The sequence below is a fragment of the Vicia villosa genome, unplaced genomic scaffold (assembly GCF_029867415.1).
Source record: "Vicia villosa cultivar HV-30 ecotype Madison, WI unplaced genomic scaffold, Vvil1.0 ctg.000941F_1_1, whole genome shotgun sequence".
NCBI classification, from domain to species: domain Eukaryota; kingdom Viridiplantae; phylum Streptophyta; class Magnoliopsida; order Fabales; family Fabaceae; genus Vicia; species Vicia villosa.
Genome location: NW_026705423.1, coordinates 139,650 through 283,828, shown reverse-complemented (window position 1 = coordinate 283,828; position 144,179 = coordinate 139,650). Strand labels below are relative to the sequence as shown.

Sequence of the window (144,179 nt, the reverse complement as noted above, 5' to 3'; positions counted from 1 at the left end):
AACATCAAAGCATATTCTAAGTGCTAAGACTAATCCCCTTAATTGTGTAATATATTATAATTATCCAAACACACATGGTTGAAGGAATACAAAAAAAATATATATATAGAGTGACATCAATTTTGTAATAATGAATCAGGTCAAACTTTAATAATCTTAATTTTTTTCATTAAATTAAAGATAAATAATAAATAAAAATAATTTAGTCATTGATACGTGTAAAATGAATCCATATGTTTATTGTTTTTACATAAAGAGCTAAAAAAATTGATGTATTATTAGCTCTTTCATTGTTAACTATTATGTTTTTGGGATTAACATTGACTAAAATTTGTTTGCATTTTGGTTAGATATATATAGTTGATTTATATAAAAGAACTTTACAAGTGATATTTGGATACATGTAATGTGAAACCTCAACCAGACCCGTGCGATAGCACGGGTTTCCTACTAGTAAAATATAATAAAAATAATAGCAATAAATAAAACCTCATCAATATTTTGAACCTAGGCTTCATAATTTAAGAATTTTCGTTAAAGTGAAAAAAAGTTACTGTAAATTATAATGTTGGGATATTTGAATTTTTTTGAGTATTTAACTTTAAAATGTGGGATAAACATACTCCTTCGTCAATTATAATAAATAAATATATTATATAATAAATAATAAAATAAATAAATGTTAAAAAATTCATGAAAATAGAAATAAAGGATATGTTAGTAGACACTTTCTTAAATCGTGGGAATAAGATATAGGTTAGTAAAAAATGTCGGTTTATATTAGGGGTGGTAAAACGGATCCGATCCGTTTGACATGTCTGTTTTGCCCTCACTTTAGTGCAGAACGTGTCAAGGATTTTGACCCTAACCCTCTAATATGTCTGTCCCGTCTCGTTTTTTCGCAGGCCTTTGCGGACATGGTCATTTACATAAATTTTTATGTTTTTAAACTTAAAAGGTGTTAAGAAATGTGGTTGGGCCTAACTCAATCCTACAAAACCGGCTTATAGGGTGAGGATTGCCCCCCACTTATAAAGACATGTTCAGGCCATATATTGTCCGATGTGGAACTCTTAACACACCCCCTCACGCCCAAGACTAGACAACTAGAGCGTGGAAATAAATGGTGGGTGGTCCGATAGCGAAAATCATAGAAGGTGGCCCATCGGATCTTAGACGAGGCTCTTGATACCATGTTAAGAAATGTGGTTGGGCCGAACTCAACCCTACAAAACCGACTTATAGGGTGAGGATTGCCCCCCCCCCCCACTTATAAAGACATGTTCAGGCCATATATTGTCCGATGTGGGACTCTTAACAAAAGGTGTAGTGTCCGCGGGCTTTCCTTGCCCCACCTTCACTTTTTTTTTTGCAGGAAGAGTCGAGGTTTTAGGCACGTATCGTCAATTATGTCTGCCCTATTCTATTTTTTTCGAGCTTTTATTGGACGAGTCTAAACGGGACGGACCACCCTAGTTACATAAGTAGTGGCATAAAAGGTAGAAATTAGAAGAAAGTTTCTTATTTCTTAAATAATTAAAAATGTGATATATTAAAACAAATAAATAATGAAAAGTTATTGGAGTGCATAATAATAAATAAATAAATAAATAAGTAAAATAATATATATATATATAACTACAATATTGTCCTTAATTTGCCAAAACAATTATTTAAATAATCGTTTTTTTAATAACCCACTCACTTTTTTTACTTTTTTCACACCCACATCTTTAAATGATTTTCAAGTCCGTTCATATCCTTTTAATAACACTTTGTGCATGCATCAATCATCATCCGTTTCAAATTAAAATTCACTATGATCCTAAAAAATATGCGTCAATTACTACTCGGTTAGTTTCAAAATGTAACAAACAAATCATATTCAAAATTTGAATAAAACATAATAACAAAATTAATAACCAAAAAAACATTATAAACTTTTTAGTACCCCAAGGAGTCAATTAAAACATTGGAAATTGCATTTTTTTGGCATCAAAATTCCATTCATCTGCTCTATCTTTCTAACCCTATTAGGAAAGGTCATTTTCATCAAATGTTGTTTCAGAACAACTGAATCATCTTTATCACAGAAAGTGTCATTGTCATCATCGAAAATTTTCTGCCATCACTGCTCAAATATCTTTGAACTTTGACACAAGAGCAACAAAGAGGTTATTTTTTTATTTGTTTTTATGATTGAATAGAAATAGTGAAATTCTAAGCATGGGAAACTAGGAATTGATTGTGTTTTTTTGTAGGGTAATTGTGATTATCATTGTAGTTTTTGGTGTTTCTATTGTTTTGAATTTAAGAAGATCTTAGGCTTTTCCTTATGATTATTACTACTTTTTCAATATCACTTTTGTTTTAATTTGTAACTTTTGTCTCATATGCTCATTGTCTGTCTCAGAATTTTGGTCCGTTAATATTTAATTTATTCTATACTAATAGTATCGATCTAGTACTAAGAAAATCACGTACACAACTATGAGTACTATAAATCGAAACTGGTTAGTGATTACATCGAAACTGGTTAGTGATTACATCAAACCTAGCAATATTGATTTCTGCCTATTGAATTAGAATTTGACGTCACAGTAGCATTATTTTAAAATTTGATGATTCGGATTATTTTTTATTATTATACTAGTGTTTATATTTGTGGTATAGGTTCTGCTAAACTACTAGTATTTGGAGATATTGTGGCACTAAATTCCACTTTGTTCATACTTTTATATATTAAAAAAATGTGTCAATTTTCTATATATTATATTGCATTATGTACCACCACTTGTATTCATTAGGCTGTTACACTTGTTTATGATTCTCTATTTTGACAGAAACTCACACTTGTTTTTTTTCATAAGAGTGTACTAACTTTTAAATTGTTTCTTACTTCAGATTTTGACACATAAAGTGTAATTATGGGAAAAGCTACAAGATGGTTGAAGGGTTTGTTTGGAATGAAGAAGGAGAAAGAACACAGTAACAAATCAGGTCCATTGTTTCTAGACAAGGAGAAAAAACACATTAACAAATCAGGTCAATTGTTTCTAGATAGGAAGGAGAAGAAACAATCATGTAAGGATCATCAAAATCACATTAGTCAAACAAGTGTTCAAGGTTTTGATAGTGCTAGGTACAGTGTTGCTGAAAAACAGAATGAGTACAATAAAAAAGCAATTTTTTCAAGGTCATTAAGCCATGGCAGTAGTAGAGGATCATTGTTTTTTGGTAGCAGGGAGTGGAGGGCTGCTGTCAAGATTCAATCATTTTTCAGAGGCTTTTTGGTATGTGAATGTGACCAACTTTTGTATTCTAGAAAAGTTCATGTTAAATTTGTTTTAACTATTAAGGATGTTTTTTTAATCATGTGTTGTCTGTTTTTTCTGTTTCCAAAATTAATGTGGTTTGTCTGTTGGTATTTCAATTCAAATTTTGTGTCATTTGTTGCTTTCAGGCGCGAAAAGCTCTTCGAGCACTAAGAGGATTGGTTAAGATACAAGCTCTTGTTAGAGGCTTCCTTGTTAGGAAAAGAGTTGTTGCAACACTTCACAGTATTCAAGCTCTGATGAGAGCTCAAGCAGTTGTTCGTTCACGACGAGCGCGTAGATCCTTTGATAAGGAGAATGCGCGTCCGAAACATATCCATAGACGAAAACATTTGGTAATTTATTAGTTCTTGATTCCTTCATTCTAAATCTGATATATTTTCTTCAAAACTTTAGTCTTTATTCACTCTTGTTATTTTTCTCATGTAGCAAATGTTTGATGAAACTCGAAATGTACAACATGATCATAAATGGCTGCACAATTCTGGCTCAAGTAGATTTGATCCAAACCGGGTAATCCTCGCGATTGATCCTCACAGGTCTAGTTCAAGATCTTCAATGTCCGAATATAGAGACGATATGCATCAACACTACTACGAAACAACATCATCCTCCCTTCCAAGTCACCTTTCGCGTAGGATTTCACTTCACGAATGCCAACATTCTCAAGATTTTGATTCGTGCTTCAATAATGTTAATGACGAGCATAAATTCTTTACGGCTCATAGCACTCCTCGGTTATCAAACTCTTCCCAAGCTAATACTCCTTTGGCGAAGAGCGTTTCTGAAGAGACCAGCATGTTCTTGCCTTACTCTAACTGTCCTAACTACATGGCTAATACTCATTCATCTAAGGCGAGAGTGGTAAGGTCTCGCAGCGCCCCGAAGCAAAGATCTGATGTCAAGAAAAGGGTTCCACTTGAGGAAATAATGGCCACAAGAAATAGCTTAAGTTCTGTAAGAATGCATTGGTAATTTCATCAATATACAGTTGTTTAAACATGGTAATTTGGATCTATTGGGGAATCAAAAGGAAAATTTTGAGAGCATAATGATGTAGAGATGTTTTTGTTAAATAGTATTTTACTTTGTGATTTCTGTTCAATAGATATTTGAATATCTATTGGCATAACTACTATAGAATATTTCTTTCTTGTGCTCTATTTTCTTTTTTTCAAATGATTATCTCATATAATGAATTTGCTTTGTTTTGCTCTTTTTTATATATTTTTTAGAAGAAATATTCTCTATTTTGTATGCTTGTTTCTTTTACTTCATATGATCAGAAATTTTCAATTAGGGAAACTCTTTAAATACAATCATCTTTTTTAATGCTTCGAAAATTAAATTAAAGAAAAATAATCTCTCCTCTATGAAGTTACTCTTACTTAATTTAAGAGATTCTTCATTGATTCCTCACATTTTGTTAACTAAAAAAACATAATGGGACAACTTCTCTACTCATCAAAAAAAGTTTGGTAGTGTACCTCCAACCAATTATGATTCCATCTCATTTAATACATTTAATTATTTATTAAAATACTATAAATATTTGTTGTTTTTAAAGCATTTTACAAAGGAGGTAACCTTACCCAACTTTTTGAGTTGGGTAGATAAGAATTCACCGAATATTAAAAAAAATCTTTTCAGAAAAGACAATTTTATAATCTTAACTCAAATATTCAAAAAATCATTATACTTCAAATTTTTATAAACCAATAAGTTATGTTAGCGTAAAAGAAACTTGTTAAATAAGTCTTAAAACATTAAGTTACAAAGAAAACATAATTTGAAATTGTAAAAATCAAAAAGTTCTAAAAAGAAATTAGGAGATCGATAGAAGTTGTCTGAATCTCAGATAGGAGGTTCGGCAGAGGTGGCTGGCGGCGCTGTGAGACAGCGGCTAGAAATCATAAATCTACGGCGGCGGTTTAAGTCGGCCCGTGGACGGTTCGGATTTTCATTCATCCTATTTGGTTTTCTCAATTAATGTATTTTAAACTTATCTGTTTCAGTCTGTTGATCCATTCTTTAATGGTTTGTGATTTGAGTTTGTTATGAATCTATTGAGTTTGCACAGTATAAATATGTCTCACTTGAATTTTTGTTATCATGACCTTTAGAATTTTATGACTAAGGACATAGGACAGAGGTGACAATTCTAGCAAGGAAAAAAATTTAGAGAGACAATGGTTGAGGGAAACCTTTGGAGGTATTTAAAGGGATTGACAAATAAATTGTGATTCATATGTTGAGAGTTTGAGAGATTGAAAAATAATTGGGTAGAAAATAGAATTTGCTCATAGAAAATTGGATAACTATTTCTTTGTAACTTATTTGCAATCTTTTGTAACAACTTTTAAAAATATAGTGAATCAGAGAGAGTTGCTATCTTTTCCATAATAGATCGTTTGATTGAACTAGACAAACAAGTTATTATATTTCTTGTCTTTTATCTTCTTTTACCAAGTTGAATTGATGTCTAATTGTGTAAAGAGGTATTTTTGTTGAAGAGCGTGTACTTTATTTGTCATTGTTATTTGTTCTCACACATTAAAAATTTTAATGTGATTGACTTCTGAATAATTTTTCAAAATATTTTTAACAACTATACCAATTTCACAACTAAACTAATGTCATGTTTTAAAAGGGTAATGCTAACATGTGTCATAAGGGTATATGTTAAGAAATCTACAAATAAAAAGTTTGTATTGAAAAAATAAATAAATTAATTAAATCTAAATATTTAATAAAAGCAATGCACAATTTCCAAAAAAAAATATTTTTACATTTAGTTCTTTACATATATCATAAGGGCAAATGTTAACATTATTCTTTTTAAAATGATTAAAATGTCAAAAAAAAATTTATAATTATCTAAAATATATTATTTCTATTTAATATTATTAGAGAATAGGGAATAGTTTTATATTTTATTCTTCAACTTCAAATAGAAAAGGAATATTCTATGAGATATTTTAGAATAAGATAATTTTAGGATGGTATTAAGGGATTGCTAACCCTACCCTATGTGGTGGAAAAATACCCTATGCAAAAGCAACTGCATCACACATTAGTTTAAATAGTTTAAATGGTTTTGTTCAATCAAGTGCTTCCACAATAGGTGCAGAGAACAGTGCCTTCTTAAAATATTTGAAAGCATGCTCACATTCCTCACTGAAGACATATGAAGTATTATGCTGCAGTAGTTGGCACAAGGGTTTTGTGATCTTGGAAAAATCATTGATAAACCTTCTATAAAATCCAACATGTCCATGAAAATTTTGTATGCCTTTAATGTTGTATGGGGGCGATAGTTTCCAAATTACTTCAATCTTTGCTTGATCCACCTCCAATCCTTCCTTGGAAATCCTATGACTCAAGACAATTTCTTCCTTTACCATGAAATGAAAATTTTTCCCAATTTAACAACAAGTTGTATGGTCTTGAATGATGCATTGTTTGAAGGAACCTAACTTGGAGTATGTTTTGTGCAGGTTTGCAAGTCTTGGCCTGGAGATCTTGAAGAACGAAGATGCTAAAGGAGGATACGGTTGTGGTGTCTGCTCTAGAAACGTGGCGGTTTTTGCGTAGTGGCTGATTTTGTCGAATTTGTCAACCGATGTTATTTTGTTTTGTACAGGTTTTCGACAGTCATTTAGCACGGATGCCTGAACATGTCATCATGTGAGTTATCCAATGAACACTACTATTGTTGGTATTCCTTAATTATCTTACTCTACTGATGCATTGCTTTGTATTGCTGTTGGGAGTTTTGATCACTTGGCATATGATTCGACAGGAGGTACATACCCAAATATTCTTCACCAGTAAATTGCTTTGTATTGCTGTTGGGATGAGATAACATTGTATGATTACTTTCTTAAACCCCAAGAAGGTACAGATTTTGATTGTTAATTTAGTGTTTCTTTTTATATGACTAATAAATGTCTATGTCAAGTGGTTATAAATATTCATTTGATGATTCATTTCAATATGTCAGAAGAAACAGCTTAGTGAAACTGGTAGAAGAAACAACAATATTAGAGAGCTTATAGGCAAAAGTTAAAGAGAGTTTATATACATGTCTTAAGCTCTCTTGAACAATTTTACATGTAATTGTGTCAATCGATAAGTTCCAATTACCTATAAACCAACTAGGCCTTAAAGGAACTATGTATGTTCATCAAGATAACTCATTTAATCATTGTCTTGCAGAAACTATGTTTAACTTACTGCTACATGAGGTTAGTTGTATCACCTTAGTTAGCTGACTAAAATGGATGAAGAAACCAAATTAATGAGCTATATGTTCACTGAAATAGAGGTTTCAAAGTATTTACTAGAATGGAGATAAATCATTACTGATTGTAAAGTCTAAAGGTTCAGCTGGAATATATAAATGCAAGTAACACTAAGGTATAGTGTTAGCTATTTCCTCTTTTCAAAACAAAGCCATGATTGAATGTGAAGGGCAAAAAAAATAAATAAGAGGGAGTGCATGAATTGTCAGCATTGTGCATTGCTATTCAAGTTCCCTATCAACAGTTATTTGACAAAGGAATGTCTAAACCAAACTTCAGCTGTTCATGTGAATGATGTTTCCAATAAAAACATTAAGGGCACTTATGATGTTAGAACTGCTTCTATTCATTTTGCTTGTAGTGACATTGCTGCTTGCAAAAACATAACACTTTCCGAGGTTGAGCTTTTACCATTTAAAGGTGAGTTATTGGATGATACTTTTTGTTGGAATGCTTATGGTGTTCAAGAGACAGTAATATACCTCCAATTGATTGTTTAAGGGAAGGTGACCCTGAGGCTGTGGGTGATCTTTCTACATATCACTATAGTAATTAGTTAATGATATTGTTCTATATTTGGTATCTTAGGTACAAGATATATTAGTGTTACATAGGTATAAAGTGCCTTATAATATTTTCTTTTCACAAGACTGTTTATTTCCTTCTGATCTTTCAGATACACAAGTTTGGAAGCCTATATTTTCAAGTCGCTGGAGAAGTAACATGGTTAACTTGTATTGTGAGAAGTGTATAACACTCTGGGCTGACAACATGCGCAACATCAAGCACCATTACATGATAAATGAATCTTCTCAAGCTTAATATTGACCAAAATAATAAAATATCATGTAGTCTAATTGTTGATGCTGCATATTTTAAAGGCTATGTAATATTGTCAAAACTACTCTAAAAGAGAAATCTTTTTATTTCTATCTATTAGACATTAAATTGTCTCATGTGGACTACAAAATAGCACCATGAGGATGCGAGCTTTTCATTGTGCTGATTAATAATCAATATTAAATTGCTTAATGGTTTTTAAGAAATTTTGCAAAAAAAAGCTTAGGTCAAATCTGTGAAAGATCTTTTCAACAATGTATATTATTCATGAGATGAAAGATACTGTTCATGTTAGGATGAAAGATAACAAATTAAGATTATTTTTAAGCACTGTTGAATTTTTAAAATGATGTTTGAGTTTGTTTATTAAATTTTCAGTGTATACAAATTAAGAAAAGTCACACTATTTATTTTAATATGAATGAAAAAATTTGTTCTAATTTTTTTAATCAATTCTATTTATTTTTTATCAATAAAAATATTAATTTTAATTAATGTATTTTTTATTTTAATACAATTAAAATTTTATATTATTAAATTAGATAATACTCAACAATTGTATAACCAACTAAATTTTTAATTTATGGGTCACTACCAGCACAATACATATTTTAAGGTATACGTGTTCATTCTAAATGTTTAAGGTTTTAAATTTTGTTTCTCTTTTATTATTCACCTTAAGATATAAATTACCCGTGCGGACGCACGGGTCTTCTACTAGTTATCCTTTTTAAAATGATTAAAATGTCAAAAAAAAAAATAGTTTTATAATTATCTAAAATATATTATTTATATTTAATATTATTAGAGAATAGGGAATACTTTTAATTTTATTCTTCAACTTCAAATAGAAAAGGAATATTCTATGAGATATTTTAGAATAAGATAATTTTATGATGGTATTAAGGGATTGCTAACCCTGCCCTATGTGGTGGAAAAATACCCTATGCAAAAGCAACTGCATCACACATTAGTTTAAATGGTTTTGTTCAATCAAGTGCTTCCACAATAGGTGCAGAGAACAATGCCTTCTTAAAATATTTGAAAGCATGCTCACATTCCTCACTGAAGACATATGGAGTATTATGTTGCAGTAGTTGGCACAAGGGTTTTGTGATCTTGGAAAAATCATTGATAAACCTTCTATAAAATCCAACATGTCCATGAAAACTTTGTATGCCTTTAATGTTGTATGGTGGCGATAGTTTCCAAATTACTTCAATCTTTACTTGATCCACCTCCAATCCTTCCTTGGAAATCCTATGACCCAAGACAATTTCTTCCTTTACCATGAAATGACAATTTTTCCCAATTTAACAACAAGTTACTTTTCTCACATCTAGTGAGTACCAGCTCCAAATTGTCCAAGCAACTCTGAAATAATTCTCCAAAAAAGGATGAAACATCCATAAATACCTCCATGGAACATTCAATAAGATCAAAAAATATGGAAACCATACATCTATAGATATTTTTTTGTAGCATTGCATAGTCAAAATGGCATCCTTCTGTGGAAAAGGTTCCATAAGGACAAATGAAAAAAAAATCTTGGTCTTAGGGAGCTATTGCAATCTGATTGTAGCCACATCCAGAAAAGAATAAAACTCTTTTCCAACCTATCTATCTAGTATTCGATCAATTAGTGGAAGAGAGAAATGATATTTCCTTGTGGCCTTGTTTAATTTCCTATAGTCCATGCCAATTCTTCAACCATTGACAACTCTTGCAAGGATCAATTCATTCGTTTCATTTTCAATTATTGTCATACCACCCTTCGTAGGAACACATCGAATGGGGATCACCCACATACTGTTAAAAATAGGGTAGATGATTCTAGCGTCCAACCATTTGATGATTTCTTTCTTCACAACCTCTTTCATGATAGGGTTCAATCTCCTTTAGATTTCCTTTTCATTCTCCTCCAATAGTATTCTATGCCTACACTCAGTAAGACTAATCCACTTGATATCAATTATTTTCCAAGATATTTCTTTCTTGTGTCTTTTCAAAAGCGCTAGAAGTTGATACCTCTGCCCTTGAGGCAGTTCAGTTGCAATGATCACTGGCAACTTATTGCAAGTGTGAAGGTAGTTCACTCAATTCCAATTCAGGTGGATTCTCCATTAATGGAACATTGATTTTCACCATTTCATTAATATTGTCAAAGGTTTCAAAAGGTTCTTTCCTTCTTTCAAAATGGAGTAAAGGTCCACTTACAATACCCTCTTTCATTAATTCTTTCTTTTCTTGCTCACCTAGCTCTACATTTAATTCATATTCTCTTAATTTCGGCTAGAGACCTATGAAAAATCACCTATGTCTTCATCAAAGTACTCTAACACATTTAATATATTAAAAACCACTTGGTAACTCTGCCCTTCAAACAGTTCAGTTGCAATGATCACCAACAACTTATGTCCTGCCTTACAAGTGTGAAGGTAGTTCTTTCAATTCTAATTCAGGTGGATCCTCCATTGATTGGACATTGATTTTTACCAATTCATTAGTATTCTCAAAGGTTTCAAAACATTCTTTCCTTCTTTCAAATTGGAGTAAAGGTCCACTTACAATACCCTATTTCATTAATTATTTCTTTTCTTGCTCACCTAGCTCTACTTTTAATTCATATTCTCTTAATTCCGACTAGAGATCAATGAAAAATTACCTATATCTTCATCAGAGTATTTTAACGCATTTAATACATTAAAAACCACTTGGTACCCATTTAATCTCATGGTAAGTTCTCCCTTTTCTATATTTATTAAAGTTCTTCCAGTTGCGAGCAATGGTCTTCCTTAGAGGATGGGTCTGTCTTAGTCAGCATTGAAGTCCATAATGATGAAATGAGCTAGAAAGACGAACTTGTTAACTTTTTCTAATACATCTTCAATCTTTCCTAGAGGGTATCAAATGCTTCTGTCAGCTAGCTGAAGTGTGATGGTTGTTGGTCTTCGGCATAAATTCCTATCTTCTTGAATATAGATAGTGGCATTAAATTAAGGGTTAAATAAGTTTTTGATCCCTACAAAATTACCAAAATTGACTTTTGGTCCTTATAAAAAAAAAGTCATGTTTTAATCCCTACAAAATTATTTATGCATGTTGTTTTAGTCCTTGTAGAAGGACTAAAATGTCATGCAAAAATAATTTTATAAGGACTAAAACATGAAAAAAAATATAGGGACTAAAAGTCAATTTTGATATATTTATAGGGACCAAAAACATATTTAACCCTTAAATTAATGCTTAATCCAAGGTCACATAATTCTCTACCAAAAAATGAATTTTCTATGTTGCAAGGAATGGTAAAACTTCTGAGGTCTTTCAACTTAGGTGGTGATTTTCCTTGCACTAACTGACTACATTCCTGAGATAGTGCCACAATTGCAAATTCCCCTACTCTTTTCCTTTTTGTCAAGACATCTTTCATGAACTTTGCATAATTGACATTTTCTGAATAACTTTAATCAATGGTATCTTGATATGAAGTTATTTGAATATTTCCATAAACTTCCTAAGCCTTCATGATTCTTTATGGAAAAGGTGGTGATGGCCTCTATTGTGTAAATCTTCTTATTAAACTGGACTCTGGCACTTCAGATGTCATCGCTGCTTCAGCAGGTGCGTGTTAGAGGTCTTCTTAGTGGGTTGCTTTCCATTAAGTCATCTCAAGGTTTGATTAATATGGGGTGTGTACCTCTTCTTCTCTCGAGGCTTCAGAAAGCTTTACGTATTTCCCTTGCATTTCTTGACTTTGTAGACTTGTTCCTTCATATTCCTTGCAACTTCTCAATGAAAAGATTTTACATGTTTCAATACTCTTGGTACCATAAGTTAACGCATGCCTTTTAGTAGAGCTTAGGAGTGATCACATAGTTCTTCCACTCAGTGTGGATGCAATATGTCCAACCTGATTATCTAGGTTTTATTAGTATGAGAGTGCGCCTAAGAGGGGGTGAATTGGGTTTTCTGGATTTTTAGAGTTTTAAAGTGATGATTCTTAAGTTCTTATTTTTCCGAAAATATTTTGACGAACCTATGAAGTAAAGTGCATAATTTAAATGCTGAAAAATAAGGAACACAAAGATGCATACTAGTTCTCCTTATCAACCAATGTTACATCTAGTCCCCTCACTCTCAAGTGAAATATTTTCACTATTGTTATATCTTTGTACAAGCCTCACATCAAGACTTCTCCTACAATATTCTAACAACAACAAAGAAGAAAACCACTTCCTTGATTTCCAACAACACCAACAACTATGGTGGACTTTGAATCGTCCCAATTCAAAGGACTTTTTCCAACAAATTGAAAGACTCCTTCTAATTTGCGAAAACCTCTAGACAGAACAATCACTTTCTTATAGTTAAAAAGCACCACACACTTGGTGAAAAATACAATAAATAGATAAAATTTAGTACAAACAGACTTTGCAGCAGACTTGATAAAATTGAGAGCTTTGCTACTTTTCTCATATATTTAGAATTCTATCTTCTCCTTCAATAAACAAATCAAGATGATATAAACAGTTAAGTGCTCAAGTATTTTCACTAAAAAATTTCACATATGAATAAAAATTATACAGAAAATAGTTTCTCTAATAATATATTACTAACACTTGAAACATATGAAAATTATTCATGAAAAACATGATTTTAAACATAAAAAATTCTACTATTAATACATCACAAGACACCTCTTGAAATAAGTAGCAGTGCTGGAAAAATATTCTTAATTAATTGCAATGATATGTGAAAAGGTTTCATGAACATGTGCAATGAAAAGGTATCATGTTGATTCGGAATTTTCCAAAAATTATAGATAACAATCAATTGCCTATACCCCAATGTTCAAACATATGCAAAATTACATAGTGGCAATCGCTTGCTTCAGGATGATAATCGTTTGTCACAAGTTCAAATTCCAAATTTTGCTTGGCAGTGATTTTGAATAATCAATTGCTTCAATATGACAATTGATTGCTTCAATGAAAAAAAATGCAATTTTTGCTAAGTTAAATATGCAACTTTAAACGTATGCATGCTTAAAGTTTATGATTAATTCTTGAGCATCAAAGGCTTATAACAACTAAATTGCATATTGTACCTTGATCTATGATCCATTTTCATTGAAATCCAAAACATTATGCAAACCTGATACTTTGATCTTTCTTCTAAGATATGCTTTTATCTTCATAAAAAGAAAGATAATGATTGATGATGAATATTTTTTTCACAGATTTTTTATGCTAACACCTTGAGATTGAAATTGAGTCATTGTCTCCTGAATAAATGATTTAAGAACAACTACTAACTGCTTATTTCTTTGTGGAGCCACTGTATGAATTGGTGTAGAAAAGCCAGGTGAAGTTTGTGGTGATTGAGAATTTAATTGATTTTGGTAGTTGCTCCATGAGAAATTTGCGTGGTTACGTTATCCATGGTATATGTGTTGTTGTAGGGGTTGTTATACCTCTGGTTTCCCACATACTTTAATGAAAGTGGATTTGTTAAACTTTCCTGAAATATATGAGCTCCTTTACAATAAACACATGCAACTTCAGTGGAAACAGTCATAACTTTGACTGGCTCAGCTACTGGTATGTCAAAAGTTGTCATCAGATTCTTCATCATTTGGTGAATTTGGGTCAGTTGAGTAGCAAGAGCTATGGTTTTAATGACTTCATGCACACTAGATGGCTTCTTATAATTTGCAACAACATGTGGCTCAAGGAATAGGGTCGCATAAAAGTAATTATACCAAGAAAATCGACTAGTTTATCCATATCAATTTCATACTTGAGCAAATCACACACCCAAATAGTCTAGAATTGCTATAAAAGCTCAATTGTCACTCTTTCAGTGGTGTTGAATTTGTGTGGGTCATATCTCCATGATTAAGGTGGAGTTATTGGTCTAGTAAATATGAAATAAATATGTCTCATCTTCCTTATATATGAATTTCAATGTGTAGGCGGAGGGGGTCTGACCGAGCATAGCATTCACTAAACCCCAACCTCCTTTATACGTCTCCTAGTCTCATGAAAGGAAAAGAAAATGTCAAAGGTATGCGTGATATTGAGGCCCAAATAGATTACCTCAAATGCCCAAGAAAATGCCCAACTATTAAGGTGAAATTAGGAAATGGCAACATTTAAGGTTATGAAATGCTCGGATTAGAAGATGGTGAAGGGAATCCCAAGCTAAAATCTTCAATAACGCCAAGGTAGAAGTCGAAATACTCGTCATGCACTTCAGGCGATCGTCGCGTCGCTCGAATCTTATGGATCTAAAATAATGCAAGCCTCATCATTGGTGTTAAACAAATCTAGTCCATCTCAAAATCTTTTACCCAAGAATCATTGAGACAAACTGTGTCGTAACTTAGAACCTCGACACTAAAAGAGCTAGCGAGAAGCTCCACGATAATATGAACCAAATCTGATGAAGAAGACACTAAGTCTATGTCACTATCAATAAAAACGCTAACAAATAGGATGTCATACCTCTCTTTTTCCACAAAGACCTAATCCACTTTTCTTGTGGTGCATCTAAAAGCTTCTACGCATCTAGACATTTTTAGGAGAAATCTTTCTCCCTCACTCATTGCACTCACAAATCAAGACCAAAATAAACGATGAGATTGAATATAAAAAGATAAAGAGAAAGCAGACATAGACAGAATAAAGGATACCTTGAAACAAAGGATTTTGTAACTTGTGAAACACAACACAAGTTTTCAGATTCATTTACTCTACTTCATATTTACTATTTACTTTTCACATTCATTTATGGGGTTATGGGTTTTCATTCTCTACTTCGTATTTACTTTTCACATTCATTTATAACATTCATTTTATAAATGATAATAAATTTAAATGTTCAACTTAATAATTAATTAAATGTTCAACTTAATAATTTAAATGTTCAACTTAATAATTAATTAAGAATAAAAGTTATAAAAAATTTAATAAAGTATTAATTTTTATTTCCTTTAATTTAATATTTTAACAACAAAATTCTGAAGGCTTATCTGGGTTATCTAGGTTCATTAACAAAGATATTCTTGAGACTTATCTGGATTGATTAACAGAGACTTATCTGGATTCATTAACAAAAATTTGATTAACTAATTATTGTGTTTACATTTTTTTTTATGAATGACATGAGGAATAGTGACTATTGAATATTATGAAAGAATCGTTGGTTTATTAAATTTTTATTTATTAATCAATATTAAATTAAAACTTATTATTCAATATTAAAATAAAATTTTAATTTAGAATTAAATAAAATTTGAAATAATATACAGTATATTATTAATTAGCCAATATTTAATTAAAATTTATAATACAATAATAAAATAAAATTTTAATATGGTATTAAATAAACATTGAAATAACATACATTGTATTATTAATTAATACATATTTAATTAAAATTTATAATTCAATATTAAAATAAAATTTTAATTTGGCATTAAATAAACATTGACATAATGTAGTGTATTAAAAAAAATAAGGTCATAATGTATTAAAATTAATTATTTATTTTAAACAATTAAAATAAAAAAAAATTAAATAAGATTTTTTAAATTATTCTAAAATACACATTTATCTAAAATTAGTATTATGAACTCAAAAAAATTTATTTAATGAAAAATTTAACATAATTAAAATTTGATAAATATACACAGAGTTAAAATTTTACAAAACACACTCAGATATATTCATGAAAAAACAATATACTTGAGCTTACTAGACCAGCTTCAGAGAAAATTCTCAGCAAATCTGAAGAGCTAAAGAATTTAATTTATGAGCAGTTAAACACCTCACATGCTATTATATATAAGCAAGTAGGCTGCCTGAATCACCACTCAATAATAATTAAAGTTTAAACAAATAAATTAATTAAAAAACAAAATAGTATAAAAATATATCAACTATACCAATTATATTCGCCAGATTTAAAATATAAACTTCATAGCGAAAATTGATAAAATTGATTAATTTTGATATTGGGATCTGCATTCATCTCAAAGGCACATGATTTATAAGCCAAAGAGCCAAACTCCAGTCCCTTAAAATTATTTATTGAATTATAAAAATAATGAAAAAAGTCATTAGATTTCAAATAAATTAAGAAAATTGAATGGAGTAAATAAAGTAGAAAGATGTAGAGAAAATGATTGTTGTGATTTTCAACATGAAATCAAAGACAACTGCCCATTCTCTCAAATTGATATCGCATGGGAATACTTTCGGAAGAATGCAGTAATAATAGCACAACACCGATACACACTATCCCTGCTTAATAACAAAATTGAATTTGAAAAAAGAAATTATAATTATAATTTATAAACACAAAATAACTAAGATCTAATATAAAAGAAATAACTATAACGAGAAGAAGAAAAAATGAATTCACTGGTAATGGTATTGAGGGATTGATAAAAGAGAAGAGATGCAGTACTGTGTATATATAGGGATGGAGATGGTAGCGGCTAAACCTAAAAATGTGTGAGAATTGGTAATGAATTGGGCTCGGGTAAATAAAAGTATATAATGGACTTAACTCTAGAAAAAAGGATTAGTTACTACAATCACACCTGTACTTTATGATTACACCCTCTATGAGTGAATATTCATTTTTTTTTTTATATTTTTATTTAATAAAACTTTTGGACTATATTTGAATTTATGAATCAAAATAAAATGGAATAAGTGGAATGAAACAAATTATCATGTGGACATTTTAATTCTGAAATCCTATTTAAATTTGGTGAGATAGAATGTAGTAAATTTTATTATATTTCATTTCAATTTATTTTTATTTACAAATTCAAATAGCATAATCTAATTATTTATCACTTCATTTAATTCTATTAATTATTCAAAACATAATTTTAGAGTGAGAAAATATGTTTATATCTAACATAGAGAAGATTTTAAAACAAACTTTTAACCTCTTAATATAAAATATGCATTTTTATCACTAAATCAAATCTTTAAAGTCGAAGATATAGATTTTTGTATATAGTAGTGTTGTTTTTTGAGGTTATTGTATGGGTCGACGAGTATTTCTAATGGCTTTATGATAACATTGACTCATGATGAATAAGGTTCAAAACAACCTCTGAAAGTCAAGAGATGTTGGATAAAGACTACATATCAACATACATTACCACCTGAAGACATGTCTTGGAATGGAAGGTTCTAAGGAATTGAAACTCTACAATTTGATAATTAGGTCTAAACGCAAGCTCGATGATTGAGGTACACAATTTTCTAAACCTAAAATACGTCTCACTAATGATAGTCGCTAACTTAGACGTCGAAGTGTTTATATGTACACCCACTATGCCATAAAAGACCTACGACAGCGCTTTTTTTGGGCTTTAAAAGCACTACTGTAGGTGGCGCTGCTACAGGTTTTAGCAACGCTTTTGGTTTAGGCAAAAGCGCTGGCGTAGGTAGGCCTAAGGCAGCACTTTTTCTTAAAAAGCGCTTTCATATATTGGCATAAGGCAGCGGTTTTTCTTAAAAAGCGCTTTCATATATAGGCCTAAGGCAGCGCTTTTTTTGAAAAAGCGATTTCGTTGGTGTTTTTAATAAACGTTTTATAAATTCTAATATTTTGACATATCTCAAATTCTCACTAATATTTTGAGAAATGCATTTATTATATTAAACAAATAAAAATTTAAAAAAATACATTTAATATGAAACAGTTTATAAATCTATAAGTATTGCATATATTTATTATCAAAATACAAATAAAACATCACTAATTTTATAAGTGCTCTAGAAGCTAAGTTTACAATCAAATTCTCAAAACACAAAATTATTAGACTAAATGTATATATGTCCACATTCATTGTAATAATTAGCTTGATACTGTCCATAATTAGTGTGATACTATGCCAAGTCTTAGGCTAGAATAGGTGATTTGGTTTCACCTAAATAAGGTAACAAGTGATGTTGTACAAATATATATAATCACCCTCAAGGGGATGAAACAGACAGGGAATTACTACCTCCGTTCCTTTTTATAAGAGACAAATGAGTTTTTAGATTCATTGAATAACCAATGTATTTAGTCTGTTTATAGACTAGATACATTAATTACTCAATGAATCTAAAAAGTGAATTGTCTCTTATAAAAAGGAACGGAGGTAGTATTTTCCAATATGGTATCAGCCCTATAACGATCCCCCACTATCATACTCTGTTTCTTTTCTCTTCTCCACCGAGCCCATTCCTTCCCTTTTTAAATGGCTGGCAACGACTCCACATCTAAATCTACTTTCCATCCCGCTTTTTCTGTCTCTAACATTAAAAACCACATTCAAATCACCCTAGAAATGGAGAATGTTCATTACGATTCATGGGCAGAATTGTTCCTCAATGCGGTCAATGCCTTTGATGTTGCCGATCACATTATTCCACCCAAGGATGCGACTGTTCAGAAAGATGCACAATGGTCCCGACTCGATGCCATCGTGAAACAATGGATTTATATCACGATATCCATTGATCTCCTACATACGATTCTAAAACCCGGTGCCACCGCTCAAGAAGCATGGAATCGCTTGAAGGACATCTTTCACGACAATAAAAACTCTAGAGCCGTATACCTAGAACAACAATTCTCTCAAATCCACATGGATAATTATCCAAATGCATCGTCTTATTGCCAAGCATTGAAAATGATAGTCGAACAACTCGGCAATGTTGGGGCTCCGGTCAGCGAGGATCGCATGGTCCTCCGCCTTGTAACAGGCCTCTCAAGTGGGTACGATAGTCTCGCCACCATCATTCAACAATTAGATCCGCTGCCATCTTTTTACAAAGCGAGATCTATGCTCACACTTGAGAAAACCCGCCGCAATAAGAACACTGGTGCCGAGTCTGCCCTCCTCCACACACAATCTGATGTTTCTTCTGCAGCTCCAAATCGGTCTTCTGATGCTGCACCTTCTCGCTACAACAACCGCAACACCGGAGGTCGTGGAAAGCAATATCGTGGCAAGGGCAATAATAATCACAGAGGTAACTCTTACAAGAACCCCTCTGACAATAACAAAAATAACTCTGGCACAAATAAAAGACAAGGAAATCAACCTGCTTCTTGGACATGGGTTCCTTTTACGCCTCCCTCTTGGCCACAACAGCCATCTTGGAACCCACCTCCATGTCCATACCCTACCACAGGCTGGGTTCCTTCTGCTACTGGTCGTGGTGCTGGTGTTTTGGGACCAAGACCACACGCTTTTCTTGCCCAAAATCAGACTATTGGTGCACCGCAAGGGGCACTTGTACCCACTGACATCGCGGCCACTATGCAGACCATGTCTCTTCAGCAGCCCGACGACAATTGGTATATGGATACAGGGGCATCCTCTCATATGACGTCGAATGCAGGTACCCTCTCTTCTTATTTTAATTTGAGCACCAACAATAAAATTATCGTTGGAAATGGTACTGAAATTCCAATTCTTGGCTGTGGAGTGAAACAACTTCAACCTCCATTGCCGCCCTTACTGTTAAAAAATGTTATCCATGCCCCACATATTATTAAAAACCTTGTTTCAGTAAGAAAATTCACTTCTGATAATAACGTATCTGTCGAATTTGACCGTTTTGGTTTTACTGTGAAGGATATGCAGACGGGGAAGCCACTTATGAGGCGCAATAGTTTGGGCGAGCTCTACCCTTTCCTACCCACGCACCAACCCGAGAGTTCAGCACCTCAAGCTCTCACGACCATTTCCGCTTCTACTTGGCACAACCGCTTGGGCCACCCGGGTCCAGCCATTTTTAGTGTTCTTCGTAATAATAACTTTATTTCATGTCGTTCGGTTTCTAAACATTTTTGTCATTCATGTCAGTTGGGTAAACATACAAAACTACCATTTTCTTTATCTACTTCTTCTACATGTTATCCATTTGATATCGTCCACAGTGATTTATGGACCTCACCTGTTGTTAGCGCTATGGGTCATCGTTTTTATGTGTTATTTCTTGACGATTTTACTAACTTTCTTTGGACTTTTCCCATCAAACACAAGTCAGAAGTTTTTAATATTTTCACTAAATTTCACAAGTTTATTAAAACTCAATTTAATTGCGCTATTAAAAATCTTCAATGCGACAACGGTCGTGAGTACGATAATTCACCATTTCACGAATTTTTCAACAAACACGGCATGACGTTTAGATTTTCCTGTCCTCACACCTCCCCACAAAATGGAAAAGCTGAACGTAAAATTAGGACACTCAACAACACGATAAGAACCCTCCTTCTTCACGCCAACATCCCCCCTTCAAAATGGCATTACGCCCTCTCTATGGCAACTTATTTACACAATATCCTTCCTAGTAAGTCAAACAAATTTGTGTCTCCCACTTCTTCCCTCTACCTCCGATACCCGGATTACAACTCACTAAAAACATTTGGTTGTCTATGCTATCCCCACCTCCCGTCATCGACAATTCATAAACTTGATGCACGCTCCACTCCATGTGTCTTCCTCGGCTATCCGTCGCATCATCGTGGCTTCCTCTGTCTCGACATATCCTCACGTAAGATTATCACAACCCGTCATGTAACTTTCAATGAATCAATCTTTCCCTTATCACATAACCCCCCTACACCAGCCTCTTCTTACTCCTTTGTAGACAGCGATCCATCCCCGTATATGACACACATTATCAACTCTCCGCTTGTATCTAACGACCAAACAATATCACCTCCTACTTCACCTACTACATCACCGACTACTTCTCCTATGGCTCAACAGGTAACCACACCCGAACCCACACATCAAACTGTTGCCGCATCACCTGTCCCCTCTCCCCCAATGAGAACACGAGCACAACATGGAATTCACAAACCCAAAGCCATTTTTGACCTCTCCATCACCACCTCAATCTCACCAATTCCCAATAACCCAATATCCGCACTCCATGATAAGAATTGGAAACAGGCCATGACCGACGAATTTGATGCTCTTATTAAAAATAAGACTTGGGTCTTGGTTCCCCGTCCTCCTGATGTTAATATTACTCGGTGCATTTGGCTATTTAAACATAAATATAAATCTAACGGTAATTTGGAGCGGTATAAGGCTCGTCTTGTTGTCAATGGCAGGTCTCAACAGGTGGGTATCGACTGTGACGAGACTTTCAGTCCAGTGGTGAAACCAGCTACTATTCATGTGGTACTCAGCATTGTCGTGTCAAAGAATTGGACCATTCATCAACGTGATGTAAAGAATGCTTTTCTCCATGGGCACCTTTCTGAAACTGTCTACATGCATCAGCCTCCTGGATTTCGTGATCGAAATAATCCGGACCATGTCTGTCTTCTAAAGAAATCTCTATATGGCCTTAAACAAGCCCCAAGAGCATGGTACCAACGGTTTGCATCCTTTCTCTCCACCATCGGCTTCGTTAATAGCAAGACCGACCACTCTCTGTTTATCTACACTCATGGCGACGACACAGCATATATTCTTCTCTATGTTGATGATATTATTCTCACTACATCCTCACACTCTCTTCGTGACACCATTATTGCTGCTCTTCAGTCAGAATTCTCCATGACAGACCTGGGTCCTTTGAATTACTTCCTAGGCGTGTCGGCTATACGTCATTCTGGTGGGTTATTCTTGCATCAATCCAAGTATGCCGAAGACATAATCTCTCGTGCTAAAATGGTGAATTGTAAACCGGCACTCACACCAGTGGATACCAAATCCAAGTTAAGTGCAACTTCTGGTGAAAAATTTGATGATCCAACACTCTACCGTTCACTTGCCGGTGCTCTCCAATATCTTACATTTACAAGGCCAGACATCTCCTACGCAGTTCAACAAATTTGTCTTTATATGCATGATCTACGAACATCGCATTTTGCAGCCCTAAAACGCATTATACGATACATTCAAAGGACAAAAGAATTTGGCCTACATCTCTCACTTTCTACTGTCACCAACCTGAGTGCTTATAGTGATGCCGATTGGGGCGGCTGTCCCGATACCCGTCGATCTACTTCGGGCTACTGTGTATACCTGGGTGACAATCTCATCTCCTGGTCCGCCAAACGACAAGCAACATTATCCCGCTCTAGCGCAGAGGCCGACTATCGCGGTGTTGCCAATGTCGTTGCTGAGTCCTGCTGGCTTCGAAACCTGCTACTTGAACTTCACTGCCCCATTTCAAAAGCAACTGTGGTTTATTGTGACAACGTAAGTGCCATATACCTCTCAGGAAACCCCGCCAATCATCAACGTACCAAACATATCGAAATGGATATTCACTTCGTTCAAGAAAAAGTTGCACTTGGTCAAGTTCATGTTCTGCACGTGCCTACACGATACCAATATGCAGACATCTTTACTAAAGGCCTTCCAAAACCGTTGTTCGATGATTTTCGTTCCAGCCTCAGCATCCATCCTCCTCCCGCTTCGACTGCGGGGGTGTATTAGACTAAATGTATATATGTCCACATTCATTGTAATAATTAGCTTGATACTGTCCATAATTAGTGTGATACTATGCCAAGTCTTAGGCTAGAATAGGTGATTTGGTTTCACCTAAATAAGGTAACAAGTGATGCTGTACATATATATATAATCACCCTCAAGGGGATGAAACAGACAGGGAATTATTTTCCAATAAAAATACAATACAAAAAAAAAAAAAATATATATATATATATATATATATATATATATATTGATTTGCTCTCTAAGAAAACTAGTTCTCTCCAGCCGAACGTGACTCCTCGATGGCCATAATTGACTTTCCAACAATGCACAAATCAACTTCTAATTTATCTTCAATTGTCCATCGCATGTATACATATAAGAATAAGAAGAAGAAAAAAATAAAGTTAATAAAGGAGTATAATACATATTGACTAAATGACTTATAGATAAGTCACATAGTAAATTGCCACTACACTAGAAATGTGAAACTAATCTTCCTACTTGTGAAACTAATAAGTTATAAATCAGATAAGTCATGCTTGAACATTCAGACACACAAACAAATGTATCATATAATAAGTTGGAAAATAAATAAATAAAATCATGGATATCAAAAACCAAATCAATAGCACTAGGATGTCCTTTAAAGACTGAAGGAAATGAATGATGGAAATGGAAAATGGTTACCTTGGCAGCATTGAATTGCCCCCAAATTCCAGGAAAGAACAAATTAGGAATTTATTATCTGTTGGATTTTACTTTCTGATTGCATATACTCAAGTATCCCATCAATAGTCCAAGAAGGAACTGCATCAATTTTGGTGTATATATAAATTAAATTCAACTAATACTACTACTAATACTCCATAAACAAATGTAAGATCTAGTTTGTAGACATATGTAACAAGTGCTACAATGATTCTGTTTACCAAATCAGCTAAGATAAGCAGCAAGGATTAAATTTGTTAATGCAAACTATATACATAATGAAAATTATAACAATAATTTAATTAGAACGGAAAACATATTTAATCCAAATTTTTATATGGCATTTTAAAATAACAATAAAATCCATAAATTTGGCACAACTTTCAAATAACTCTAACAATTAACAACATATTACTCAATTTAGTAACATCACTAACTTATTCATGAATATATAACCTAAATCTTCTCTACATAAATAGATAAGAAAAACAACTATCAAAACCGAGAAAGTGGATGTTCCTTGTTTTGAATATCTACATATACACAACAGCATTGAAAACACTCAGTAAAGTGTTATACTTATACTTGTTCGTTTCCCTTGAGGATATTGTACTTACAAAGAGGACAAGTTGCATTCATCTTTAGCCATTTTACTATGCATGAAGAATGGAAATGATGGTTGCAGGGAAGAGTGTGAAGCTCCACTCCATCCTCGTATGGACAGAGGCATATACAGCATTCCTGAAAAGCAAAACATCAAACAATAAAAAATATAATTTACTTAAAATCGTAAGTTTGTTTTTAAGAGATCGAGCCTACATTCTAAACAAAGTACCTCTACTTTCTATTTGTTGAATTCAAATTTCAACTTCTATCAGTTAAATCATAAATGTCTAAAATATCAAGAACTTCATAAGCTGTTTCTAAGTTTGATTCATTAGTTTTTCCTCTTTAAATGACCAGATTCATATGCATGCAAACACATAGAGCTAAAGTAATAATCTTCATGAGCAGTGACTCAAATAGAAAATCAGGGAACCGTTCATTTCCATTTCTCAGAAATGATAAGTTATAAATATCCAAGATTAAAATAAATTGTGTTTCAGGAAGCCATATTGCATCCCCAGGTATAAGTATCCGTTCATTATCCAAGTATCCACTGGAGGTTTCTGTGGGAACCATCGATCCAGCTCCACCGCTATCCTTCTCCTCATTGTTTAATAATCGAAATCTGTATTTTGGAAGTATACTAAGGTCTGCTTCTGATGCACCTTCCTATATTCATTCAAAATGAAACAAATAGAACAATTAGGAGGTTCCCATGTTATTGTTCAGTCAGTTTAAAATATCTTTTTATTCATACTTGTCCTGCAACAGCATAGAGAATAGCAATGATGCAGGGCAGACAACAACAAAGAGCAATGCCGATCAAGCATGCCAAAACAACACAGAAGATGGCAAAAAAGACATCAAATGCCAGAAAGATAACAACTCACCTGTAAGGATTGAAAAACAGATCATTGTTTTCATTATATCAGCAAACTTCACAAATCTATCAAATAGAAAGAAAAAAGAGTAACTGCCGGTCATCTATAAATACCCTTAGTATCACAATTCTCCATTTATTTGAGATATCAAATTGGTTCTTCAAATAGCAATTAATGAAATTGATTTTGTTCTTTTAAGGACTGGTTGGGTTGTCCCTTTAATGACCATACTGATGCAGTTATAACGGACGGCCAAAATTGGCCTTGGATCAAGAAATATTCTTTAATGAAAAAATTATCCCTGGTACTTTTGAAAGCTACGAATTTGAAAAAATTTCTAGGTTCACTAATATTTAATCATATGTTCAACTTTAAATAAAGGAATATAAGAAATCATTTTTATACACGTAATTCAATTAAGTGGATCTAGCCACTAATTGCCAAGAGTAGTAGCTAACAGTGTTGGTATCCTCTTATAATTTATAGCCAAAGGATATTGAACAAGTCTTCTTTTATCCAAAAACAATAATGAAAAGGAGCATGCCTTTCGTACATGATAAATCCACCCCCAAATCAATAAACATATACAAACACATACACATACACAGACACATGCATTTTCAGGCACCTGAAGCACCTTAACAAATAGAAAATATTATGTGTATGCGAGTGAATCTATATATGCAGATTAGATGTCATACTATTAAAATTGATATATAACACTATTCTTAAAATGTAAAAAATTAAAAGCTTACCAGTACAAGCTTGGAGCATTTTCCATAAGGATATCACCACCAGAGACAACCCAGTAAAATCCCACCATCCACCAAATGAATGAAACCCCAGTAGGCGAAAGGGATGGACGTGAGATGGTTGTCGTAGGGGAAAGGGACGGCGATTGAAGAAGAGGAGGAGGACGAATACGGCTAGGGTTCTATGAGAAAACAAGAGCGGCGGAGAAATTTATAGCCTATAGGCTTTAAATACATCTTCAACTTGGGGGTTTTCTGTTTTATTTTTTTAAACTTAAATGGCCTACGAGCGCGCTTTTTGAAAAGCGCTGGTAAAGGCCCCCCTTTAGAAAGCGCTTTTTAAAAAGCATTTTCTAAAGGGGGGCCTTTACCAGCGCTTTTCAACAAGCGTTCTCTAAAGGGGGGCCTTTACCAGCACTTTTTAAAAAGCGCTTTCGTAGGTCAACTTTACACAACGCTTTTCCTGTAGCCAATTTCTGTGTTTTTAAATTCTTACTTATGGAAGCGCTTTTTAGAAAAACGTTGTCTTAGGGGTGCTGCCAAAAGTCATTTTTGGCGTAGTGACCCCCAGACACCAGATTAGAGCTTCAAAAAGTCACATTCAAACCATAGTTTTAGCAAGTCACATTCAAACCTCGTCTACACTCATTAGCCTTGTGACTTGGCTTGCCTCACTTGAAGCATTTCACTTCAGCACTTGTGCATTCAGAAGCACGATGACCCTCGACACCACACCTATAACACATAATCGAAGTAGGAGCTCCTCCCCCATTCGAATTCTTGTCAAAACCAGCTTTCTACTTCCCTTTATCAGCATAAGACTTTCCTATGAATTGGCCTTTCCTTTTCCTATCATTCATAGACTTGTAGTGAACAACACTCTCCCTATAACCCTCATAATAGATCATACTCTTGTTAACCAACTCAGCAAAACAGGAAATTTTTTGATAACCAATAGCCTTCTTAATCTTAGGTCTCAAACCATTCACAAACTTGAGACACTTAGATTTATCATCATTAGTAGTGTTGTAATGAGGATAATACTTAATCAACTCTTGAAATCTTGCAACATACTCTCCCACAGTTCCATTATCCTGCTTCAGCTCAAGAAACTAAACCTCTTTCTTCCCACACACATCTTTTGGAAAATAATTCTCCAGAAATGCATCACTAAAAAGAGCCCAAGTAACCTCAATTCCTTCTTCATCAAACCTTTGAATAATGTTACCCCACCAATCCTCAACTTCCTTCTCAAGCATATGAAAACCAAACTGCACCTTTTGGGCATTCGTATAATTCATAACTCGTAAGTTCTTCTCAATCGCCTTCAGCCATGCTTATGCCTTGTCAGGTTCATGCTCTCCCTTAAAGATAGTTGGATTTAGGGATGTCAACGGGGCAAATATTGTTCGGAGGATGCTTCTCCATTCCCCGCCCCGCCCCCAAATTTAGTCCCCATCCCCATCCCCAATCCCCGCCACGGGGGAATATTTCCCTCCATCCCCATCCCCACAGATCCCCACGGATATCCACGGAGATCGAATCTTAAGAAAATTTCTACACTTTTTGATCAAAACTATGACACTAGTATTTTGTATTTTTTTCGTATTTTTTAAAATGCATATATTTGCATCTTTATTTTCTAAAAAAATCAAAATTCATCTTGCATCAATAATAAATAAAAAAGCAAAAGAACTTGATGTTGCTAATATTTTTTATATAAAAATAAATAAATAGTAACATAACTTATTGCTACCGTGCTTCCACTAATTTACTACCACAATACTGATGTCGTCCAACGCAAGTGGTTGATTATGTGTGACAAATCTATAACTTCTAATGACTCTTCATTTTCTAATACATTATAAAATTATATAATTATATAATATATAAAATATATAAATTAACATATATCTTCGGAGTCGGGGAATCCACGGGGACGGAGGATACTTTCCCAATCCCCGCCCCAAATTGTTATCGGGGGAACTTTTCCCTCCATCCCCATCCCCACGGGGAAAAAAATCCCCAACTTCGGATCTCCGCACAGATATTCCCCACAGGGATCCCCATTAACAGATGCAATTGACATCCCTAGTTGGATTATTCCTCCAGAAATTCCCTAAATCACAAAACTCATCCTCCTCTCTATTTACCAGCATTCACATTTGGAGCCGCCCAATAGCACCGGCCAACATCGTCAACATCTCAGCAATAGCATCATCATTCCTTCCTGCAAATGGTTGTCAAACTCGCAGGTAGACTCGTAAACTCGTACAAGTTAACGAGTCTAGGAAGCAAAAACGAGTAGACCCGCGTATATAATCAATTTTTCATAGACTCGAGTAGACCCGGATAGACTCGCACAAACTCGTATAGACTCGCGAGTCTATGGAGAGTTTACGAATCTATAAGTTTTTTTATGAATTGTTTAAATCCAAAAAAAGAACCAAATTCCTCAAAAGATTTTATTTTACTTTATTAGAAAACCCTTATTTTTTTTACTTGTACAAGAATTAGAAAGTCTCTATACCAATCTCTTGTTTCATTAAAGTATCTTCCTCCTTTCATCGAATGTGTGCATTTGTTCTGCCTCTTGTTTTGTTCGTGTTCGTTATCGTAAATCAATTATTCGTTGTGTAAGTATGTTTCACTTAAATGTTTCTCTTGTATATTCTGTTGTGTATACGTGATGCCCCATTGTTTTATCATGTCAACTGATCCTAATCTCCATCTATCAATTTGACATGAAAAATGGTTTAGAAATTTTATGAGTTATGGAAAAAATGTTTTTGTTTGTTTTGAAATAATATATTGCTACAGTTTTGAAAAAATTGTGATTTACGAGTTATGACGAAATGCATTGCTCATAGTTTTAAAATAATAAAAATTTGCTACAGACATAAAAGTGTTGTAAATTGCGAAACTTGTGTACAATTTTGAATTGGTTGTAAATTTATTTGTAGGTTCATACAAAGAGCATAAATAGGTTGAATAAAAAAGATGAATAACTTAATTCACGCCATGTACAATTTTAAGTTGAAAAGTAGAAAAGGAAAACAAACAATATTGTTCTTTCATTTGAAGATATTAATTTAGATGATGAATGGTTAATTGATGATCCTAATAAAGAAAATATGCAAACCAAAGTTAATGTAGAGCATGATGATGTTATTGTTAACAATATTGGGGAAGCTATTATTGTTGTTACTAATGTTGTGCAAAGTGGTGGTTTGGCAATGTTGAATTAGGTGGAAATGGAACTTTAAGCAATCCAACTTTGGTTAATGATAAAAAGATGTTTCATCTGGGGCAAAACTTAAAGATGATAATCAAGATACCAATAAAGATAATGGTGATGATTCCACTAGAGCTTTGGATGTCTAAATCCATTAGCATATTTGTTTTATGACTTTTTTTGCTTTATGTAGTAACCAATTAAGAAGAAATTAGTACGTTAAGTCTTTACCCACATACTTTTCTAATTTTTTTTTGTTTTATTATCGAGTTTTTTATTAAGAAATTTATTATGGAGTATGAAATTTAAATTTTTATGTTAATTGGTGTTCTATTATATATGTGTGTGTCATATATGAGACATTTACAAGTTCAAAAATATATGTGTGTGTCATGTATGTGTCACTTAAAGGTTTTTGAAAGTCATTTTTAATTTTCCATAGACTCGTGCGAGTTTGTAGGTTGAGTCTGCGAGTCGAGTCTACGGACTCTTTTCGAGTCTGAGTAAACTCGCGAGTTTGACAACCTTTGCAACCATCGTCTAACAACCAACAAGCTACATCAGACACACAATATCGATTGTGTCACAAAAATAAATCGAATACAAAAGGAAAATAAACATATTAATAACTTGGCCAACTGGCCGACCATGCTCTGACACCACTAATGTAACACCCTCTAAACCCCACGGCAAATATATTGCATAATCAGAGTAAATTAGCATACATACCAAAAAGGGAGTCACATGTATTAAAAATAACACAAATACAACACATATAAGCATCTAGTCATGTTCATAACATGCATTTAAATTCATGTTTCATATGCACATCATAGCGGAATAATTAATTATTTAAAAATTATACCAATAATAATGTCTCATAATAGATAGTCATGCATAAAAGCATAGGCTCTAAGGGCCAATCATCACATAATCTCAATACACCATAACATAAAAGATAGTACAACAAATATCTCTCAAACAAACATGAGTTCAAACGTTTCCTCGTGTTACATAACCAGAGCATGACTCACTACTTAAAAATACAATAAACAACGGAATAGCTCCACGACTAAATCCTTGCATTCAAAACACCTCTACTCCTTGGTACCTGAGTGATGTCGTACAAAATATCATTCCAACAGAAGGATGGGAATTAATATCATTATAGAAATATATAATAATATGCAATGCATAACAACATACATTTATAGAATTCATCACACTTCATACATTCAAGTATTCAACACTTTTTCACATAATTTACATGTTTACATATACAACATAGCTCAACAATTCAAGTTAACAAAGTAATCAAATCACAATTATCATTAAAGTACCATTCACATAATTATCACACAAACACATCAAAATAACATTTCACATCGATATATGTGGCTCCAATGCGGCTCAATGTAATATGCATGTGGTACCAATTGTTATCATTAGTGGTATCACCGTGTCCATCCCTAAGACAGATAACCACCAAAATAAGCATGTCCTCTAAGCTCCAAACTCATCTTCAAGGTTTGGGACAAGTCACTAGTTTCCAAGAAACTAACGGACATCGCCTATTTCCCACCAAATGATAAATGTGTAAATACCAACAATTCTGTGCAATTAAGACCATCTCTAAATCTTAATTATACAAGCATATATCACACCTTTCATCACTTCACCATTTGCACAAACATACATATATCATGTGAAATTCTGGACTCAGACACGCGATGTCTTACAGGATGTCACGACATCACTATCTGACAGTTTTTAACCAAATGAACAAAGTGAAAACAGAAAACAACACAAGAAAATTGTTAACCCAGTTCGGTGCAAACACACCTACATCTGGGGGCTACCAAGCCAGGGAGGAAGTCCACTATAAGTAATATCAATTCAAGGTAATACAACTCAATATTACGCCTCTCACTTAATATCTACCCAATGCAACTTCAATCTAAACAACTTAGACCAGAGATCATACTCACTCCCCCTCAATCACAGCAGTGATGAAAAACTAACCAGTTAAAAACATAAGAAGACACTCTTCAAAAACACAACTTGATCTTGCTTAAAAGCTTTGATCAAGTACAATAGTACTCTTGCTTAAAAGCTTCGAGTACTTCTACAACTCAAAACAAAAAACACCTAGACCAAGACAATCATCATGATGATTGTTTGGCTTACAAGAAGGCTAGTACACAAAAAAAAACACACCGAACTTCTGGACGGCAAACCCTAAAACCAAAAACTCTGCAATCCAGCAGCTTCTTCAAATGTTATAAATAACCTTGCAGCAGCTGGGCCTTGGATCCAATATTAGTTTCCATTTCCATAAAGCAAAGATCCTATGAATAACCATCGCATAACGCTGTTCTGAAACAAAACAATATCCAAAGTTTCCAAAAGAGGCGCGCAAAGACTTAACAGCTCAAACAACCATAACGAGATCATAATAAAACACAGCAGCTTAGGATGTCATGACATCGGCCGTGACATCAGGTAAAAACCTGCACAAGAAAAATTTCAAAACAATGCATGTCATGACATCAGGTTTGACATGATAAAGACACTATTTGTTTTACCAAAAAATACAGCCAATCAATAACATCTACAAACTCCCCCTTTGGCGAATTTTTGGCTAAAACAATAATAGATGATACCATCAGAGATTAGAGTATGCACAGCAGCCAATAGAAACAAGGATCCAGAGAAATAAATTCTGTCAGCCAACAGCATCCTGCTTGATTAATCATAGTACATCCAAGGAACCAAAAGTAACAGAATATCCCTTGTCAGAGAAACAATAACAGTAACAACCAGCAACAACCAAGTCATCATCTATCACTTCTCCCCCTTTTTAGCCACAAAAGGAGCCAAACAACAGATGAAGATTTACACTTCAGAACCAGCAGTATCTTCAGTATCCTCCTTACTCATTTCCACATCACTGGAGCTACAAGTCCGGGCATCAGCATCCTTACCCTCCTCAGCCATCACTACCAACAGTATGATTTTCACCACCATCAGCAGAGTATACTTGACATTCAGGTGAGCAATAGTGCTGGTCACACACCCAATTAATTGCTATAATCCTTCACAAAGACAGATGCCCAGTTTGCTTCTTAGATTTTCAAATTGATTTGCATCCAAGGCTTTTGTGAAAATATCAGCTAGTTGAAGGTTTGTAGCAACATGTTCCAAGACAATTGTTTTATCTTCAACAAGATCTCTAATGTAATGATGTCTAATATCAATATGCTTGGTCCTGCTATGCTGAATGGGATTCTTTGAAATGTTAATAGCACTTAAATTGTCACAATATAATGTCATGACATCTTGTGTGACATTGTATTCTGTTAACATCTGTTTCATCCAAACAAGCTGAGAGCAACTACTTCCTGCGGCAATGTATTCTGCCTCTGCAGTGGACAGGGACACACAATTTTGTTTCTTGCTGAACCAGGAAATAAGATTATTACCCAAGAAGAAACATCCTCCTGAAGTACTTTTTCTGTCATCAGCACTTCCTGCCCAGTCTGCATCACAATATCCAGTGAGAATGGGTTCACACCCATGAGAGTAGAGCATTCCATATTCACAAGTACCATTCACATATTTCAGGATCCTCTTGACTTGATTGATATGGCTGGTTTTGGGTTCTGCTTGATACCTAGCACATACCCCAACAGCAAAGGCAATATCAGGTCTACTGGCTGTAAGATATAACAGACTTCCTATCATGCTTCTGTATAGACTTTGATCAACACTGGTTCCCTTTTCATCTTTGGACAGCTTCAAATGGGTAGGTGCTGGTGTCCTTTTGTGAGAAGCATTTTCCATTCCAAACTTTTTGACAATGTTTCTAGCATACTTGCTCTGAGAGAGAAAGATTGAGTCTTCCATCTGTTTGATTTGCAGCCCAAGAAAATAGGTTAGTTCTCCAACTAGACTCATTTCAAATTCAGATTGCATCTGATCAACAAAATGTCTAGTCATCTTGTCTGACATCCCACCAAATACAATATCATCCACATAGATTTGAGCTATCAGAATCTTCCCTCCTTCATCTTTAACAAAGAGAGTTTTATCTATCCCTCCTTTCCTGTATCCATTGCTAGTAAGGAACTCAGTTAGTCTCTCATACCAAACTCTAGGGGCTTGTTTCAGACCGTAAAGAGCTTTTCTTAATTTGTATACATGATCAGGGTAGTTTGGATCTGCAAAACCTTTAGGTTGTTCTACATAGACTTCCTCATTCAAATATCCATTCAAGAAAGCACTCTTCACATCCATCTGATATAGTTTGAACTTCAGAATACATGCAATCCCTAACAATAGCCTAATTGACTCAAGTCTGGCAACAGGAGCAAAGGTTTCATCAAAATCAATTCCTTCAACTTGGGTGTATCCTTGAGCAACTAGCCTTGCTTTGTTTCTGATAACAGTTCCCAGTTCATCTGACTTGTTCTTGTAAACCCATTTAGTTCCAATGACATTAGTACCTTTAGGTCTTGGTACCAGCTCCCATACTTCATTTCTTTCAAACTGACCTAGCTCTTCTTGCATGGCATTAATCCAGAACTCATCTGTTAATGCTTCCTTGACATTTTTAGGTTCAATTTTTGACACAAAACAAGAGTTTGAGACAACTTCTCTTGATCTTGTAATAACTCCACTGTTGAGATCTCCTATAATAAGATCTTTAGGATGATCTTTCTGAATTCTTATAGAAGGACTCTTGTTAGGGGGTTCAGTCTCAGCTTCTATGATAGTGGGACTGCAATCATCTTCTCTTGTAGAACCTTCAGCTGTAAAATCTCAGAATGTTCCGACATCTTCTGTGACATCTGCTTGATTGTGAACATCATCAACCACAACATTTATGGATTCCATTATTATTTTGGTTCTTGAGTTGAATACTCTATAGGCTCTACTGTTTGTAGAGTAGCCCAGAAAGATTCCTTCATCACTCTTGGGATCCATCTTCCTCCTGTGATCTCTATCAGCAAGAATGTAACACTTACTACCAAACACATGGAAGTATTTGACAGTGGGTTTTCTTCCCTTCCAGATCTCATATAGGGTGGTAGAGGTTCCTTTTCTTAAGGTAACTCTATTATGGACATAACAAGCAGTATTCATGGCTTCAGCCCAGAAGTAGATAGGAAGATTCTTAGCATGGATCATGGCTCTTGCTGATTCTTGAATAGTTCAATTCTTTCTTTCAACAACCCCATTTTGCTGTGGAGTAATAGGGGAAGAGAATTCATGATGAATTCCTTCAGAGGAGCAGAATTCAGCAAACTTTTGATTCTCAAATTCCTTTCCATGATCACTTCTAACTCTCACAACACCATTTTCTTTTTCTCTTTGAATTCTTTGACATAGGTCCTTGAAAACATCAAACACATCTGACTTTTCTCTGATGAAGTTTACCCAAGTGTACCTGGAATAGTCATCCACCACCACATAAGCATATTTCTTTCCTCCAAGACTTTCTATTTGCATTGGTCCCATCAAGTCCATATGTAGAAGTTCAAGAACTCTGGAAGTAGTCAGATGTTTAACCTTTGGATGTGACATCCTGGTTTGTTTTCCTACCTGACATTCACCACATATTTTTCCTTCATCAATTTGTAGCTTAGGAATTCCTCTTACAGCTTCCAGAGAAATAATTCTTTTCATACCTCTTAGATGAAGATGACCAAGTTTTTGGTGCCACAACTTTGCTTCTTCTTCTTTAGAACAAACAGTAGAATAGCTGGATTCATGAGAGACCCACAAGTAGCAGTTATCTTTGGATCTGACACCCCTCATTACAACTTCCTTTTCTTCATTAATAACAACACATTCAGCTTTGGTGAAGTTGACTTGGTATCCTTGGTCACAGAGTTGACTGATGCTTATGAGATTGGCAGTCAGGCCTTTGACCAACAAAACACCTTCTAAATTTGGCACTCCTGAACAATCTAATTTTCCAACTCCTTTGATTTCTCCTTTAGCTCCATCACCAAAGGTTACATAACTAGTAGAATGACTCTTGATATCAACAAGCAGATTTTTGATTCCAGTCATGTGTCTGGAACATCCACTATCAAAATACCAGTCTTCTTTGGCTGAAACTCTAAGAGATGTATGGGCTATTAAAGCCATACTTTTAGGTTTCCATTGTTGCTTCTGGATGGGCATGATCTCCTTAGGTTTGTAAGAAGGAGTTTGATCTGGATATCCATATAGTCTGAAGCAAAAAGGCTTAATGTGTCCAAATCTTCCACAGTAATGACATCTCCATCTTTGAAACTTTCTCTTCATTTTACCTTTCTCGTGATGTTGAGTCACATGTTTTGATATCGGCTTCAACATCTCAGCTTCAGGTTTAGTTCTGCTACTATCTTGGACATCTTTCTTTGCACCAACAAATCCTATACCAGACATATCTCTTGAACTCTTTCCAACCTGCAAGATCTCCTCCAACATATCCGTGCCACTGTTCAACATTTTTACTGATTTTGACATCTGATCAAGTTTGGATTGTAACAAGATAATTTCACCATTCAGTTCAGATATAGTTTCATTAAGCTCTTGGTTATTAGCTTCCAACTGGGCTATGTATTTCTTCTGCTTTTCACCTTGTTGACATACTTCAGCACTTCTGATACACAGCTTTCTGTAGGAAATTGCCAGTTCTTCAAAGGTTAGCTCATTTTCATTAGCATCTTCATCAGAATTGCAAACTCCAGTAAGGGCTGTGACATGTTTGGCTGATTCTTCTTCAAAATCACTCTCAGAATCTTCATCAGACCAGGAGACTGACAGTCCTTTCTTTTGTTTCTTGAGATAAGTAGGGCATTCAGCTCTAATATGTCCATACCCTTCACATCCATGACATTGGATCCCTTTGTTGTGGTTGTACTTTTCTTCTGGTTTAACTCCTCTGCCAGAGTCATAAGCACTATTGATGTCAGATGAGATGTTCTTGACATTAGGTCTTGACTTCTGATGCATCCTTCTCATAATTTTGTTGAATTGTTTACCAAGCATAGCTATAGATTCAGATACATTCTCTTCTCTACTTTCCTTAACTTCTTCTTGAGAGTTAGACACAAAGGCTATGCTCTTGTTCTTCTTTTCAGAATTTTCACTGATTCCCATCTCAAAGGTTTGAAGAGATCCAATTAACTCTTCTACCTTCATTTTGCTGATGTCCTGTGCCTCTTCTATAGCTGTAACTTTCATATCAAATCTCTTAGGTAGGGATCTAAGGATTTTCCTCACCAACTTTTCATCAGACATTTTTTCTCCCAAGGCTCCTGAGGTATTAGCAATATCGAGTAAATTCATATGAAAATCCTTAATACTTTCATCATCCCTCATCCTTAGATTTTCAAATTTTGTAGTTAGCAGTTGAAGTCTTGACATCTTCACTTTGGAGGTGCCCTCATGAGTAGTCTTTAGGATATCCCAGACATCTTTGGCTAGTTCACACTGGTGAACCAGTCTGAATATATTTTTGTCAATTCCATTGAATAAAGCATTTAGAGCTTTAGAGTTGCCAAGCGCCAATGCCTCTTCATCTTTGTCCCAATCTTCCTCTGGTTTAAGAGTTTTGTTGCCATCTTTATCAGTAATAACAGGATGTTCCCATCCTTTGTTCACAGCTCTCCATGCTTTGATGTTCACAGATTTCAGAAAAGCCACCATGAGAGGTTTCCAATAATCATAATTAGAGCCATCCAGAATGGGTGGTCTCATTATAAATCCACCACCTTCTTTGTCCATCGAACCAGAAAATACTTTCCCTAGATCTCACCCAGTATAAACAGGCAGGGTGCCTGCTCTGATGCCAATTGAAATTCTGGACTCAGACACGCGATGTCTTACAGGATGTCACGACATCACTATCTGACAGTTTTTAACCAAATGAACAAAGTGAAAACAGAAAACAACACAAGAAAATTGTTAACCCAGTTCGGTGCAAACACACCTACATCTGGGGGCTACCAAGCCAGGGAGGAAGTCCACTATAAGTAATATCAATTCAAGGTAATACAACTCAATATTACGCCTCTCACTTAATATCTACCCAATGCAACTTCAATCTAAACAACTTAGACCAGAGATCATACTCACTCCCCCTCAATCACAGCAGTGATGAAAAACTAACCAGTTAAAAACATAAGAAGACACTCTTCAAAAACACAACTTGATCTTGCTTAAAAGCTTTGATCAAGTACAATAGTACTCTTGCTTAAAAGCTTCGAGTACTTCTACAACTCAAAACAAAAAACACCTAGACCAAGACAATCATCATGATGATTGTTTGGCTTACAAGAAGGCTAGTACACAAAAAAAACACACCGAACTTCTGGACGGCAAACCCTAAAACCAAAAACTCTGCAATCCAGCAGCTTCTTCAAATGTTATAAATAACCTTGCAGCAGCTGGGCCTTGGATCCAATATTAGTTTCCATTTCCATAAAGCAAAGATCCTATGAATAACCATCGCATAACGCTGTTCTGAAACAAAACAATATCCAAAGTTTCCAAAAGAGGCGCGCAAAGACTTAACAGCTCAAACAACCATAACGAGATCATAATAAAACACAGCAGCTTAGGATGTCATGACATCGGCCGTGACATCAGGTAAAAACCTGCACAAGAAAAACTTCAAAACAATGCATGTCATGACATCAGGTTTGACATGATAAAGACACTATTTGTTTTACCAAAAAATACAGCCAATCAATAACATCTACATCATGTTATCAATCACATATGAAAAACACTTTCATAGCACTCACCAAATCAACACATCACAATTAACATGTAGCAAACAAAGCTTAACAATGTTAATTTCAACCAATTGCAATTCACAACATACATATACACAAAATTCAAGTATTATGTTCATATAGAGAATTGCCTCAAAAGCCATCCAAACATATTCATAAAATTCCAGAAATTTCATGACAATTCATGATAAATTAATAGCATACAAGATCCAGTTCAGTTTACAAAAATATAAAATTTCACATAGCAGACCGCGCTAAGCGGCCTCACGAAAAACCAGAAAAGTTATGTTTCAGACAAATTCTATTTCACACGATTTTTCACCATAAAACCCACCCAAACATCCATAGTTCGGGAAATATAAGCATAATAACATGTGTTCATCATATAGGATCAATTACTAACAATAAGACATGATTAAATAATTAATTTTATGAATTCAATTCAAAGCCTAACAAGTCAAAACCTAGAAATTGAAAATCCTCAAATCCTACACATGTTACTACCCATCACATACATTATATAACCCATAGTTATATGAAAAACCCACTCTTATCTTAGATTAAATCTTCCTCTATGGTTGCCTCTTCTATTCTCTTATCTTCTTTTCTCTTCTCCTTTTTCTCTTCTTTTCCTCTTTTCTTCACTTCTCTCTAACTTTCTATTTTCTTGTTTTAGTTAAACTCTTACCAACTTAATTCTTCTAATTGGCTTACTAACTTTTACCCCCACCTTTTACTCATCCAATTATTATTATTATGCTCAGTTACTCATTTTATCATTCTCACATCCAATAACCTAACACACACACACACATATTATTATTATGCTCAGTTACTAAATGGAAGTCCTGCCTAAGAGATTAACAACCCTCCAAAGGGACGTAGAGTTTCCTTGGGTAGGACCAAGGCATACAAATCATGCCTGGATGGGTGCGACCTATATCAAGCCCTTGAGACTTAGTGCAAAGTCTTACTAGAGGGCTCGATGGAAGTCCAACCTAAGAGATTAACAACCCTCCCAAAGGACTTAGAGTTTCCTCGGGTGGAACCGAGGCATACAAGCCAAGCCTAATTGCTAATTGAGCACAACATATATCAAGCCCCATTGACTTAGTGTCAAGTCTTGCTAGAGGTCTCTATGGAAGTCTTGCTTAAAAGATTAACAATCTTCCCGAGGGACTTAGAGTTTCCTCGGGCAGGACCGAGGCATACAAATCATGCTTAAATGGGTGCGACCTATATCAATCCTGGAGACTTAGTGTTAAGTCTTGCTATAGGACTTGATGGAAGTCCCTCCTAAAAGATTAACAATTTGCTAAAGGACTCAGCGTTCCCGATCGAACTACTTGATATAATGTTTGAATGGCGCGTTAGACAAGACACGTAGTTGTCGTGAAAGCCTGAATTCTTGAAGACCGACAAAAGTATCATAAGGGAAAATGTCAGTCCTCGGAATACTCTCGTTAACCAAAGGTAAAAAAAATACTTCGCCCTCTTCCGAAGGACTTGTGTCTAAGGGACTGTATAATGTAATATTTGGAAATAACCTTGCCAAGGACGACAATTTGGGACCGCCCTAGGAAAAGGCGATGATGCGAGGACGCTTAAAGGGAGGTACTGCCTCGCCCTTGCGTTTTCCTCACCCTTAAGGAGAAGAAACGTGAGATAAGATGTGTCTTGGATGATGGAAAAGTCAAGACAGTTACTGACTCATGTATCCCTTGGGAACATGAATTTTATAGTCCACCTTTTGACTAGGTAGGTTGCGACTTTTTCCAAGAAAATCCTATGAATAAGGAATTCCTATAAATACCCCATCCTTCAAAGGAAAGGGGGGCGACTCTGAAGTAACACTTACTTACACACATTCAAACACTTATCGGAGAACACTCCGCTTTGAGTAGCCCTAGAAACATCACTATAACCTCTCACATGCAACCTAGCAGCGTCGGCTAACAACAATGCCTCTCACCTCACCTGAGTTTGGCTCCTTAAACAGCCTCAAAAACCACCGTACATGGCTATTCACCGTCATGAGCTAGCCATCGCCATTAAATGTGTAATATACCTACTAGGACCTCTAAGTTTCTATGCCCTTGCACAGGGAATATGCACACACATGCACTTTTTTAGACAATCATAATCCATATTATCACCTAACATATGGTAGCCCGTATAGCTTGCCAATTGTATTATCCTCATCGCCCAAAATTTTCCTGCAAATTAATATCAATCAAACAAAAGTTAAGATTGGAAAAGAATCTTATGCCGAGGAGCCACTTAAAGAATCCACGCACTCTTGGCAGCCTCGCAGTCTCGAATTGCAGGGAAAATGGTTTCAATGAGGCCTTGGCATTCAGAGTAGTAAGGATCCTTAAAATTCCTTTGATGAAGCCACTTATTTATGATCAGGCTATTATGCTTCATCATCTAAATGAAAGATCTGATCTTTTTAGGAACTTTAAGCTTCCAGACGAGGGGCCACGTTCCAGAATTAACATATATCAGTACTATTTACCATCATAATCCATTAAAATCCATCTTTGGACTGTTTTGATGTGGTAATATCTTATGTCCCTCTCACCCTCTATTGAATTTTAGTTAGTACATAGGAATGATATTTTTGACCATTAGAAAACAATACTTAAGGCAGATGAATTTCATCTTCAACATTAATGTCGCCCCGTAACATACGAGGATCGCTCAAAAATAACAAAACCATCTCTAATGTTTATTAAAATAAGAAAATTAAATTAAAACAAAATTAAAAGTTTTTAAAATCAAATTTTGTGTTTGATAATTAATTATATAGTAAAGGTATTGAGCTTTAAAAAAATAAAATTTTATTTTTATTTTTAAAAATGGATTTTAATAAACCGTTTTTAAAATATTACAAAATTTTTAATATTCGTTTTATTTTTAAAACTGAAAGATCAATTTTGACATCTTATAACATAAACATACATTATTGAAAATTAAAACATTAGATGAGATCGCAAATTTTTCAAAAAATTATATTTCAAAAATAATTTAAAATAACTTCAAAATTAAGTGATTTTTTAAAATTTTGATATCTAAATTTTGTTTCAATAAAATGATAAAATATCTAAAATAACATTTTAAAAATTATTACTCAACCCAAATTTTTATTTGAAATTTTATGAAAAAAAAGTTTATAAATTTTTTTTAAATAAAATTATGTAACACTATAATTTTTTTTTAAAAAAAAGACAAAATAAAGGGGCCCATTATCACTCTACAAAATTATTTAAAATTGTTGTCTCTAATTAACTGTACATATTTTTATTAACTTTAAACTGTTATTTTTCATTATTATTATTATTATTAAATGCTGATTAAATTATGTTTAAAATAAAATAAAAAATTATTAATATATTCAACAAGAATAGAAAGAAGAAAAAATGAAAGCATGTGAGTGGTGGGGCGCAACACTTTCTTTGAGTGTGATGGCTGAACAATGCTTGATGCAAAAATGAAGAAAGAAACAATGACCATGAAAAAGGAAAATTGGTAATACACTTAAAAATAACTAAATGGTTGCTTTCTTTTGCATATAACACATTTGGTTAGGGTGACGGTTTAGGCCAATGAACCTTATGGCACCTATAAAGTATAAACTATTGAAAATTGAGCATACAAAGAAAAAGTGAAAGTGATAACGCAATATTCTCAAAATGGAACAAAGAAACAAAGACATTTTTTCTTGCAATATTTTTTTTATAAAAAAAAGCAATAACAAACATAAAGTTTTCATCTGTGATTAGTTTTTAAAATAAGTTGTCCCTATAAACCATTGATAATTTGTTGGCTTTTCAACTTAATTAAAGGTTAAACCTCCTTATGATGTTAGTAATAAATCAAAGGAATAATTTTATGAACAAATACTTTTGTGAAAAAGTTTAAGAAAAAATCATGCATGATAAATGTTAATCGAGTAAAATGAATGTAAATTGTTGGTTCAGAGTTATCTATGTAGGTAGAAATTATTTATATTAATGTATTAATATAAAAAAAATAGTTGACATTTTTAAATAAATAATAATAATAATTTAATTATCATTCAGATTTCAGTCAACAATTTTAGCTATGGAAATTCAGTTGGTCCCAATGTAAAACCCGCCACATGATTCAGTTAATTAAGTATTGTTTTATTTCATACGGCAATAACTATGCCTCTTTAATATATATATATATATATATATATATATATATATATATATATATATATATATATATATATATATATATATATATATTTACATGTGAGTGTGTTTTTGGTAGGAAAAGTAAAGATAGTTGAAGAACTGGGTGAAAACTACGGAAAAAGAACACCATGCTAGATTCTGCAACTTCCTATGTCTCTGACTCCACACTTGAGGATGTTCCTCACTTGTCTGATTACATCCCTGATCTCCCTGTATGTTGTTCTAACTCTTTTTCTTTTTCATCACTGATTCTAATCATGTTTGGTTTAATTCTCTCATAAATCTTTGTTGTTTGAATGGATATATATGTTCATGATTTTTTCTGCTTCTGGTTGATCATGCAGACATATCCTGACCCATTACAAGATAATCCTTCCTATGCAGTTGTCAAGTATGTGATCAATTTCATTCAAATCATTTGCTTAGCCTTATTTTGTGTGATTACCATTTCAGTGATGATTTTATAGTAACACATGTCCATAAACTGTTTTCAATCAATTTCCTACCTTAATTGGAAAGTTTGATTCAATGATTAACCTGTTTAATTCATGTTTGCAGACAATATTATGTGAATACGGATGATACTGTGGCGCAGCAGGTAAGTCGTTTTGTAACATTCGGTTCTGTTTCTCATCCTCTACACAATTCTACTATTCTTTCAGTGTTTCTGAGTCAATAATTCGAATCTGTTTCCTTTTTTTATAGATAGTAGTTCATAAAAATAGTCCAGGAGGGACCCTTTTTCGACGCGCTGGACCTGCTCAAAAGGTTAATTTGTCTTTTTTCGTTTGATCGAAATTAAAACATCGCCTTGCACATAATATAATATGAAGTGAATGTATTACAGGTGTATTTTGATTCAAGGGAAGTGTATGCTTGTATTGTTACATGTGGTGGTCTTTGTCCTGGTTTAAATACAGTGATAAGAGAATTAGTTTGTGGATTATACCATATGTATGGAGTGCACAAAGTTTTGGGAATAGAGGTATGCATAATTTATATGACAGTGCTCAATTTTCTAGGTTTTGTTTCATGAAAAGTTGATCTAGATTGTAATGGTTTGGTTTAATGTAGGGAGGATATAGAGGTTTTTACTCGAGAAATACAATTCCTTTAACACCAAAGATTGTCAATGATATCCACAAACGCGGTGGAACCATTTTGAAGACATCGTATGGAGGACATGACACTTCAAAGATTGTTGACAGCATTCAGGATCGAGGCATTAATCAGGTTTATATACTTGGAGGATTCGGAACTCAAAATGAAGCAGCTTTGATCTTTGAGGTAGTGATTAATTGATGTAGTTTGATTGATTTTTATAATCTATTATGGGAATGGATTGGTTAGACTCAAGTGGTTAACGAGTTTTATTATGGTCGAATCGATAGAAACATTTGAGTTCGATCTCTAACTGAAACAATTATCTGTCAAACTTTACTTACATCACAAAATTTGGTTATGTACTCAGGAAATTAGAAGACGAGGATTGAAAGTTGCGGTGGTTGGAATTCCGAAAACTATTGATAATGATATCCCTGTAAGGATGCTTTTCCGTCATATGTAAAAGTTCTATATTCCTGTTATGCAATTATACTGAAAAATGTTGTTCTGTATCTGAATCAGGTTATTGACAAGTCAATTGGTTTTGACACTGCTGTTGAAGAGGCACAAAGAGCTATTAATTCTGCTCATGTTGAAGCAGAGAGTGCTGAGAATGGAATCGGTGTTGTGAAGTTAATGGGGCGTTGCAGTGGTAAGCTTCATTCATTCTTATGCAGGATCACAGTTCAATTCCGGTTCAACCAGTTGAGCGGGACTGTTCAGCTTGGTTTTTTGAACACTGTTCAGAACTCATGGTTAGTTGTTATGGTGGCATATTGATGCAGGATTTATAGCCATGTATGCAACTCTTGCGAGCCGAGATGTGGACTGTTGTTTGATTCCAGAATCACCCTTTTACCTTGAAGGACCAGGAGGAGTATTGGAGTTCATTGAGAAAAGATTGAGAGAACAAGGACACATGGTTATAGTAATAGCTGAAGGTGCAGGTCAGGAGCTAATTCTTCCTAGTGACAAATCTAATAAGAACAGGCCAGATGCTGCTTCAGATGACTTGTTTCATGATGTTGGCCTTTGGTTATCTCTGAAAATTAAGGTAAGAAATCTCAAAGTTTTCCCTTACTGTAGAAGTTTCTTCGTTTTTGTTTTACATTAAAATGTTTGTTTCTACTGTAGGATCACTTTGCAAGAAATAAGAAAATGACTATAAATCTGAAGTATATTGGTGAGTTCTTTATTTGGAGCTGTATTTGAATTATTAATTAAAGAACAAAATGCAGTGAATAAAAGTGAAGACAAATTGTGTTGCAGATCCTACTTACATGATTCGTGCTATTCCAAGTAATGCATCTGATAATGTGTTTTGCACCTTACTTGCTCAAAGTGCCGTTCATGGTGCAATGGCGGGATACACAGGTTTCACAGTTGGACCAGTTAATGGCAGAAATTGCTACATTCCATTTCATGTAAGTTACTGTGACTCTTTACTATCACATTAACATGGTTTTAACTATCAGTTACATGCAATCGCACGATTAAGCTTAGGCTACAAATTGTAGCTTTTCACATGCCACCACATCTAGTCAGTTAAGACTAACAGTGAGTTTGATGAAATAGCAGATACTTCCTTTATTTCAATTGAACAACATATTTGACACTTTTTCTCCACCATGCTTCATTTTTGCTTTGAATAGGAGCCATTGCATCGGTGTTATATCATTCGTTTACCATAAGTGAAAATGTTATTTTGTATGTGCAGCTTATAAATGAGGGACAGAAGAGAGTTGTGATAACAGACCGGATGTGGGCAAGGTTGCTGTCCTCCACCCACCAGCCCAGTTTTGTGAATCCTCAACAACACACAGAAGAAGCAAAAGCAGGATGAACAGAACACATATCAGAAGTAGATGGAAGTGTGTTAAGTCCTAGTTAAAAATTATAATAATGCCATTAAAATGGCAAGTTACTTTAGCAAATTTAATGCTTGTAACATCAAATTACATAATTGACACAAGACAACCAAAACTATAGGTATATCTATATTTACAAACTTCGGAAAGTGTCAAATTGTACATCTTACAAAACAAAGAGAGATCTGCACAACATTAGCAGCTTGTTTTAATTTAATTTTCTTTATCTGCTGAATACGACATTGATAAACTCCTTCAGATTCTTGCAACCTACTATTTTAATATTTTCTAGACCTTCAGTTCCTAAAGCTTTTACTGCTTGCTTTGGTACTACACAGGTTTTGTAACCCAACTTTGCCAATGCGTGTACTCTTTTGTCGATTCTAGGAACCTGCATCATTAAATAATCAAATAACCAGACTAAGGCTCAATAAAATAAATATATAAACAAAAGAAAGTGTTACAATTTGGCTTGAAACAAAAAATGGTTCTAAAAGCACGAAAACTCGCCACATCTAAAATTCCTCTGTTTAAACAGATCCAATGTATGCTTCCCAGTAGTTATTTCCTCTTATTAGTTTTTCGTATGCGAAAAAAGATTTGTAAAGTATTTTTTGGAACCAGGTTTAGCCTTTAGCAGTAATTTGTAAAGTATTTTTCGGAACCAGGTTTAGCCTTTAGCAGTAATTTGTAAAATATTTTTCGGAACCAGGTTTAGCCTTTAGCAGTAATTTGTAATGTATTTTTCGGAACCAGGTTTAGCCTTTAGCAGTAATTTGTAATGTATTTTTCGGAACCAGGTTTAGCCTTTAGCAATAATTTGGTCCACAGTTATATCACAACCTCTGATGCACAGTGAAGGTGATGCAGTAAAATACTTGACTTAGCCGTATCACACTCTCACATCATTAAACCCTATAGTATAAATATCAGATATAATATTGAGGACATGGAACTTGTCTTTATAATTAAATATTATAGTAGCGACCGAACATCTAATAACAGCAAGAACAAGCTCACCGTGCGAAGCTCTCCGCTAAGACCAATTTCACCAATGAATGCAATGCCCTTTGGAATAGGGTACTCCAAGAAACTGGAACAAAAAAAAAAAAACACCATAACTAAATGAAACAGTAGATATAGAATATTATATTGGAAAAGAAGGCGTGCATGTAATAGTCCTAGTAAACTTATGTTCCAGATAAGGAGTTTGAAAGATAAACCATAACCCCCTCAATCTACATACTACAGTACCATTTCAAACAAATTAGAATACCGACCTGCTGCAAATTGCAGCTGCTATTGCAAGATCTCCAGCAGTCTCAGTCAATGTCAATCCACTAACAACATTCAAATGCACAGACTGTTGTACAAAGAAAACACAAGGAAATACAATGTAAGAACAAGAATACAAATATAAAAAGAAAATATATTCCCACCAGTTATATTTTAAGCATTAAAGAGACATGAACATGGCAGATAGTTACTTTAGAAGATAAAAAGTTTGAAGAATGCCTTTTTTTGGATTGAATGTTGAATTGAATGTTGCGGGTGCAGAATTTGTATTATTGTATGTTATAGTGCAAATTTATGTTAAGAACCCAGAAACGGAACAGTAGAAAATCAACAACAAATGGAATAATATGAAAGAGGGGAACTGATTGTTTATTAAGATGTCAACGAAAAACTACAGAGGGAATACGACCCTGATTCTGACCGGAGCTCAGCTCCTATAGAGAAGCTACTGCCTATTCATACCTAACTGCTAATTCCTCAATATACTCTCTCAACCTCACCTCCATTCCTTATACTGCGGAACAGTTACAATCAATTGCTCACCCAAGTCCCCCTAACAGAAATAGTAGGACCCAAATAGGTTTCACTTAATCGGAGGTTGCAATGAAGGCTGCAATAAGGCGGCTAGAGGCGGATCACAATGAGGGTGAAATTTCCAACAGAATAAATCAAATTCATTAATTAACTTACACTTACAGGGATATGAAGACCTGCTTGCTTTATAAGAACCTGCAGATTAAGGAACAGAGAAATAATCAATGCAGAACTGAACAAGTTCCAATGCAGCAGCTTATATTTTAAACAAGAAAATCAATATCCCCTCAATTATTCCTTTCGTAAATTTTTTCATTGATAAGTGAAAAAATACTAACCATAGAGTACAGTGTCCAGGCAATAAAAGATTAAAAATAAAAAACAATAACTTACACATTTGATCATGTTAGCTCTATTTGAGTCAACTCCATTAACCACTTTTGAAGTTGACCCTGCCACCGGGGATTGAGAAAGGCAGAGTGCCTGCAAAGTAAATTTGAAAAGAAAAAAAAATTGAAAATTAGTCTTAGTAATTTCTTTAAAGGAGAACCTCAGAGAAGAAATAATATTATATGCAGAGATAGTTACATAATCACAAATTCAGAGTAAGGTTTCTACAAAGGCCTTGCTACCATATACGGAAGCCAAGCTTCTAGTACAGATAAGTTCTGACACAGGCCTGTGATGTATCCACAACTAATGGCAAGGGTGGTAGTGATATGATGATAGTCACGTCTCGTGAGAAAATTGTCCAATAAAGAACAAAATCCCTAGAGAACTTGACATCTACCTTGGTCACGTCTCGTGAGAAAATTGTCCAATAAAGAACAAAATCCCTAGAGAACTTGACCTCTTATTGCTTTTTGTATAACTATACATCAACCCCGTAAATCACTAAGATGCTTGAGATGATAAAAACTTAAACTTTCTTAACAGATGATTTTAAAATATTACAGCATAGAACAAGAAATTCTAAAGATTTTGCCTATAAATTATTTTAAATAAGATAAGGTTTTATTGTAACATAAATAGTAGGCCACTTAATGCTATAAAACTCCCACCACGGAAAGCTTCGTGGAAGAGTCAAACCCATAGCGGGTCTAGTATAAGTAGCCTTGCATTGAGTTTGCAAGAGCCTGAATTTATGACTCGCACCCTTGACATCGTCACATGACAACAACTCAAACCATTATGCCAAAAATCATCACCATTGTTTTTTATACAATGATAATTAAAAAATTACCTGAACTTCAATTATGAAAGTTCTTGAACCATCCATGATTACGGTAAAAGCTAACCCAACTAAAACATCTGAATCAGGGTCTTGTTCAGTGAGAAACATTTCAGTGGCATTGGAAACAGCCTGAAATCCTGATTCTGACATCTCAAAAACTCCAAGCTGTTTACAAAAATCAAAGACAAGACAGATCAAACATCAATTTTCTCATATAATCCTGATTAAAGAAAAGAAAAGAAATCGAAGCATAAATGCTGTTAACAAATTGTCATAATATTACATAAAGAGTAATTGTTTACGCGGTTTCTTTTCCTTTTTTTTTTTTTTGAGAGCAACTTGGAAAAGTTTGACATGTAAAATCCTTTAAAATAAATGTTATTTTAAGTTTCAGTCCCCTACACAAGTTGATATATACACATTCTCAAAATTATTAAGCATCATAAAAAATATTAATACACATATACTATAAGAATAGAGCAACAAATCCATGCTATTACACACGCTGTACAGATATCAAGAGTATTACGAATAGACAGTTTTTCACAAATCTTAATATAAACAGTGTAGTAATTATCAGTAATTGTTCCTTAATTGAATGGAAACTAGTCCTGGCATATACCTCATCAGTGGATCCAAACCGGTTTTTCACAGCGCGGAGCATTCGATATGAAGTGAACCTCTCACCCTATACATTAATTATAAGCAATTAGAAAGGAGAAAATGGTAATGACATCCAAGAATCAAACTATAAGAAACATACACGTAAAATGCAATGCCTTATAAGCAAAGCTGTCAGATTTTAGTTTAAATATCATAAAAACAAATATCAATTATTTTAAAAAAAAAAACCATTGGAGAAGTTCCACTATATATCACCATCTTTCAACTCATTATGATTGTGACTTTTTTGTTATGTCTTCTAATATTATTTCATCACTGTTTGAGGAAGTTGGCATCAAAATTGCAAAGACAGAATTTAAAAAGGGATCTTTATAAAAGATAACAATAGTCTTCTTTGAACATCACCAGGGATATTTCTCCCATATTATAATGCAATTTAGCAAAAATTTGTTGAAACTCATCTAAACTGAAAATAAGTGACCCTTATTAAATTTTCATTATCTGAATCTGAATGTGTCATGATAAAACTATAATAATAGCCTCATAGGCACAAATCATCTGCATTGACTACCCAAAGAAAGATGAATGTAACAAGGTACCAACTTCCAAGTACAAGACAACATCAACAATATGCTCCAGAACACGAGGCCCGGCTATCTCTCCAGATTTTGTTACATGCCCAATCTGAAACATGGAATGAAAAAGTAAAAAAAAAAATCAAAAGATTATCAAGAATGCTACTAACAAATATAAAGGCCATATTGTATTGAGATACATGCCCACGGAAAAATTATAAATGAAGTACAGACAAGCAACTCCAATCACATGACCTGGCTCTTTTAGACTCACAGAAAAACATTTCAACTTTTACCATACTAGCACATTTGAATTGATGTTGATGATTTAGGGGATTAAATCTTTGGTAGGTCAAGATGGAAATGTCCACTATTGTCTTTAAAAAAAGTTGATATGACGCAAAACAAGACACTATGTAAATAAATACAATCATAAGATTGATAGAGGCTATTGCTCACCAAAAGTACTGGGATGTTAGTCGTTTTAGCAAATCGCATCAAAGCTGAAGTACATTCTTTCACCTGCCACACACGCATACAAAGTCATGCACCAATAACCAGCATATTTCACTGAGAAACTAAAAGGTAAATTAAATAAGGTAGATTCAGAACCTGCATAATCCCTCCAGCACTCCCTACTATTCCTTTCAAATAAACAGTTTGTATTGAATCAACAACCAGAGCTCGAATGGGGAGAGACTGAGCTATCCTTAATATGTCCTGACACCATGTAAAATGAGCAATAAAAAAGAAGACAATTATTGAGACTTCTTTACATCATGCTCCATGCCGGTCAATTACAGAACAACATTATATGGGAGCAAACTCCTATATACTGCAAGATAATAACTTTATGATAAAAATATGAGTTAAAATGAGTAAAAAAGCAAGAAAATGCCACATCAAACCAATTAAACAGAATACATGAGAATACCTCAATATCAGTACTTGAATACAAATAAATATCAGATTTAATCCCAAGGCGATTTGCTCTATGACCAATTTGCTGAAGGCTCTGAAAATGATGAAACAGAAATACACACTAAGTCAGAGTGCCATAGTCCTAAAAGAATGTTAGAGATCAAAGTCTAAACTATATTATCCACCTTTAACATCCATGAAGTAAATGACTATTGCTATTCGCAATGCAAAATACATGAGGGTTATTAAAAGCAAACCTCTTCACCAGAGACATATACAACTGGACAGGCCTCGCCATCACTGCCATTGCCTCCTTCTGCTATCAATGATGCCATCTTCCAATTCAATATTGCAAATAAACCAAGCATTAAAGACAGTTTACAAATCCATTGAAAGAAGATTGATCATCAGAGTTTTGAAAAAAGAATGCATACCTGCAACAATAGTGTACTCTTCCCAACACCGGGATCACCACTAACTAAATTCAAAGAGCCTTCAAAACCACGATAGTATATTAATTACCCATGAAAAAAAATTCATTATGTGCCAAAACATCAAATAAACTTGAATTAAGGAAGATATTACAGCTTCTCGAACAGGCAGCTGGAAGCATTTTTATACAACAACAGCCAAGTGTTACGCCACTAAATAGGATCAGCTTCATGGATCAAATGGCGTCATAATATTTTGCTATATATCATATATCTATCAAACTCATTAATCTTTATGTCTTTCTTAATAATTTCTTTTAAGTCTTCCTTAGCCTCTAGCGATTTAATTACCCTCCAAGTGACATACTCTCATTTCTACATAATCTACAAGTCTTCCCTCCACATACCCAAACCACCTAAGTCTGGCTACCACTATCTTTTCTACTATAGTAGCTACCCCAACTTTCTCTCTAATGCAGTCATTATTAATCCTATCTTGTCTAATCTTCCAAACATTCAACGCATCATTATCATCTCTGCTAAGCTTATTAAATCCTCGTGTTGGTTTTTTACCGGCCAACACTTTGTCCCATACAATATAGCTGGTCTTACGGATGGAAGCATTTTTATGAAAAGTCAAATATCATGCTGATTGAGAAGAAGGGAAAAAGGAACAGAAACAGTGTTCCAATAATGATCCATTCATTAAGATCACACCAAATGCAGTAACTCTTTAATATTAGTCCTACCCAAAAAAACAGACAAACATAGTTAAGGAAAAACGGCAAACAAAAAAATTGGACCGAACCTGGTACAAGACCACCGCCGAGCACAATAGAAACTTCATCTCCAAAAGGGCCAGACCTGATTACAGCGAGAACTAATGAGGCATAGTATTATAATCAAGTCCAACTCATGTACTCTACTATTTTCCGAAGATTACATGGTTAATAAATACTCGCATAATCCTCAAGATTAGTCCATCAAAATTCCAATCAACTCTAAATAAAAGCACCAAATAGCAATCAACCACTTAATGATCTAAAACCCACAGAACTCCAAATATTCAACACAACACCATTATACAAATAAAAAAAACAAAACTTACAAAGGAAATCGCCAACCCTTCTCAGTGAATCCACTATTAACTTCACTCAATTTAACCGGTTGCAACTGATCAGCCCTCTGCGGTAGCCAAGTTCTCATTGCATCTTCTGAAACCGATAAACCACTTCTAAGCTTACTACTATCAACACCATCACTAACTTTCGCTTCATGAAACTCCTTCATTGTCCCAACCATGTTACAAGAAGGACAAGTCCCCCACCATTGTCCTGCAGTATACCCACAATCATAACAAACCCACTGAGTTTTCACCTTCCCAGTACTTCTCTTCGCCGCCGTCGTCCTCGTCCTAACTATGGTTCTATTCTTCAAATTCATCATGTTCCCATTTTCACTCTCACTTGGTTTTTCATCCTCGGTTTCTTCATCTTCATCACTGTGATCGCTGATTCTTTGTTTCGCAACTACGTTGCCGTATATACTCCAACTATTGGTGGACTGGTTTCTAGTATTGGAATGTAGGGTTTCAGTGTCTTCTGGTGTTGAAGAAGAGTTTGAGAAAGGAGATGAAAAGGCGCATTTGGGGTTGAGGAAACGGTGGCGCTTGTGGATGTGGTGGATGAAGATTGTTCTGAGGAGTTTCATGGTGATGTTGGTGTTTGATACTTGTGATGGAAGAAACAGAATTTGAAACTGTTATGTTTGTCAGTTTTGCATAAACCCTTTACTCCGAATTTCTAGGGTTTATGGGACTCATGTCAAGGAACATGGATGGAGCCGGTATAGTTCAAATTTTGTAGTTGTTACTTGTAACAATTTTAAAATATTATTATTCTCCACACAAAAAAAGTTTGTTCTATTTTATTTTATTTTTAAAATTAAAAATATCTCAACGATTTGTTTCTCAATAAATATGTTTTGATTTCATATTTTTAATAGATTCGATGCATGTGAAATAATACTTTCGGAGTGTTTGAATTGATGAATGAAATAGAGTTATATATAATTAGATTTTATTGTTTGAATTTATAAATGATGGATTGAGCAAAATGAAATATGATGGAATTCATTTCGTTATATTTTATATAATGCTTCAATTTTTATTCTCCCGATTTGAGGTTTGTAAGAGCGAAATGCTTTACGTGAGAGATCGGGTGACAGACCTGGATACCTCAATTATAAAGGAAATTTTTTTTCTCTTTTATTTGGTTTTAATGTGCCAATGCATTTGCAAAATTCATAGAACAATATCCTCTCGTATTCAATTTCCACGAAAAACAAATCATATTCTTTCAACCATGATTTTATGTCTTAATTCCTTAGTCAAGTCAATGTCCACCAAAACTCTGACATAGTGACCAAATGATCTATCAAACAAAGACTTGCTGGAAGTTGAGTTAATGCAAATTGGGTTGTCAAGGCTGCTTGCAATGACAAAAACGATCTTGGACTTCTAATATTCTTGATATATGTGAAAAAGAGTCTCTCTTGAATTTTGATGAATACAAATACATCAACAAAAGAAGAAAAAGAGAAAGTCAACAATCATGAATAAAGAAGAAAAAGATGAAGACAACAATCAATCATGATAAAGCGGCAAAGATCAACATTGATCGAAGTTAAGATTGTCTTTAATTCTTTATCTTTGATATATCACCAATCATCGTATATATCACATAAAAGCTCAAAAAATATTATTCAAACTTAAGCTAAAATATTTTCATAGTTAACACGTCAAAAAGTTGTTTTCAAGTGTAAAAAGATAATTTTAATGCTGCCATGAAAGCGTTATTCGAATACCACCTTCTTGTTTTGAATACTAGTGCACTTTTTAATAAAACAGAATGTAATGTATGTAAATCATTGTAAAACATCACGAAACCATTTAAAACTTATGCATCCATTTATAGAGATTTTTAAAGTGTATATAAAATATCATACACTAGAAAACGATAAATTTTATTGAATTAGACATCCACCTGTGCAATGTACGAATAAATTTTATCGAATTAATAACGAAATATTAATTTAAAAAAGTATAAATATATTTATAAGTTTTTTATTAAAAAAATTATTTAAAAAATTAATTATTTAAATCTTATGAAAATTAATATATTTTTAACATAATTAAAAAATTAATTAATTAATAATAATTGTCAAATGTAAATGCTAGTGTCTTTATATATTGTATAGCAATATAGACAAAACAAATTCATAAATCAAATTTTTATAAATCAATATATTTATAAGAATAAATTTTAAATTAATAATTACATGATTTAGAATAGCAACTCTTATTCTTTAAATTTAAAATTTAGAAATTTAAAAAATTGAAATCGACATTTGATATGTGATGTTTAAGGCTTAGGGATACATTAGAGCGTTGTTTTTAACAAACCCTCTTAAAGTACCGTCTATTAAAGAGGTCTTTTGGTCTCCCCCTTCCCTTTGAACTGAATCAAGTGCAATGTTGATGGAGCTTCCACCAACACCATGGTAAGTTGTGGTGCCATATTCAACAATAAAAGAGTTGAGTTTTTTTAGTGCTTTAACGGAATCGATAGGCCATGAGTCAGCTTTCTTTGTAGAGATTTTTGGGGTCTTTCGTGTCAGAGTTTGCTCATCACTTGTAGATGCACAATTTATGACCCGAGGCAAATTTAATGCTTGATGTAGTGACCTTTAAGAACAAAACCATCATCCCTTTGAGCTTGAGAAACCGATGGACAAAATGTGCACCTCATGCTATATTTATGCACCTCATTGTTACACACATCTTCCGGGAAGGAAAATTTTGCAATAGATGCCTTAGCAAACTATGGTCTTAGTCTTCATTGCCTTCATTATCGATCTATTACTCCAACTTTTGTCCGATTCCACATTATAAAAAGATAAGTTTGGAATGTCAAGCTATAGGTTCAAAGCTTTCTAGAGGGTTTGGTTCCCTCTCACCCTCTTTTTGTTCTCCTATTTTGTTTCTATATATTTTGAGGGAAAATGCTTACTATTAAAAAAAATGAAAATAAAAAAAGGCAAGAATAATCTTAACCATTTATTATCACCACTATCCCATGATTCCAATTAAATAGAAAATTTAATTTTAAATAAATTAAAAATTCTACTATAAAATAATGACATATTACATTCTTGCATTTCTTCCTTAATTTCTTTCGTAATAAATAACACTACTCTATTTTGAGTGGCTCAATTTGACCCACTTGATTTTAAGTTAACTATATATTTGAGTTTAACACAAATTATGACAAGTTTTTAGTAAACATGATCGCCACTTAAATTGATGCAGTGGAGTTCTAACACCCACGTTTTTAATTTAATTATTAATTTATATATAAAAAAGAATTTTTTTTAATTATAATTAATTAGAAAAGTTTTACTAATTAAAATTATTATGATAAATTTTGATTAAAATTAAAATTAAGTGTAGTTATGAGATTGAAAAGAGTATTTAAGTTTATAGGGGATGAGCGAATCAATAATATCACTAAATTAGTAAACATCTAGAAAATTATCATGTTTTTATCGTGATATTTTTGCTTTGAAAATCTTAAGAATATAAAAATAAAAAATAAAAATAACAAGAATGAAAAACAAAAACCAAAAACAAAATACTAAAATAATAACTATGGTAGTATGAAAAATTAGAAAGAAGATGCTACTTTGTAGAACATATAATATTAATAAATTTAAAAATTAAAAAAAATAAATATAAAAATTTACAAAAATAAAAATTTAGTGTAATAAATAAATATATGAGATTCTTAGCAGGAAGAGCCCAATCTCTTGGGAGAAAGTTTGTAAACCAAGAAGTAAAGGGGGGCTCAACATCACGACCATAGGGGTTTGGAATCAAGTTTACCTCCTCAAGTTACTTTGGAACATCTGTGCTAAAACTAATAGCCTGTGGGTGAGGTAAATCCACACTTACTACTTGCGAAAAAAAGGTGTGATAACTGTCAAAGCCATACCTAATGATTCATGGTTATTCCGCTTGATCTTAAAGCAAAGGGAAACCATTGTGAACTTGCAGGCCCTCTGGGACACTATGCTACAATAGGTGAAGTTCAATGGTAGGAAAGTGTACCTCAGTTTGATACCTGATACCCCCGAAGATGCCTTGGAGCAGCCTGATTATACGCAACACTGTCAGGCCAATGGCTGTTATAGTCATGTGGATGGTCTGTCATGGTAAGCTTGCCACAAAAGTTAGGCTTCAGAGGTTTGGAATGGTGGCTAACACTAAATGTGTCTGCTGCACGAAGGAAGAAACAATAACTCATATGTTCTTTAAGTGCTGGGAACTTAGGCAGATATGGATCAAAATTCTGAATTGGCTTAGGATCCAACATTATCCACAAGACTTGAATGCTGAATTCAAGTGGATTATGCAGCGTACTTCGTGGCAAGGGGTGGGTGGCAGAATTGATGAAATTGGCCATAATTGAGACACTTTATGAGATTTGGAAATGGAGAAACGAGAAGTGCTTTGGGCAAAATGTACATAATAGAAACATAGATGAAATGACTATTGAGATGATAGTTTATAGAGGGTGAACTAGTCACTTGCTTAGACCGCATATAGCTAATTTCATGTTACCTTAAGCTATAGGTTTTGAAGTTAGGTTCTTTTTTTTTGGAGGATTGGATCCAAGCGATCACCTTGTATTAACGATTTTTTTGAATTAATATAATTTCTTGATTAAAAAAATATAAATAAATAAATAAATATATGAAATGATTGTTAGTGGGATAAATGATATTAAATAATTAAATAAATAAATAATTATAAAAATTTTCAAAATTATCTTAAATATGTAAATTTACAAAAGTGAGCAATTAATGGGACAAATAATAATAAATAATTAAATATTAAAAATATTAATTAATGGAATAAATAATATTAAATAAATAATAAATAAATATAAAAAATTATAATATTATCCTTAAATATATTGTCAAAATTGTTAAAAATATATGATGTCCTTTGACCTTTGTTAATAAAATAATTTTTTATATAAAATGTATAAATAAAATAATTAACTTTAAAATTTAAAAAATATAATGTCTATAATTAGTGAGCGAATTCAAGAGATTAAAAAGGAATCCTTGGTAAATTGAGTTTCTCCTGATTTCAAATTATTTAGTCAACACAACAACTACATTTTAAAGATTCGTTTGTACTTGTTTTGGTCTCAGCAAAAAGAAAGAGACAAATACCCTTTTTGTCTTTTCGGTTTTCATGGACACGAACCTCAGGTACTTTTCTTCTTTACTCACTTTTGTTTCTTTCGTAACTAGTTTTTTGAATTCAATTCTTTGTATTGAAAATCATTCGAAAGTCGCTTTTGTTATTTCGATGCTTTCTGATTTTGTATAAGCTGTATGAATTGTTCCTAATCAATGTTGGTTATGAACTTGTTAGGTTTCTAGGTATGACTCAGTTAAGAGTTTAATGATAGTGATGAAAGATTAGATTGAATTTGATGATGATCAAGAAGGAGAAGGGTGTGAAACCTGTTTTAGTGAATATTGGTTTGGCTTTTGGGTTTTCTGTAGCTGGATTTCTATGCTCACGCCTCAGAATCAATCAAGGTTTTGTGTCCTTTCAATTTCATCATGAATCTAACTGTTCAAGTTATTGTTTTGTTAAATGTAATGGTGTTTTTCTCAGGTCATGAAGTTAATTTAGGACGAGACGTTGATGCAACATGCTCCGACGGATTGAGTAGTGAGAATTCTTCTAATGCTCTTACGAATAGCAGTAAACAAAATGGTGATAAAGATGAGTTCCTCCTACCTGAATTTGACGAACTCGTTAAGGAGGTAGAGTTTGAAGTAGAGGCGCGGAAGTTAAAAGTAGAATCTTCTATAACATATGAAGGTATTGATAAGGATGAGTATGAGCAAGAGATACATCGACTCAAGAACATGGTTAGAATGCTTCAAGACAAGGAACAAAATCTTGAGGTTCAATTACTTGAGTACTATGGTCTTAAAGAGCAGGAAACGGTTGTGATGGAGCTCGAAAATAGATTGAAGATAACTAATATGCAGGTTGAGATGTTCAATCTCAAGGCTAAAAGCTTACAGTCTGAGAATCGGAAATTAAGGGAACAGGTTGCTGATCATGCAAATGTGCTGGCTGAGCTTGACGCAGCAAAAGCAAAAATCGAACTGCTCAATAAGGAAATTAGGCGTGAAGCTGACCAGAATAAAGAGCGGATCGTTAGTCTTCAGCAAAGAGTAGCCAAGTTGCAAGACCAAGATTGCAAAGATGCTGCTTGTGATGAGGACATCAAAATTAAGCTGCAAAAGTTAGAGGCGCTTGAGTCTGAAGTAGAAGAGTTGAGGGAATCTAATTCAAGATTGCAGATAGAGAATTCTGACTTAACTAGAAGATTCGATTCCACACAGATCCTTGCTAATGATGCGAATCAAGAAAGTGAGCGTCTTAGAAAAGAAAATGAGGACTTGTTGAAGCAAATTGAGCAAATACAATCTGATCGACGTTCAGATATTGAAGAATTATTGTACGCGCGGTGGGTAAATGCTCGTTTACGACAAGAGCTGCAGAATCATCAGCCTCTACACAATAAAACGGTTGCAAATGACTTAAGTAAAAGCTTAAACCCTACCTCTGAGATTGAAGCCAAGAAACTAACACGTGAATATGCTGATACTAATGGACTAGGGAGTACTGTGGATATTGATTTAAATCACCGGTCCTCCTCACAATCTTCTTCTATTACTGACTCTGGAGAGTATGATCATTTTTCTTCTGGAACTAACGCTAAAAGTCAGAACAAGTTTTTTGGCAAGCTTAGAAGACTGATATTAGGAAAGGATAGACACCATCGTCATAGTCAGGTTTCATCTGGATATCAAGAAAACAGCAATGCTCAACGGCGGAGTACATCAACCGACATTGACGGTAGAATTTCCTTTGATAGGAGATATTCAAGTTTTGACGGAGAAGGTTCCTTCTCCGACTTTTTAGGCTTAGAGAAGTCTGATTTGGAGAAATATGCAGAAGCGCTAGAAGATTCTACTGCGAATGATAAACATAAAAAACGAGGAAGATCAACATCATTTAGTTAGTTTGTTTTAGCTGATGGTCAATATGCATGGATTTAACCTTTTCTGACTTATTTTGTATTACCGAAGAATGTGTTTTCTATCATAAGCTTAGAAAATGATTCTTGTCAATACTTACAAATCTACATTTAGTTTACACATAGCTGTGGATAGTGTGGAAGAGGTTTAAGGTTCAAATTTTAGCACCAATATCAAACTTGCTATTGAATTTTGTTAGTAATTAGTTATGTCATAAGATTACATTAGCATCTTTTTAACAAAAAAAGATCAGATAGTAGCCAATATTTCATCCTGAATTCAGAGTTCAATGTTCCTTGATTTGCACAATGGCTAAAATAATGCTGTGTTTCTACGAGATAAGATAGCACAATGTGGATCTTGATTAATTGCCCTTCCAAAATAACCGATGTACCTGAACATGTTGCATAGAAATTTCTAAAATCTTATTTAATATGATGAAGTTTCTCTACACTAGAGAAATACAAAACTTGTATCACTTGCAATTCCATGAATCCTTAACAGATAAGGCTTATGGCTTGTTAAATCAATGCATCAGCTAGAACTAGATTAGCAGGTGTTAGGATATTGGTTTGGGTCTTAGTCCAAACCAAATAAATAGGAGTTAGCTCACTTAATTAGTTTTTATTCTGCAAATAATTAGGAGTGGTTTAGTCAGTTAGTTTTAATCATCCAAATAAATAGGAGTTAGTTTAGTTAGTATTCCCCATATAAATAGGAGTGTATGGGGCAGTAGCTAGTATGGTTATTATTTTCTGATTTTCCTATTAGAGTTAGGGTTTGGGCAGAGAGAGATTCATCTCTCCTCTGAGGAGCATTTGCTCTGGGATTATAGGGATCAGTCTCTGTAATAGTTTTTAATTCAATCAATATTATATTTTCCGTTTATCATAATTTTCGATCCCTATCAGCAGGCTTGTTAAATCAATGCATCTACTATGTCTGCTCCGTCACACCCTTTTTTGCAGGCTTTTGCGAGGTGGGTCAAATTTAAAGTGTCGTACAATATTCAACATATGTCTTGGTTCATATTTTTCTCCAATCCTTATGATCACATATAAGTCCACAATATCTCTTGATTAAGATTATTATTATGGGAGAAGTTTTTCACTAGGGAGCATTGATACATAGTATAAGATTAGACACCTTTGTGAGAGATATACCACTTGTCCACCTAAAACTTAAAGGTGACGTGAATGAGTTCTCTCACTTATAAATATTCAACTCACCACATTCTTATTCAATATGAAACTATTTTTCCACTTACTCACATTTTTACTACTATTCTAACCATAACAAGTTTTTTTAAATCCATGCCCTAGAACAAAATGTCTTTTCAAACAAATCAGAATAATAACTTAAAGTGAAACAACATAAACTCTTTAAGAAAAGAAGAAGTAAGTTGAAGTTGAAGCATGTATGAAGGAGTTAGGATTTAAATAACGGGTGTGGAGAAGAAACTTAAAAGATGCAAATATTTAGGATTTAGAATACATCGGGATGGTAACGTGTCAATATTTTAGGCTCGTACCTTGTAATATATCTGCTCCGCTCCATCCCATTAGTCGCAAGCTTTTGTAGACCCAAATATTAGCATAAAATTTATAATTTTTAAACTTAAAAAGTGTAAGCCCGCAGACCCGTCCCGCGCCCTATGATAATTTTTTTGTGAGATGGATCAAAATTTTAGTCCTAAACTCTTAACTAAATTTGTTTCATTCCATTATTTTACGAGCTTTTCGAAGCGTGACTAAATGGAATGAACATGCTCGTTTGATATCTACGTTATGATTTTGTTTCCGTAACTACTAATTTATTTCCATAATTTTAATTTTAAATATTGATTTGTTTCACTTTTTGCATTATATTTTATGTTTTTGGTACAAATATAATATAATTTTTTAATTTAATGATGTGAAATTTATTAACTTAACAAAAATATTTAAAAATATAATGAGATATTGATTTTGTAAATGAATAATATTAAGAAAATTAAAACTGTAATTTGACGTTTTATTTATTATAAGAATTTTATTATATAAAACACATCAACTATCAATTATAGATGCGAATTGCTCCTGCTAAATATAAATTACTTATAAAAAAAAGTTGAATCATCTATAATAATCTCATTTCACCAACTGAATATATATATTTTTTATAGTAATTAATTTATATATTGAATTCTTAATTTCCTAAATTCATTTTAATAAAAGAATCAAATACATTTTTGTCTTTTCGGTTATATATTTTCCTTACTCATTTTTATTTGTTTCCTAATTAATTTGAATTCACTTTTTTTGATGAATACATATACCTATACTGTTTTGAACTTGATAGTAGTGATGAACAAAGTAATTTTGATCATCATCATGATGAGGAGGAAGAAGCGTGTGAAGCCTATTTTGGTGAACATTGGTTTGGCTTTTGGTTTTACTTTTGCTGGATTTCTCTGCTCACGCCTTAGAATCAATCAAGGTCTTTTTTCTTTTCAATTTCATCCATCATGAATCTAACTATTCATGTTATTGTTTTGTTTAATGTATTTCTCTTCTCAGGTCCTGAATGCACTACTTCCAGTTCCAGCATTGTTGATGAGGAGGTAGTACTTTATTTCCCTACATTTCATTTTTTATAATAATTGTTTGGTTTGTATTTCGAAATTGAAGAATTATAGTAGAAAAGACGGTGCAAAATAGACTTAGGTAGTTTTTACATGGAGAGGAGACGTGTAGATTCTGTGATAAGGAGAGTATATCAGATGGAGAGGAGTTTAGAATTGGGCTATTGAATTTGTACTTCTAAGATGATTTTTTTCATACAATGAAACTAAAATAGGGTTATTGAATTTTCTATATATCAGGAAGAAACACAAACCAACGAGTCGAGGAGTGGAAATTCTCCTATTGGTTTTCTCACTAACACTAAACAAAATGGTGATAGAGTTGAGTTCCTTCTAGCTGAATTTGATGAGATCATTAAGGAGGTGGAGTTCGAAGAAGAGGCGCTGCCGAGGTTAAAAGTAGGATCTTCTAGAGCATATGCATGTCCTGATAAGAATGAGTATGAACAAGAGATACATCAACTCAAGGACATGGTTAGATTGCTTCAAGACAAGGAACAAAATCTCGAGGTTCAGTTACTTGAGTACTATGGTCTTAAAGAGCGAGAAACGGTTTTGATGGAGCTCGAAAATAGATTGAAGATAAGTAATATGCAGGTAGAGATGTTCAATCAGATGGCTAAAAATTTACAGTCCGAGAATCAGGGATTAAGGGAACATGTTGCTGATTATGCAAACGTGCTGGCCGAGCTTGATGCAGCAAAAGCAAAAACCGAGCTGCTCAATAAGGAAATTTGGCGCGAAGCTGAGCAGAGTAAAGAGCAGATTGTGAGTCTTCGACAAAGAGTAGCCAAGTTAGAGGCGCTTGAGTCTGAAGTAGAAGAGTTGAGGAAAACTAGTTCAAAATTGCAGATAGAGAATTCTGACTTAACTAGAAGATTCGATTCTACGCAGATCCTTGCTAATGATGCGATTCAAGAAAACGAGCGTCTTAGAAAAGAAAATGACGACTTGATGAAGCAAATTGAGCAACTACAATCTGATCGACATTCAAATATTGAAGAATTAGTGTACACGCGGTGGATAAATGCTTGTATGCGACAGGAGCTGCAGAATCAACAGCCTCCACACATTAAAACAATTGCAAAGGACCCGAGTAAAAGCTTGAGCCCTACATCTGAGAAGAAATCCAAGCAACTAAAACCTGAATATGCTGATACTAATGGACTAGGGAGTACTGTCGACTTTGATTTAAAGCAATGGTCCTCCTCGCAATCTTCTTCTGTTACCGACTCTGGAGACTATGATCATTTTTCTTCGGTTGATAATTCACCGGCTTCTAGAACTATCGCCTCAAGGCAGAACAAATTTTTCTGCAAGCTTAGAAGATTGATATTGGGAAAGGATAGACATCATCATCATAGTCAAGTTTCATCTAGATATCAAGAAGATAGCGATTCTCAAAAGCTGATTACATCAAGGAGATATTCAAGTTTTGATGGAGAAGGTTCCTTATCCGATTTTTTAGGCATAAAGAAATCTGATTTGGAGAAATATGCAGAAGCTCTAAAAGATTTTAGTGCGAATGATAAACATCAAAGACGAGTAAGATCAACATCATATAGTTAGTTTGTTTTAGCTTATGGTCAATATGCAAGGATTGAACCTTTTCTGATTTATGTTGGATTACAGAATAATGTGTTTTCTATCCTTCGCCAGCGATCATCAATTATTTATAATAATGGTTATATTTTACTTCAGATAATCTCGACATATTTAACTTAGAAAACGGTTTTCATTAGCGAATTGGAGATATGACAGAAAATTAACTTGGTATGTAAACTGAACTGATGTACCGAACATGTTACATCGAAATTTCTAAAATCTTATTTAATACGAAGACGTTTCTCTACACTAGATAAATAACAAACTGTTTCATCACATGCACCTCCATGAGTTCTTAAGTGATGAGGCTTATGCCTTGTTCAATCAATGCATCAGCCAGAACTTGATTAGCAGCTTGTGAAGGATGAACACTGTCCCAAAACACATACTGAGTTGCATTAGAACAAGTTCCTAACGAATGTTGATTGCACAATAAGGTTGTCGTCTCTACTGTCCCAACACCACAGCAGCCTCTCCTTGCCTCCGCGAAACCTATCAGATGTCACAATATACGTTAAAGAATAAGTAGCACTCTTTTACAGAATGAAATCATATCACATGTTATTCTAGTGAAAGCATTTCTTACCGAATTTCGAAGGGGATTGAACAAGTTCATAGAGAGGTTTGTAAATGTTAAAGACAACAATCTTAAGACCAGGAAGCTGCTTTTGGAGTTTCACTGCGGCCGAGTTCATTCTCTTGTTAAATCCTTGTGCATCACTGTTGATTCTTGTGACACAACCTTTCTCATGGAATCCAAATAAAGTTCTTGTAGCAGGTAAGCAACCCAATGGTGGAAGTGAAGTCACTCCAATTTTTCTAGCTCCCAATTTATACAAATCCTATGTTCAAAAACAAAGCACCTTTAATTGTTATAGCATTCTAACGTTTTAATACATAGTGACAAGAAAAGAACAAGTTATATACCTTAACAAAACTTAAGAATGTCTCCACAAGGAATGCAGAATATTGATCAGGAGTAACAACTTTGTTGACTATAGGATTCACATAATAGTTTTGTACAAAGTCACTACTTCCACCACTCAATAAGTACAATGCACCTTTAATAATTGATGCTGCTTTTTTTCTACCAGCTATCTTTGCAAGCTTGCTTTGGTATTCCTTGTAGTATTTTAACTGTTGCGATAACGGAATCGCATGCTGCAAAAAAAATAAACGAGTTAAAAAAAAACGCGAAACCTTTAGCACACGTGTTTGCGATGTTCATAAAAACTTACATTCAAAATGGCAGCCTTTTCATCGTAACCAGATGCAGCCGAAGCGAAATTTGCTCCAATAAGAAGGTTCTTTCCTTTTGCTTGTGGGCTAAGATACGCGGGCGCATAACTCTTAAAACCTAGCGTTTCAGCTACGAAAAGAAACAACGAACGAAAATTATATATCTATATATATATATATATATATATATATATATATATATATATATATATATATATATATATATATATATATATATATATATATATATATGTAACGTTAGTATTACGAGTTTGGTTTTTCGATGTTTATATTCTCACCAGTAATATCAGTAGCTAATTTTCCATTGCAAAACCTTCCAGTAGGTTTATGGTTAGCAAAGTCTCTTCCATAAGGAAGATAGTTAGCTTTGAAAAGAGTATAAAGATAGTCATTGTTCCCAACATCAACAGCAGAGTCACCAAATGTTATGATTGCTGGAACAAGTGTTTCATCATCTTGTGCATTATTCCCCCATGCAAACAACACAAATGCAAACATAACAAAAACTGTTTCTCTACTATTCATATTCATATTCATATTTCTCTGGCTAAGTTTTGAAGGCATTGATCTAATGTGTATTCAAATTTATAAGTTAAGAAAAAAATAATATGGTAGCTGAATAAATGACCCTATTAAATGAAGTAGCCTAAAGTGGTTAAATTTCACTATGCTAAGAGGTTTCCTTTAATATGAAACCATTGGTTTTTTAGCTTTATCATGTGATTTAAGTTTGTAGTATAACACTCTCGTGTCGACATTATATGTTTCATATGCCATGGTGGAGGAAAGTTGTTGGAATTAAGTTGGAAATGTAGCAAGCATTACTCTTGTTCACGAGAGAGGTGTATGTTTATGAAGGTGTGAGTGTTGCATTCAAAGGTTGAGTGAGAAGTTTAATAGAAGTGTTTCATTGAAAAGGGGCATTCAGAAAAATCCCACATCGATAACGAAGTAATGTGATTGTGTTTATAATCTTCTAAGTACCGCAAACCGTTACCTTGTACCATGAATAGATGGGAGTGGGTCTTTGCTTGAAAACTGGGCTCAGGAAAGTCTCTCGGCCCATTCTGTAGAAATATTGGCCTTTTACGAGTAAATATTTGGGGTGGTGTTCATGATATTGAAATCTTCTGTTATACAACAAATCACCTCATCACAGCAGAGACACTTCATTTTTGCCAAAAATATATCCGCATTTCAAGTCTGTATAATGTATATATCCTATTGAAATCCAAATTTCTATCTCCGGAGCAACCCAATAATAGTATTTACACTTACACTCATTGATTGACAGTACTTGGAAGAAACTTTCATAATATTAAATCATACATTGTAAGTCATTGATTAATAAATAAAATAAAATCATTTATAAATCATTCTCACAATAAATCATATACTTATGGCATAACATTATACTATACATTAAGTCAAACAAAATGTTGGTAAATCATACATTAGTCATTCTCGCAAAAATAAATAAATTGAACCATACAAATTTTGAAAATGTTAATATCAAAATACAAATTAAAATATTACTACTAGGTGTATCTAATGTCCATGTTCCTTATACGCCTTCTATACTGCATTGTATGTCGTGTCTTTGCTAAGATTGCTTGTAGAGTGGTCATCTCAGGAATTACTTCTTGAAACTCGCCTCTAGCTATGGTCTCTCTTCAATAGCATCAGAATGGTGACATATTAGCAGTTCATCCACAACATGGTCCACCTCACCTGTTCATCTTATACTATCTCTTGATGAGTTGGTCTAAGGGGATGCATTTTTACATCTAGTGTCATGCAAGGATGAAAACTAAATAAAAACTTTGGATGTATCTGTATACCGCACTCCTTGAACGAGGAGATGACACACTGTGTACATCCTATGACACCAGATGCTCATGGTAGTCCACAAATATCGCATTGATATTTCCGCAGAGGACTGTGGTAGGAGCAGCAACTGTGCGGTCCCTGGTTATACCCTGTAAATACCTAAACTATTGTAATACTCACTAAGGTAAATGTGGATACATAAGTTGAGATCCATAAGCCAACCATATAGAGTACCAGAATATTACCTCCAAGGGACGCATCTGACGATGCTCACCATACAACGTGTAATAGATATCATTCGGCAGGATGCAGACAAGTGCAGCTCCGAACGACTCAGTTGCAGGATTACCCTTGAGAGGTATAATCGAGCAGACACGTGGAAATTCTTAGAGTAGTCTTCAAAATATTTCGCCAGAGAGACGTAGAAAATGTTAGTGGATCCATGCCTAAAAATGATTCAGATAAAATATCAGAAAGTGTGTATCACAAGTAATATGTAATTACTATCAATAAGGATGCAAACAAATTTACCGTAAATAGGCAATTGTTTGTTGTCATCTGTCTTGTCTTCTACTGACTACATTAAGCTAACTTTCATATGTAATGAAGTATATAATATAGACGACGTCAACATAAGTTGCACTTTTATCCACGAATATACACGTGCCAACAAAAACCATGATGTATGACTTAATACACATCCTATATGTTATGCAACCCGTGCATCATCATCTTTAGCATCCATTATTGCATTTAGGTGGTCAACATAATTTGTCATAAGGAAAAAAATTTGGTGTGACATCCTCTGGTGTCATCTATCTCCTCTTGAGCTTTACCCGAATCAGCTCCTAAATATGTCAGTATCATGTTGAGTGCCTCAAGTCTACTAATTATATAGTGATATAATAATCTTCCTGTGATCACAAGATGTAGGAGACATGATACATCATCAAGTGTGATGGTTATCTCACCGATCGAAAGATGAAATTACAATGTCTTTGTGTTTCATATCTCAACAAACTCATACAATAAACCATGGTTAATATAACCGTGTATATGTAAGACATCATAAAACCATAGTTCATCAGGTTGCGACAACTTTGCTACCTTCCTACCACGGTTTATTCATTTCAACATCTCGCAGTACTCCAAAAATATTTAAATTAACAGAAATATTTAAAAGAGTAATTAAAGATTAGTGATACCTATCCCTACCACATGTATCTAATAGCATGGTGTGCATATAGAGGAAGTAGTGAAAGGTCTGAGGGTCCTCCCGAAAAACTATCAAGCACTCCAACATCAGGTACAACAACATGTACTGGATCAACGGGGGCTTTGTAATGAGCCGAAGATACATGAACCCAATAAGACGATGCTCCACCAGCAAATGAAATTTCTCCAAATTTTGGTTGTGAGGATCTATCTTTCTCCCTGTGCACTGAAGCATGTTGGGCCACTATACCATGTCTCAATCTTTGTTGGTCGTTGGTCATTTTTGCGATAGTAAAACAAGAAAATGCACGTCATAATCAAATAAGCGAAAAAATGTATTAATAAACCAAACTAAAAAAGATAACACAAAGCAGATAAATCCGAATTTTGTTATTCGGACTAAGGGTCCGAATTTCAATATCCGGACTACACAAAACCATAATAGAAATAGAGCATTACAAAGCCTATTTCTCAAATATTCAAAATTCCTACCCTATCTAGTTAGGATAAACAAATATAACAACTCGATTGTATGTAACCTAACATAACATAATTATACCCTATCTAGGAAATGCATGCATTACAAATTAAAAAAAGTAGGAAAATGATAAACTTACCAAATGTGAGAAATGGATGATCTTGGCTTAAATGTAGTGGAGTAGAATTTGAAAGATGTGCTAAACTTTAACGTAATGGACTAGAAGTTGTGAGAAAGAGTGGAAAAAATGTTGGAACATAAGTAGGCACTGATGAGCTATGTTTTCACTTGTGTGCAACTTTGAAGAAATGAAAGGAAAGGAAGAGGAAAATGTGTGAACACGAATACTTAAATGAAAGCGTCCGAATTTAGAAATTCGAACAAACCCTTTAACTTTGATTTTACGTGGTTCTGAGGTTGAGTTTGGTGTGACAAGGAGCGTCCGAATTTCAATATTCGTTAGTTGTTAATTTAGAATTTAAAATTCAGACTCTTTTTCATTTGATTTGGCGTGTTCCAAATTCAAACCAAGTAGGAGAAAAAATATATTACATTTATGTTTGATGGTATATAATGTAGCTTAACTATAATCTATAAAGCAATTGCATGCATAAAAAATTTTATAAAAAAATGAGAAACTTACCAAATATGAGAGATGAAGGTGCTCAGTTTAAATGAAAAGGAGTAGAAGTTGATGAAAGTGCTTAGCTTGAATGAACATCTATAAAAAAAACGAGGGAATGATTGAAAGAATGTTGAATGTGGATTTTTGAGAGGTCTCTTCATGTTTTTGGACTTTATTTCAAATGTAGGGAAGAAAAGACTAGGAGTGTCATTTAAAGGGGTGTGTTCGAATTTTAATATATGTAAAGTAGAGGTTTGTTGTGTTGTGGTGCATCCGAAGTTTCAAACTTTAGACATTATTAAATGAATATTTTTGAATTTTCACTAAGGTGCGAAAGAAATAGTACTAGTGCAATGAGCAATAATATCATTTTTAGATTGACCTAACTATTGGGTTTATTCATCCTTTTTTTTTTTTTTCCTTCGCTTGTGAATTTTTTATTTCAAAAATAAACGAGTTTAGATTTATTGGAAAAAAAATCAACATACATCACTTCCCCTAACTCAACGCACACAATTCTCTGTTTTTCTTCTTGAAAACATTCTTTATTATGTCTCCTTCCTAACACTTGCCTCCATCCAATATATTATATGTTGAAATTAATAGCAATAATAATTACAATAGGTGTGTAAGAAAATGAGTAACCAATGCATGGAAAATAGTTCCACGCAGAAAGTATGTCTCACTTTAAAATCCCTTATAAAGAGTTACATTATTTAACTGAACAAAAAAGTTAGAAGAAGATAAAGTGCCACATGGACATTACAAATGTGGTGGTCCAAAATCTTATGTCATTTGTCTTCTCCATACTCTTCATTGCTGGTGTCGCCACCGACGATACCTGCTTCGGCTACGGGACCAGGTCCGAGGATGTGAGCAGTGGCGGAGTCAGAAATTTTAAGGAGCTTGAGCAAAAAATTTACACCCTGTTTCTACTAATTTTACCCTTGATTTTATCTAAAAAAATTCCCCTTGATTTTGTCCAAAAATTTCACACCATGGTTTTACTAATTTTGCCCTTAATTTTGTCTAAAAATTACTAATTTTGCTCTTGGTGTTGTCTTATAATCGACTATTAGGTGAGGAGTATACAATGAAAGGAGGGGTTGAGCCCAGGCGTGTGCCCGGACTCGTTGGACTGTAGATTCGCCCATGGATGTGAGTATAGAGGCGCTAGTGGCAGCTTGTAGGTGACACTTGAGCACTTAGACACATGGTGGTGGTAGTTACTCCTGATTCAATGGTCGTTGCGAAGTTTGTTTTTTTAATACATAAATAGGCAACACTTCTTGAAATGTTGCAGTAGACGAAAAGTCGCAATCTTACGAAACAACACTACTTAACCTATAAATTCATAATTTCGAATTCAGAAGAAAAAAACATTACAAAAGTACACCCTCTTCAATAAAAATTCTAGATTTCATCTTTCCTATATTCGATTTTTCATCAATCTTATGCAATCTCGAAGTAGACTGAATTATCTTGGGTATTCATGCGCGTTGACTCTAAGACATTTAAAAGTGCTTGAAATACTATTAGAAAAGTAATTCGTTTATGATTCAAGTTTGTATCCATTCAACTTAAAAGCATTATCTATCAGTCTAATAGTATCCCTTTGTAAAAGAACATGTCCATCTTCTTAAAAATTACATGACCACCTTAAAAATTACCAACAGAACATGTCCAAATAACCAACAGAACATGTCCATCCCAAAGTTGCTAACAAGTTTTCACATAGCCAATGCCTTGAAAAGGTCCTTTGTAAAAGAAAACCTAAAATTATGATGGATCAAAACTAGAATATGATTACACATATAACTATGTCTTACTATAATGTGGATATACATTAAGGTGTTCATAGTTTACTACGTATTTTCACAGTATCATAAGCTTCAAAGAACTACAAGTAGCAAAAGTACCCAAAAAAAAGGTAAGCAATATAGCAAAACCAAATTACATAAAACTGAGGCAAGATTCTTAAATTCCCATAGTCTTCTCACCAGCCTTGGTAGATGAAGATTTTGGAGCAATGCTTGTAAGCCTATAGAAGCCTTTTTGCATCTTTTTAAGAAGAGAGGTTGAGGGTGCACTAGACAAAGTGAAGGCAATTGAGTCCAAATACCAATCACCTCGTCCCTTAAAACCCACAACTTGGCCTCCATCTATTGAGAAAGTGAATGGTGACCCTTCTTCTGCTCCATAGGGTCCAAAGGTTCTCCGGTTCGTCTTGAAGGTCATTGACCGAATAACCGGTGTGCCACCTCGAGCAACCGGAAAATAGTAGCCACTCACACTGATCAAATACTCATCAGGGAATTGTAGCTTAATCTGAAAGACATAAACAAACAAACACATGTGTCATTAGTCGAACAACTGATTAGATAATGAAAATAAGAAAGAAACAATGATTGAGCTCACCTCGGCTGTTTTCTTGCCTCCAACTCCTCCATGTTTATCAGCTGTGAAAGGTTTGCCGTTCTTATCATAAACGGCACGAATAGAGTCGATGCAACGATCATAAACTAGTGTGATTTCTCTTACCCCTGTAAAGGTTCCATCATCCCAACTAGTCCCTCCATTGCCTCCCCATGGTCCAACTATTACACTCTTCTTCTTACTTGTTCCTTCCTACAATATTGCAATAAATAGTTGCTTTAATTTAGCTTTACAGGAAACCTATCTAGAAAGTTAAAACCAAGGAAACACAAACTAAAGAAGGAAAACAATAGTTGTGTTAAACTTAACTGCATCTTTCCTTGCACTTCTTGTCTTGGTTGACATGTTTTTACTCTAAAAACTCAAATTTTAACATACTTCATATTACAAAACTGTGATTTTCCATTGGAAAAAATAGTTCTACTGAGAAACGTTGAAAAACTAGACAGCACATATTACAAAAGGAAAACAATAAGGATAGTGCTTATTTACCATAAAAGCTATTGACTAGCAAAGAGGTGTATCCTAGAGATTGGAAGAAGCAAGTATAGTTTGTTATGAAGACAACTATTATTTGAAATTTGTATTGGAGAATGATGTTAAAACCAACCAAATTGGCAGCAGCATCTGATTCAAGCAGTTTTGAAAGAATATCGCTTTTGCTTTAATAAAGCATAATAAGTAATGGCATGACAGATTTCACATTAAAATACCTGATATATCAAATATAGTCATTTAGATGTTACATTTGGTGAACCAAACACTAAACTTCTAGCTCAAAATACAAAGAATATTCCCCCAAAAGAGATGCCACTGATCACTAAAAACTACATTTTCATATATCGGTAAGAAGGGGAAAAAATGGAGATACAAACGGACGGACATATATTAATGCCATCGGAACAAATTCCGAAGCACAACTTCATCCCAACAATTTGCTGTCTATTAATGACTACACAAGTATTTCATGTCTCCACATCAGGTTCATGAGTATTCCAGTTTAATCTAAAATGAGTCAACTGACGCGGCTCGGTTGTAGAATATGACAGCTGCAACCAAAAATATAATGTAGAAGTGATTTCATCTTCCGAAGCTTCCACAATCTCAAGCATGTCTTCCCAGTTCTCATTCTTAACCTCCTTCAAGAAATGCCGCCAGCATTTATTTTTTGAAGAATTATATCCGCAACAGATGGGATCCTCTTCTTTGATCTTCATCATTTCGTATACCGACTGCAATCACGTTTTTGAAAAAGTTAATCGCAAAAACAGACTATATGGGAAGTAAAATGTTCTGCTTAATCGCTGATAACAGGTATTAAAAAAATCAACCTTGGTGTATCATATGTATTGAAAAACCAAAAAAGAGCTGTCATACCTCGGAGAATTTGCTGTCAGAGGAAGAAACTATAGATACAGACACTGGGTGTAATGTCCGCAATAAATCATACAAAATATCCTGAACACATGCTGATGATTTGATAATCTGAAAACTCAGGTCATGCAAAGGAGGGAATTTGACGTTGCTCAAATCTTCATGAATAATAATATTCTGGAAAAAGCCGAGACAAGTAAGAAAAATAAATAATTATTTGGTAAATGGCAATTCATAAAGGCGACTAAAGTATGGCGTAAATGTTAGAAATTAGAAGAATAATACCTTCTTAGAATGCATAATCAATTTAAACCCTTCAGAACTGAACTTCGATATAAAAGGTCTCATCATATGCCACAGTTTGTTACCAATTCCGAGTCCAATGTCTCTAGGTTCCGATTTAGATACCAAAGAAACTTTAGCATCTGTGAGGCGGAAAGGGTGAAAGTCAATGTAAGGCATGTTGTCACCCTTCATCTCAAAAGAAACGAGTTTAGGAGCAGTTATTTGAGCATAAGTCAATTTCGTGCATCCTTTTAAAGCAATTCTCTGAAGACAACGGTTATAAATTGTAATAGATTTCATGTTATCAGAAACAAATAGTTCCAATTTTTCAAGCAAGGGAAATCTAGTAAACTTAGTTTCAAAAAAGTCACGGGTCACTTGTGGATGCTCTAATGTCAACTTCTTCAGAGATTTACAGTGATCCAACCCAACTTTGCAAGAAGTGAATTTCTTGGCAGAAAACCAAAACGTCTCGAGATTAGAAGCAATGACATCAACCCTCTTCAGTTGATTGCAGTTGTGGATTTCAACCCTATTGAGACTATCATGATAAATAATCAAGAATTTCAAACCTGTGCACTGTATGAATCTCAAATCCTCAATTGAAGGGCAGCGGGAGAGTAAACCTAAAACAGTATGCTCAGCTAGTTGAAGTTTCCGTAGATAAAGTTTCTGCAGACGAGGAAGCACTATATCACCGCAACTTTGCAGTATGCAACCACTTAACCTAAGTTCAGTCAAAGTTTCGGACGAAAAGACAATATGTGGCAGAGTATACCGCTTACTACCCTGAAATCCAATATGGAGATCTATTTCTTTGATATCTTGCGAGACAGCGGAAGTTAGCCAGTTGTCGACAAGCGGCGCATCGGTTAAGTCAAAGGAGGTCATATGTATACACAATTTATACATCTGCGAATTATTCGCAAGGTATCTAAGCAGAGAGTCGGATACATATTCTCTAAACATACTTTCCTTATCACTTCCATCATCCGGTCCAAATCTTGCAGCAAACTTTACTTCATCGAAAACCAACATTGCATAAGAATACCACAACTCTCTCCACCGCTTTGAAAAACTACTGGTACGGATCGCATCCTTCGGGTTTCTTAGGAAGGAAAGAATGTGATGGACGACATGATCAGGCAAATGCGAGATACGATCCACCGATTCAACATTCTGTGCCAGTTCTTTTGGCCCGACACCCTCTTCAACGGAGTTAGCATTATCTTCCATTTCGAGTTTCCTTTTCTTTCCGGGAGACGCATGAAGAGCCTCGTCACTAGAGACCATTTGAAAGGTCGGAACTTGACACTGTAATTAGGAAGAAAAAAAACGAAATTTTCTTAATCCCCACAAGATTCAAACTTTATAAACCAAACGAAACAGATAAAAAAAATGGGATTAAGATTCAATTTGTTTCAGATTAATATAAACAGAAAATCACAAGAACCTAATTCTCAATAATCACAAGAACACAAATAAAGTGAAAGCAATAACTAGTTATCAGAATCATGGGTTATGAATTCTGGGAAATGCAAGATAGAACAAGAATTGAAATGGAAAATAAACAGTGCATACGAATTCATGGATTTAGGGTATTGGAAAAACAAAGAAATTGGTGAAATACCGAAGATTTGATGAAATTGAAGGGATTGATCGTTGAAGAATGACATACCGATTAATTAAAAGAGGGAAACGAAGGGAATAATTGAGATTGACGGTGAAAGAAGTCTTGATATTGAAGCTTAGGCTTTCAACGACGTTGACAATGAAAACCAGGAAAGCAAAATTGAAAATTGGGGATGAAGAAATGGAAATGAAAATAATGGGCTCTATATTTATGGATTGGGCCTTTTCATTGATTGCCTCCTACATGGCCAAAGATCCGCGGTGAAAACTCCAAAATACCCTTTTATTTTAAATATACATAATTTAATTTATTTTTTTCAAAAAAAGAGTAATTTCGCGTATGCACATCCGAAGTCATCATTTTAAAAAAAATGTGAATCCGGATATGCATATCTGAAATAGTTTGGGTTACTTCATAAAATGCAAACAGTCACCCCATTGTTTACAAGCGCGGAATTTTCTCTTCAGATCAAAATTTCACTTCAATCTCATTTTTATCAAGTTTCATTCAAGCAAGCCTACTCTACAAGTTCCATTCAAGCACTCCTACATTCTTAAAGCTCATTTCAAGTTCTACTCAAAGCTCTAAATATTTGTGAGTTTCCAATACTTTCTATCTCTACCTCATTGTTGTTTAGAGTTCTTAGAATTTAGATTAATTTGTAGGTTGATGTTGGTGATGTTCAATATTAGTGTTTAGATAAAAAAAATTGGATTTTGGATGAGTTAGGGCAAGAAATTAAAGTTGAACATCAATGGTTGTTCGCATGTTATTTTTGAAATGCATATCCAAAATTCCCCTAAACCAGTTTTGGATATGAACTTCCAAAATATACTCAGAGTTGTTTTTTTTTAATTTTCAAATCAGTTTCATACTCTTACCAATGGCTTTGTTTTTAGGAAAAAGGTTGATAACCAGGCACCGACCAATCGACTTAGGCAGAAAAGGCCAACCCATACAACCACAATTTGGCGCGAGAGAGCCGCACAACAAGTCGTGACTCGAGGACGGGGTCGAGTTCGAGTCCAAGTCCAAATGGATGAGGCGCCTATAGGATCCTCATCTGCACCGAGGAGTCGGCTGTCTCGGGCGTCTTCCTCTCGTGAGGTTAGTTGGGAGGAGGAAGAGGTAACTGAGGTTCACCCGGAGCACGCCGATGATGCCCAGAACGATGCTCAGGACGCACAGGATGGCAGATACCCGAAAGGGCCTTTAGACACGTCCGTCTTGATATACTATCATGACCATGTCGCTCGACATATTTGGAACAACGAGATTGTTTTTTAATTTAAACGGCTTACTTACAAATAGTTGAATTTAAACGATTTATCTAGGATCAACAACAACTAACATTCTTGTTTTCTTTTTTGTTCTGACAGGAACGGTTGCCCATAAAATCTGTGAACCATTTGCAGAAAATATTTGAACTATTTAAACCATAGGCTGAGTGGTTTAATGATGTTGTTACTGGATCCACACTTGGCGGGTTATGTTGTACCGAATATGTTACCATAAGCCAAGGCATGTAGGGGACATTTTTTGAAAGGTGGCACAAGGAGACGTCGTCTTTCCACTTTCCTGTTGGGGAGTTGAGGATCACATTGCACGATGTGACCTATCTACTCCACTAGCCCATCAGAGGGAGGTTATTGGACCATTTCCGGATACAGGGGGTTAAGACCATCAAGTGAATGGTGGATTATCTGGAAATGGATTCGTACATGGTCGATTATGAGTGTAGGACAGCGAATCGGGCACATGTTCAGTTCTCCACCCTGAAGGAGATTAATGAGCACCACTTGGTGGCAACAGTTAGGGCCGAGGATGAGGAGGATGTGGTTTTTGTTGAGTACCACCGTGCCTATGCGTTGTAGTGTTGTTTCATGTTCTTGGTTGGCAGGCACGTCCCTCTTTGTGGACAAAAGTTCAACCTACGCAGACGTGGCATACCTCCAGTACTTTATTGATGTGTCTATGATTCATGAGTGGAACTGAGGGGCGACATTCTGGTATACCTCTACCAGAAATTGTATGAAACATGCAACTAGAGGACTAGACAGGTGATTGACTCTTGCACACTCCTTACACTACACTTCTTTTTAATTATATCACATTTAAACTATTATTTGTTAACGTGTACTAACATATTATCATATTTGTGTTCCAGAGCTGGATCATCTCTTACTTCCACCACATTCATGGCTACCATCCTGGTCCCTTGTACACTGACGCTATGCCCAGGGCTGCACAATACGTCCTCCAAAAGGGGGATTAGAAAGTGACGCCATATCAGGTATGCCTCATCCGCACTGCTCACGATGACATCAATTGGACGCCCTTCATCGATTATGGTGATGTTGTCCCATTCGACCGCGTCGCATTAAATTCTGGATGGTTGGCATGTTGGACTAACACCATGGTCGGATATCCGTCGAAGCGGTGCATGCGACAGTTTGGACGTGTGTAGATGATACCAGGATCGCCATTTGAGGTTGCTTCCGACACCGTTACCCGTCGAGAGCTCACTTCTATATTTGAGGATTGAGCGCATCATTTAGTCCTAGAGGAGTATCGGCGTATGGCCACCCAGAGTTGGCACTGTGTAAATTTGTATGTGACATGGTTTTTCTAGGTGTCACATCCTATCATGACACCCGATGCTCCTGAGCGTCCACCTAGACCATCGCACGAGGAGCTCTTAGAGAATCAGCGGGCCAAGGATGACCATGCCACTGATCTCCTGCAGATATGCCAACTGATACATTTGATAGGGCAGGAGGCATTGGACAGAGGGATCATTAAGGAGGGCGGTCTAGAGGCGGTTGTCATAGTGCAGAGGATGGTTAATGAGGCGTTTCTTCGGATATGCATATCCGAATGACATTTTGGGGTTTTTAGGGGTGTTTTTATCCTATATGGGTGCAAAGAGAACTTCACTTTCAATTAAAGAGAAATTGTCATTGCAATCATATACGTTCTTAGGAACCTCTGGCAAAATTCTTTTTTTGCCCCCAGAATTCGGAGATGCATCTCCGAATGCACCAAATTTATAATTTTTGGTGTTTTCGGATATGCATATCCGAAATAACCTAATTTTTTTGTGTTGGGATATTTAGGATATGCATATCCAAAATAACTCAATATTTATTAAAAAATTAAAATCAAGGTGAATCAATACAATTAATAGTATAATTGATTGTATTAATCAAAATATTTAATTAAATATATATTATTATAATCAAGATATAATAATAATATCAACTTATTAAATATTTAAATCAATACATTATTTTTATATAAAATTAAAGAAAAAAAACTAATATTAATAGGAGAATATTTTTCAGATGATAATTTCATTAATTATAATGTTGTCATGATTTAAACAGTAATTACATTTATAATTTAAAAAAAAAACCGTGACAAAAAATTATTACAAAGTTAAAATTTTATTTAATTTCTTTATTCCTTATTTATTACAATTTATTTTAAATTATTCTTTATTAATAATAATTTACTTTAATTATATTATAACTATATTATAAATAAATATCTTTTTTAAAAAAATGGATATTTGTTAATTTAGAGATGCATATCCAAATTAACCAATATCTCAAATTTCTAAATTTCTTTATAGTTTTTTCGGATATGCATATCCGAAAAAACCTCTAACATTTTAAATCTAACGTTTAAATAAATAAAAAAACGTTTGAAGAAGTTGTTTTCATATATACATATCCAAAATATCTTAAAATGTAAAAATGGTGTATTTAGATATGAATATCCGAATGATATTTTTAGATTTTAAGATAAGTGTTTTTCCACCTTATATGGGTGTAGTGAGAAATTCTCCCAATTAAAATGTCTCTCTCATTATTTATTCTATCTTAATTTGATATTTGGCTTAAAAAATCATTCTCAAAGAAATAGTAAAACACAAAAAATTGATAGTGTATTTAAAAAAAATGGGTATAGTTTTTTTATTGAGACACGTTAAATATTGGTATGAGAATGTTGAGATTCAGACAAACTATTCTAATGCCCAGATCGATCCATCTATCATTCCAAGCATCCACAGCTTCTCCATCACCCACATACCAGAAACAATTATCTTCAATATTAGGCCAGATTTTGAATCAGTTGGTTTCATGCCTATGCTTTGCCTGTCATTATTGCGACCATATTTTCCTGTCACCACTTCACACTACAAATCGCCATTGCCATTCTGAAGTTTCCATCCAAGCTTTGAAAGGCAAGATTTATTCATGATCTCAAACTTCCTCAATCCTAAGCCACCTTCTTCTTTAGGACTAATGATAGTGCTCCATTTGACTGCGTGATATTTCCTGTTATCTTCATTTTCTCCTTTGAAGCTTGTGGAGTTCATCTATGCAAGCCTTAGGAATTATGGTTGTCATCATTGAGTAGACGGGAAGAGCTTCTATAACACTCTTGGCAAGGGTGACTCTTTATGCAAAAGCAAGTTGGCTCCCTTTCCACGTCGCAAGCTTTGCGTTCACTTGTTCAGTGATGTACCGATAGTCCTCTTTCTTAGGCGCCTTTCCAATTAATGGAACTCCTAAATATTTCCCTAGGGAAGATGTTTCTCCAAATCCCAACAGTTGCACAAGCTTATTTCGCTTACAACGACTCACATTCTTAGAAAAATATATTCTAGTTTTCTCTTGACTGACTTGTTGTCCTGACATGCTACAAAACTTAACTTTTTTAGAATGTTCGTCACACAACTCATTTGCCTTGTCACTGTCTCACCGAATAGTAGGAGGTCGTTCGCAAACATGAGGTGAGACACTACAGGCCCTTGTTTACCAGCTTTAATTTTCTTTCAATCGCCCTAAAATATAGGGAGAGATGAGATTTCCTTGCCGAATACCCCCTACAAGGACGAAAATATTCTGAAGAGATAATGTTTTTACTTTTTAGTAATGGACAATAACATATGGCCTGTGTTACCAAAAAGATAAATGTTTTAAATCGTAAAAACTATTCCTATTAAAGTAGGTAGCATTGTGTGCAGGGTGAATTAAGGTAAGCTTGTTGTAAAGGTGGATCAATGAAAACATGTCAAAATGAAGTTGGACTACAAGAATAGGCAGTGTATAAATGGTTCTGTTTTCTTAGACCATGTTTGATTATGTTTATAGCACCAGAAGTTTGAAAATAGAAAATTTAAACTTTAAAGTTATACAAATAGTAGTCAATAAACTTTCTTAATTCTTGAGATTTCATCAATCAAATATTACCTATGTGAAAATAGAGACAGATTATTTTGCAAGTTGTCAAAGGCATAATGACAATAGAATTTGGTTTAAATGACAATTGCAGGATCAATTTTATTAACAGACAAACTAATCAAGATTCTAACACAGAGGGCTATGGAATTTTTATCATGATATAAATGGCAGATTCATTTACAACAAATGTGTCCAACCATTATACGATCTTTTTAATACATTTTTCTATAACTCGTCGTGATATTTCCCCTCTACTACTAGCATCTCATGATGAAGTTTGTCGAGATATTTCGCAGCTAATGAGGCATGAAGCGCAGCGCCATAAGGAAGTGCGTCTTCGTTGACTTTGTAATAGGGTGAGTGTACCCCCGGGAGACGTTCAGCTGAGACATCTTCCATTCCGAGGAGGAAGAAGTATCCAGGCAAAGCCTCTTGATAAAATGCAAAGTCTTCTGATCCCGTCATTTGTTCCATGCCTTTAACTTTATTAATGCCGATCAGACTCCCTGCGACACTTTGAAAATAGTCATGCAAGTCGCCATTGTTTACCGTTGGAGGGATGAGAGGCTTCTTCTCTTCCAAGAAGCTGACTGTTGCATTGCATCTCTGCACAGCAGCTTGTCCGCTGATAACCTGCATAAACAAAATAACCTTAGCACCTAACACGATCGCAGTGTTTCCATTTAAAGCACAAAATGAATCTATTTTTATTCATAATAGACCTGTTCAATGCGGTGTTTCAGTTGTGTGAAGCTTTCCCTCGAAAAAGCTCGGAAAGTACCACCAATTGTGACAGAATCAGGAATAACATTGAATGCACCACCTCCCTGAAACATTCCTACTGTCACAACCTGTGAGGATATTCTTTATGTTAGGAATGCAAAGTCATGGAGGCCTCAGGTTTTCATCATATTCAAAAATCATTGTAAACGAATAATGTTAGACCACATCAAAGTAGAAGTCGCAAAAGAACGAAGTAAGCAAAGTTCTAATTGGAGGTTGGAACTTGGAAGCGAGAGCAATAAATGAAATAAGAAGTTTACCTGGGAGTCGAGGGGATCAACCTCGCGGGAAACAATATGTTGTAAGCTAACAATAACATTAGAAGCTGCCAATATGGGATCTATAGAATGTTGAGGAAGGGCTGCATGGCCTCCCCTGCCGCTTATTATTGCTTCAAATAAGCCACATCCTGCTGACATAGGACCAGACTTAGAAGCTACTTCACCTAGAGGTATGCCTGGAACGATATGCAATCCAAATATGGCAGAGACATTTTGTAAGACTCCAGCATCTACAATTTTCTTAGCCCCAGCACCTCCTTCTTCTGCTGGTTGAAAAACAAGAACAACTGTTCCCTATACAAAATAAGGAATAACATCACGATTTTATAAACGGACGAAAACAGCAGAACAAGATATAATATGCAAGAGTCATCTTGCGATAATCGATAATATACAACGGCCAAGTCTTCTTGATAAGTGTTTGCTACCATTACAACAATAATTGATGTCAGAATACTCAGAAATTTGGCATCAGTTTGCCAATATGGAAATGTCAGAAACAGAACTCATGTGTGAGCGTGTGACTATTGCCATGATTGAATGAAGAACACAAACATCTTAAATAGCAAAAGTGCATAACCTACAGATTGAAGTGTTTTAAAGGATCAAGTTTCGCTACAGTCCGGATGCCCACAAAACATATTTGGCGACGTCAGATCAAGATCGGATGGCCCGAAGTTCAAACTCAGAATTTTGGATTTTCAATGTATTTTTACTTATTTTGTGAACTAATAGATATGAATCCAACAATCACCAATACACTAACTCCAGGGAATCTATTTTTACTTTACTTTCTATTTTCATTTTCTCTTTACTTGTAAACTGCAAAGTAACTGAAAATAGAAAATGAAGTAAAAACAAGATAACATTTTTCTAATTGCAAACGTAAACTGAAAATGCAGACAGAAAATTTTACTGTGAAACCATACATGTAAATCTTTTTCATGGTCCTTGAGAATCTTTGCAGCACCAAGAAGCATGGCAACATGAGCATCATGACCACATGCATGCATCTTTCCAGCTACTTTACTCTTGTACTCCCATTCAACCAATTCCTAATGTTAACAACAAAAACAAAAAATCATCAATAAAATATATATGGAACAGTTTCAGCAAACCCAGATAAAACCCATGCTAAAAAATTGTAGACCTGCATAAGAAGAGCATCCATGTCAGCTCTGAGAGCAACAAAAGGAGGGAGACCAGTTCCTATGTAACCAACAACACCTGTTACTGCTACTGGATGTTTATATGAAATACCCAATTCATCCAACTTTGCTCTTATAAGCTTACTGGTTTCAAATTCCTCATAACCCAGTTCAGGATTCTCATGAAGCTTTCTCCTGATGTCCACCATCCAATCAAAAACTTGAGGTTCCTTAGCTAAATCCAGAAAGTTTGGGATTGCATTTGAAGTGGAGGAGATGGGTTTTACATATAAAAGGCAACTGAATATTGTGATGAACAAGTTGATCCATTTGATGGAACCCATGAATAAATGGTGAAGTTAATGGAAAGGAAAGAAAAGAAGTTAATGGTGAAGTAACCTATAAATAAAAAATTTGTGTTAACAAATTCTAATTTTTTTTAAAAATTCAATACACAATTTTACAATAAATTTTTTATATTTAGCTTCTATTTTTCAATAAAAATATAGATTAAATGCATTCTTATGTTTTTTTAATTTTTATTTTGAATATTTATAACATTTTGCTCCTTGTTTTTGTTTTCTCCTTTTTAATTTAGTCTTCTACGTTACTAATCTTGCTACAAAAATACTATCGTGTAACATTTCAATTATAGGTGGTTGTTTGCATAGTGTCTAACAAATTTTTTCTTGACAATGAGACAAATGACTTGAACATATCACAAAAAATCTCTCATTTTTTTATTTGATTCACATTTCAACTTTGTTTGATGATGTTTATGATTTTAATTTAGTAGGCAAGCAAAGTAAAAAAGACAAGGAAACACAAGCTACAAACAACCATTAATAGGCACGATCATCATCATCGCCATAAAACTTAGAAGGAACAGAAACTCCCATATCATCTAAGTGATTTATGATGAAGTTAACTATGACAGTCAACCAAAGAAGCATCTTGTTGTTGTTTTAATTACTTTCCAAAACTGGTTTGAACGAGATAGCCAGTTTGAGGTGTTGAAGGATCTCAAAATCAAACTCTTCTAAATTTTTCTGCTCTAGTTTGTCGGAGAAGTTTGATCAGAAGGAACATTTAGAATATAGACCCATTTGTCCCATCTTTTTAATACCATCATTTGATTCTGAAATGTTGAACCAATCTTTGAGGAGGTTGTGACACATTCCTCTCCTTCTAAACTAACTTCAACATACATCAAGATCTTTGTGATAAGTTCTTTATAGGGCAACCAAGAACCATTCCTTCTTCAATCTATCATGTGTTTAATTACCCCAATAGCGCATTTTTTTTAGATGTGGTTATAAATGAGAAAAGTAACAAACACATTTGGTTTTAGTAGCTAACTATGGTTAAATTTCCTTAGAATCGGTAATCACGTATAAAATGAGATGTCGGGTCATGGACTTCTCTTCAATTATGGTATCTTTTTTAGAATCATAGTTATTATTGATGTCAGATGAGATGTTCTTGACATTTGATATTCCCCTCCTATTCATTCTCTTTAGAACTCTATTGAATTGCTTCTCAAGTAACACAATGGTATTTGACAATCCTTCCTCAGTATCCAGATCAGCCTAACCCTCTTCATATTTAAAATTGGAAACAAAAGATATGCTCTTGTTCTTATTTTCAGATTTGTCACTAATAGTCAATTCAAATGTTTGAAGTGACCCAACAAGTTCATCAACTCTCATCTTGCCGATGTCTTGAGCTTCTTCAATAGTTGTTACCTTCATGTCAAATTTTCTAGGTAGAAACCTAAGAATCTTCCTAACAAGCTTTTCTTCTGACATATTCTCCCCCAAGGCACTAGATGCATTTTCTATTCAAGAACATTCATGTGAAAGTCTTGAATGCTCTCATCATCTTTCATCTTTAAATTCTCAAATCTGGTAGTGAGAAGCTGAAGTCTTGACATCTTCACTTTAGATGTGCCTTCACAACTTGTTCTGAGGATTTCCCAACCATTTTTAGTAACAATACATGTATTAATTAACCTGGAAATATTCTTGTCTACTCCATTGAATAGAGCATTCAAGGCTGTGGAATTTCCAAGAGCTAATTCATCTTCCTCTTTGGACCAGTCTTCTTCTGGCTTCAACGACTTATTCCCATCTTTGTCCTTCACAACAGAATGATTTCATCCCTTCAAAACAATCTTCCAAGATTTTTTGTCCATGGATTTTAGAAAAGTTATCATACGAACCTTCTAATAGTCATAGTTTGTACCGTCTAACAAAGGTGGTATATTATTGTATCCTCCTTCCTTGTCCATAGTACTAGGAAGTATATTCCCTGGAGCTCACCTAAAAACAGAACAGGGTGTCCGCTCTAATGCCAATTGAAATTCTGGCCCTTAAAATAGATGTCAAGACTGATGTCCTAACACCACACCATAATATCAACACAGATGTTAAGACATTATCTGCTGATAGAATACTTTTACCAAAATAATAAATTATGCAGAATTGAATAACAAAAGGTAAAAGACACAATTAATTGTTAACCTAGTTCGGTGCAACTCACCTACTCTAGGGGCTACCAAGTCAAGAAGGAAATTTATTATGATAGTATTACTTCAAAGCTAAACAACCCTAATTTACAACTTATCACCTACTCACTTCCTTATGCAACTTCTACCTAGGACACCCTTTAGATAAGAGAACCCCCTCTCACTTTCCTCAATCACACGCCTGTGATTGTCAATAACAATTGATAGAATATATACTTCCAATTACACACAATACACTCTTTGCTTAAAAGCTCATGAGTGATTGACAATGAACAATGGATAATCAATTCTATATTTCAACATGATACATGAGTGATATACACAAAAACAATACTCTAAAAAGACTCCCAAAACCCTAAGACTCTTGCAACAATAATTTTCCTTATTTTTTGTTGTTGTTTTCTTAGGTTAAATCTCCTCATTTTATAAGTCAGTACAACCATTGGGCTTGGATACTCAATCTGGCTATAACCTTATGCAAATCAAATCAGATTATATTAAATTTAATCAAATCTTCAAATGTAAGGCAAAAGGTTTTGACATCCAATCAAGCAAATCAAATATCCTGTTATCTCTCCAGCTTTGAAACAAATCTTCAGAGAATCCAATCTTCAATGTGCTGCTTGATTCACAAATAACAAAACAAATCTTCTGGAACATTAGTAATTGATCTTCCAGAAATAGAAACAATCATAGGTTGCAATGTTGTAGTAACATGTTACGACATCTTGCCCAACATCTTGCTGAACTTATTATTTTACCAAAATGCAGTCAACAAACCAAACTCTAACAATTGGTATATTCTCTAGGGATGGAAATATTATACTCTGACAAGGGTATCATTTTGCATTAGCTGAAGTATAAACTTGAGCTTCTGAAGAGATTCGAGCTGACAAATTGCAAGCCTGTAGTCACGCCTGCTAAGACGAATCACATGCTGGATTATGATTATATGGGTGATGATGTAGATGCTACAACTTTCAAATAGTTGGTAGGATCGCAGATATATCTGTAATACCAGACCTGGCATTTGCTATGCAGTTGGAATGATGAGTATGTTTATGAACAAACCAAAGTGGTCACATTACTAAGCTGCTATTAGGATTCTGATGAATATTAAGGGGGCTCTGAAGTTGGAGTTTTGTTCCCTTCTAGAGCTGAATGTGAGTCAGAACTTATGTGCTACTCATACTCTGACTGGTGTGGTGATAGAGTTGACAGGAGAACTACTTCTGGATATTTTTTTTCAAATATCCAGGAAGTCTCATTTCTCGGTGCTCCAAGAAGCAACCTGTGGTTGAGTTGTCAACTTGTGAATATGATTACATTGCAAGTTCTTTGTCTGTTTGTCAAGTTGTTTGGCTGATGAATTTATTGTAGGATCTGAAGATCAAGGTGAGCAAGCATATGAAGTTGACGATTAACAACAAATATGCCATAAGCCTTGCCAAGAACCCAGTGTTGTAAGGGAGAAACAGGCACAATCACACAAAGTTCCATTTTCTGAGGAATCAAGTCCAAGATGGAGTGCTAGAAGTTGAGCACTGTAGCACCCAGAAGCAACTTGCAGATGTTCCGACGAAAGCTGTCAAAACTGAACATTTCATCAATTTGAGGAATGTAATTGGTGTTGTTGATTTTAGCTCTGAATGTGAATTAAGGGACGGTGTTGAAGTGTAATTGCACATTCAGAGTGTGTTAACTAATTAGTTTGTTTTGGGCTTGAGTTGAACTTTAATTAGTTTGTCCCAATATGGGTTTAGTATATATTGCAGTTTTGCTTTGTAATTGGTAACAGTGTAGAATCATTCTTGTAGCCGTTTTTCAATTGAGTAAAATAGTTACGATTTTCTTTCTTTTCTTCCATCTTCATATTGTTCCGCTGTGCTCCAACACATCTATCAGTTTTATTTGCAGAAAAGTCAAAAATTTGGTTTAAATGTGAAGTAAATCCAGGTATTACAATTTTAAGTGAAGATTGAAAATTTTAAATCTTAGGTCTGTTACTTTTTAGTTATAATTTGAGTTGTAATTTTTTTTATTTATAATTTGAGTTGTAATTTTTTTTACTCGATTTTGGTTTATCTAGTAATGATTTTGGTTTATCTCATTGATGAATACACTATTCCAATCTAGAATTTTGACTTGAACAAAGTTTCTTTGAAATGTTTGTAAGATCTTGCGTTTATTGATTAAAATTATTATATTAGTTAAAATTGAAATTTCTAAATCTCATATCTATAATTTTTTAATTATAGTTTTGAAATTATAATCTTTGAGTTGTAATTTTTGTATTTTTTAATTATTTGAAGAAATAAAGTTTTAAATATGAGATGAAGATCTTCAATTGAAGGAATGGAGATGAAGATAATGAGTGTTTAAATTTCAGTTTATTTTTGTTTTGTTTTTGAAGTAATGTTAAAATATAGAGAATAGAAAAGTTTATTTACGAAAGATAGGAAAAAGTTCTATAAGAATCTACATGTAATCTAGGTTGTTAATCTCAGATAGCGGCGCGTAGCGCCGAATCTTTCAAATGCTATAGCGGCATAGCGGATAGCAGGATGACCGCTATTGTGAGCTTTTAAAAATCAAGGTAAATACTTAATATGAAAACATAAATACTAAAATAGGTTCCAACAATATACATAATGACTTAAAAACAAAAATTGCAACATACATAAACCAAAAGATGCAACATAGATAAACCAAACATAATGACTCAAATTAGGAATGTACTCAAAATGACTAAATCACATCAATCTCATCTTCAATTCAGAAGGAGAACTTGCTGTGAAGAGCAAAAGTGGAAGCGTGATATAAAAACATGGGAGAAGGAGAACGGCTGCTGATTTGAGTGAAGAGAGAGAATGTAAATGACCTAATGTCTCACTTTTAGCTTTTATATTAGTGAAATAAAAGGGAAAAATACAAATTTTCCTTTAAAATAAATTCAAAATTACAGTATTGACATCATCTTCACAATAACGGTTTGTAAAGCGCTACAGAACCGCTATTCCACCGCTACGCCTCCACAAATCGCGGCCGCTATTTCTGCTATTTCATATAGCGGTTAGCAGCCCCAAAGCGTCGCGGCGAGGTCCTCTACCGCTACGCTACACCGCTATAGCATGCTATTGACAACCTAGCATGTAATGATATAAAATTCTCCAAATTCAGTAAGCTTTCTCTAACATAAAGTTTTGCAACTTGTTAAAATCAAATTGATTGTCGATTTAAAAACATAAAAGATTTAAGGAATTTGAGTTTAAAATTTGGGTTTTAAAATATTAGAGTTTGACCTAACTCATTCTTACAAAATCATAAACTCTTTTCATGTTCTATCTCCAACTAATGTGGGACTTTTAGGATCTTCCTAATACACCCCCTCACGCCCGTTTGATCTAACTCATCCTTACAGAATCGGTTGGTAAGATGAGGAGGGTCCCTTTATATATACTCTTTCAATGCTCTATCTCCAACCAATGTGGAACCTTAGGATCTTCCTAATACACCCCCTCACGCTCAGCATTCTTTTGGCCTTGGTGCGTGGATATTAACGATGGGCGGCCCATGGTCCGATCGATTGGCTCTGATCGATTGGTTTTGTAAGGATGAGTTAGGGCAAACTCTAATATGGTATCAGAGCCAATCGATCGTACTATGGGCCGCCCACCGTTAATATCCATGCACCAAGTCCAAAAGAGTATTGGCGTGAGGGAGTGTATTAGAAAGATCCTAAAGTACCATATTGGTTGAAGATAGAACATTGAAAGAATATATATATAGAAAGACACTCTTCTTCTTACTAATCGGTTTTGTAAGGATGAGTTATGTCAAACTCTAATATGAAAAAATAATATTAAAATTTGAGTTTAAATGAAATTTAGAAGAGAAAGATGAATGTTTAAACATGAATAAAATGAATGTTTGGAAAAGATGAATAAAATGGATGTTTGAAGATGAAGATAAAAAAAATAAATTTGTAAAGATGAAGAAGATGAATGTTTGAAGAAGATGATGAATATAAAATGAAATAAAACATGTTGATAAATATAAAAGTCATTTATATTTATGAATTAAAACATGTTGATAAATTATTATTAAGAAATCGATCTTTCATTATAACCATTCAAATTAAATAATAATATACCAATAACGACTTTAGTGAAAAAAAAAGCTAAAATATGCCATCATTTATATCATGTTTTCCATATTCTCAATAAACATATTTTAAATTAGTCTAAATATAAAAATACTATGTGCAAGAAATGCTTTCCAACAAATTTGAGAAATTGAAGATATTTTGTATATGTGAACTTTGTAAATTATTCTCAATTGTTAAATTGAAGATATTTTGCACAATTAATTCGCACGTGGTCATTAATTTATTATTTTCTTTTTGATTTCAAGTATAATGTTACCCTTTATAGAGAATATAGTTATTTTTCACGTGTTGCTGATAATGTGTTGATATCAGTACTTCTTGATTTGACACAACACAATCAACCACTTTTTCAAATACACATGTTCATCATTTTTCAAATTCCTTTTTTGTTGGTCGGTACATAAGGTGATAAGATATTGCTACTAACAACTATTTGAAACTTACACGGATACTTTTTCTAGAGCAAAAGGGGCGTGTTTTTGGGTTTAGGAAATTATTATAATGCATAATAGTAGATCAATAGCATGTGTTAGGTAGGAAGTTTATTTTTTAATAGATTGATAATATTTTTTATATTTTATAAATTAATAATTTAAGTCTAATTAACTATATGTTTTGTATTCTTATGTAAAACAGAAGACTGATGACGTGTATGATGATAAATTTTTCTAGCGTGGCAGTGAAGGTCTTTGGTACGATGGAGTAGGTGTGTGTCTGTAAAGTAAACAATCTAGCACTTAAGTCAGAAAAGTCGAGGACGTGTAATTTGCAAGAATGAAAGAAAAAGAATAGGTTATAACGTGTAACTAAGCTTATAAATGACGAACAGTTAAAACCACTCTCGGTTGACTCAATGCAGAATGCAGGAGACTGATAGTTTGTATCTAAAGGTTGACGATGAGCGAGTAGTCTAGATCTAGTGTGCGGTCCTCTAGAAAATGTATATCAGTTCGCCACTATCTTACAAGGATATTATGGATTTTGCCTTTGGCGTTGGGCCGATCTTGTTGGGTCGGTCGCATAGCGCCGTAGTTGACCATAATAGTTGACCCTATAAGTCCATGCCACCATGTAGGAAGGTAGGATTGTGATTAAAGCTTTAAGATCGGCCTCTAGACCGATATTATTCGTCGTATCGATACATACTAGTCAGTTCCTATTTTGGAGATGGAGTTGGTAACGTGTGGAGTGAGAGATGGTGACCTTGGGAATCCACACATTAAATGCTTACTTTGCAGTTGAAATGTTTCACATTTTTAATTCTCCACCTGGACCGAGTGTTATACCCCAATTTCTCCCATCACTCTCCCTTTCTTATCATCTAGTTATAAGCATTTTGAAATTCATCTGAAACCAAAGTGATTAGTCCATAGTGGAGAGTGCCCTTTTTTTACTTGAGTCTCTCCGCGTATCATTTTCTGGCGATCTCCTGGTCCCCTCGGATAAGACCCACTCACCCATTGGGAAGCGGGTATTTCATGCATAAATACAAGGTAGATAAAGCGGTTCCTAGTCGGTTAAAGGTAGGTCTCCCAATAATCATATTATACAAAGAGTGGGCGACGTCAATAACTAGATACTTAACCTTTATATCTTTGGCATGGTCCTGTTCTACGAATGTGATCCTTGGGGTGAGGTACCCTTTCACTTGCACATGCTCTCCTAAAAAATCTAACCAATGATCCCTTTCAATATTTATTTCCTCACCTTTGATATAGCATTCTGCCTTGGCAACTACCTCGCCTAGTATGAGTGCTGACTTTTAGGCAAAGAATTCATTAAAGTGTCCCGCCTTAAGTCCATTTTGGAATGCTTCCAATAATATTTCCTGGTTCGGAGGGACGACCTTGATGATAACTTCGTTGAAGCGGGCGAGGTAATCCCACCGTGATTTTGACGGACCATGTCGAATGTTAAACATGATGGTGGTGGACATCTTTCTATGGCGACTAGCACTAAACCGGTGTACCCGCTTCCTTACCAGCTCTTGATAGCTGCTAATAAAGGAACGAGGAAGGCCCGTGTACCATCTGAGGCGGCTTCCCTGAGGGTTTTTAACAATAGCTTACATTTTAGAGAGTCTTGTGCTTCTATGATGGCCATATGCGTGTTGATGGAGACTACATGTTCGTAGGAATCACCGCGTCCATCAAACTTGGCCAAGGATGAAGGTTTGAAACCTTTGGGATAAGGGTTCCCGATATTTCGTCTGAGAGTGGCTGGGGATCCAATAGTTCCATCTCTTCCGAGGGGTTGACCTCCTGTTGGCACTGTTTGATGTTTTGGACGTCATCTTCCAACACCCGATTATGGCTTCGTAGTTCATCTCTTACAATGCATATCTTTACCATGGCACTGATATCGCTTGTACCGCTAGTACCCTTGGGTAATTGCTAATATTAACTTATCAAATAATCTAGTGGTTTATATGATGCTTGCTTGTTGATCTAAAAAGAATTAAACACTGATGTGAGAAACCCTAAAATAGTTTAGGAGTACACTAGTAAGAAATTCTTGGATAACTAGTCGTATTCCAAGTTGGTAAGTATCGAGAACATTGGTTTCGAAAGAAATCGACTATATAATGTGTGGAATATCAAGACTTCCTACACATGCTTGTAAGTGTTGCCAATGAAAGGAGGGTAATCAAGTCACATATGTAGGTCACACTATAAAACCTCCCCCGATGGAAAGGTTGAGTAGGAAGTCCCGAGTCCGTATATCTAAGCTTGAGAAGTGCTAGTAGGTAGTGGAACGTTCCGTTAGGCTATCTGTCTCCTAAGGTCGATATGGATCAAATTCAGTAAGTCTATTAATATTCACATATTGTATGAGATCGATTAGGTTTCGACCCCCTTTCTTTCTTATTTATCTGATTTGTGAGTGTTAACTATATTAGAACTATAATAGCATTATAAACATTTGATTGAGAGGACTTATGGTTAAATGGAGCTCTACTAAGATATCAATATCTCACCTATGTTGTTGATATATTAAAAGAGTAGGTATCAAGGAAAAGAGAAGGCCAAGATATCTTGAAGAGCTTGAAGACCTTCCTTTGTGTCTTTGTGTATTTTGTACTGTTGTGTTGTGTTGTGTGTTTTTATCTTATAATTTTGTATCTGGCATGTAATGTAAGTATGCACTATGTTGTAGAATACATGCATTTCATGTATTTATATCACTTATGTAGTGGTGGATGTATTAGTACCAATGTATAACAATTTTAGATATGATAATTATAAGAGAAATGTTATATTTACACTCAAAATAACACCTACACCGTATATATTGATACAATTTTATTTTTTTTAATATTTATTTTTTATTTGGTCTGACACACAAACAATCACATGGTGGTATGTTGGTATTTTATACGGTGTACACCTAGGGTGTTAGATTTTGGTGTACACATATCGTATTGGAGTTGTTGCAGTAGTTACCCACGACTTTACCCAATAAGGCACATATTCTATTTTAGTTTATAAAAAAAATTATTTAATCAGATTTAATCTCTTAATTCAAAAGCAATATCTCAACCATTAATTAATTTAAAAAATATGATGTCAAATTCAAAAGCACTATCTCAACTAGAGCTGTCAATATGGGCTACCCGGCCTTAAATGGGCCGGCCTTGGCAGGTCCTGGGTTTTTCAGTGTTGGGCCAAAAAGGCCCTGTGTAATATGGGCTCGAGATTTACTACCTGAGCCCGGCCCTAGATGAGCTTCGGGCTACCCGGCTCTAAATGAGCTTTTTTATTTTAAAAAAATAAAATAAAAATTCCATAATATTTATTATAAATAAAATTAAAAATTATATTATTTTAAACGTAATACATTTTTAAGTATTATATTATTTCTTATAAATACTATAATGTGTTTCTAAATACAATATATATCTAAATTATACCTTTGTATTCATTCGCCAAATCTTGTTTAGTTTCATCCAAGCTCGGTTTTGTCTGAATCTTCGTGGAAGAAGAAGAAGCGGTTCACCGGCCACTACATCTGTGGATCCCACCAAATCATTAAACCTGGCGGCTGCTCGCTCTTTGATCAGTGATTCGCCGGCCACTAGATCGATGAATAATCTCTCCAAAATCTTCTTTTTGATCTGTGATTCACCGGCCACGCTAGCGCGCTTGACTTGGAGGTTCGCGCATCCTCTTGCTGGGAGAGAGGAACGAATCCTTCGCGCTTGGTAAGCGCTTCGCTGTAGCCAAGCTTACTGCTAGCCTATCGCCTAGAGCCCACTTCCCCGCTCGCCCCTACCCACCTCTCGGGGTGGCCTCGCTCTCGCCTTTGGTTCGAGCTACTTTTGCTCCCGGGAACAGATAGCTTGCTGCCCAAGTCTACCTACTCTGACTCTCTCTACCCGGGGATCCTTAGCCAGCCCTCTATATAGTTAGCTCCTTTCTTTAGCTTCTTAGGAGTGTAAGGTATGCCCCCGAAAGGATTCTGATCATAGTCGTTCAGCGCGTCAAGTTGACACTATAGCTACAGGCAAGTGTTTAAGGTCGTGATTTATCATTCAATGGCCTCACAATTTTCATTCCCATGTACAATACGACATCGGGGATTTCACCCGCAGGCTATACTGTCAAGCAAGGAAGGCGACTGGCGGCTAATTCGCGTGACGAAAAGCTAGGCTAGGTTTTATTCCATCTCTAGTTTCATCAGATCATTCATAGATGACATGCTTCTAAAGACTGCTGCTCAACGGCGTACGGCTGACGACAACGCAAGGCCGTTATATAAAATGATACTTGACTATTTATTATAAGAGAAAAAAATAATATAATACAATAAAAAAATGTTGATTATATTAATGTATAATATTTAGAAGAGAAAGATTGAATAACATATAGATAAAATTTACTAAAGTTACAAAAATCAATATGCTATTTTAGAGTAAGATAATATAAATATAAATATTTTTTAAAAAATTTATAATTATGCGGGCCTAATGAGCTACCCACGGCCCATATAGATTATCCCTAATGGGTTGCGGACTTTTTAAGGCTGGACTAAAAAAGTCCTGAAAAATATGGGCTCTAATTTTATGGTCCAAACCCTATAATTTTTCGGGCCAAACGGACCGGCCCATATAGACAAGCCCATTTTGACAGCTCTAATCTCAACCATTAATTAATTTAAAAAAATACGATGTCAACTGTTGCATTCCATCCTTATCTGCTCAAAGTAAAGTTACAACTACTTTTATTTTGAGGGAGTAAAAAGAACAATGCAAAATAAGAAAAATGTTGGTTTTATTTTCTTAAAAACTTTTGCATAATTTTTTAATAAAAATAAATAAAATATATTTTTAAGCAAAATTAAAAAAGACCAATAAAAGGTAGAAGTTTCATTTTGTTAAGACGACATATAAAATATAAAAAAAAAAGTGAATATCATTTTGTTAAAAACTTTAATACAATTTTGTACTAATAAAAATATATGATAAAAATCCATTGTTAAGAAAAAAGTAAAACAAATCCATAAAATGGAGAAAAAATGGGATTTATTTTTTCTTTTTTACAGAATTATTTATGGTTTTAGATTATATATTTATTTATTTTTGACTGAAATTTATTATCTTAATTTTTTTCGTTTTGGAGTTGTTGCTTAAAAAATAGAAAAAACTAAGAGTTTCATTTTGTTAGGCAAATAAATGTGGGTTCATTTTTTAAAAAACTTTATATAATTTTTTTCTTAATAAAAAGTTATAATTAATAAGAAAGAAGTAAGCATTTTTTAAATAGTTAGTGAAAAAAAAGTTAATTATTTTAAAATTTAAGATATATCATAAACATTCTAGAAAATTTTAATTTTTTGACCAAAACTTAAATAGGAGTATTATTCATAGAATAGTAGAAATAGATTTTGTTGGTGCACAATGAATAAAGATGGTGACAAAGAGAATAATAGAATAACGGCGCAAAAGAGATGAGAGAATAAATGTTGTATTCTACTTGCGTTGTTTTTAAATGACAGCTACTACAAGGCTATTTATAAGAAAAGAAAATCTTGCCACATAAGCCCTAAAACACTAAACTTAGTGAACAAGTCTAAGGTACAAACAGTACTCTAAATACTAAAGTACCCTTACTACTAAACAGCTAAGCTAATGGGACCCAGACAACATCTTCTGGTCAATACTATCTTCTGAGTAACCATCAGAAGATCAGTCCATCTTCTGAATATTGAATTACTCTTCAATACCATCCCTTAATTCATATTCTTCAATCAAAACTGACAACGCCAATTCCATCCCTCAAGAGCAGAAATTGATCCGTCTTGATCGCCTTTGTCAGAACATCTGCCACTTGCTTCTGAGTGCTACAGTGCACAACTTCTAATGTTCCATTCTGGACTTGGCTTCTCAAGAAATGATACTTAGTCTCAATATGCTTGCTTCTTCCGTGTAACACCGGATTCTTGGCAAGATTGATTGCAGACTTGTTATCAATCATCAGCTTCAAAGGCTTCTTCACTCTAATCTTCAGATCTTCTAATAGATTCAGAAGCCATACAGCTTGACATGCAGCTACAGCGCCTGCGATGTACTCAGCTTCACAGGTTGATAGAGCAACAACAGGTTGCTTCTTGGAACTCCAAGAGATAGGGCCTCCCAGAAACATGAACAAATATCCAGAAGTACTCCTTCTATCAACTCTGTCTCCACACCAATCAGAATCAGAATAACTCAATAACTCTGATTCTTCCTTTCTCCCAGAAGGAAACAATATGCCAAACTTCAGAGTTCCCTTGACATATCTCAAGACTCTGACAGCAGCTTGGTAATGGGACCACTTGGGTTTACTCATGAACCTACTAACCAATCCAACTGCATAGCATATATCAGGCCTGGTATTACACAAATACCTTAGAGAACCAACCAGCTGTTTGAATACCGTAGCATCAACATCTTCCCCTTCAGAATCAGAGTCCAACTTCTGATTCACTTCTGACGGTGTAACAGCAGCTTTGCAATTCTCCAACTTGAATTTCTTCAGAAGTTCTAACTCATACTTCAACTGATGCAGAATGATACCATCTTCTGAGTACAGAATCTCCATCCCTAGAAAATATGACATTTTCCCAAGGTCTGTAATCTCAAACTCATTCATAAGCACCTTCTTGAACTTCATCAGATCTTCTGGACAACTCCTTGTAAGCAATATGTCATCAACATACAGACACAGCAGAATCATATTGCTTCCAGAATGTTGCACATAAACTCCATATTCCATCTCGCACTTCTGAAACCCTTGCTTCTTGAAAAATGAATCAATCTTCAAATTCCAAGCTCTGGGCGCTTGCTTCAGTCCATATAGAGCTTTGTGTAATTTGTACACCATCCCTTCCTTATTCTTTTTCACAAAGCCAGGGGGTTGTGACACGTATACCTCCTCTTGTAATGGACCGTTCAGAAATGCAGACTTTACATCCAGATGCATCAAGGACCAACCTCTGTTCGCAGCTAACGCAATCACCAGTCTGATTGTTTCATGTCTAGCTACAGGAGCAAACACCTCAAAGTAATCTAGTCCAGGTTTCTGAAGAAAACCTCTAGCCACTAGCCTCGCTTTGTGTTTACCAACTGATCCATCTGGCTTCAGCTTTACCTTGAAAACCCATCTGACGCTGATGGCTTTCTTTTTCTTTGGAAGTTCTGTCAGCTTCCAAGTCTTGTTTCTTTCTATAGCCTCAAGTTCTTCTTTCATGGCATTTAGCCAGACCTTCTTCTTGAGCGCTTCTTCTATACTCACTGGTTCAGAATCTACTAACATGGCGCACTGAATGACCTCTCCTTCTGAGTCAACTTCTGTGTCGTGCAACATGTCAAAATCTGCAAACCTTCTTGGTATAGTTCTGACTCTTTGTGGTCGCTGAGCTACTTCAGAGTCAGCTACTCCTGAGTCACCACCTCCATGATCATCTCCAGAAGCTTGTCCTCCAGATCCTATGTCTTCAGAGTTTTCCCTTCCAGAATCATGACTACCACCAGAATCTGGATCATCATCAGAATCTGGATCAGAATCAGATTCTCCTTCTGACTCATCTTCAGAAGATGCTTCATCTTCTGACTCGTCTTCAGAAGATTCATCTTCTGACTCTAACTTTTCTTCAAAAGTTATCTCTACATCAGAAGTTGGTTGAGACTCTTTCCAATCCCAAACTTCTGATTCCTTCACAATGACGTCTCTGCTGACTTCAACTTTGTTAGTCTCTGGACAATAGAGCTTGTATGCACCTGTACTGTGGTACCCTACCAATAACATCACTTTGCTTCTATCATCCAGCTTCTTCCTTCTAGCTTCTGGAACGTGTTTGTAACACACAGAACCAAAAACCTTCAGATGACTAACACTTTGCTTCTCTTTAGTCCACTTCTCTAAAGGAACAATTTCCTTCAGCCTTTTCGTTGGACACCTGTTGAGCACATATGCTGCAGTAGCAACAGCTTCTCCCCATAGATTATGAGGAAGCTTCTTCTCTTTAAGCATACTTCTCGTCATATCAAGCAAAGTACGGTTTCTACGTTCAGCAAGACCATTGTGTTGAGGAGTATAAGGAGCAGTAACTTCATGCTCAATTCCATTATCATCACAGAACTTCTGGAATTCTGTAGAGTTATACTCGCCTCCACCATCCGTTCTGAGAATCTTTATCTTCTGACCACTCTGCTTCTCAGCCTTCACCTTGAACTTCTGGAATTCTGTAAACACCTCATTCTTAAACTTAATGAGAGTTACCCACGTCATTCTTGTGAACTCATCCACAAAAGACACAAAGTACCTATTTCCTCCAAGTGAAGGTTCTGGAAATGGTCCACACACATCAGAGTGTACTACTCCCAGAGCATGCTTTGCTCTTGGAGCAACTTCTGATACAAATGGCAATCTGGGTTGTTTGCCTTTCATGCATACCTCACATGACTTCTCAGGCTTCACAATCTTTGGAATGCCATGTACAAGCTTCTTAGAACTTAGATGCCCCAGGCTTCTATAGTTCAAGTGCCCCAACCTCTTGTGCCACAGCTTACTATCACCTTCTGAGCCTTCAGCACTCAGACACTCTATTTCAGCTGTTTCTACATTCACCTTGAATGTTCTGTTGCTTCCCTGTTCAGATTGCATAATCAACTTCTGATTGGAATCATACAACTTCAAGAGGTTATTCTTCATAACAACTGAGAAACCTTTCTCAATGAGCTGGCCCACACTCATCAGATTGCTTCTGATTCCAGGAACATACCAAACATCCTTGATCAGAACAGTCTTTCCATTCTTCACTTTGACTTTGACATTTCCCATACCTTCTGCATATAGGTACTTATCATCAGCACATCTGATCTTTGTCCTCCTTTCAGAGTCAAAGTCTATCAGCCATTGTTTGTTTCCAGTCAAGTGATTTGAACACCCAGTGTCCATATACCACCACTCTGACGAACGTCTTTCGTCAGACTCTGAAGCCATCAATAGCACAGGTTCATCATCTGATCCTCCTCTGGCTATATTTGCTTCTTCTGATCTCCTTCCTTTGTTTGCCAAACAGTCTCTTGCAAAATGGCCAAACTGTTTGCAACAGTAACATTGAACTTTCTTCTTATCCTTTCCCTTCTGATATCTCTTCTCATCAGAAGTTGAGGCTTCCTTCTGGAATCTATCACCACGTCTATGCTTCTGGTCCTTCTTGACAAAAGAAGCCTTCAGAGCTTGCTCAACTTCTCTCTCAGAAGTTCTCTCAGTCAGACGCAACTCTTGTGCTTCTAAACTGCTTTGCAACTCTTCTATTCTCATGGTTTCCAGATCTTTAGAATGTTCAATGGATACAACAATATAATCAAATTGAGGAGTAAGTGACCTCAATATCTTCTCTATGATTACTTGTTCAGAAAGAGTTTCTCCACAAGCCTTCATCTCATTAGTGATCACAATCACTCTAGAGATATACTCAGAAACTTTCTCATTGTTCTTCATGTTGAGATTCTCATATTGCTTTCTCAGGGATTGAAGCTTCACCTTCTTTACTGATACGTCACCACCGTAACACCTGACCAGTATATCCCACGCCTCCTTTGACGTCATAGAATCAGCAATCTTCTCAAACACATTCACATCCACACACTGATGGATGAAGAACAACGCCTTTTGGTCTCTCTTCTTCGTCTCTCTCTGCGCTTCTCTTTGTTCTTCCATTGCATCCGCTGCAACCGGAATATACCCTCCAGTGACAAGATCTAGAACATCTTGAGCACCAAATAATACACGCATTTGAATCATCCATCTATTCCAGTTTTTACCATCAAGAACTGGAAGTTTGGTATTCAAGTTGCTTCCACTCATCTTTAAACTTGTGCAGACAAAAACAGATTTCACTCACACTTACACAGTGTTTCCCAACCCACAAACAATCAAGAAAAAATGTGATTCAACACAACTTTGTTTCCCCGAAACAAAATCAATCACACAGTCACACAAACTCACGTTCACTCGTGTTTCCCTGTGTTTGGAACCGGAGCTCTAGATACCAATTGTTGGTGCACAATGAATAAAGATGGTGACAAAGAGAATAATAGAATAACGGCGCAAAAGAGATGAGAGAATAAATGTTGTATTCTACTTGCGTTGTTTTTAAATGACAGCTACTACAAGGCTATTTATAAGAAAAGAAAATCTTGCCACATAAGCCCTAAAACACTAAACTTAGTGAACAAGTCTAAGGTACAAACAGTACTCTAAATACTAAAGTACCCTTACTACTAAACAGCTAAGCTAATGGGACCCAGACAACATCTTCTGGTCAATACTATCTTCTGAGTAACCATCAGAAGATCAGTCCATCTTCTGAATATTGAATTACTCTTCAATAGATTTCCAAGAAATGGTATTTTGTAACTATTCAATGTATACTGTCGTAAAATAAAATATAGTAGAAGTGTATACTCAACAGTAAAATGTATTTGGCTAAAATTTAAGTCAAATATATTTAATACTCAAAGAGAATATTTTTTTAAAGTAAGTTTATTTAAATCAATTCTGTGACAATATTTTTCACTTCCATTGTACCGCCTTTCTATTTCTCAACTCAAGAATTTGAAACCATCCATTCATGGATTTCTTCAGATGGGTGAACCTGTTCATCTTCATTTTCAATTGCTTTTTAACTATAATACCTGTCTTCTCAAATTCAAATGCAATCCCAAACTTTTTGGATTTAGCCAAAGAACCTCAAGTTTTTGAATGGATGGTGGATATCAGGAGGAAGATTCATGAGAATCCAGAAGTGGCTTATGAAGAATTTGAAACCAGTAAGCTTATAAGAGAAAAGTTGGATGAATTGGGTATTCCATATAAACATCCAGTTGCAGTAACAGGTGTTGTTGGTTACATAGGAACTGGTCTTCCTCCTTTTGTTGCACTCAGAGCTGACATGGATGCTCTTCTCATGCAGGTCTACATTATTATTGTTTTGTCATTGTTTTGGTTTTTTGTTTTTATCATATATATTATACTGATGATTTTTGTTATCATTGTTGTTGTAGGAATTGGTTGAATGGGAGCATAAGAGTAAAGTAGCTGGAAAAATGCATGCATGTGGTCATGATGCTCATGTTGCCATGCTTCTTGGTGCTGCAAAGATTCTTAAGGACCATGAAAAAGATTTTAATGTATGCTTCTTGATTTTTTTGAATTATCGCGTCTTCTGTTTTCATCAGTTTGTGGATCTGTGATAGGGTTTCTCTTTGTTTTTGGTATAGGGTACTTTTGTTCTTGTTTTTCAACCGGCAGAAGAAGGATCTGCTGGGGCTAAGAAAGTTTTAGATTCTGGAGTGTTAGAAAATGTGTCTGCCATATTTGGATTGCATATGCATCCAAACCTACCTTTAGGAGAAGTGGCATCTAGGTCTGGTCCTTTGTTTGCAGGAAGTGGCAATTTTGAAGCAATAATAACCGGCAAAGGAGGCCATGCAGCTCTTCCTCAGCATTCTATAGATCCCACATTGGCAGCTTCCAATGTGATTCTTAGCTTACAACATATTGTTTCTCGGGAGTCTGATCCCCTCGATCCTCAGGTAAATTTATTATTTCATTTATTGTTTTCGATTGATTCCAACCGCGCATTAGGACTTATATTATATCTTCCTAACATGAATACTTTCTTCACAGGTTTTGTCTGTAGCAAAGTTTCAAGGAGGTGCTGCATTGAATGTTATTCCAGATTCTGTCACAATTGGTGGCACCTTTCGAGTTTTTTCAAAGAAAAGCTTCATGCAAATGAGACACCGCATTGAGCAGGTTATCATTGCACAAGCTGCTGTGTATAGATGCAATGCAACAGTCAGCTTCTTGGAAGAAGAGAAGCCTCTCATCCCTCCAACTGTTAACAATGGTGACCTACATGACTATTTTCAAAGTGTCGCCAAGAGTTTACTCGGTGCCGATAAAGTTAAAGGCATAGAACTAATAATGGGATCAGAAGACTTTGCACTCTATCAAGAGGTTGTGCCTGGATACTTCTTCTTACTTGGAATGGAGGATATCTCAGTTGAACATCTTGCAATGGCACACTCACCCTATTACAAAGTTAACGAAGATTCTCTTCCTTATGGCGCTGCGCTTCACGCGTCATTAGCTGTGAATTATCTTGCCAAACTTCATCAAGAGGTAGCAGCAAAGGAGAAATATCATGATGAATTATAGAAAAGATTATTAAAATAAATCATAGCTCTTGGTGTTAGAATGTTTAACTGGAGTTGTAATGAATGATTTAGATCAAAGTTCCATAAGCCCATTAGTTAGTGATAAGTCACTACTAGATACTGATTAATTAATGGATTGCAATGTTATAAATGGGTGTCTATTGAATGTAATAGATTATCAATGAAATGAATGGAAAAGCTAGTTTTAGATTTGTTAGTACTTTTTAGCATAGTTTCTCTCTATTTCTCTTAGCGTCAAAGTTATGTTCATAACAGAGTGATCTAGTGTACCATGAAATAGAATAAACTGGCAGAAATAAAATTTTCTAAAGTTAGCCTTTTAGAAATAACCAGGAGTATAAGACGGTTAACATTCTGGAAAATGGAAGGAGCAGAAACTTGCATGAATATTTATTTGAGCTCTGTATAAGGTAGAATTTGATAAAAACTATTAGTAAAATATAATGAGTTTTAATTTATTTTTGAATTTAATGGTTATTCAATTTTAAAAGTGACTAAATATTATGAGAAACAATGAAATTCATATCTCTAATGAGGATTAAACAGTTAGACCAACTAGTTTTCAATATCCAAGGATTCTCATCCTAAAGAGACCCTGTTGTGGAATATTATGGGCATCGTTATCTTTAATGTCCTCCTCAGAAGAGATTCTTTTACAAACACTAACATGGTGTCTAATGAATTTACAATGAGAGGGAAAAAGTCAGGGAGGTTCTCATATTCTAAATCTAAAAAACACGTACCCTTTCCGCTCCACTAAAACCTTACACTCATGCTCAATCCTAAGGTTAATATCCACCAAATTACAGAAGAAATGATCAAAGTCTCGATGAAATATAGATTATGGGGGCTCTCACACTATTAGCAATGTCAAAGAGAATTTTATGTCTCTACTACTCTTGAGAAAGACCATAAAAGCCTAACCAATTTGAAATCCTTTGACTATGCAAAAAGTTTCATGAGTGTTGGTAGTTGATTAGTTGATAGGTGATAAAAAATAGTTTTTAGAGAACTGTTTAGACAGAAGATTATGTCATTGATGTTTTGGATAATCAATTACAAAATACTAATTGCTTATTTATATGCTCAAGTCATCGATCTGGTGACGAATGTTTCTATATTATTTTAGTTCTTTCTAGAATTTCATGATAGATTAGTATCATAATATTTTTAAGTTTTCTATTTTTTCTGTACACTTATAATTCTAGATTGTTTTATCGTGTTCATACACATTATAGTTCTTGGATCTTCTAACATTTTCATACATATTATATTTAACAATATTCTAGAAATTTGTAGCAATTTCAACACTCCTCCTTGATGCAAATTTATGTGACTCCAAACATAAACATAGCGCGTAGCTCTTCAAATCTTGGTCTCAGCAACACCTTCGTGAATATGTCTACAATTTGATCTTCTGTCCTGCAGTAGTCGAGTTTGATCTTTTTAGTTGCCTCAGCTTCTCTGATAAAGTGATACTTGATTGCTATGTGTTTTGTTCTGCTGTGATGCACTAGATTCTTTGTCATTGCAATTGTTGATTTGTTGTTGTAGCTGATTTTAGTAGGCTCGTCTTGTTTTTCTCCCATGTTTTCAAGTATCCTACAAAGTCATATAGCTTGACTCGATGCTTCAGCAGCTGCTACGTACTCAGTTTCTGCTGTGAATTGTACAACTGTAGCTTGCTTCTTCGAAGTCCAAGAGAAAATTCCTAGAAAGCAAAGTCAGAGGTACTCTTTATGTCATATACTGAACCTGCCCAATCATTGTCGGTGTAGCCAAATAATCCTGAATTGGTTTCGGCAGTGTACCATATACCAAAATCTTTTGTTCCTTGTAGATACTTTAAGATTCTTTTTCTTGCTCCAAGGTGTATTTGACTTGGGCTCTACATGAATCTTGATAGAATACTTGTAGCATACATTATGTCTGGTCGTATATCTGTCAAATGTAGGAGGCTTCCTATTATACTTCTATAATTGGAGTGAAATAGATTTCCAAGAAATGGTATTTTGTAACTATTCATTGTATACTGTCGTAAAATAAAATATAGTAGAAATGTATACTCAACAGTAAAATGTATTTGGTTTAAATTTAAGTCAAATATATTTAATACTCGAAGAGAATATTTGTGAGATATTGGATCGAACTCTAGTATTGTCGAAGGGTAGCTTCTTGGTTCGACAGTTCGACAGAGTTAAGCATGAAGTCGAAGGATTGTTCACATGCTGGTGTTGAAGTGTGCATGCTGTAGTCGAAGATGGATCTAGCATGCAGATGTCGAAGATGCTAGGGTTGTTAGCATGTTAAAATTAGGTTTTAGTGTTTAAACCCTAATTTGTTAAGTTAGCTTGTTTATTAAGTTAGCTTGTGTAATGGGCCTTGCTGAAAAAGCCCATTAGTTAGTATGTTAGGTTTTATTATAAATAGCATACTAGTCTCTCATCATTGCTAAGCTGCAAATCCTAATTTAGGGTGAGAGAGGTTATTTGTTATTCTTGTAAACTTGTAATCTTGTTTTAAGAGAAAGTGAAAGAATAGCAGTTATAACCAATTCTTGTGTTCCTCTTCTTCCTTGTCCTTTTATTCTTCCTTGTTTTATACTTTGTTCTTGGCATTGAATTCACAACAAATTGGTGCGGTGAGCGTGGAGAAGATGCCTTCAACAAAGTATGAGATTGAAAAGTTCACCGGAGTGAATGATTTCGGTCTGTGGCGCTTGAAGATGAAAGCCCTACTGGTTCAGCAGGGTTGTTTGGAAGCGTTGAAGGGAGAGGCAGCCATGAATGCCGAATTGACGGCAGCGGAGAAGACGAATATGATCGAGAAAGCACACAGCGCAATTTTGTTGAGCCTTGGTGATAAGGTTCTCCGGCAGGTATCAAAGGAGACGACGGCATCAGGGTTATGGGTGAAACTTGAAAGTTTGTATATGACCAAATCGCTGGTAAATCGACTCTACCTGAAGCAAGCTTTGTATTCATTCAAGATGATTGAAGACAAAGTATTGGCTGAGCAGTTGGATATGTTCAACAAGCTGATTCTTGATCTTGAAAATATTGATGTGAAGATCGATGATGAAGATCAAGCGCTGTTACTATTGTGTTCTTTGCCTCGATCACATGCTCACTTCAAAGAAACTCTCTTGTATGGAAGGGAGTCCCTGACGTTTGAAGAAGTTCAATCAGCCTTGTACTCTAAGGACTTGAATGAACGAAAGGAGCATAAACCTTCGACTGTTGGCGAAGGTTTGGCCGTTAAAGGAAAACTCTTACGAAAGGATGGTAAGTTCGACAAGAAGAAAGGCAAAAGCCAGTCGAAGACTTACAGTGGCGAAGCATCTGGCATTCGATGCTACCATTGTAAGAAGGAGGGTCACAAAAGAAAGGTGTGCCCTGAACGCTTGAAATATCATGGAGGTAAGGATAATGGCAACGCTGCCATTGTTCAAGATGATTTCGAATCATCTGATGTTCTTGTGGTTTCAAGCAGTGACTCTAAGAAGGAGTGGATTATGGATTCAGGTTGCACTTGGCACATGACTCCAAACAAAGACTTGTTCGAGGAATTATGTGATCAAGATGGTGGATCAGTATTGCTGGGAAACAACAAGGCTTGCAAGATTGCAGGTGTTGGATCTGTGAGATTCAAGCTCCATGATGAGTCAATAAGGTTGTTGACTGAAGTCAGGTATGTTCCTGATTTGAAGAGAAATCTGCTTTCTCTTGGTGAATTCGACAAGAAAGGATATGTTTTCCAAGGAGAGAAAAGTATCCTAAGAGTCATGAAGGGTTCGAAGGAAGTCTTGAGAGGCGTGAAGAAACAAGGCTTGTATACCCTTGAGGCTGAAGTTGTAAGTGGTTCGACAAATGTTGCATCCACGAAACCTTTGTCGAAAACAGAAATCTGGCACATGAGATTGGGCCATGTCAGTGAAAGGGGTCTGGTTGAATTAGGGAAACAAAATCTGCTTGGTGGAGACAAAGTCGAAAAGCTGAAGTTTTGTGAACCCTGTGTACTTGGAAAATCTTGCAGAGTGAAGTTCAACAAAGGCAAACAAAGAACACATGGATCCCTTGATTACATCCATGCTGATCTTTGGGGGCCTGCAAGGTGTCCATCACATTCAGGAGCAAGGTATTTTCTATCCATAGTAGATGATTATTCCAGAAAATTATGGGTATTCATCCAGAAGACTAAGGATGAAACTTTTGAGAATTTCAAAAGTTGGAAGACTCTGGTTGAAAATCAGACTGGCAGAAAGGTCAAGAGGTTGAGAACCGACAATGGCCTTGAATTTTGCAATGAGGCATTCGACAGTTTTTGTGCTGCCTCTGGTATTGCAAGGCATAGAACTACTGCAGGTACTCCACAGCAAAATGGTTTGGCTGAAAGGTTTAATCGAACTATTTTGGAGAGAGTCAGATGCATGTTGACTAGTGCGGGGTTAACAAAGGTGTTCTGGGCTGAGGCTGTTTCGACAGCAACATATCTGATAAACAGATGTCCTTCGACAGCGTTAGATATGAAGACACCTGAAGAAGTTTGGTCGGGACATCCACCAGATCTCGACAAACTGAGAGTATTTGGCTGCGTAGCCTATGCTCACATTAGGCAAGACAAGGTCGAACCTAGAGCTCTGAAATGCATGTTCATGGGATACCCTGAAGGAGTCAAAGCTTACAGGCTATGGTGCCTAGAGCCAGGTCACAGGAGGTGTATCACCAGTCGAGATGTAGTTTTCAATGAAGCTGAAATGGCTTTTAAGAAAACTGATGATGTTGGTCGAAGTACAGAAACATCTGACGAAGAGCTGGAACAGGTGGAGATTCCTGTTGAGGTGGAGCATGTTGATGCTGAATTGCATATCCCAGATGAAGTCGAAGAAGAAGCAGAAGATGTTGAAGTTGAGGAAACTGACGATGACTACCTATTGTCGAGAGATAGGTCGAGAAGAGTCATCAAGCCACCTCAGAGACTTGGATATGCAGATCTTATAGCTTATGCCTTAATCTCTGCAAGTGAGGTTCTAGACGAAGAACCTAGAGACTATAAGGAAGTTATGAGGAGTCGAAATAAGACTGAATGGCTGAAGGCCATGGATGATGAGATGAAATCTCTTCATGATAATCATACTTGGGAACTGATCAAGAAACCTGTTGGGGCAAGGTTAGTCAGCTGTAAATGGATTTTCAAAGTTAAGGAAGGAATTGAAGGAGTGACGTCGAAAAGATACAAGGCAAGGTTAGTTGCAAGGGGTTTCACTCAGAAAGAAGGTGTCGACTTCAATGATGTGTTTTCTCCTGTTGTGAAGCATAGGTCCATTCGAATGTTGCTTGCCATGGTGGCACAGTTCGATCTTGAACTGGAACAGATGGATGTGAAGACTGCGTTCTTGTATGGTGATCTAGATGAAACGATCCTGATGAGGCAACCTGAAGGGTATGTCGAAAAGGGGAAGGAAGATTATGTGTGCAAGTTAAAGAGATCTTTGTATAGTCTGAAACAATCTCCTCGACAGTGGAATAGGAGATTCGACAAGTTCATGGCACGCATAAGTTTCATTAGAAGTCAGTTCGACCACTGCGTTTACTTCAGATTTCGACCTGGTAATTCATTTGTTATTTTGTTGCTTTATGTGGATGATATTCTCATAGCAAGCAACAGTGTCGAAGATGTGATGAGGGTGAAGGCTGAACTCAATAAGGAGTTCGATATGAAGGATCTGGGAGCTGCTTCCAGGATTCTTGGAATTGACATTCGAAGAGATAGAAAGAAGTCGAAGTTATGCCTATCTCAAGAGGCATATCTACGGAAGATTCTTGAAAAGTTTGGTATGTCGAATTCGAAGCCAGTTGTGACTCCAACAAACCCTCAATTCAAGTTGAGTATTGATCAGTGTCCCAGTACTGATGTCGAAAGAGCCTATATGAATAGCATCCCATATGCTAATATAGTCGGTTCTTTGATGTATGCTATGGTCTGTACTAGACCCGACATAGCATACGCAGTAAGTCTTGTAAGCAGGTACATGGCGAATCCTGGAAAGGCTCACTGGCAAGCATTGAAGTGGATTTTAAGGTACATAAATGGGTCTCTGAATAGAGTCCTAATTTATGGTGGAGCCTTGGGTGAAGATAGTAAAGCAGTAATAGAAGGATATGTCGACTCTGATTATGCAGGTTGTATGGATTCCAGAAAATCTATTTCTGGATATGTTTTCACTATGTTTGGCACTGCAATTAGTTGGAAAGCAACACTTCAGAAGGTTGTTGCTCTATCAACCACTGAAGCGGAGTATATTGCCCTAACTGAAGCTGTGAAAGAAGCATTGTGGCTTGAAGGTTTTGCGAAGGAGCTGAAACTTCAAGGTCGAGGTATCACTGTTAAATGTGATAGTCAAAGTGCAATACACCTGTCGAAGAATTCAGCCTATCATGAGCGAACTAAGCACATTGATGTGAGGCTGCATTTCGTCAGAGGAGTAATCAAGCGTGGAGAAGTCCAAGTGCTGAAGGTTTCAACTGAAGACAATGCTGCTGATATGATCACCAAGACATTGCCGAGTTGCAAGTTTTTCCACTATATGCAGTTGATAAAGCTGCATGAAGAAAGCTAGTCTGTTCCTTGACGTTGTAGAGTTAGGTCCAAGGTGGAGATTTGTGAGATATTGGATCGAACTCTAGTATTGTCGAAGGGTAGCTTCTTGGTTCGACAGTTCGACAGAGTTAAGCATGAAGTCGAAGGATTGTTCACATGCTGGTGTTGAAGTGTGCATGCTGTAGTCGAAGATGGATCTAGCATGCAGATGTCGAAGATGCTAGGGTTGTTAGCATGTTAAAATTAGGTTTTAGTGTTTAAACCCTAATTTGTTAAGTTAGCTTGTTTATTAAGTTGGCTTGTGTAATGGGCCTTGCTGAAAAAGCCCATTAGTTAGTATGTTAGGTTTTATTATAAATAGCATACTAGTCTCTCATCATTGCTAAGCTGCAAATCCTAATTTAGGGTGAGAGAGGTTATTTGTTATTCTTGTAAACTTGTAATCTTGTTTTAAGAGAAAGTGAAAGAATAGCAGTTATAACCAATTCTTGTGTTCCTCTTCTTCCTTGTCCTTTTATTCTTCCTTGTTTTATACTTTGTTCTTGGCATTGAATTCACAACAATATTTTTTAAAAATAAGTTTATTTAAATCAATTCTGTGACAATATTTTTCACTTCCATTGTACCGCCTTTCTATTTCTCAACTCAAGAATTTGAAACCATCCATTCATGGATTTCTTCAGATGGGTGAACTTGTTCATCATCATTTTCAACTGCTTTTTAACTATAACACTCATCTTCTCAAATTCAAATGAAACCCTAAAATAGTTTAGGAGTACACTAGTAAGAAATTCTTGGATAAGTAGTCGTACTCCAAGTTTGTAAGTATCGAGAACATTGGTTTGGAAAGAAATCAAGTATATAATGTGTGGAATATCAAAACTTCCTACATGCTTGTAAGCGTTGCCAATGAAAGGAGGGTAATCAAGTTACATATGTAGTTCACACTATAAAATCTCCCCTGATGGAAAGGTTGAGTAGGAAGTCCCGAGTTCATATATCTAAGCTTGAGATGTGCTAGTAGGTAGTGGAAGTTCCGTTAGGCTATATGTCTCCTAAGGTCAACATGGATCAAATTCAATGAGTCTATTAATATTTACACATTGTATGAGATCGATTAGGTCTCGAACCCCTTTCTTATTTATCTGATACGTGAGTGTTAACCGTAGTAAAACTATAATAGTATTATAAATATTTGATTGAGAGGACTTATGGTTTAGTGGAGCTCTACTAAGATATCAATATCTCACCCTATGTTGTTGATATATTAAATGAGCAGGTATCAAAGAAAAGGGAAGTCCAAGATATCTTGAAGAGCTTGAAGACCTTCCTTTGTGTCTTTGTGTATTTTGTACTGTTGTGTGTTTTTATCTTAGTATTTTGTATCTGGCATGTTACAACAATGCTATCAGAATTTATACGTTGAATAGTGTTTTTTATTTAAAAAAATATTTATTTTTAAAATTTATTTTATAACACACATATAAGATTATGTCATTAACCAACTTCGCAATTACATTAACCACAAAAATGTACGTCATTAACCATTTATTTTACTTATAGCTTATTAATCATTTTCACTATTTCATTAACCAATAAAATACATATTACTAACCATGTTTTGACACAAAATTATAAATGTGTGAGAAATGCTAACCAGTGCCCTTAGGGCACTCTTTAAGTGATAAAAGTGGTAATTTTTTTTTAAAATATGTGTATTCGATGTATTGAAAAAACATTGGAAATTTAAATATTGACTTTTATAAATAATATTTTCTTTATTTAGTATGTTTAAAGAGTGTCCTGAGTATTAATTAAATTTTACACTTCATTGACTAACTTTATTTTACTATTTAAGTTTTTTTTATATATTTGAGAATTCATTAATCAAGTTATGAACTGTATTAACCAATTTAATGGATAATATTAATCAAAGTTGGTTTACTACGTAAACTTTAATATTTCATATCAAAATACTCGATAATCAAACTATGACATATATTAATCAATTTATAACACTCTGTCGCCTCGGTTTTTTGTGGGATGCGAACTGACTCTTCTTTTATTTTTGAGTTGTGAAAATCAGAGAGTCGCCACCGACTTTTATTTTATCCAATTAAGGAAAGGTTTATAAAAGAAACAGAAAAAGACCTTAAAGAGATTTTGGGTTCGGGGGTAAGTTATACAAAGGGAAGGTGTTAGCACCCTTTGTATCCATGGTTATCCATGGGCTCTTAATTGCTTAGCTCACTTGTTTGAATGGTTTGTTTTGCTTGAAATGCTTGTATGTGGTTTTAAATATTTTGTAAAGAATTAACTTTGTAATGATCCTTGTGCGGATGTATACAAAGTGTTTATCTTTCGAAAGATATTTTGATGGTTTGAAAAAAGATTTTTAACTTCGTAATGATTCTTGTTTGGATATATACAGAGTGTTGTCTTTTTGAAAGTTTATTTTAAAAAAACAGTGATGTGTAAGAACTTTTGTTGTTTTTTAATTGGGCAAGCAATTAGGAAGTATACCCTAAGTTTATAAGGTTCTTTCCTATTTCTTTAGAAAATTTTCCTTGACTGGATACAGAAGAAAAATTTGAATTGTATTTGAAACAGTAGAATTGATTTTGAAAAGAGTAATAGAGGGATTACCCTAAGAGGTGCAAGTGTGATTGTGTTTTGTTTTCAGATATGTTATCTTTGAGATTAGTGATCTAGCGCTTCAATTTTTATTCTTGTCATACATGCAGTTTTATATGTACAGGAATTAAATTACAGGAATGTAAAATGCGGAAAGTAAATCTACGCTATTACATCGATTGTGCGAGAAATGTAAACTACGCTATTTACATGAATTTGACAACCTATACACTTATCTATGAATTTAAATTGCAATAAGATAAAGGGAAAATATTTTTGGATTTTTTGGATGGTTGATGTTAATTAAAATTAATGCATAATTAATTTAATTAAAAGGTTAAGAATTAGAAATAAAATTTAAACCTAAAAAGTTAAGTCTAAAATATGTCCAAATTGTTTGTTAATTAATTTTAAAATAAAATTAATTTTTTTGTGATTTTTGAAATGTTTTTGAAATTATTAAGTTAATTAACATATAATTATACACATAAATTAAACTTAAAGATGAAAATATTCTAATTATGTACAAAATTAGTTCATGATATTTAAACTTAATTTAAAAAAAAGAAATATTTGTTTCTGATTTTTTGATAGGTTAAAAATAATTAAAAGATAAATATATAAGTATTATCTAATTAATTAAACAAAATATTTTAATTATTAAGAAAAATAAAATATTTTTGTGTCAAAAATTAATACAATATTTTACCACCCTAAAAATATTTTTTTGCATATTTTTCTGATTTTTTAAATTATTTTTAAATAATTTTGCAAAAGAAAATTAAATAAAATATAAAATATAAAATATTTGATCAGGTGTGGTTGGCTGGTGTGTCCATGGTATGGACAAGCAAAGCGTGTGCGTTGGATGAAGTGATCATATGCATCTGATAGTGACCAGAGCGAGGGAGTATGCCACGTGCGTACACTGCAAAACACAGAATCAAAATTTTAAAAATAATAAAACGCGCGCGCCCTCTGGCCAATGGGAGGGAGCCACGTCTCGTCTTCTTCCTCAGAAACACTTGTTACACCGCTTATTTGCAGGGAGCTGTAAAAAGCTCCAATCTTTCACACCTGTGCAACACGAATAGGGGTTAGACGCAAAAGAAATTTGGCGTGAGGTCATGGTTCTATTGCAAATGTTCCACTGATCACAACCATGGCCTTAGTTTGGTCTAATTTTGCCTTAAACGAAAAACCCCAAAATAGAGCTCAAGAACCCTAAAATGGTAACTTCGTGAATACGTGACCAAACCTAAATTAACTATCCAGAATCGATCAGATCAACAAACCAAACTCAAATATATGATTACATCGTGTTAAATATGCATGTACGATTATATTTTTGTAGGTTTTTGTTTGAACAAACCGTGGGCTTTTAGTGCTTGGTTCAAGGTGTTTTGATTGCTGGAAATGATTGGAATAGTTTCAGAATTACTTGAGGATTGTGTTTGGATGATTATTTGCACTTGAATCTAGCTTAAACTCAAAATTCGAATTTTAAATTTCTTTGAAATTTTCAAGTGTGATACAAGTATGTTTCTGGTTCAGAATTCGTGTGTCTGTGTTGCTGATGGACTCAAGCTATTATATAGGTAAGATTGAGTGCTGCAAACTTAAGCAACCATGCTTTTCTTCCATACTTGAGTGCCTTTGAATCTTTGAATTTTTTATGAATAAAAGCTTTGAAAATCTTGGCCATGGCTTCAATTTTCTTCACCCCTCTTGCCATAGGTCTTCTGTACCTCTATGCTTCAGAATTTGGATCAAACTTGGTGACTCAAGCTAAAGACAAAGCATTGGATCATTATCTTGGATCATTTCTTTTTTAATTTAACTTTAAATGAAGTAAAATTAAATCAAAAAAGAAATAAAAATGTTATGGGCCTAATGGTGGTCGTGGGAGGCCTTAAACATTATTAGGAACATGCTTGGATCACAAATGCTTGGGCCCTTTTGGAAAAAAAACAATTTTGATCAATGTTGGTTTCATGCATTTTCCCAAAAAATGACCAACTTCAACAAGGCATAACTCCCTCAATTTTGATCATATGAAGAAGTTCTTGTACTTTTTAGAAACCTCAAGATGTCCTCTACAAGCTACTTTGGAAGCTTTTTTTCATTTGGAGAAGTTATCTTGATGTTATGGGCTTTGACAAAAAACTGTTTTTTGTTGACTTTGAAAATGACCTGTAATGTCTGAGCTCATATTTTACAAATGGTAAATCCAATGACCATGGGACCAATTTCATTTGAAAGATAATTGAATTTCCTTCAAAATAAGCTTTGGTTGGAATTTTTTGGATGAACGAGGAGAGAGTTATGGCCGGTCAAAGTTCCGTTGACTTTTTAGGAGAAAACCCTAATTTTGAAACTTAGAGTTTTGTCGATTTTTGAACTTTTCTTGATGAATTATGATCAACCATTGATCAAATGATGAATATTTTGACAAAATATGGATGTTGACAAAATATTTCATTTTTGACTGTCTGTTGACTTTTCGGTCAAACTGGTCGTCTGTTGACTGTTTGAGCTGTTGACTGTGCGTCCGAGCGAATCGAAGTTTGAAAATTTGTCTGGTGGTACTTTGAGACATATGGAGATCCATGAAATCCATTTGAGGTCTAAAAAACTTGTTCTCCTGAAAAAAAACAAAAACCCTAGTTAGGGACTGTTTGTGTAGGAGACAGTTAAGCGTACCTGATTTTTGTGCAGTGTTGAGTCTCTGCTGATCATGTGATTATCAGGAGACTTCTAGAACAAAAATATTGGAATTTTGAAATGCAAAAGATTGATTTGACTGATAGTACAAACACGGAGAATCGTGCTGTCAACGGGTTTGACTGTTAACTGGCTGTCCGGGTATTAACGTAACAGTTAAAGTGAAAACTTAACAGTTAAAGTTAATTTTTTCTTTTTTCTTTTTGTTTTGTTAATGGTGAAAATTATTTACATGGGTTGTTAGAAAAACACAAACATAATAAATAAATAAAATATACTGTACGCGAACGAAATTATTGATAATAATCTTGAGAAGGATTTAATGCACAGAAAAATAAATATTTAACTAGCAATAAACACACATAATATTATCTCGATAATTAAGTAACAATACAATAGACAATACAATATTTAATACTGACAGTACAAATATTACATAATATAACGAACAGTACGACAAATATAATGAACGGTACGTTATTTGAAAGCGAAAGATACGACAAACTTTAAGTATGACGATTAAAAACCCATGCTATAAACAACAATATATAGATGTACGGGAGTGCAAGCATCCCAGGTCCGCATTTTTCAGGACTATGTAGACAAAAAAAGGACTTGATCACCACAAACACAGTGATGACAACAAGAAAAAACGTATCCACCCACTTTGCCATTTTTGCCGGGGAAGAAGAGAAAATAATTATGAGATAGTATGATAGAAACTTAGGAGATGAGTGAAATTTGATGTGAGATTTTATGAAAAAAATGAGGGGTATCTATAGAGTGAAAAGAGGGATGGAGACGTTGGGGAATGAAGTGATACCGTACAAAAAAAGGAAAGTTTGAGTGGTAGTAGGATTTGAAAGAAAGTGTATGGTAGGGTTTGAAAAGAAAGATATATAGAATAAAGTTAGGGTTTGATTTGAAAGAAAAAGATTTGAAAAGAAAGAAAGAGATTTGAAAACAATAATATAGTACAAAAATTAGTGGGGAACAAAACCAATAATAATTTAATTGTTACTAGTACAGTCTGAATCCCTGGACTCTGCGCCTGCAAAATTTGATTCTGTACCAATTGCGTCAGTATTATTTATCTGAAAATAAATCTCAAATAAATAGCGTGTGAAGTGATAAACAGTATTTGGCGTTTGTGTAAGAATGAATTCAACAGCGAACCAAAATATCGTATAAAAAATATTCTAAAAACTGAGTATTCATAAAATCAGGATATTTATGAAATAAAATCCAAGATTATATAAAACTCCAAATTTTTAGACAGAGGTCTGTTGTCTTCTCCTTGAAAAAAGATGCGGGCAAATTTTGGGGTATAACAGTTGCCCCTATTCAATCTTCTTAAACCTGAAGGGACCGATTGGAATCTGAAGGTAGAAGATGATTGAATATTTATATGCCCTGAAAATTTGCACTTACCTCCACCGGAAGTGATGTTGGAAATTGCATTGAATGTGGCTTGAGAAATATCGTTGGCGGATCAAAACATTACCTGAGATGGGTTTTCAGATGCCATCTAGTGAATGTGTTGCTGGTTTGTTCATCAGAATGAATCCATTGATTATATCTTGATGAAGGATTTAAATCTCTGTGTTGACCGTTACGGATCCGTCCGAGGTTACCGCTTTAAATCTTGGAGGTTGATCGTTACGGAACTGTCCAAAGTTTCCGTTTTAGATTTTGAATGTTGATCGTTACAGAACCGTCCGAAGTTTCCGCTTTAGATCTTGAAGATTAACTGCTTTAAGGAACCGTCCGAGGTATCGACTTAGATCTTAAGGTAGATCATTAAGGAACCTTCCAAGGTATCGAGTTAGATCTGAAGGTAGATCATTAAGGAACCGTCCAAGGTATCGACTTAGATCTGAAGGATTTGAAGTTGTTTATTCGACTGTGGTATAGCCTGGAAATGTCAGAATGAGTCACCATTAGACCGTATCTGCTTTGCTTGTTTAGAGTTGATAAGTGGTTTGGAAAGAGAGAACTCTTCAGATTGAATCTTTGGTTCTGAGAGGAATGCTTGTCTGGACAGAACCCAGGAGAATATTGCATGTGATTGAGAATAACTTGCTGAGGATATTCGTCCACCTGAAAAACCAAGTTAGTGACATGCAATGTCATGATGCATGTATACGTTGAGATTCTCAAACTAAATGAAAACCGTGCATGTTATGTATGCGTTTGTCATGAAAAATTATATGCTATGTATGAATATGCATATAACGTATGATGTATGGACATGACTTATGCATTTTAGAGCGTATCAAACTTCTGGTTGGGAAAATAAATCCCTGTTTGTTATTTTGGAAACGATGGCATTATGACCGTTGATGATCTTTGCTATCTTGTTCGAGTATACTCAGCTGGGGAACTTTCTTACAGACCAGGATGCTCTATTGAGGGATCTTTGACTACCGCTTGGGGATGAAGGTAATTTGAAAGTTCCGATTTTGATGTACCCTGACTGGGAATAAGAGAGATGTGTAATCCTCCGATGCACTATTTGATCAAGCCTTCTGGGGATAGTGATCTTGAACAGCCCTGCTGAGGTGAAGGAGATGAACAATCCTTCGATGTAATATCTTGTCCGAGCTTGGAGATAGGGCCCCTCGAATCATATTGTTGGAGAGGGAAATCTCATTGAGGATTCTGCTGAGAAATGTATCTCTGTTGGGGAACTGTTTCTTCTGATACCCGTACTCAGTGTCGGTGATAAAACATTCCGTCGGGGAATTAATCGGACCTTGCTTATCCGGGGATAACTCCTTGAAGATTGCTCTGTGGGGGATATTCCCATGTTGCTGGTTTTGGGATGACGTCCAGATGATTGAGACATTACCTGAATGCTACTCCTGTTTTTCTTATAAACATCAATCATATTCAAATGCATATGTTCATTCAAAATTATCATTGGGACGTTTATGCGTTCAAAACAGAAAAAGTGAAAACATTGATTTTGAGCATGAACTGTATTGATTTGAAAGAGAGCCATAATAGGCTAATTAGTACAAGGAGACAAAAATCCTAGTAGTAGGAAGTTGTCATAAAACCTTGAGAAATACTTATAAAGGAAAATAGCTATGTGAAAATAATCCAGTCAAGTTTCAACTCTGCTATTGCCAATCTGTCTTTTGAGTATCTCATCCCTCACTTGTTGGAAGAAAATGATTGGACTGATTGGTGCCTTTTGGTCCTTTGATGTGTTGAATCTTGAATGTGAGTAGGTAGCCAAACGGGACATAGTCGTATGCTTTATTCCCTAACTTTTGCCTAGGCTGCCTTTTCAGGTTTTCAGCCTACCGGGATAATTATTATATATTTTCTTAGTCTCTAATTTTTGCCTGGATCGCCCTTTCAGGTTTTCAATCCACCGAGACGCTCATTTTTGCCTAAGTCGCCCTTTCAGGTTTTCAACTTAGCGAGCTTTTCTTTAAGCAAAGTATTTTTTGACTATGTCCGCATTTACAGGGTGTGGGAAATCCTCGCCATCCATAGTGGTAAGCAACATGGCTCCGCCGGAGAATACCTTCTTGATTACAAATGGTCCCTCATAAATGGGAGTCCACTTGCCCCTGGGGCCGCCCTGTGATAAGATGATGCATTTTACAACCAAATCACCGATTTGATATGCCTGACTTTTGACTTTCTTGTTGAAGGCTTTGATCATACGTTTCTGGTACAACTAGCCATGACAAATAGCCGCAAGCCCCTTCTCATCAATCAAGTTTATCTGGTCCAACTGAGTCCGAATCCAATCGTCTTCGTCTAGATCGGCTTCTTTCATAATCCTTAGGGAAGGAATCTGAATTTCAATTGGAAGAACTGCCTCCATACCATAGACTAAGGAGAATGGAGTTGCCCCTGTTGAGGTACGTGTTGAGGTGCGATAACCATGAAGAGCAAAAGGTAACATCTCATGCCAGTCTTTGTAGGTTACTGTCATCTTTTGTATGATCTTCTTGATGTTCTTGTTGGCAACTTCCACCGCGCCATTCATCTTTGGTCGATATGGGGATGAATTATGATGTTTGATCTGGAACTGCGTGCAGAGTTCGGTAATCATCCTGTTGTTTAAATTTGTGCCATTGTCTGTGATGATCCTTTCAGGGACGCCATACTGACAAATGAGATTGTGCTTGATAAACCGGGCCACAACATTTTTGGTGACTGAAGCAAACGAGGCTGCCTCTACCCATTTTGTGAAGTAGTCAATAGCGACTAGGATAAAACGATGTCCATTGGAGGCAGTAGGCTTGATTTCTCCAATCATATCAATACCCTACATTGCAAAAGGCCAAGGAGCCGTCAGGACGTTTAATGGGATTGGAGGTATATGCACTTTGTCGGCATATATCTGGCATTTGTGACAAGTTCTGGAGTGATGGTGGCAATCTGTCTCCATGGTAGACCAATAATAACATGCTCTTAAGATCTTTTTAGCCATTGTATGTCCACTTGAATGAGTACCAAAGGCACCATCGTGTATGTCTTCCATAATCTGTTCCGCTTCCTTCTTGTTCACACAACGAAGCAGAGTCGAGTCATGGTTGCGCTTGTACAGGATTCCATTACTTAGAAAGAATTTGGCAGCAAATCTTCTTAGAAACTTTCTATCGTTAATGGATGCCCCTTCAGGGTACTCCTGGGCTTCGAGATATCTTTTTACTTCATGGAACCATGGTTTTTCTTCCACTTCTTCGGTCTCAATCTCATTGCAATAGGCTGGTTCATCCTGTCTGTAAATGGTGATCATTGGCGCCTCATTATCCCACCTGACTTTGAACATAGATGACATGGTAGCTAAGGCATCAACCAGTTGATTTTCTTCTCGCGGGATATGTTCAAAAGTGATTTCTTCAAAGTAAGGAATCAAACTCAGCACATATTCTTTGTAAGGAATTAGATTCGGGTAGGGGTGCTCAAAACCAAACCATTTTTATGTAAATATTCTGTAATTCAGTTTCGTTTTTATCGCCCATCTTCTTCGCTAATCTCTCAACTTTTTTTCTTTTTCACCTTCACTACCTCTCGTCTCTTCTATTTTTTTGTTTCATTATAATATTTTTTATATTGTTTTATGCTATTATTTTATGTTTAATATTCCACTTTTGTCTAATTTAATTTTTACATATTAAATGGAAAATTGTTGTCAAAATATGACGAGTTTTGTTGTTATTTGATAGTGTATGAATGTCTAAATACAAAATTATGTTGTCATCTATATGTGTATGTATGGCTCAATAAAATATTTGTAAAAACCGAACCAACCGAACTGAACAAAACCGCATTAGTTTGGTTTGGTTTGGTTCGGATTTTTTTAAAAGCCAACCGAACCAAACCAAACCGCACGATTTTTTCGCTTGCGGTTCGGGTGATTTTTTTCGTCAAAACCGCCCAAACCGCACCGCGATCACCCCTAGATTCGGGTGCTTCGTGTCCCACTCCCCTTTAACTTGATAAATTACAAGGGCCGAGTCTCCATAGACCTCCAGGAACTTGATTCTCAGATCGATTGCAGCTTTGAGACCCAGAATACATGCTTCATACTCGGCTATATTGTTAGTGCAGTTGAAACATAATCTGGCAGTGAATGGTGTATGTCCTCCTGCAGGAGAAATGATCACAGCTCCGATGCCATTGCCAAGCGCATTAGAGGCTCCATCAAAAACCATAGTCCATCGGGATCCTGGCTCGGGTCCTTCCTCCGGTCCGGGTTGTTCGTAGTTAGTAACTAGCATAATATCTTCATCTGGGAAGTCAAAGTTCAATGCTTGATAATCATCCACTGCTTGTTGATCCAGATGATCAGCTACCACACTTCCTTTGATAGCCTTTTGCGAAGTGTACTGGATGTCATACTCTGTTAAGATCATTTGCCATCTTGCTATTCTTCCAGAGAGAGCAGGTTTTTCGAACACATATTTGATAGGATCCATTTTGGAGATCAGCAAAGTGGTATGGTTTAGCATATACTGTCTTAGTTGGCGAGCCGCCCATGCCAAGGCACAGTAAGTTTTCTCGAGCAGTGAGTATCTTGTTTCACAATCGGTAAACTTTTTGCTAAGATAATAGATTGCATGCTCTTTTCGGCCAGACTCGTCATGTTGCCCCAATACACACCCCATTGAATCTTCTAACGTTGTTAGGTACATTATCAGAGGTCTTTCTTCCACTGGCGGTAACAAGATTGGTGGTTTTTGAAGATATTCTTTGATCTTGTCAAAGGCTAATTGGCATTTGTCGTTCCATCTTTCTACTTGATCTTTCTTCAACAATTTGAAGATTGGCACACAAGTAGTAGTCATATGGGCAATAAATCTGGCGATGTAGTTCAAACGTCCCAAGAATCCTCTGACTTGTTTCTCGGTACGGGGTATGGGCATTTCTTGAATAGCTTTGACCTTGGCAGGATCAACTTCAATACCCTTGCTGCTGACGATGAAACCTAAGAGTTTACCGGATCTTACTCCAAAGGTACACTTGTTCGGATTCAGTCGCAACCAGTACTTCTTGAGTCAGTCAAACAGCTTGTGCAGATGACCCAAATGTTCTTCTTTGGTGTTGGACTTTGCAATCATATCATCCACATAAACCTCTATTTCCTGATGAATCATATCATGGAACAGAGCTACCATCGCACGCTGATACGTTGCTCCTGCATTCTTTAAACCAAAGGGCATCACTTTGTAACAAAAGGTTCCCCAGGGTGTTGTGAAGGTTGTCTTTTCCATGTCTTCGGGCGCCATCTTGATTTGATTGTAACCTGAGAATCCGTCCATAAAGGAAAATACCTTGCATTGCGCAATATTATCAACCAGTACATCGATGTGAGGTAAAGGGAAATCATCCTCGGGGCTTGCCCGATTTAGATCTATGTAGTCTACACACATTCTGACTTTCCCGTCTTTTTTAGGTACAGGCACGATGTTAGCTATCCATGGAGGATAACTTACAACTTTTAGAAAACCGGCATTGAATTGCTTCTCAACCTCGTCTTTAATCTTCTTGGACATGTCAGGCCTACTTCTTCGCAACTTCTGCTTAACTGGAGTGCTACCTTCTTTGATTGGCAGGCGATGGACCACAATATCCGTGTCGAGGCCAGGCATATCTTCATAGGACCAAGCGAATATCTCGACGTAGTCTTGTAACATTTGAATCAGTCTTTGCTTGACATTGTCTTCTAAATCAGCCCCTATCTTGACTTCTTTCTTTTCTTCGTCACTGCCCAGGTTGATAACCTCAATTGGCTCTTCATGCGGCTGTATAGTTCTTTCTTCTTGTTCTAATAGCCTTGCAAGTTCCATGGGTACTTCACAATCTTCCTCACTTTCGTCCTCAGTTTGGTAGATCGGATTTTCAAAGTCATGACTGGCAATAGCAGAATCGCTATCAACAGGATCCAGAGTGAATGTGAATCTGCATTAATTATGTGGGTGTGTGTAAGAACACATAGCTATTTGAAAATGAATAAAGTAAAGAAAGAAACAAAAAGGATCACAAAATTTGAATATGCAAACGTCCCATGATTTTATTGAATGAACATATGATCATGGTATGACAAACCCTTATAAAAAGGACCAGTGTGCTTCGGGCAAGGCACCTGGCTTTTAAGTTCATGGTTCGATAGTACAGGAACCATTTTTATTTTTGAACATATAAACAATGAAAACAGGAAATTGCATTTACTCCTGATCAAAGGAGATAACATCTTCAGCTTCCCAGTTATTCAATCCATTGTTGTGAGTAGGGAATATCCAGTTGCTCTAGTTGCAGTTGTCTTCTCCGTCTTCCACAACATTGACTTCTTTGGTGACGAGATGAGCTGTTGATCCTTCAGGATGAGCAAGATGCTCTTCTGGATATGAGAGCCCAGGCTGAGGTACCTCTGTTGGCTGAGAGAGATACTCGACAAGATCGTCCCATCCAGTTGGGATGATGTCTTTGATAGAGACTTGTGCACTCTGGGGAGCAGTGTACTTCACCAGAAAATCATTCTCGCCATTTGGTGTTTCCCAGACTTCTTCAGGAGTGACACGGTTTGTGATTGTCATATTGTCTTCGAAATGTTCATCCCATCCAGTTGGGGTAATGTCTTCGATAGTGATTTGCGAGCTCAGGGGAGCGGAATACTTCACCATAAAGTCATACTTGCCACTTGGTTCTCCCAGTGTATCCCATACTTCTCTTGGAATAAGTGGACTTTGGTATTGCTTAGCAATGGAACCAATGATACTTATGTCATCTTCGAACTGATCATCCCATCCAGTTGGGACAATGTCTTCAACGGCAATCAAAGAACTCTGAGGAGCAGTGTACTTCACTAGAAAGTCGTACTTACCGCTTGGTTCTCCCAAAGTATCCCAAACTTCCTTGGAAACGGGTGGAACTTCATTTGGATGTTGCTTAGTAATATGGTTTGAGATCACTTCGTCGTCTTCAATAGCATTTACTTCTTGGCTGATGAAATGGGACATTAATCCTCCAGAACGAGGACTTTGATCATTTTTCTGAGTTTCATTAGCATAGCCCAGACCTAGCTTATCGAACTTGTAAGGCACATCAAGGAGTTGTCCCCATACTGTGCAACCACCCTCTTCGATCACAGCCTTAGCATCTTTGAAGAAGCCATTGTTGGAGTTATTCTTGTAGCAGGAGTAGCAGAAATATGTTTGGCAGTAGAGATAGCTGGAGGGACCACCTCAAAAGATTGGCAGGGGGTTTCGATGAATTCGCCATCCACCTCAACATACTTGGAGTTACTCAGGTGGCTAACCACATATTCTTCTTCACCATGAACCGTGACGACCTTGCCTTTTATAGGATATTTTAACTTCTGATGCAGGGTAGAAGTTACAACGCTTGCCCCATGTATCCAAGGGCGTCCTAGTAAACAGGAGTATGCTGGATGAATTTCCATCACGTAAAAGGTAGAATCAAAGATCTGAGAGCCCACTCTGATTGGGAGCTTAACTTCTCCGTATACTGTTCTTGTTGACACGTCGAAGGCTCTTACCACAACATCGCTTGGTTGTAACACAACTCCTTCGAAGTCAAGTTTTTCCAGTACTACCTTTGGTAACACATTTAATGAGGAACCATTGTCTACTAGCACATGAGACAAAGTGGTGCCGTTACATTCAATAGAAATGTGCAGGGCTTTATTGTGATTTTTCCCAGCAGGTGTCAAATCAGCATCAGAGAAACCGAGACCGTTATCCACTGTTAAACTGGCAACACAATTTTCAAATTGGTCGACTGAAATCTCCTGTGGTACATGTGCAGCTTTCAAGAATTTCATCAGGGCCTTGGCATGAGCTTCTGAATACTTCAACAGAGATAACATTGAAATCTTTGAGGCAGTGTGCCCCAGTTGTTCAACAATATTGTAATCACTTTTGCAGATGATTTTCAATATCTCCTCCATTTCTTGCCTCGAAGGATCTTCAACAGTGACTTCAACGGGTACTTGAACTGGTTCAATTAGTGGCTCTTTGCCTCGAGCATTGACATCTTGATTAGAAATTGGGACCTGGACTGGAATAGTAGTAAGATTTGGAGAAATTTCTGGTGAAAAGATCCTTCCACTTCTTGTAATCTTACTAGTTCCCACAATATTACCAACAGCTGGATTAGTAAAATTCACGGCCTCTTCAGTCAAGGTGTCTTGTTTAACTCCATGGACATAAACATTAGCGCCATAACTCCACGAGACAGCTTTGTCTGAGGAATATGGAAATGGAGCCGGATTGGTGATGATTACAGATGCCACTCTGGGTGCAGCAGAAATTTTGAAGGGAGCCTTGGTAGGGATTTTCAATGGTATGTTAGAAACCACTGAGACGTCCTCTATCTTCATCCCATTTGAAAAAACTTCGCACAAATTGTCTATAGAAGGGAGTTTCTCCAACATAATGATACGACGATCCATCCACTTTTGAATTCCTCTTTTCAGATTTTCACTACCATTGGGTAGGTGTGGGCAATAAAAGCAATCAGGGTCACAACCTGGAAATAAACCAGCTTGTATTAGCTTTCTTTTGATTTCAAGGAGCGGAGTTGACAGTTCTCTCACATCATAGATATAAACAGTGTCCATGATAGCATTAACGGTCTTGTCGTGTTTTGGCATAGGCGCAGTGATGACATTTGGAGTCTCTGGAGGATCGAATTCAATTTCCCCAGCATCTATCATGTCTTGGATTTTATTTTTCAGGGCCCAACAGTGATCTGCGTCATGTCCTGGACAGTTGGAATGGTATGCACATGTTGCGTCGGGGCGATAACTAAGAGAGGAAGTGTTGACATTCTTCGGAGGGTCTTTCAATGTAATCAGACTTGCCTTTAACAAGTGCTGCAATGCTTGAGAGATTGGCATATTGATTTTGGTGAAGTTTCTTCTCGGTGCATCTGGTCGACGCGTATACTTCGGCGGTTGATCTTTTTGAGGTGCAGATGCAGAGATCAGAACAGCCCCTACAGATTGGTGATGCTCATTTTTGTTGCGGCTTTTCTGACTGTGCACTGTATTGACTTCATTTCTCCCACTGATGGGCCTCTTTGTAGTACCAGAGGAGGAGCCTACTTGAATTTTTCCACTTTGAATGCCACTTTCGACACGCTCTCCAGTTAATATCAGGTCAGTGAAACCTGACGACGAGCTTCCCAGCAAATGACTGTAGAAAGGGCCAGTTAAAGTGCCCATGAACATGTCGACCAGCTCGCGATCAGATAAGGGAGGTTGAACCCTTCCAGCTAGATCTCTCCACTTTTGTGCATACTCTTTGAAACTTTCTTTTGGTGCCATGGTCATGCCCCGTAGTTGAGTACGGGTTGGTGCAAGGTCAGCATTGTATTGATACTGTTTGTAGAAAGCAGCAGCCAGATCTTCCCAGGTGTGAACTTTTGCACTTTTCAGTTGGTAATACCACTCGAGTTGTGTACCCGACAGACTTTCCTGGAAGAAATGAATCCACAATTTGTTATCTGCCGTATGAGGTAGTATCTTTCTCACATAGGACTTTAGATGCAGCTTTGGGCAAGAGACTCCATCATACTTTGCAAAGACAGGAACTTTGAACTTTGGAGGAATAACAACATCTGAGACTAGTCCAAGATCGTTGAAGTCTAAACCAAGTATTTTTTGTATCTCCATAGCTTTCATGCGTTCTTCCAACTGCTGGTATTTGCTATTACCCTGTTCGTCTTCGGAATGATAATCTTCTTCGTTAGCAGAGAGGGAGAGTTTGGAAGAACCCTGGTGGCTGTGATTGTCTTCCTGATCACCTTCACCTACTACTTCAGGGATTGGCGCCTTTTTGGGCATCCTGGCTGGGACTCTGACTTTCCTCACGAGGTGGCTTAAACCTACAGATCCCTTGGGCTTCTTTTTCTTCTTGGTCATTGTGGTGTCGTTTTTTTTTACCTCCCCGTTTCACTTGGGAGGACGGCACGCTAGACCCTTCACGCGAAATTTGGAAGGAGAATGCGCCCGGGATGGGATGAATTTTGTTTCAGTTCTTCCTACGATATCACACGAACTTTCTTATTGTCCTACGAGTAGGAAAGGGGAAAAAAGATCTCAACTAAACCCTAGGAGTTTGCTAAGTGTGGGGATTTCACCTAGACTAGAAATTCTGGAGTTCGGGGGGTCGGTTATACATAGGGAAGAGTTTAAGCACCCTACATATCCGTAGTACTCTACGGGAACCTTCTCTGTGTCATTGTGATTGTGTTTATTGCTAATGATTGGGAAAGTTTCTCCTTTGTGTTAGGAGAAGAAATTGAATTGATTTAAAAAGACAGTCAGACAGACAAACTGACTATTTTTGGTATTTTATTAGCTCGCTGAGATTCCTTGTGAACCTCATGCCTACATATCCCTAGTGGAAGTCAGAGCTTAATGTAGTTCGGGGAACTAACGAAGGAAATTAATTATTTTTGGTGCCTTGCTTGAAGCTCAAGGTTGAAGCTTTGAATTAAATCTCTGTTTACAATAAAGAGACATGAAATCATCTTTACAGAGAGGTATTTCTACTATTCCACCACAAACATTTTAAAAGTGACAGAAAAGCTAAAAAAATGATGTTTCATTAAGAGGGGAGTCTACTTGGTTGATCAAGTATGACAGCCATCGTGCCTCTAAAATGAAAGATTCTCAACCAAATTAGGGAAAGGGTTGTACAAGTCTGGGTGTGTTGCCAGAGCATGCCTTTCAGTGTCCTAAATGGGAGAAATGATGATTTGTTTGAAATGATAATTGTTTGAAATGATTGTTTGTTTGTGGTGAGATAAAAGAAATATCTACCTATGAAGATGAGCTATGTCTATCTATTGTTTGAAAGATTTGATTTTTTAGCTGGCTTGAATGAGGCCCAAGCTTGAGGCTTTTGATTGATTTATTGTTTAGTGAAAGATAACTCTACTGGGGAGAATTCAAACTAAGGAGTTTTTGTGTTCTGTACAAAGCCCAGAATTGAGGCTGACTCTAGTTGGAGAGTTTTTATTTGATGGATTTTATTTGGTGTTCTGTACAAAGCCCAGAATTGAGGCTGACTCTACTTAGGGAGACTTTATTTTTGTGCCTTGTATGAAGCCCAAGGTTGTGGCTAACTGCTGAGGATAAATGAGTTTTTTAAGACTATGGATGACTCTATTTTGTGTGCCTTGTACAAAGCCCAAGGTTGTGGCTGACTCTTAACTGAGGAAGTTATTAATTTGTGCCTTGTATGAAGCCCAAGGTTGTGGCTACTCTAGCTAGGGAAAGATTATTTTCTGCCTTGTACAAAGCCCAAGGTTGTGGCGGACTCTTAAAGAAACTGAGTATGGAAGACTCTATGGGGAAAAGATCCTAGAGATTAGGAATCTTTGACACAGGGAAAATATGGTTTATCTGCCTTGTACAAAGCCCAAGGTTGTGGCTACTAAAAAATGAAGGACTCACTGAGGGAGTTTTATTCTGCTAGAGGTTCTAACAAACTGATTTAATTTTATGTTTTTTTGGAAGCTAACCCTTTCCAGGGATTTTGACTCAGCTGGAGAAATAGTCTATTAAAAGACTGAACTTTTATCATGTTTTTGGAGGCTGACCCTTTCCAGGGGTTTTGACTCTTTTGGGGAATTATCTCTTAAGAGAATGAATCTTTGGATTTGAAGGAGTGATGTTGGAGGCTAACCCTTTCCAGGGGTTTTTGTTAAAATGAAGGAATGTGTGGAGGCTAACCCTTTCCAGGGATTTTTGTTAAAATGAAGGAATGTGTGGAGGCCAACCCTTTCCAGGGATTTTTGTTAAAATGAAGGAATGTGTGGAGGCTAACCCTTTCCAGGGTTTTAGTTAAAATGGCAGAAAGATTATCTAGTGGAGACTTCTTGTTTAAAGCCCAAGATTAAGGCTGACTCTGACTGAGGATAAGCAAACATGGATCCTAGACTCTACTAAGGAAGATTGATGAAGATAAGGGTGACAGAGACTGTCCATGTCTCTCATTCCAAAAAGTGTGCTCAATATGAAATTGAGACAATCTTAGCTTATTTAAAGTCTGGTTTAAAGAATGGAAGAAACTCACCAGGGTAGGCTAAAAGGTAACTAAAGACCTGTTCCTATGTTTATAAGAAACCTGATGGGTCCTTGTATACAAGCTCAAGAGGAAGCTGGGAATGCTTTTAAGAAGCCTGTGGGTCCTTGTACAAAGCCCAAAAGGAGGCTAATCGAGGGTCCTTGTTATAGCACAAGAGAAAGCTATGTGGTTTTGAACTTATTTTGGCTTTAAGCAAATGGGTAAGAGGTTTCACCGGAAATAATTCCTCTTTGGGTGGATGTGTCCTATTTTTTGTTCTAAGGTTTTTGCCAAGATGTTTCACCGGGAATAATTCATCTTGGGGGTTTGAACTACAGATCTCTAATTAGGAAAGAGCCTTCACCGGGAAGACATTCTCAATCCTAGGCCATATTCCTATAATATATATATAGTTTAACTGTCCTAGGGTTTACACTCAAACGTAGTTCTAAACAGTATATAAACAGTTTTATATTTGACAGTAATTTAAATAAAGACTGTAAATTGAAAGCTTGTAAAGCCTAACCTGGATGGAGTGGAGGCCTTTGAAGAAGTATGTACAAAGCCTTACCAGCAATTTTTGTTGTTTTATTGATAACAGTTGAATATTTATGATAAACAGTTAAAGGTTTTGAAAACAGAAGAAGTGAAGATGGACAAATGTCACATAGGTATCTGAAGAGTTTCACCGGGAATAATGCCCTTCAAATACCAGAAGAAAGTTTTGAAAACAGAAGGAAGATTTTGTAAATACAGTTTTTGAAAACAAACTATGAAAAAAAAGGTGTTGGGACTTACACTCTATTAGAGGCCCACTTGAAAATGATTTACTGTTTATGAAAACAGTTGGAAAATGATTGAAATGATATAAGGTTTTGTTGTTTAAAAACTGTAATCACCCGTCTAATCGGAGATTGGAAACAGTTTTGAAAATTGATAAAAGTCAACTTAAATAAGGTAAAGACAAAATCTAACCTCACTAAGACCTATATGATTAGGATTTTATCATAAAATTATTCACAAAGTAACTTGGTCAAAACAAGATAAAAATATATATTTAAAGTATTTAAGAAAACACTTAAAACATACTATTTTAAACCTAATAAAAACACATGAAATAAATAATATTTTTATGATTTTTTTGATTATTCACAAAATAGATATATTAAATGACAAGTCTGTAAAAAATGAAATCAAAATGAATTAATTTGATAGGTTAAATAATTGTTTAAAGTTGTGAAGAAATCAAGTGGAAAGAGTGATAAAAAATAGGGTTTTGTCACCAACCAGGTTTGAACCCACGCCCTTTATGTTACCAGTCCAAAACAACACCACTGAGCCAACGCGCGCTTGGTGACAAATGAATGGTTCCATTGCAATTCATATATTACTCAAGTGCATAGAAGCAAAAAAAGAAATAAAATCAAAAGGTCTGGGGCGAGGGGGATTCGAACCCCAGACCTTGGGCACGCGCAACACACAAACACTCTTTACCACTGGGCTATAACGATTTAGTCGTTTATGAAACAACTACCATTCAAAATAAAATAAACTTTAGCCCTGGATTTGAATTTTGCGCGCCACCACCATTGTCATCTTCAACCTCTAGCTTTTGGATTTTTGAAATTCTGAACTCTCTCAACTCTCAACCATTTGCAAAGATGTAAAGACCAAACTTGCTCTAAATTCTCTCACGATTTCAAATATGTAACTAACATGAATTTATATTAACTACATCTACTGAATTATCTAAAATACGTGAAGAACCCTAAAATTTGAAATTTAAATTAAATGACCATACTGAAGTATAAATGACTGATGATAGAGGGTTTTTAATCCTCTGATGATGCTGAATAAAATGGTATCGAGCTTTAACCAAAAAGGTACATGAATTAAAGAGGTGGAGTTGAGAAACTTACCCTTGAAAATGGAGGTTGTGAGGATGATAGAGAACACCTGGGCTTGTATGAGTGATCCTAAAAGCTTCCTTGGGACTCAGTGATGCTAATTGAATGCTTATTGTGACTTCAATCCTTCTGAATTGCTCTACCCGACACCTTCGATTTGAGCTTCAAGTAGACATGAAGGGTGATGAATCTTGAGTTACAGATGAGCTGCAGCCATCTGAACAGCTTCACTATGACCTAAGGAACGTGTCTGGATGCTTTGCTTTGTTGGAAACCTTCTGAATTGCTCTATGGACCTTCAACTGCAACAGCTCCAGAGTGGGAACAACAATGGTGTTCTTCCACCTACAGAAGTGATCCAGGTGCTTGGATCACCTCAAATAAGCCCCCTTGAGATGTTAGAATGCTTACTTTCCAAAGAGAAGCTCTGGTTTGAAGAAAACGATTATTCTTGCCAAAGAACTTTGAAAAACCATAAGCATGAGAAGAGAAAGAGAAAGCAAGGAATATGGTTGCTTTGGTGTGTTTTCTGAGTGAGAAAGAGCCCTATATTTATAGGCAAATGGTTCAGTACTGATTGAGAGAGTGAGCTTGCTTAATGAGGTTGATTTGGTTTCTTGGCTATGAAGGAATTTCAAAAATATCCAAAATGCAATGATGGGAATTTTGATTCCATTTGATCAATCCCCTAGCCCTCGATTTTGCTTGATCTTAGGGGACAATTCTGAGACAAAAATGAGCTCTAATTGATTGGTGAGAAGATTCCTTGGGTGATTCATCAATTTGCCATAAATTCCCAAATGTAATCATTACATAATCACATGTTCTTGTTTTGGGAATCTTCCTCAATTCTTATGCTATGGTGAAAATGAATGCATGGCATGTTTTCAGATGTGTTATGGGTCGTGTAGCATCCATAAGTGAGGTCATGTGTACAAAATTTCAAAGTTCCAAAATGGGGCATGACCTATAATTTCACTTCATGAGGCCAACTTTGACCAAGCATAACTCCTAGCTCAAAATGAATTTGGAGAAGGTTGAAAACAATTTGGAAAGCCCTAAACATCTACTTTAAATCATTAGTTTATGGTTTCTTCAGAATCATTTGGGAAAATTGTGAAAAATGAGCCCAAAGTTGGATGAAAACTAGGTTAAAAACACTTAGAAAAATTTCTAAGTTTTTATGACCTAAAGCTTCAAAATTCCAAATCTCTTAAATGGTTGATCTTTTGAAAAAAGTTCCTATGTAAGATGTTGTTTTATTTTGCAAGATCTACAACTTTCATGTTGGAAGTTTATTGAGTTGTATAGGTGAAATTTTGAGTTCCCACAATGCCCTCAAAAACCCTAATTCCTGACTTTTTGCTCCTTGATGAATCTCTTCGAATTTCTTTGGTCAAATGACTTTAATAACCATATATTGATGATATTGATCTTTGGAAGTCATGGTTTGACCAAAAATCTTAAAAGTCAAAGGTGATCCTATACAGTTGACTTTTTCCTGATAAAGTGAGATTTTGGACTTTTGTGTAGAATCAAGATCTTCTCCTCATATGGGTGATGTAAATGGATTATATTGAGTTAGTAGAAGTCCTTGAACCATGTCTTGAGTTTTGGATCCATGTCCTGATTAAAAGTCAACTTTCTTGGTGAATTAGGTCAAAAACCCTAATTGTCGACCAGATGAAATTGATGACTGTGGATCTTGGTTTGGAGTGTAACGCCCCATGGATATTGTCATATGAGCTATTTGAATATGATTGATGTCTTTGAATGATTCCCTGGGGTTTTCTGGGGTTTCCCAAATGTAATCCCTGATTTTAGTCCTTGATGGGGCTCAAAACCCTAGACTGGGTATCAGATGAACAAGTGACTGCTCTGAGTATCTATTTTGTCTTTGATGAAAAGTCTAAAAGATATGACATCTCAGGGGGTCAAAAATTAGGGTATGACAGTCATCAGGGCTTTCAGTTCCTGTTGCCCTTTTGCTAGCTCCAAAATTGGTATCTGAACTTGGGCGTTTTGTGCCTCGAGATTCTTGATACTTGTTTCGGAATCCATCCCTTCTAACGTGAAATAAACAGTGAGGAGATGAGAATCCAGTTATGTGAACCTGTTATGCAATGTTTATGAATGAGATGTATATGCAATATTTTCAAGGATCTTAGAATTTAGATTTGTTTAAACAAAAGAGAAGCAAACACTTATTAGTCAAACATTTTATTTCTTTTTTCTTTTTTTCTTTTCTTTTGTCTTTTCTTTTCTCTCTCTTTTTTTTTTTTGCCTCTTTCGGGCTTACAAGATAAAGCAAAAATAAAGAAAATAAAGGATTCTTCAAGCCTCCCATGGACGCTTTCTCTTTGCTCCCAGGAACGTGTTGATCTGCTGTTCTTCATGGAGTTGTCTGGTGAGCTCCAACACTTTCCTCTCATAGTCTTGACAGTGTGCTTCGAAGGTGTCCCTTTCTCCTTTTAGTTGAACCCAAGATTTTTGCAACTCTTTCAGGTCGGTCGGCATGTCCGGATGTAGAATAACTCGAGGTTCCTCCCCTTCGACTTCTGGCTTAATAGTTACAGGTAGGATAGCGGGATATGGCATGATGAACTTTTGAGCACGAGCACGCACCCATTTGAGGTAAGGCTCCATGGGGATAGAATTCCATTGTCCTAAAGACTTGCCTTCTACTTTGTAGACACTGCCCCAAGCATGTATAAACCTTCGTCGATATCTTTGGGAATCATCTTCGTAGTCGAACACAATGCCGTGGATGATCATGTCGTGAGGACCATTTCTTCGTGCATATCCAAATTGGCGCAAAGCTAAAGAGGGATTGTAGGTGATGCCTCCCCTAATGCCAAGGAGTGGCACATTAGGGTACTCCCCACAATGGTCAATGATAGTGATGTTTTCTTGAAAAAAGTTGTTCCACCGGATATCTGAATGAGACAAGGACATAATTCTCCGAGACCATTGCATCTTTTGCTCGTTTCTCAACACTGATCGGGGAAGGTGTGATGTAAACCATCTAGCCAGTAGTGGTACACAACATATAAGAGTTCCTCGCTTTTTCATGGTACGAGTGTGTAGAGAATGTAGAATGTCTCCCAGCAAAGTAAGTACCGGATTGCGGGTTAAGAAAATGTTGATAGCGTGCACACTTATGAATTGGTCGGGATTAGGGAATAAAACCAACCCATAAATCAAAAGAGCCGCAACTTCTTCAAAAGCTTGGTAACTCCTATCTTTTAATAGTGATCGAGCCTTTCCCATTAAGAACTTAGCAAGCAAACCCTTGACTCCACTCTTTGTTTCCCAATTAGACTCGATTTCTGACTTTCGTAAATGTAAGGCAGCAGCAATGATTTCAGGCTTTGGGATCTTTTCTAAACCAGTGAAAGGTAATTGATCTCGAACAGGTAGCCCAATTAGTTTAGAGAATTCCTCCTAGGTGGGTACTAGCTGGTAATCAGGAAATGTAAAACAATGATGTTTGGGATCAAAGAATTGGAACAGGACCCGTATCATGTCTTCTTCAAATTTTGAGGTAACCAAATGGAGTAGGTGACCGTGCCTTTCGGTGAATTGAGCATTTCTGGGAAATTCTGATATTAATTCCTTAAGTTCAGATGGTACTGTTGAGATGTTGATCCGGATATAATTTCTGGTAGCGAGAGTCATTACCTGCAACAATAGAACAAAAATAAACTCTTCGATCCTTGAAATGATTAGTGAAAAAGTGATATGTTTATGATGTTATGATGTTATGATGTCAAACATGTGGAAAACACAAGCAAATCACACAATAGCCTTAGGTTTAAAGGCTTGCACGAGGTTCATAGGTGATACCCTCCCCACTGAAGTTGAGTTGGTTTAAACCTGTCTTAGAATGGTATTCGGGTTCTACGATCCTTGGAGACAACATCTCATTACGGCACTCGGACGGCCGATCAAAACATTCCTCGAGGATAACCAACTTTGATCAATTTCAAAGCCAATCACTTAATAGGCCATAAGTCAAGTTCAACTAAAGGTTCTAAGACAAATTAGTGCTTGATGACATTTCGAAAGCCTAACATACTCCTTGATCGTTTTCAAGGGATATCAGTACAGACCAAAGTGTCGCACTAACGGTGACTACCAGATCAACCATATCGGTACATGCCATATAGTTTCCTTGGTCTATTGTCACATACTTAAGGTATCTCGAGATTCGGGCTAGAATCTTTCACACAAGTAAATTCAATTCCCAAACAAACCTTTGAAAAATAGAGCAAACAAGACAAGCATTTGAAAACATCGAAGTGATCTAAACTCTACGGTAACCCCTTTTGAAAACATTTTGTTTTTGAAATCCCCAGCAGAGTCGCCAGTTCTGTCGCCTCGGTTTTTTGTGGGATGCAAACTGACTCTTCTTTTATTTTTGAGTTGTGAAAATCAGAGAGTCGCCACCGACTTTTATTTTATCCAATTAAGGAAAGGTTTATAAAAGAAACAGAAAAAGACCTTAAAGAGATTTTGGGTTCGGGGGTAAGTTATACAAAGGGAAGGTGTTAGCACCCTTTGTATCCATGGTTATCCATGGGCTCTTAATTTCTTAGCTCACTTGTTTGAATGGTTTGTTTTGCTTGAAATGCTTGTATGTGGTTTTAAATATTTTGTAAAGAATTAACTTTGTAATGATCCTTGTGCGGATGTATACAAAGTGTTTATCTTTCGAAAGATATTTTGATGGTATGAAAAAAGATTTTTAACTTCGTAATGATCCTTGTTTGGATATATACATAGTGTTGTCTTTTTGAAAGTTTATTTTAAAAAAACAGTGATGTGTAAGAACTTTTGTTGTTTTTTAATTGAGCAATCAATTAGGAGGTATACCCTAAGTTTATAAGGTTCTTTCCTATTTCTTTAGAAAATTTTCCTTGACTGGATACAGAAGAAAAATTTGAATTGTATTTGAAACAGTAGAATTGATTTTGAAAAGAGTAATAGAGGGATTACCCTAAGAGGTGCAAGTGTGATTGTGTTTTGTTTTCAGATATGTTATCTTTGAGATTAGTGATCTAGCGCTTCAATTTTTATTCTTGTCATACATGCAGTTTTATATGTACAGGAATTAAAGTGCAAGAATGTAAAATGCGGAAAGTAAATCTACGCTATTACATCGATTGTGCGAGAAATGTAAACTACGCTATTTACATGAATTTGACAACCTATACACTTATCTATGAATTTAAATTGCAATAAGATAAAGGGAAAATATTTTTGGATTTTTTGGATGGTTGATGTTAATTAAAATTAATGCATAATTAATTTAATTAAAAGGTTAAGAATTAGAAATAAAATTTAAACCTAAAAAGTTAAGTCTAAAATATGTCCAAATTGTTTGTTAATTAATTTTAAAATAAAATTATTTTTTTTGTGATTTTTGAAATGTTTTTGAAATTATTAAGTTAATTAACAGATAATTATACAAATAATTATACACATAAATTAAACTTAAAGATAAAAATATTCTAATTATGTACAAAATTAGTTCATGATATGCAAACTTAATTTAAAAAAAAGAAATATTTTTTTCTGATTTTTTGATAGGTTAAAAATAATTAAAAGATAAATATATAAGTATTATCTAATTAATTAAACAAAATATTTAATTATTAAGAAAAATAAAATATTTTTGTGTCAAAAATTAATACAATATTTTACCACCCTAAAAATATTTTTTGCATATTTTTCTGATTTTTTAAATTATTTTTAAATAATTTTGCAAAAGAAAATTAAATAAAATATAAAATATAAAATATTTGATCAGGTGTGGTTGGTTGGTGTGTCCATGGTATGGACAAGCAAAACGTGTGCGTTGGATGAAGTGATCAGATGCATCTGATGATGACCAGAGCGAGGGAGTATGCCACGTACGTACACTGCAAAACACATAATCAACATTTTAAAAATAATAAAACGCGCGCGCCCTCTTGCCAATGGGAGGGAGCCACGTCTCGTCTTCTTCCTCAGAAACACTTATTACACCGCTCATTTGTAGGGAGCTGTAAAAAGCTCCAATCTTTCACACCTGTGCAACACGAATAGGGGTTAGACGCAAAAGAAATTTGGCGCGAGGTCATGGTTCTATTGCAAATGTTCCACTGATCACAACCATGGCCTTAGTTTGGTCTAATTTTGCCTTAAACGAAAAACCCCAAAATAGAGCTCAAGAACCCTAAAATGGTAACTTCGTGAATACGTGACCAAACCTAAATTAACTATCCAGAAACGATCAGAACAACAAACCAAACTCAAATATATGATTACATCGTGTTAAATATGCATGTACGATTATATTTTTGTAGGTTTTTGTTTGAACAAACCGTGGGCTTTTAGTGCTTGGTTCAAGGTGTTTTGATTGCTGGAAATGATTGGAATAGTTTCAGAATTACTTGAGGATTGTGTTTGGATGATTATTTGCACTTGAATCTAGCTTAAACTCAAAATTCGAATTTTAAATTTCTTTGAAATTTTCAAGTGTGATACAAGTATGTTTCTGGTTCAGAATTCGTGTGTCTGTGTTGCTGATGGACTCAAGCTATTATATAGGCAAGATTGAGTGCTGCAAACTTAAGCAATCATGCTTTTCTTCCATACTTGAGTGCCTTTGAATCTTTGAATTTTTTATGAATAAAAGCTTTAAAAATCTTGGCCATGGCTTCAATTTTCTTCACCCCTCTTGCCATAGGTCTTCTGTACCTCTATGCTTCAGAATTTGGATCAAACTTGGTGACTCAAGCTAAAGACAAAGCATTGGATCATTATCTTGGATCATTTCTTTTTTAATTTAACTTTAAATGAAGTAAAATTAAATCAAAAAAGAAATAAAAATGTTATGGGCCTAATGTTGGTCGTGGGAGGCCTTAAACATTATTAGGAACATGTTTGGATCACAAATGCTTGGGCCCTTTTGAAAAAAAAACAATTTTGATCAATGTTGGTTTCATGCATTTTCCCAAAAAATGACCAACTTCAACAAGGCATAACTCCCTCAATATTGATCATATGAAGAAGTTCTTGTACTTTTTATAAACCTCAAGATGTCCTCTACAAGCTACTTTGGAAGCTTTTTTGCATTTGGAGAAGTTATCTTGATGTTATGGGCTTTGACAAAAAACTGTTTTTTGTTGACTTTGAAAATGACCTGTAATGTCTAAGCTCATATTTTCCAAATGGTAAATCCAATGACCATGAGACCAATTTAATTTGAAAGATAATTGAATTTCCTTCAAAATAAGCTTTGGTTGGAATTTTTCGGATGAACGAGGAGAGAGTTATGGCCGGTCAAAGTTCAGTTGACTTTTTAGGAGAAAACCCTAATTTTGAAACTTAGAGTTTTGTCGATTTCTGAACTTTTCTTGATGAATTATGATCAACCATTGATCAAATGATGAATATTTTGAAAAAATATGTATGTTGACAAAAAATTTCATTTTTGACTGTCTGTTGACTTTTCGGTCAAACTGGTCGTCTGTTGACTGTTTGAGCTGTTGACTGTGCGTCCGAGCGAATCGAAGTTTGAAAATTTGTCTGGTGGTACTTTGAGACATATGGAGATCCATGAAATCCATTTGAGGTCTAAAAAACTTGTTCTCCTGAAAAAAAAAAACAAAACCCTAGTTAGGGACTGTTTGTGTAGGAGACAGTTAAGCGTACCTGATTTTTGTGCAGTGTTGAGTCTCTGCTGATCATGTGATTATCAGAAGACTTCTAGAACAAAAATCTTGGAATTTTGAAATGCAAAAGATTGATTTGACTGATAGTACAAACACTGAGAATCGTGCTGTCAGCGGGTTTGACTGTTAACTGGCTGTCCGGGTATTAACGTAACAATTAAAGTGAAAACTTAACAGTTAAAGTTAATTTTTTCTTTTTTGTTTTTGTTTTGTTAATGGTGAAAATTATTTACATGGGTTGTTAGAAAAACACAAACATAATAAATAAATAAAATATACTGTACGCGAACGAAATTACTGATAATAATCTTGAGAAGGATTTAATGCACAGAAAAATAAATATTTAACTAGCAATAAACACACATAATATTATCTCGATAATTAAGTGACAGTACAATAGACAATACAACATTTAATACTGACAGTACAATATTACATAATATAACGAACAGTACGACAAATATAATGAACGGTACATTATTTGAAAGCGAAAGATACGACAAACTTTAAGTATGACGATTAAAAACCCATGCTATAAACAACAATATATAGATGTACGGGAGTGCAAGCATCCCAGGTCCGCATTTTTCAGGACTATGTAGACAGAAAAAGGACATGATCACCATAAACACAGTGATGACAACAAGAAAAAACGTATCCACCCACTTTGCCATTTTTGCCGGGGAAGAAGAGAAAATAATTATGAGATAGTATGATAGAAATTTGGGAGATGAGTGAAATTTGATGTGAGATTTTATGAAAAAAATGAGGGGTATCTATAGAGTGAAAAGAGGGATGGAGACGTTGGGGAATGAAGTGATACCGTACAAAAAAAGGAAAGTTTGAGTGGTAGTAGGATTTGAAAGAAAGTGTATGGTAGGGTTTGAAAAGAAAGATATATAGAATAAAGTTAGGGTTTGATTTGAAAGAAAAAGATTTGAAAAGAAAGAGATTTGAAAACAATAATATAGTACAAAAATTAGTGGGGAACAAAACCAATAATAATTTAATTGTTACCAGTACAGTCTGAATCCATGGACTCTGCGCCTGCAAAATTTGATTCTGTACCAATTGCGTCAGTATTATTTATCTGAAAATAAATCTCAAATAAACAGCGTGTGAAGTGATAAACAGTATTTGGCGTTTGTGTAAGAATGAATTCAACAGCGAACCAAAATACCATATAAAAAATATTCTAAAAACTGAGTATTCATAAAATCAGGATATTTATGAAATAAAATCCAAGATTATATAAAACTCCAAATTTTTAGACAGAGGTCTGTTGTCTTCTCCTTGAAAAAAGATGCAGGCAAATTTTGGGGTATAACACACTCAATTAACTAATTTTACTTTATAACTTTAAAATACTTTTTTATGTCAGAATATATATTAACCAAACTCTAAGCTGTACGTATTAATCAAGTTCTGATATTTTATTAACTAAAGTAATTAAAAAAATATATATTTATGAACAATGTATTGGATGTAGGTGTATGAAATAGTGTAGAATTAGTATTATTTCTCGGCATGTAATATAAGTATGCACTATGTTGCAGAATACATGCATTTCATGTATTTATGTCACTTATGTAGTGTTGATGTATTAGTGCCAATGTATAACAATTTAAAATATGGTAATTATAAACATATCGTATTCGAGTTGTTGCAGTAGTTACCCACGACCTTACCCTTGATAAGGCACATATTCTATTTTAGTTTATATAAAAAATTCTTTAATCCATTGGTGAAGATTTAATCTCTTAATTAAAAAACTAAAAAAGCACTATCTCAACCGTTAATTAATTTTTTTTAATAGGCAAAAAAATATATTGAACGAAGACGAAGCATAAGGGGTGCTTCACCCGATACAAAAGAACACTTTCCACTACTCAAAGCAAGTAAGCGGAGAAATGTGCCAAACATGAAAATTACAGATTTTAACTAGCTTACCGCTAGAACATAACCAATTCCAAGAACTATGCATAATATTCGTCATACTTTCTAGGAAGCTAAAGTTACCCTCTTTAAAAATTATCGCGTTTCAGATCAACCAAATATGCCAACACGTAGCAAGCCAAATAGCTCCAATAATCTTCCTTTTAGCCGAAGAATGAACTTTATCGGATATGAAAGGAAGGTGATGAAATCTAACAATGAGAAATTCGTAATGCTTCCTAGCCAATCGAAAACCTTCAACCAAATCGGTTTCACCACAAGACAACCACCTAAGAGGTGAGCTAGACACTCCTCTTCCACCGAACAAAAGGCGCAATTAATCTCGGCAATGTCCAAAATTCCTTTCTTGATGAGATGATCTTTAGTTGCTAGTCTATCGTGAATTAATCTCCATCAGAATAAAAGAGATTTAGAAGGAGCATCAATCTTCCAAATAAAAGCTGCAGCTTTAACGACACTAGCAAAAATGGGAGGCCCAGAAAGCTTATAGAAGAATCTGTGATAGCAAGAGGAAACAGAAAAAACCTCCTCCTTATTCAGCTTCCACCGGAACACGTCATCGCTGCCAGCACAAGGAGCAGCCCGGTCCAAAGTTGCCAGCAGCTGTTGCTGACTGTAGCTCGCGGTGCTGCTGCTACTGTTAGTGTTCTGCAGCACACGGTCCAACCGCCACTGCCAGCCATCTCCTCTCATCCAAATGCCTGCCTCCGCTGCCTGCGCGTAAAGATCAGGGAACAGCTCCATTAAAGGCCTCTCGTCCGCCCAGCAGCCATACCAAAAAGGGGTATTATTGCCACTGCCAACAAAGCACGTCAACGCACCTGAAAAATTGTGGTTCAAAAGTAAATCGTAATTGTCAGATATTAAAAGATCCCGCCACCAAATTGAGTCCCTTTTCTCCACTACGGACTTATCCCCTATTAACACTTTCCTCCTCACGTTGCCATATCTAGATTCAAGGATACGCCTTCACACGACCTCTTCATCCGATAAAATTCTCCATTTCCACTTACTTAATAACGCCACGTTCATAACCTCCACGTTATTAACACCAAGCCCTCCTTCTTCACGGGGTTTACAAACCGTATCCCATCGAACCCAACAAATGGATCTTTTGAGCTCGCTCCCGCCCCACAAGAACTTCCTTTGAATCAAGGTGATCTCATTTAAAACCTTCGAAGGAGCCTTATAGAAAGATAGGGAGTAAATCGGTATAGAATTCAAAACGGTATTAATCAAACAAACTCTTCCCGCAATATTTAAATGAGCTCCTTTCCAAACAGCCAGTCTATTCTTCAAAGCCGATATCAAATCCCTCCACATTAAAGATTTCCTCGGACTATCTCCCACTTTGACCCCAAGAAACTTGAACGGAAGTCTATCTACTTTGCACGAAAGAAAAGAAGAAGCCGCCTCAAGGTACCAATTCCCCACATTAATTCCATAAATATTGCTCTTTTTGAAGTTAATCCTCAATCCCGACATAACCTCAAACCCCCTTAACATCGCTTTCATACTCCACAAGTTAGAAGTGTCACCTTCCCCAATTATTAATGTGTCATCCGCAAATTGTAACAAACTAATCTCCTCCTCTTCATTGATTTTGAAAGCGTGAAAATCACCGTTGTTGATAGCCTTCCTCATCATAGCCGTTATAACTTCCGTAACCAAAACGAACAAAAAATGAGATAAAGGGTCTCCTTGACGCAACCCCTTCTCCACTTTGAACTCTTTTGTGATACTCCCGTTAATGAGAACGGACATGTCGCTAGAGAAAATAGTGCACTCCATCCATCTTAACCATTTTTACCCAAAGTTCATTTTTCTCAAAACTTACTTCAAAAAATCCCAATTAACCCTATCACAGGCTTTTTCGAAATCCACCTTGAAAACCACACAACTCCTATTATCTCTTTTAGCTAGGTCCAAAACCTCATTTGCCACAAGAACTCCATCCGCTATATTCCTACCCGGAACGAAAGCCGTTTGGTTCAAAGAGACCAAACTACCCAACACTTTCCTCATTCTTTTTGCCAAAAGCTTTGCTATCATCTTATACAAACAACCCACTAAGCAAATAGGCCTATACTCGTATAAGGATTGCGGATTTTTACCTTTAGGAATTAAAGCTAAACGACGAGGTGCAACCCTTAGTGAGTCTACAATTGGAACAAAAGTCATGAACAAATATAATCACATCTTCCTTGAGAGTATCCCAACAAAATTGGAAAAATACAAGAGTGTATCCATCCGGCCCCGGACTTTTATTACCATCGTAATCCCATACCGCCTCTTTTATTTCTTCTTCCGTAGGCTCCCTTTCCAACCAATCTCTATCACCACTCCCTAAAGAATTAAGATTCAAACCTTCCGGAATCGGCCTATCACTATCTTCTTCTTTGAAAAATAACTCAAAATGACTTTTTACCTCTTCTTTGACTTCGTCTACCCCTTCCACCTTACCATCCGCACCTTCCAACATAGTAATTGCATTCCTCCTATTCCTCTTCTTAAGACTATTGTGGAAAAAGCTAGAGTTCTTATCTCCTTCCTTTAACCATAATTGTCTCGACTTGAGCCTTAGCATACTCTCCTTCAAAATTAGAGTTTTCCTCACTTCGTCAAAAGCCTTCCTTCTCGCTTCCACTATCCCGTCAATGCTGCCCCCGAAGTTATCTACCAATAACTTGTCCATCTCGTTGATACCTTCCACCTCTTCATCCACCTTTAAATCAATCCATCCAAAGATCTCCCGATTCCACCTCTTTAAAACGCTTTTCAACCTTTTTAATTTTTCAAACAGCACGAAATCTCCCCTACCGCAAACATTCATCTTTAGCCATTCTGTTTGGATAAAGTCTTTAAACTTCTCATGTTTAAACCAAACGTTAATGAATCTAAACGGCTTCGGTCCCCAGTTAAGAATACCTGAAAATAATTGGATGGGTGCATGATCCGAGATATCCCTTTTGCCTATGCGTTGATCGATCACTCCCCACAAATCCGTCAAGTTTCAAGAAACCAAAAATCTGACAAACCTGGTCATTGCTTTGCCATTTGCTTTGAACCAAGAGAACTTGCCTCCCACACAAGGAATGTCAATCACCTCCATTCTCCCGATAAACTCTCGGAAATCCTCCATACCTCTATTACCATAATGCTCAATTGCCCCTAATCTTTCGCTGGAATTCGTAATTTCGTTGAAATCGCCGCCAAGACACCACTCCTCAGATTTGTTCCGCTCCTTCCTATCTAACAAAGACCTCCAAAGATCTCTCCTTGTCGAAACGTTGCAAGAAGCATAGATATTCACTAAATTAACAACCTTATTCTTCCAATTGATGTTTATACCTACATAACCTCCACCTCTAAAACTGTGATTAATCTGCAGCGTACCTCTTCTCCACATGATGACCATACCTCCAGAAGCACCGATTGAATTGCTAGCGGTCCAATGCGTATCCTTACCCCCCCAAAGAGAATTAGCTAAAACGTCGTTGAAACTCTGAAGTTTAGTTTCCTGTAAGAAGCAGACATCCACCTTACTTGAATTTATCACGAAACTCACTCTCCTTCTTTTAGAAGCAGCGCCCCCCTGATATTGAAAGATAACAGATTCATAGAGACTTCTTGATAGCCTCCCTCTGTCCCGACACCACCTCCTTTCCTCTATACTCCAGTAAGTCAATTTTGTTGATACCCTCAGTATCCTTCCCACCATTTGACACTCCCAGTTTTACTATAGAGTTCCACAGCTTCCTTCCCACATCCGAATTCGCAGGTTCCCTCAGTCTATTATTGCAACGGATAATCTCAGAATCTGTTTGAGAAAAAGAAGGGAAAAACGAACCGTTTGAAATGTCGTCTCCATTCTCAGAAAACGAAGCCACTGGAAGATCCGAACAAGAGCCTCTGGAGTTCCTCGGAGCGATGCAAGCAAAATAGGAAGAGCTGATTTCCACCTTCTTGCCCAGATCTTTCACAGTTCTTTTTTCCTCGATTTGGGTTTGTTTCGTTCAGCATCTATTTTTGTTTTATGGGCTTCCCTGCAAGCCACATCAAAGGATAAAGGGCCTTTGATTTGATCCATAATCTCCACCGGCCCAATAAAGTTTTCTGCCCTATTATCATTTGAAGTGGTCCCCATGATAAAACTATTGACCGAAGGGTTTGATGGAGACCCCACAACCTTTCTACCCTCTCTTTCCTCGATACTCTGCGACAAATTATCACATGCATTTAATGCATGAGGAAAACTACACACGTAATTAGACCCTGAGTCTAATCCCATGACTTCTGCATTCTTATTGTTTTCCTTCTCCAAGCAACTCTTCTTAGGGTAATGATGGGTCTGCGTTACAAAGTTGTCAGCCCCTGATCCCTCTTTTCCCCCACTTTTCGCCGTTTCCTCCCGAGATTTCTGATGGTACCGAGGGATCTCGAAAACTTCGTCAAGCTCATCGTCTTCACCCTCCTCTGAGGACTCCTCCGGTGAAGAAGACACCTTTTCCGTATCCAATCTCTCCCTTCCTGCCTTCTTCTCATCTTCTTCCATGAAATTGGAAGAATCTTCCCTTAAAAAAATTCTGAAGGCTGCTCCATCTATGACCACCGTAACTGCTTCGCTTATCAGAACTTGCTTTTTGGTTTTAATCAGGATTCTGGCCTCGTTCATCCTAACCCGGTTGATAGTTTGGACGTCAGATTTAACAAATTCCCCCATGGTGCTAGCTAGCAGCTTGAAGAGATTTAAGCCCCATGCGTGGCATGGGATTCCCGCTACCTTAAGCCAAACCATTCTTTCCCTATCCACATCAGAAGGTTCCCACGGTTTGATACTACTGAACCAGTTCTCCCACCACTTTCTTCTTTCTTCGATAAAGACTTCTACCTCCCCTAGAATAAGGTCTTCAAGCAAACAAAGGTTTGGGCCTAATAAGGTAACTCTTATAGAGAAGATACCTTCTTCTATGAACAACTTCTTTATCTCTGGAGCTACACTCGAATCCTTCAGAGTTCCCGTGAAAGCCCTCCCATACCTAATTTGATCTTCGTCCTCCGTGTGCATAGATAGACTAGAAGTCTTGTTCTGCTGTTCCTCGACGACAAATCTATTCTTCTTGTTTGCTAACACGTCTGCGAAAGATCTCCTGTCGTTCCTTCCTTTTTCAAGAAAACTGTTGCGCTTAGCTCCTCTATTAGTTACTACATAATCTTTCCTCCTTGCTAACACCTCTTCCTTCTTACCCTGCGGATGGATGTGAGCTCTTTGAAACCTTGGACAGTTGGCATACAGTTTCCTTCCGTCCAAGATGACATTGTCCATCTTCGTTGCCAAGAGCTTATCATCCTCTACATTCACGAAACGAGCAAAACCGTATATCCGTCCTCTCCTGTCCCTCATAGACGGTATCACCACCTCCACAATATCACCCAACTCCTTCAGCTCAAAGAGTAAGTCTCTGGCCCTCCAGTTATCACCAAACTCAGTGATGAAAAAATTTGATACGACCCCTCCCTTCGCCTTCGAACCTTCCTTCACCGCAACGTCCCACGAGTGAAACCTCTGTTCTCCTTCTTTCTGTACATTACCTTTTTCCATTTACCTTCTGCTGCCTCATGATGCTGGTGCATGGCTAAAGGAAGAGAGAGGGTGGAGCTTCTCTCTCTAGATTTCTCTCTTTTTGAACCGTTAATTAATTTAAAAAATATGATGTCAACTATTGCATTCCATCGTTATTTGCCCAAGGTAGAGTTACAACTACCTTTATTATGAGGGAGTAAAAAGAACCAATACAAAATAAGAAAAATGTTGGTTTTATTTTATTAAAAACTTTTGCATAATTTTTTAATAAAA

General features: G+C 35.5%; 11 protein-coding genes and 2 non-coding genes across 20 annotated transcripts; 5 read left to right on the top strand and 8 right to left on the bottom strand.

Moving 5' to 3' along the window:
- Positions 1–2,827: 2,827 nt before the first annotated feature.
- LOC131632470 (protein IQ-domain 26-like) lies at positions 2,828–4,334 on the top strand. The gene is made up of 3 exons (XM_058903211.1): positions 2,828–3,293; positions 3,464–3,670; positions 3,765–4,334. Exons 1-3 carry the CDS (start codon positions 2,928–2,930, stop codon positions 4,308–4,310), a joined length of 1,119 nt encoding a protein of 372 aa, XP_058759194.1. The 5' UTR covers positions 2,828–2,927; the 3' UTR covers positions 4,311–4,334.
- An 11,886-nt stretch (positions 4,335–16,220) lies between these two features.
- On the bottom strand, positions 16,221–16,345 carry LOC131632479 (small nucleolar RNA snoR77). The gene has a single exon (XR_009293026.1). It is a non-coding gene; the product is annotated as a small nucleolar RNA snoR77 (small nucleolar RNA).
- Positions 16,346–16,650: 305 nt separating this feature from the next.
- LOC131632480 (small nucleolar RNA snoR135) lies at positions 16,651–16,792 on the bottom strand. The gene has a single exon (XR_009293027.1). It is a non-coding gene; the product is annotated as a small nucleolar RNA snoR135 (small nucleolar RNA).
- A 7,269-nt stretch (positions 16,793–24,061) lies between these two features.
- On the bottom strand, positions 24,062–25,303 carry LOC131632452 (E3 ubiquitin protein ligase RIE1-like). The gene is made up of 4 exons (XM_058903196.1): positions 25,282–25,303; positions 25,045–25,172; positions 24,799–24,956; positions 24,062–24,423 (listed from the first exon to the last, which is right to left on the bottom strand). The coding sequence occupies exons 1-4, from the start codon at positions 25,301–25,303 to the stop codon at positions 24,261–24,263; spliced, it is 471 nt and encodes a 156-aa protein (XP_058759179.1). The 3' UTR covers positions 24,062–24,260.
- A 1,414-nt stretch (positions 25,304–26,717) lies between these two features.
- LOC131632450 (uncharacterized) lies at positions 26,718–27,221 on the bottom strand. The gene is made up of 2 exons (XM_058903195.1): positions 27,111–27,221; positions 26,718–27,014 (listed from the first exon to the last, which is right to left on the bottom strand). The coding sequence occupies exons 1-2, from the start codon at positions 27,219–27,221 to the stop codon at positions 26,718–26,720; spliced, it is 408 nt and encodes a 135-aa protein (XP_058759178.1).
- Positions 27,222–41,888: 14,667 nt separating this feature from the next.
- On the top strand, positions 41,889–45,406 carry LOC131632474 (ATP-dependent 6-phosphofructokinase 7-like). 4 transcript variants are annotated; one of them, XM_058903222.1, is made up of 14 exons: positions 41,889–41,947; positions 42,036–42,080; positions 42,253–42,388; positions 42,521–42,567; positions 42,735–42,774; positions 42,882–42,944; positions 43,024–43,161; positions 43,251–43,463; positions 43,648–43,716; positions 43,803–43,932; positions 44,066–44,334; positions 44,415–44,463; positions 44,550–44,704; positions 44,998–45,406. In XM_058903222.1, the coding sequence occupies exons 3-14, from the start codon at positions 42,305–42,307 to the stop codon at positions 45,121–45,123; spliced, it is 1,383 nt and encodes a 460-aa protein (XP_058759205.1). In that variant the 5' UTR covers positions 41,889–41,947; positions 42,036–42,080; positions 42,253–42,304; the 3' UTR covers positions 45,124–45,406. The 4 variants fall into 4 exon arrangements, with proteins under 4 accessions (XP_058759205.1, XP_058759204.1, XP_058759206.1 ...); XM_058903221.1 differs by having other exon boundaries at positions 41,904–41,947; positions 42,036–42,102; XM_058903223.1 differs by having other exon boundaries at positions 41,924–41,943.
- Positions 45,153–52,609, bottom strand: LOC131632473 (uncharacterized). Of its 2 annotated transcripts, none has more exons than XM_058903217.1 (15): positions 51,872–52,609; positions 51,572–51,627; positions 50,767–50,825; positions 50,590–50,667; positions 50,346–50,426; positions 50,024–50,131; positions 49,871–49,933; positions 49,440–49,520; positions 48,835–48,900; positions 48,222–48,377; positions 47,372–47,461; positions 47,135–47,173; positions 46,429–46,511; positions 46,169–46,241; positions 45,153–45,539 (listed from the first exon to the last, which is right to left on the bottom strand). In XM_058903217.1, the coding sequence occupies exons 1-15, from the start codon at positions 52,471–52,473 to the stop codon at positions 45,372–45,374; spliced, it is 1,803 nt and encodes a 600-aa protein (XP_058759200.1). In that variant the 5' UTR covers positions 52,474–52,609; the 3' UTR covers positions 45,153–45,371. The 2 variants fall into 2 exon arrangements, with proteins under 2 accessions (XP_058759200.1, XP_058759202.1); XM_058903219.1 differs by having other exon boundaries at positions 47,141–47,173.
- A 4,355-nt stretch (positions 52,610–56,964) lies between these two features.
- Positions 56,965–59,052, top strand: LOC131632432 (protein CHUP1, chloroplastic-like). Its single transcript, XM_058903171.1, has 3 exons — positions 56,965–57,102; positions 57,269–57,438; positions 57,518–59,052. The coding sequence occupies exons 2-3, from the start codon at positions 57,330–57,332 to the stop codon at positions 58,942–58,944; spliced, it is 1,536 nt and encodes a 511-aa protein (XP_058759154.1). The 5' UTR covers positions 56,965–57,102; positions 57,269–57,329; the 3' UTR covers positions 58,945–59,052.
- Positions 59,053–61,331: 2,279 nt separating this feature from the next.
- Positions 61,332–63,272, top strand: LOC131632449 (protein CHUP1, chloroplastic-like). Its single transcript, XM_058903194.1, has 3 exons — positions 61,332–61,437; positions 61,540–61,561; positions 61,798–63,272. Exons 1-3 carry the CDS (start codon positions 61,332–61,334, stop codon positions 63,149–63,151), a joined length of 1,482 nt encoding a protein of 493 aa, XP_058759177.1. The 3' UTR covers positions 63,152–63,272.
- Positions 63,273–63,297: 25 nt separating this feature from the next.
- Positions 63,298–64,985, bottom strand: LOC131632436 (GDSL esterase/lipase APG-like). The gene is made up of 5 exons (XM_058903177.1): positions 64,726–64,985; positions 64,426–64,556; positions 64,115–64,348; positions 63,774–64,029; positions 63,298–63,679 (listed from the first exon to the last, which is right to left on the bottom strand). The coding sequence occupies exons 1-5, from the start codon at positions 64,982–64,984 to the stop codon at positions 63,483–63,485; spliced, it is 1,077 nt and encodes a 358-aa protein (XP_058759160.1). The 5' UTR covers position 64,985; the 3' UTR covers positions 63,298–63,482.
- A 5,526-nt stretch (positions 64,986–70,511) lies between these two features.
- Positions 70,512–74,504, bottom strand: LOC131632434 (jacalin-related lectin 19-like). Of its 4 annotated transcripts, XM_058903176.1 has the most exons (7): positions 74,369–74,504; positions 72,691–74,004; positions 72,409–72,582; positions 72,009–72,263; positions 71,341–71,385; positions 71,014–71,223; positions 70,512–70,923 (listed from the first exon to the last, which is right to left on the bottom strand). In XM_058903176.1, the coding sequence occupies exons 2-7, from the start codon at positions 73,981–73,983 to the stop codon at positions 70,573–70,575; spliced, it is 2,328 nt and encodes a 775-aa protein (XP_058759159.1). In that variant the 5' UTR covers positions 73,984–74,004; positions 74,369–74,504; the 3' UTR covers positions 70,512–70,572. The 4 variants fall into 4 exon arrangements, with proteins under 4 accessions (XP_058759159.1, XP_058759157.1, XP_058759156.1 ...); XM_058903174.1 differs by lacking the exons at positions 72,009–72,263; positions 72,409–72,582; positions 72,691–74,004; positions 74,369–74,504 and adding an exon at positions 71,524–72,001 and having other exon boundaries at positions 71,341–71,423; XM_058903173.1 differs by lacking the exons at positions 72,009–72,263; positions 72,409–72,582; positions 72,691–74,004; positions 74,369–74,504 and adding an exon at positions 71,524–72,001.
- Positions 74,505–79,715: 5,211 nt separating this feature from the next.
- Positions 79,716–82,189, bottom strand: LOC131632431 (IAA-amino acid hydrolase ILR1-like 4). The gene is made up of 5 exons (XM_058903170.1): positions 81,790–82,189; positions 81,569–81,694; positions 80,619–80,933; positions 80,298–80,426; positions 79,716–80,208 (listed from the first exon to the last, which is right to left on the bottom strand). Exons 1-5 carry the CDS (start codon positions 82,129–82,131, stop codon positions 79,801–79,803), a joined length of 1,320 nt encoding a protein of 439 aa, XP_058759153.1. The 5' UTR covers positions 82,132–82,189; the 3' UTR covers positions 79,716–79,800.
- A 17,411-nt stretch (positions 82,190–99,600) lies between these two features.
- LOC131632433 (IAA-amino acid hydrolase ILR1-like 4) lies at positions 99,601–101,275 on the top strand. The gene is made up of 4 exons (XM_058903172.1): positions 99,601–99,942; positions 100,034–100,159; positions 100,250–100,564; positions 100,659–101,275. The coding sequence occupies exons 1-4, from the start codon at positions 99,601–99,603 to the stop codon at positions 101,190–101,192; spliced, it is 1,317 nt and encodes a 438-aa protein (XP_058759155.1). The 3' UTR covers positions 101,193–101,275.
- The last annotated feature ends 42,904 nt before the right edge of the window (positions 101,276–144,179 follow it).

Coding starts and splice junctions, on each gene's coding strand:
- LOC131632436 (XM_058903177.1), bottom strand. CDS start 64,984: ATGAATATGAATATGAATAGTAGAGAAACAGTTTTTGTTATGTTTGCA. Junction 64,557..64,725: donor ATTAGCTACTGATATTACTG/GTGAGAATATAA, acceptor TTCTTTTCGTAG/CTGAAACGCTAGGTTTTAAG. Junction 64,349..64,425: donor AAAAGGCTGCCATTTTGAAT/GTAAGTTTTTAT, acceptor TTTTTTTTGCAG/CATGCGATTCCGTTATCGCA.
- LOC131632452 (XM_058903196.1), bottom strand. CDS start 25,303: ATGGAGAATTGTGATACTAAGG. Junction 25,173..25,281: donor GGAGAATTGTGATACTAAGG/GTATTTATAGAT, acceptor CTTACAGGTGAG/TTGTTATCTTTCTGGCATTT. Junction 24,424..24,798: donor ATACTTATACCTGGGGATGC/AATATGGCTTCC, acceptor TTTTGCTTTTCA/GGAATGCTGTATATGCCTCT.
- LOC131632431 (XM_058903170.1), bottom strand. CDS start 82,131: ATGGGTTCCATCAAATGGATCAACTTGTTCATCACAATATTCAGTTGC. Junction 81,695..81,789: donor TGGATGCTCTTCTTATGCAG/GTCTACAATTTT, acceptor TGTTAACATTAG/GAATTGGTTGAATGGGAGTA. Junction 80,427..80,618: donor TTGATCCCCTCGACTCCCAG/GTAAACTTCTTA, acceptor ATATCCTCACAG/GTTGTGACAGTAGGAATGTT.
- LOC131632470 (XM_058903211.1), top strand. CDS start 2,928: ATGGGAAAAGCTACAAGATGGTTGAAGGGTTTGTTTGGAATGAAGAAG. Junction 3,294..3,463: donor CATTTTTCAGAGGCTTTTTG/GTATGTGAATGT, acceptor TGTTGCTTTCAG/GCGCGAAAAGCTCTTCGAGC. Junction 3,671..3,764: donor TCCATAGACGAAAACATTTG/GTAATTTATTAG, acceptor TTTCTCATGTAG/CAAATGTTTGATGAAACTCG.
- LOC131632449 (XM_058903194.1), top strand. CDS start 61,332: ATGATGAGGAGGAAGAAGCGTGTGAAGCCTATTTTGGTGAACATTGGT. Junction 61,438..61,539: donor ACGCCTTAGAATCAATCAAG/GTCTTTTTTCTT, acceptor CACTACTTCCAG/TTCCAGCATTGTTGATGAGG. Junction 61,562..61,797: donor CCAGCATTGTTGATGAGGAG/GTAGTACTTTAT, acceptor AAACTAAAATAG/GGTTATTGAATTTTCTATAT.
- LOC131632433 (XM_058903172.1), top strand. CDS start 99,601: ATGGATTTCTTCAGATGGGTGAACCTGTTCATCTTCATTTTCAATTGC. Junction 99,943..100,033: donor TGGATGCTCTTCTCATGCAG/GTCTACATTATT, acceptor TTGTTGTTGTAG/GAATTGGTTGAATGGGAGCA. Junction 100,565..100,658: donor CTGATCCCCTCGATCCTCAG/GTAAATTTATTA, acceptor CTTTCTTCACAG/GTTTTGTCTGTAGCAAAGTT.
- LOC131632473 (XM_058903217.1), bottom strand. CDS start 52,473: ATGAAACTCCTCAGAACAATCTTCATCCACCACATCCACAAGCGCCAC. Junction 51,628..51,871: donor AAGGGTTGGCGATTTCCTTT/GTAAGTTTTGTT, acceptor CGCTGTAATCAG/GTCTGGCCCTTTTGGAGATG. Junction 46,242..46,428: donor GCAGCTGCAATTTGCAGCAG/GTCGGTATTCTA, acceptor TTTTTGTTCCAG/TTTCTTGGAGTACCCTATTC.
- LOC131632434 (XM_058903176.1), bottom strand. CDS start 73,983: ATGGTCTCTAGTGACGAGGCTCTTCATGCGTCTCCCGGAAAGAAAAGG. Junction 71,386..72,008: donor GGAATACTCATGAACCTGAT/GTGGAGACATGA, acceptor TTGAGTTTTTAG/AGTAAAAACATGTCAACCAA. Junction 70,924..71,013: donor GAGGCAAGAAAACAGCCGAG/GTGAGCTCAATC, acceptor TATGTCTTTCAG/ATTAAGCTACAATTCCCTGA.
- LOC131632474 (XM_058903222.1), top strand. CDS start 42,305: ATGCTAGATTCTGCAACTTCCTATGTCTCTGACTCCACACTTGAGGAT. Junction 42,775..42,881: donor ATGATACTGTGGCGCAGCAG/GTAAGTCGTTTT, acceptor CTTTTTTTATAG/ATAGTAGTTCATAAAAATAG. Junction 43,717..43,802: donor CTATTGATAATGATATCCCT/GTAAGGATGCTT, acceptor TATCTGAATCAG/GTTATTGACAAGTCAATTGG.
- LOC131632450 (XM_058903195.1), bottom strand. CDS start 27,221: ATGAATTATACGAATGCCCAAAAGGTGCAGTTTGGTTTTCATATGCTT. Junction 27,015..27,110: donor TTGATGAAGAAGGAATTGAG/GTTACTTGGGCT, acceptor GAGCTGAAGCAG/GATAATGGAACTGTGGGAGA.
- LOC131632432 (XM_058903171.1), top strand. CDS start 57,330: ATGATGATCAAGAAGGAGAAGGGTGTGAAACCTGTTTTAGTGAATATT. Junction 57,439..57,517: donor ACGCCTCAGAATCAATCAAG/GTTTTGTGTCCT, acceptor TGTTTTTCTCAG/GTCATGAAGTTAATTTAGGA.